The sequence below is a fragment of the Cetorhinus maximus genome, chromosome 8, assembly GCF_964194155.1.
Source record: "Cetorhinus maximus chromosome 8, sCetMax3.hap1.1, whole genome shotgun sequence".
Lineage (NCBI taxonomy): Eukaryota > Metazoa > Chordata > Chondrichthyes > Lamniformes > Cetorhinidae > Cetorhinus > Cetorhinus maximus.
Genome location: NC_135886.1, coordinates 93,091 through 237,269, shown reverse-complemented (window position 1 = coordinate 237,269; position 144,179 = coordinate 93,091). Strand labels below are relative to the sequence as shown.

At 46.3% G+C, this 144,179-nt stretch overlaps 2 protein-coding genes and 1 pseudogene across 2 annotated transcripts; 2 read left to right on the top strand and 1 right to left on the bottom strand.

Annotated features, from left to right (window-relative positions):
* Nucleotides 1-38,548: 38,548 nt before the first annotated feature.
* LOC144684131 (28S ribosomal RNA) lies at nucleotides 38,549-39,911 on the top strand (annotated as a pseudogene).
* A 4,759-nt stretch (nucleotides 39,912-44,670) lies between these two features.
* LOC144684050 (chitinase-3-like protein 1) lies at nucleotides 44,671-78,112 on the bottom strand. The gene is made up of 13 exons (XM_078547766.1): nucleotides 77,960-78,112; nucleotides 77,547-77,677; nucleotides 72,714-72,790; nucleotides 67,184-67,216; nucleotides 64,214-64,406; nucleotides 63,926-63,982; nucleotides 60,994-61,159; nucleotides 58,382-58,506; nucleotides 57,108-57,231; nucleotides 56,788-56,970; nucleotides 48,079-48,195; nucleotides 46,423-46,564; nucleotides 44,671-44,747 (listed from the first exon to the last, which is right to left on the bottom strand). Exons 1-13 carry the CDS (start codon nucleotides 78,110-78,112, stop codon nucleotides 44,671-44,673), a joined length of 1,578 nt encoding a protein of 525 aa, XP_078403892.1.
* Nucleotides 78,113-90,129: 12,017 nt separating this feature from the next.
* On the top strand, nucleotides 90,130-135,737 carry LOC144684049 (chitinase-3-like protein 1). Its single transcript, XM_078547764.1, has 11 exons — nucleotides 90,130-90,232; nucleotides 99,467-99,589; nucleotides 116,327-116,519; nucleotides 116,751-116,807; nucleotides 125,462-125,627; nucleotides 127,327-127,451; nucleotides 128,795-128,918; nucleotides 129,056-129,238; nucleotides 131,857-131,973; nucleotides 133,487-133,628; nucleotides 135,325-135,737. Exons 1-11 carry the CDS (start codon nucleotides 90,130-90,132, stop codon nucleotides 135,399-135,401), a joined length of 1,410 nt encoding a protein of 469 aa, XP_078403890.1. The 3' UTR covers nucleotides 135,402-135,737.
* Nucleotides 135,738-144,179: the final 8,442 nt, after the last annotated feature.

Below are 144,179 nucleotides of genomic sequence, written 5' to 3'. Positions count from 1 at the left end.
TACATGATTTGGTGGGGGGTGGGCAAGGGCTTGGGGGAGGGAAATGGCCACACATTAGGGAAACCTTGTATAAAGTGACAAATCCTCTGCAGCTGAGACTGTTCAGACACAGCCACATTGACATGTGTGGAGTTGAACCTCAAGCTTATCTGCCCACTCGAGCAATGCAGAGCCATGCAAGTGCCACCAAGTGCTGCAGCGCTTTTCACCCCTCGGGCACAGACTGCAAACTAATGAACGTTTCAGTGAACTGCAAACAATTGGACAATCGGGCATGTTGTACAATCTCCTTGCTAAAACTGGCCAGGGAGCAGTCACTGCTAGAGGCATTGTCCTTGCAATGTCATCATCCCAGTTTGGACCAATCTCCCCCATGGTTCAAGCTTACAGTGCAACTTTACAATGTGGGTTAGGAGAATGCCTGTGCCTTAGCTGAGAGCAAAGCAGGCAGTCCAATGGGAAAGGCTGCTGCCAATCGGTCAGGTGGAGTGGGGCGGAGGTGGGTGGGGTTTCGGGCAGCCATGCAGTGCACTAAACTCTGGCCATCCAAGTGGTAACCAGTGCTCTCCAGGATGCAAAAACAGAATTACCTGGAAAAACTCAGCAGGTCTGGCAGCATCGGCGGAGAAGAAAAGAGTTGACGTTTCGAGTCCTCATGACCCTTCAAGGGTCTTTGAAGGGTCATGAGGACTCAAAACGTCAACTCTTTTCTTCTCCGCCGATGCTGCCAGACCTGCTGAGTTTTTCCAGGTAATTCTGTTTTTGTTTTGGATTTCCAGCATCCGCAGTAGTTTTTTGTTTTTAACTCTCCAGGATGCGTTAAGTGGCCTTCAGACTTAACCAAGAAAGGTTCTTTGTATACATAAGCCAACCCATGTGCCTCTGTCTTTCATCCTGCAAGAGGACTACATCAGCAGCATGGAGCCTGGTGAACTAATTATATGCCTCATAGCGTACAGAGAGCGGAGACGATGGAGAAGAGAGAGATGGAGGTGCCTGGCTAGGGACATGGGGGGCATCCACTGCCAGTGGCTCAATTTTTATGCTAGCGGCTCCTTGCAGGGCTCCACAGATGAGCTCTGTGGGATATCACAAGCCTCCACCCACAAATGCATCCACGAGGTCATGGATGCCATCTTCGCGAGGGCACACAGCTTTGAGCCGGGATGCTAGAGTGATTGGATTTGCCCAGATCTCAGGTTTCCCACAGATGCAGGGTGCCATCGACTGCCCTCATGTGGGGCTCAGGTTTCTGTCACAATAAGGGTCAATATGTCAATCACAAGGGATTCCATTTGCTGAATGTGCAACTGGAGTGTAACCACTGTAAACACATCCTGCAGGTCTGTGCACAGTTTCCAGGGAGTGTCCACAACTCCTACACCCTCAGTTGGTCACAGGTCCCTGATGTCTTCCAGGGTCCACAGAGGCTGCAGGGTTGGCTCCTCAGGGACAAGTGTGACCCTCAGAGGCCGTGGCTGATGACACCCGAGCGGCGGCCTCAGACTGCAGCAGAGCGACGCTATAATGAGGCTCATGCTGCAATTCGCAACTTGGTGGAGCAGACCATCAGGATGCTGAAGATGTGGTTCTGGTGCCTGGATCGATCTGCTGGAGCCCTGCAAACAGTCCACAGAGGGTGTCACACATCATCATCGTCTGCTGCCCCTTTTACAACCTGGCGCTGTAATGGGGTGAGGAGCTGGCTGAGGAGGAGATGGAGGAGCTGAAGGTCTCCTCCAGTGAGGAGGATGTCGACAGTGATGAGGGTTAGCAGGTCCTCAAAGCTGACAATGACGGAGATGAGGCCCTCGCACTGGCCAGATGAGGCAGGCTCACTCAGCAGGCCCTCATAGCTGCTAGATTTGTGGAGGATGATGACAACATGCAGTGAGGAGATGCCATAGATCCTCACATTGCATCTATGAACGTTTGACTCCAGTCTGGTTTATAGCAGCACACATACCCTCTGTGAGAATGCTCCTGTCAATATCACTCGATATTGACTAATATTCGCTCGATTGCAGGAGGGTGATGATGACATGCAGTGAGGACACCATAGATCTTTACATAGTCTCAGAGAATGTCTGACTCCTGTCTGGCTGAGGGAAGCTTGCTTGCGCTCTGTGATCAGGGTCATATCATGGAGACGCAGCCATGAAACTTTAAAAGCACCTGATCCTTTGGCTGCCTTCAGCCCCGACCCCTTCAGGAGCACAGTATCACTGGTCACAGATGCTGAAGAGATGGGGACCAGCCTCACCTTAAAGATGCTGAGAGAATAACGGAACTGTGTGACACCTGCCCATGACATTCTAGCAGCAATGTCGAGGTGCAGGCATTACTCATATGTCCAGGGAGTGTGAGGTTGGACCATTACTTTAATCTGTAGGTTGCACAGACACAGGGAAGAGACCCTGGACTGAGACACCTGCCTTTATCTTCTGCAGAAAGGTTTCACATCTGAGTGACACGAACACTGCTCATCAGAACAAGGAGCCATAGGCAGGGAGACATTCTTGGGAGTTTATTGACAATAGTGAACAATATGTACAAGTGATTAACACCCGTGCCCAGGCTGTGCAACATCTTCATAACTTCCCTAACCCTGCTGCTATGTCTTGGTGCTCACCGGACATCCACAGTGGGGGTGGAGGCAGCCTGCTGACTGTGACGCCCTGTCTGTGATGACCTTGGCAGGTGTCCTCTGGAGGGCTGAGACCTGGAGGGCCCCGGCCTGCTTTTGGGGTCCTGCTGTGTGGCAGTGGCTCCCTTCTCAACCTGTGGAGCTGGAGCTGCTGAGGTCACAGGAAGAGGAGATTCAGGTGGGCCGAACATTCCCGGAGTCACCTGGGTGGATGGCCCCAGGGGTAAACCTGCTGATCCTCCTCCCTATGGGTGCCCAAGGACGCCTGGCTGATTCCTTGAGGAGAGGGGGTAGCTGGAGTGAGACTGAGCTGCCCTGTAGACCTCTCGCGTACACACTGCTCGAGGCCAATTATGGCGTTAGCTTTCAGTACAGCCCGCGCAGCAGGAGCAACGTCCTGGACCAAGGTCCTCATGGTGGCCGACATCGTACTAGTCATGCGTTGGCATGTCGGCGCCATCGTCTCAGCCTGAAGGCGGACAGAATCCTCCATCGTGCTTTGCGATTTGAGAAGTGCAGCGGACATCCCTTCTTGATGTTCCCGAGCTTGTCTTTGCAGCTCCAACAAAGAGTCATAGAGTCATAGAGTCATAGGGGTCTATAGCACAGAAAAAGGCCTTTCGGCCCATCAAGTCTGCGCCGGTTAAACAAGTACCTAACTATTCTAATCCCATTTTCCAGCACTAGGCCCATATCCTTGTATGCCATGGCATCGCAAGTGCACATCCAAATATTCTTAAATGTTATGAGGGTTTCTGCCTCTACCATCCTTTCAGGCAGTGAGTTCCAGATTCCCACCACCCTCTGGGTGAAAAAATTCTTCCACACATCCCCTCTAAACCTCCTGCCCCTTACCTTAAATCTATGCCCCCTGGTTATTGATCCCTCCACCAAGGGGAAAAGTTTCTTCCTGCCTACCCTATCTATGCCCCTCATAATTTTATACACCTCAATCATGTCCCCCTCAATCTCCTCTGCTCCAAGGAAAATAACCCCAGTCTATCCAATCTCTCCTCATAACTAAAACTCTCCAGCCCAGGCAACATCCTGGTAAATCTCCTCTGCACTCTCTCTAGTGCAATAACATCCTTCCTATAATGTGGATTCCAGAACTGCACACGATACTCTAGCTGCGGCCTAACCAGCATTTTATACAGTTCCAGCATAACCTCCCTGCTCTTATATTCTATGCTTTGGCTAATAAAGGCAGGTATCCCATATGCCTTCTTAACCACCTTATCTACCTGTCCCGCTACCTTAAGGGACCGGTAGACATGCACACCAAGGTCCCTCTGATCCTCAGTACTTCCCAGGGTCCTACCATTCATCGTGTATTCCCGTGCCTTGTTTGTCCTGCTCAAGTGCATCACCTCACACTTACCCCGATTAAATTCCATTTGCCACTGATCAGCCCATCTGACCAGCCTGTCTATATCTTCCTGTAAGCTATGGCTATCCTCCTGACTATTTACCGCCCAACCAATTTTCTTGTCATCCATGAACTTACTGATTAACCCTCCTACATTCAAGTCTAAATCGTTTATATATACCACAAACAGCAAGGGACCCAACACTGATCCCTGTGGAATCCCACTGGACACAGGCATCCAGTCACAAAAACACCTCCCAACCTTCACCCTCTGCTTCCTGCCACTCAGCCAATTCTGGATTCAATTTGCCAAATTGCCTTGGATCCTATGGGCTCTTACCTTCGTTAACAGTTTCCCATGCAAGACCTTGTCAAAAGCCTTGCTGAAGTCCAAATAGACTACGTCAAATGCATTGCCCTCATCTACACACCTGGTCACCTCTTCGAAAAATTCAATCAAACTCGTCAGACATGACCTCCCCTTAACAAAACCATGCTGATTGTCCTTGGTCCACCCCTGCCTCTCCAAGTGTAGATTAATTCTGTCCCTCAGAATTGCTTCCAATAGTTTCCCCACCACTAAGGTTAGACTGACTGGCCTGTAGTCCCCTGGTTTGTCCCTTCCTCCCTTCTCCAATAACAGTACCACATTGGCTGTCCTCCAGTCCTCTGGCATCTCTCTTGTGGCCAGAGAGGTATTGAAAATTTGAAAACTGAGACATGACTGAACCTAGAGGCTCGTCATCTGACTCGGACTCAGCAAATTCCTGTCCTCCAGCCATCTTCCGAGGGCCAGAAACCTGGGAACACAAAAGGAAAAAACAATTCGGACCAGTATTCTTATTTCCCAGTTTTTACTGGCGTTCCATTTTAGGGTATACAAGACCAGTTCAGACCAGTATTCTTATTTCCCAGTTTTTACTATTTTTTTCATTCTGGGAAGTCCCTGCCTTGTCTGCTGTGGATCAGACAGTGTGATGTGCTCCCCAGATTGTGATCCCGAGGCTATCCTAAAGATAGATCCCACCGAGGGGTGTGTCTCTGCACTGGTGGAGGGTGTGGGTAAGGCTGTGACAGGACTTCAGGGAGGGTTTCAGCAGATCCCTCTTCTGAGCTTCCCTCGAGCCTTGATTGGAGGCCTTAGGTCATGGTCTCTCTTGGCAGTTTCCCAGATGTACCTGTGAAAGCAAAGAGAGATAATTAGTGCCTGGCAGTGGCCTGTGAAACAGGACACATCACTCACAGTATGGTTGTCTGATGGATGTTGCACTGCCGGATTCTCACTTGGTTGAGCACTCCTGACCTCACCGTCAGCACAGGACCGGTCCAGATCCTCGCCAGCCAGCTGGATGGCTCTGTTTTCAAAGTCTGTGAGATCCTTGATATCAGGCATTCCTCTGCCAGTCTGCGACCTCTCCCTCTTGTTGTGTGCCAGCTTGTCCTGCATGAATAGAGACAGAGAGCATGGAAGCAGAACGTCTGCCAGGCCAGATAAGTTTGCCTGGCATGTGTGAGTGGTGAGTGGTCCCCTGGATGGGGTGAGGACAATGAAGAGGCTTGTGAGAGAGTGAATGGTGATGTCCCTCAAACCGGCAGTGAGTGAGGACCCTGTGGATGTGTGGTGGGTTTATGAGTGTGTGAGTTGACAGTGATGAGAAGAGTGACTTACCCTGGCATAACGAAGGAGATCATTCATCCTCCTGTGGCACTGGGTACCTGTCCTCTTTTGCAGGGCATTGCCACTGACCACTGGTGCCTCCCAAGCGGGATTAGGGATGTTGCTGCCCATCCTGTGGCCAGAGTCGGGGTAGAGGATATCATGGTGTGCCTCCACTGCATCTAAAAGGCACTTGAGGGACATGCCATTGAACCTGGGGGCTGAAGTCTTCTTGCCTTTCGGGGCCATGTCTTCCGTGCAGCATTGTGGGCTGGGAGCACTGAGAGGTGTCTACATGGCTGCACTATAAACATGGTGCCTGGCATGATGGAGCAGCGAGGTGATGCATGGTGGGCAAATGCGAGTTTGCCTGCCATCAAGATGGCATGTTTCCCGAGAGTGCATAATTAATTCGATGAGTTTGGGATGATACAGTGTGGGAAGCTGCAATTGCGGCTGGCAGGTAAAACGTTAATTTCCCCCACTTTACCACACTTAGTGCAAATCTGGGACGATTCCGTCCATTGTTTCAGGAGGTTTGTAAGAATTATATGGAATGGCCTTTTCTAGTTGGCAGCCGGCATCAGCCACTGTGTAGAATAGATTGGTAAGAAAAGGAAAGGTTTGTGCAGAAGCAGCAATTTCCTCACTTTCTAGACCAAGACTATCTGACTTGACCTTCTGAGCTTACAAATTAGTTTGGGGACAGCCCTAAGTTGTGTGCGTGTGCTCGTAATAAATCACCCCAACACATTGTTTAACCAAATTGAATGTTTCCACTAAAAGAGATAAGCTCTTATACAACAACAGTTTATGGAGGGTAATGTTAATGCTCTGGAAAACATTGCAGATCTCCGAACTTTTAATAGTTTTACATGCAGTCTAATTTAGAATACGTGCAAACAAATCTACTTTCCAAATGTTTACATAAAAGAGCTTTTGTTTCTACTGCAAATATGTGATGTATGCAGCTTAATCTTGGAAAAGGTTATACAGAGACCTGCGATAAACAAGGGGACTCTATAAGTGAGCATTTCAAGGACTTCCACTTCATTGCTATGGATGTAAACATTATGGAAGTATTTATCATTCTTGCTAACAGGCACAAAGGAGCATAGGAACAGGAGCAGGCCATTCAACCCTTCAACGTTATCCAATCAGATCATGGCTGATCAGTATCTTAACTCCATCTTGGTTCCATTAGTATCTTTGTCTGACAAAAATCTATCAATCTTGGTTTTGTGATTTTTTACTAATGGTGCATCTTCAGGCCACAATCCACTACCTTTGGGAGCTGTGGTGCATATAGTCTAAATTGGCATCTGATCCTTATAGACGCATGTCAGAATGGATAGAAGGGTCCAAAAATCAATGGCCACAACTGCTGCGCAGAGGCAGCATGGGCCCTACAAGCCTCCATGTTCACAGTGCATTGGTCATGACATTCAAGGCACCGTGCTTTCAGTCAGGGCAGAGGTGGAAGGACTGGGTATCCATAATTATTGTCAAGGGGAGGGCAACCAACACAAGGCTGACTATAGCTCCTAGGATCTGGTTCTTTTGACCCTCATAAAGACCCTCATTGTGAATCCACAGCCATGGCAGAGGGGAAAGGTCAGGCATCTGTTAGCCTCCAGGATGATATCAGACTGCAAGAGGTGGCCTTGGTATTTGATGTGCAGACTAAGGGTTGGTCAGGGGCTAGGGGCTATATAGCTGCCTTTTATATGGAGGGAGAGCATTCAAGGGGAATTACCATTGACTGCTCAATTGTATCCGTTCACAGAAACAAGCAGGACTGGAGAATCAGGCTGCTGGCGATGTTACCTTGTTGATAGCTTTGATTAGAATGAGCAGAAGAAGGGCTCATCACCGATTGACACAGCTCAGGGACGGCCGCACCCTGAGGAACAAGAGCCAGCGGGGCCCCAGGAAGATCCATATACCAAATAGGAGGGGCCAAATCCATGAAAACGTTTGGCGCGGCAAAGGGTCTACAGAACCTCATACATGCAGATGAACAAAAGGCAGCACTGTAGACGTCTTCACTTATCTAGGGATATGGTAGCTCATATTTGCCACATTCTCCGTGAGGAACTGACACCACGCGGACTCTCATGCCAGTTGTTCTGACGTTTACTGCTGCACTGAAATTCTTTTGTCTGCGAATCGTTCAAGAGCTCCAGTGGGAACTTTTGTGGAATCTCACAGTCGGTGACACACAAATGCCTAAGGGAGGTGAAAGATGCCTTTTTCAGTACAGCTCACCATTACGTTCAGTTCCACATGGGTGAAGCAAGCCCGGCTGCCAAAACTGTGGGTTTCACTGCGGTCTCAGGATTTCTGCAAGTGTAGGTCTCTATTAACTACAAATATGTGGCCTTGAGAGCTCCGTGGCAGCAGCCTGTGAGATTCAGTAATAGAAAAGGATTTAACTCTCTGAACAACCAACTAATTTGTAACCCCAGGAAGCAGATCATGTATGTTTGTGCTATGTGCCCTGGGAACTCACACAACTCATACATTTTGAGTCACTCCCAGGTGCCAGAGATATTTGATGGAGCTTGGTGCTTAGAGGCTTGGCTCCTCAGTGATAAGGGGTACCTCCTAAAGATATGGCTAATGAAACCTACTCGTCGTCCACAGAATGCACCTGACAAGAGATACAATGCTGCACATTCAGCCACAAGGTCCATAATATAGCACATTATTGGCCACTTAAAGATTCATTAAAAATTTTTGGACTAATCATCCAGGGCTCTCCAATACTTATCATAGAGGATGTCATGCATCATTATTGTTTGCTGTGTCCTGCATAGCCTTGCGCTGTAAAGGGGGGATGTTTTGCCACATCTATCCATCTCCTCAGACAAGAAGGACATTGAAGGAGATGAATCTGAAGAGGGCGAGGATTCAGGCGAGCCACATGAGGAGGGCATCACACAGGCATGACGCGCAAGACATGCCTCATACCTACAAGATTCCAGGAGGGATTAACTGAAGACAAGTTGTTGTGAATGCAGTTTTCTTCAGGCTTTGATGTAGGAGACACTACAACACCTTCATTGTCATCTTCAATATGCCAGGAAAGGTCAACAATCTCACTAGGAACACAGAGGAAGCTTAAGCCGCCTTGAGCCCTAACGATGGGGCATCCTGGGAAAGGGCATCAGCCTAGGGGCAACGTGGCCACAGTGGAATGCGTTTTGCACTACACAAGTGCACATCCTCAAACAACGACACACAGCGCAGTCCTTCCAACAATGGCACCAACAAGTTAGTGGCCAAGGCAACCTTCAAGAGGCTGAAATGCTATTGTGCACATAGATGCACTGATGTCTGCATGGCAGCAGTGTAGCAAGGAGGCTCAAAGAGGAGAAACATTTGTCAGTGGTTAGTGCTGGGCCATCTCAAGAAGGAGCTACATTAGACAACACCATCTCTCCAAACGCCAGCTCTCAAACATGATTAATGTAGAGGTTGAACCTTGATACTGAACCCCAAGATGCAATTGGACATCAGGATGCAGTGAAGAGTAAAACGAGAGCATGCAGCCAGTGAAGAAAGTTAAGTTAGCATTGTCATCACAGAGCGTGGTTCAGCAGGACCCTTGTCAGGAAGATATAATAATTCTCTAATATTATTGGAATTTATTGTAGAATAGAGTAATAGTGGGTTGTGTCTATGTGTCTATACCCATCTCTGCGTATGTTTAACACTTAAACTGAATTAGAGGCAGCTAGTCTGGGTGCTTTGATGTAAGAAGAGGAATTAGGCTTCAAATGTTAATTATGTAAACCTGGGGAAGTTTAGAAACCTGGGGAAGTTTAGAAACCTGGGGAAGTTTAGAAACATGGGGAAGTTTAGAAACCTGGGGAAGTTTAGAAACCTAGGGAAGTTTAGAAACATGGGGAAGTTTAGAAACCTGGGGAAGTTTAGAAACATGGGGAAGTTTAGAAACATGGGGAAGTTTAGAAACATGGGGAAGTTTAGAAACCTGGGGAAGTTTAGAAACATGGGGAAGTTTAGAAACATGGGGAAGTTTAGAAACCTGGGGAAGTTTAGAAACCTGGGGAAGTTTAGAAACATGGGGAAGTTTAGAAACATGGGGAAGTTTAGAAACATGGGGCAGAGTTTTCCCATTGGCGTGTGGGGGAGGGGCCTGAACGCTGACGCATTAAATGACGCATGGTGACCTCGGGCGAGCGTCCCGACATCACCGCGCAGCATCGTGATATTTCGCTGGGCGGGTGTGCGATGATCTCCGATGCGCACCCGCCATTAATTAACGGGCCACTTAAGGCTTTTGAGGCGCCAATTGACGGCAATTTTTCGACGCCCGTGCGATCTTCAGGTCAGAACAACGGGCAGGCGGATAGGAGACATTTGTATAAACCTTAGCCACGGGTGGGATAAGAGAGCTCAGTGGGGTTGCGAGTTGCTCTGTCAAATATTGATATTTTAAAGTCACTGATACTTGCCTGTGTGATCTGCAATACTTCAAAACACACACCAGCTACTTGGTCTGGACTCACAACCTTCAGGTCAGCATCCTGCAGTGAGGAATCTTTTCCAGGCCTGGAGCTTTCAGGAAGCCTTCTTACCCCTTACCCGGGGTATGGGATCTGATCTGTCCACTGGAGGCAGCTCCTCTGAGGGGGATGGGAGGGCTAGAAGGGGGAGGAGGCCAGGAGTGGACAATCAGCCTCCCGGGGAGCCACCTTTGGGAGACCAGGCGCAGGCACAAGGGGTGCAGGGTCAAGAGGTTGTCAAAGGTGGAAGGGGTCGCAGAAGACGCCACTATCCTGCTGCCGGGGTTTACAGGCGGTGAAGCAGCTATCTCAATGTGACAGGTGCAATGCCGAAGGAGGCTCTGACTGTCAAGGAGACAGTCAACTCTATCTGTCAGATGATTGGGCCTGAGATCTCCCCTAACTGTGTGGGTGGACACCCCATGCCAGCGGATCTGAAGGTCACAGCCGCCCTCAACTTCTAAGCCTCTGGCTCCTTCCAGGGCTCGGTGGGTGATCTTTGTGGTGTCTCCCAATCAGCTGTCCACACTTGTGTCAAGCAGGTTACAGACGCTCTGTTCAGACGGGCATTGACCTTCATCCACTTCCGCTGGGACCAGGCAAGTCAGACACAGTGAGCCAGAGGCTTCGTGGCCATTGCTGGCTTCCCCCGTGTCCAGGGTGCTATAGACTGTACACATGTGGCCATCAAGGCGCCAGCAGGTGAGCCCAGTGCCTTTACCAACAGGAAGGGCTTCCACTCCATGAACGTGCAGATAGTGTGTGATCACAGGATGCATATTCTACAAGTCTGTGCAAGGTACCCAGGCAGCTCCCACGATGTCTACATCCTCAGACACTCCCAGGTGCCGGGGGCTCTTCAGTGGTTCAGCCCGGCTGGATGGATGGCTGCTGGGTGACAAGGGCTATCCCCTCAGAAGGTGGCTCATGACGCCTCTCCGCCATCCAAGGACAGAAGCTGAGCAGCGGTACAATAGGAGCCAGGGCACCACAAGGGCTGTGGTGGAGAGAACCATCGGTCTTCTCAAGATGCGCTTCCGATGCCTGGACCGTTCAGGGGGCGCACTCCAGTACCCCCCAGATCGTGTCTCGGTGATAGTGGTTGCATGCTGCGCTCTGCACAATCTGGCGCTGGAAAGGGGGGACACAGTGGATGATGAAGATGTTGATGCAGTGGCTGCAGCTGCACACGATGAGTCCAGCAGTGACTCCGAGGATGAGCACGCACAGGGAAATGCTGAGGGGGTAGACGCTGACCCGGGCAGACTGCAGGGAGGCAGGGAAACCCAGGAGGCTTTAATCCAACGAACCTTCAGCTAGCAAAACACATATGGACCTCCAGAACAAGCCTGGACTGCAGGCCCTATTCTCGATACCTGAGTGCAAAATCTGCCAGGTTAGGAACATTAGCTAAGGGCCTTATTAATAAAGCCCACAATTCACTCATAACATTACTGGTAACCATCCACCAGCAGGAGAAAAGAGGCTCCCTTAGCCATGGTGACATGTCTGAATTCAATATTATAACAAAAGGAACATAAGAAAACAAAATGGCAAAAGTGTTAAACATCACAACAACTCATAAAAACCTCATTGCGGGTCAACACAAAAGCACCAGAGATAAACCCGTGGAGTGCCTAAGGTGCCTTATGTTTACGTTTTCGAGTGCTGCGTCTTGGTGCTGCCCCATCGCTCGGAGTGGCTTGTGAGCCGGCCTGCTGACTCTGCTGTCCTGCTGGCCTCGATGACCTTGGCGGGCGTCCTCTGGCCCATGGAGCCTGTGCTGGCCCCGCCTGGGAGGGAGCTGCCAGTTGTCAGAGCCACAACGGATGCTATGGTCACTGGGAGAGAGGCGGAGGAGCTGCTGCCCTCATCCGGAGCGCCCTGAGAGGAGCCCACAGAGACAACAGGCAGCTGCTGTGCCGACATGAGGTTGCTTCGGACCTCCCTGCTCACCGTGGATGGATGGGCACTGAGCTGGGAAAGCTGATGCCCACACCATCTCCCACACTGGCACTGACCAGCTGAGGTCAATGCCGATGTGAGGTACTTGCTGGTCAGACCGCATCCCCAGGAAGCCCTGGCGGGTCTCCTGGAGGAGCCTCTCCACGACAGTCGCCACTCTCTCCTTGGAGGACGCGTGGCGCTCGGACATGTGCCTCATTGCTTCAGCAATTGTCCGCATAGAATCCTCCATCACGGAGACCAAGCCAAGCATAGCCTCATGTATCTCCCCCAGATGCTCCCGCACACCCGGCCGCATTTCCTGTAGCTGCTGCATCGTGGACGTCTCCAGAGACACATCATCAGGCACCGACTGAGCATGTGCCTGGTCCCCTGCAGTCCTCCAACTGCTGGCGCCATGGGCACTCTCTGTGTCTGCCAGCTCCTCCAGCGACTGTCAAGTGCCCTCACCGCTGTGCCCCGGGACACTAGCCGATGTTCTAATTCCCACCGAGGTGCTAGTATCTGCGTTGGTGCCTGCCTGGCAGAGATGGTGCGATGCTGGTGAGTCTGAGGCTTCAGGGCCCTCAGGTGTGAGAGGGGACCCCTGCTCCTCCTCCCGGCCCTGCTCCGCTGATGCTGAAAGGAAGAACAAGGACATTAGATCAGTTAACGTGGAGACAATGTCAATGTGCATCCCTGTCCCCCAGATCATTATCCGCTCATCCTTCCATAAGCAATGGTCAAGCCATGTTGCAAACTTCAATCACTGAACATTCGGCACTGCCATGGCTGTTGGGAGAACAATGGCGACCTCACTGCTGGGCAAATATACCTACCCGTGGCGCCCCAGCCTCGCCAACACCCGTGAGCCTGGGCACATGGCGCCTCTTCAGATCTAGGGCCCCCTGCTCGAAGCGGCTGAGACTCACCAACTGTGCCGGCCCTCCGCCAGTCCTCACCCGCTCGGGGGCATTTTGTGCATTCCTCTCCTGAAAAGGAGAGAAGAGGATTGATTTGTGCAACTTGTACCTGGACTCTCTTCATGGATGGCCCGCCCCAACCAGAGTGGGACATTGCAGGGCTCCAGAGCCTCCTCACCCCGCTGCTGCCGAACACTCTCACAAAGATGCCAGTCCTGTGCCCTTCCCCTTGGCCAAATGCTGCCTAAATCACATTCGGCACCACACGGTCTAACCTTCCATAGCAAGGAGGCACAAGCACGTGGAGTGCTGGGGACAGCAGATCGATCGGTGCCAATGCCACCTTGAAGCTCCCCTCCCAGCATCTCATCACCCTGACTTTGACATGTCCTGGAGTTCCAGCCCTGCGCTCAGGTGCAGCTCCTCCAGGTTGCCCCCAAAACAGTCATGTGGGTCTCAGTGTACCACATGCTGCGGGGGCAGAACCCATCTCTTCACCACCCTCTCAGGGTGACCTCAACATGGACAATATGAGCAAAGGACACAGGCTGTCAATGATTCAATGCAGTCACTACACTCAGACGTGGGTGGGGGGGGTCACCAGGGGGGAAAGCTGACCTGCTGAGTTAAGTGACCAATGTCAACATTGTCCTCACCCTTCCTGAGTGCAACAGGTCATTGAAGCGCTTGTGACACTGGATCCAGGTGCCCCGCACCACATCACGGGAGCTCACCACCTCCGCCACCTCCTCCCAGGCACTTTTGGTCATGTGGGGGGGGGCCTTCTCCTCCCATCCTGGGGTACAAGGACCTCCCACCGTGCTGCCACCTCCTCGAGGAGGGCAGCAAGGCAATCGTCAAATTGTCAGAAAAATGAGGGGCACATTGCCCCCCCTGCCCTACCCTCCTGCCTGGCCTGCTCACCAGCAGCGCTCTGGGGAGCCCTTCCACTGGCCGGGATTCACAGCCTTCGCAAGGCTGCAGCAGCTTTTTAAAACAGGCCGTCCGGATCGCGTTTAGACCCGACAGTCATTGCAGTCCCACCGCCACCCACCCACTCCCGCTGTCCTCGGGAGCCGCGATTCACACTGAGCAGGCCTTAATTGGCCTGTCTGTGTAAAATGGCAGCACAGACCCGATCGCCATTTTGGGTCCACGCCTGCCCGCGCCTGTTCCCGCTCTGCCCGTCCAACAGGCAGAAAATTCTGCCCATGTGTGTCAAGGGAACATTTAGATTTTTAGATCAACCAGACTAGATTGTTTTCAAAGGAGGGGTGAAATGTGTCACCTAGCCAGGTGAAGTTTAGAATCAGTGTGTTTATTTTTCCAAAAGATTACTGGTAAACTTTAGCGTTATGAGGGGTTTTTATTATCAGGAAGATAAAGTCCAAAGGCATAGTGAAACAATGGGTATTTGCATTCAAAGGGGAAAATATGTATGAAGGAGCAAAGGCTGTGTGTAAGGGTAGGCATTTTTAAGGTCTGACAAATGTGAAAAAGCCTTCAGCATCTATGCCTCAAGCTGCTGTCCCCAGGAACTGAAGTTCAGAGAACTCACTTTGAATTCAACTTGCTCAGGGTATCATGTTTCTTTGCCAGGGCCTTTTAAAATCTGTGCACCTTAATGAATGTGTAACTGGGAATTAGATTGATAAGGAGATTTGAAAGTTACCATAGTAATAATTTGAAGATCTATGTATGTATTTAAAATAATTTCTCGTCTTAATAAATGTTAAACCTAGTTTTATAAAAACCTATAAGACTTGGTGGTCTTATTCCTACTGAATTCAAGGCACGCATCTCAAAATTTGAAAATTGAAGATTAGTTGTGACAGTTGTTTCAAGTTTCCCTCTGAGACTTGAACAACTCAGCATTTACCCATCTGCTGTGTCATAACACCATCATGTGCTCATTGTCAAACACTCATAACCCTACCTTTGTTGGAAGCATGCCAAGTTTATGTCCTGCATTGGCATGGCATTTGGGAGATACGTGGCCCAGACTGTCTGACACACCGGTCAATAATAATGTATTCCCTTCATTGATACTGCTGAACGCTCACCTGGAGATGTACTGGAGCATCGCTTTCACAGCACCACAGTCCTTCACATTGTCCATCTCACAAAAGCCAATCATTTCTAAGAGCCCAAAGTCAATGAGTGCACAGTCATACCATGATTTACATATCGATTTGCATTCTGTGACCTCAGGGGGATTCTGGGAAGCTCTGCTAGGCAGCTGTTCAGGAGTGAACTATGATCCTTGCAGTTAAGTGGAGGGGTTCATCAAGTTGAACACATACCTCGGACATCCCTGTGGACTCTAACACTTAGACTGCCTGGTTCCCTTATGAAGGAGCGAGTTTTAAGTAAGTAGACATATCACTGACCCTGGCAGTGCACATCAGATCATTCATTATCTTCCTGGACCGCAGGGAAGTCTTTTTTTGGGGGCCACGGGTGCTGACTCCCATGGGAAGCCCCTCCCAGACCTGCATGGTCAGGTGAGGGGACTTCCTGCTCCCATTTCTCAGAAAGGGTAGCCCACCTTTCCTGGATGGCCTGGAGGAGAATCCCCAGGGACACCACGCTGAACCGTGAGATAGACGGTTTTAACCATTTCATTGCTAGTGCAGTTTAGGCCTTCAGCACACACCTGGCCTGCAGTGAGTGAATGTGTGTGCGAGTGCCGTTTAAATATGGAGCACTTTGTCTCCAGAATGGAAAATTCCACCCTTGAATCTGAATCTGAGGACTTACATATTTGGATGAATTTCCACTGCTTAATACAGAATAAAGAAGACAAAGGGCAGAACTCACCCCCTTGCAGGTACTGAGGGGGGAATGTTCATTGATTTCAATAGAAAAGAAGATTGGGCACTGTAGACAATGGGCTCCTGGTGAAGACCATTTCCATCCACACTGTCATTCTGCTCCCTATTGTACCCGAAATAGAAACAATGTCAGGCAACTGACATCGTCATCTGGTTAAATCTTTGCCAAACTGTCTGATGTCCAAGACCTTGGCAATGTTTCTTTCGGAATGTTCTGGTGGTTTTAAATAATGTTCATCTGTTACATATTCAACTTATTTGATTTGTTTAAATATATAACAACAGCAACATTCTGTGAATATAGCAATTGCAAAGCACTCAAGAGATTTGGAATGGGAAGCTGAGGAAAGACATGAGGAGGTGTGATTGAAGATTTAGATGAAAACATTAGTTCCTGAGAAGCTTTAAAAAAGAAAAAAATAGAAGTGCAAATTGGAGAATGGTGAAGTAGAGAGAGCAAGGGTTCTAGTGAACGAGTTCCAGGCAGTAAGTTGTAGGCAGCAGAAAACTCTCTCTCTAAGGTGTGTCATCAGACAGGAAAGGGTGCACGGAGACCAATGGCAGAACAAAACATTCCATCACGGAAGTTGCAGGGTAGCATAAAGCAAGATTATGTAAGGATTTGAAAGCAAATTTGTTAAGGGTCTATGTCTGCTTCAAAAGCCACAAACACATAAAACCACTTACTTATGTCAACAAATATTGTGAAATTGAGCGCAGAGATCAGAGTCTGAGCTGTCAATCAAACAGTGTTTCCTTTGGGAGGCAGGTGTTCTTATATTTTAATAGCAGTCTGGGTTCTCAGCCGAGCATACATAATGATCAGAGTGGGAGCAAGGTAGAGAATGAAAATGACAAGCAGCAGGAAACTTGAGCTCATGCTTGTAGGCTGAATGACAATGTTCAGCAAAGCAGTCTGCATTTGGTCTCCCCCATGTAGAGGTAATGACAATGTGGACACTGAAGGCAGTATATTAAATTGAACAAAAAACAAGGAAGCTGATGTTTCCAATGGGAAGCATGTTTGGGGCCTTGGATGGAGAGAAGGAATGAGGTAAAAAGGCAGGTGTCACATCTCCTGTGCTTACCTGGAAAGGTGTCTCAGAAAGGGGTGGGCTGCTGGGGGTGACTGAGGACTGATCAAAGGGGACAGTTCCTTTGGAATGCTGAAAGGGGTAGGGAAAATACATTTCATGTGAGCATCACAGTTGGGAGAAGTAGTGGAGGATCTTTTGAATACGGAAGTGAGTTGGATAGTTAAGAGAAACAATATTGTGGTTCTGGGATGGAGGAGAAAGGGTGAGAGCAGAAGTGTGTGAAATAGAACCAACACAGTTGAGGACCCCGTCAACCACAGTAGGGAAGAATCTTCAGTTGAGAAAAAAGTAACGCCATATCAGAAGCGCTAGTATGGAAGGTTGGATCAGCCAAACAGATGAGGAAACTGGGACAATACAATAGAGTCCTTACAGGAAATGGGGCATGAGGAAGCATAGTCAAGGTTAAAGATGTAACTGGTTTTAAGCAGTACAGAGGCAGAGAAAGGTGGAAGGGGAGGGAAGGTAAGAAGAAAAGAGAATGTCTATGCTAGGGTGGAAAACAGGAGTGATTAAATGGAAAAAAGAATGATGGTGAAAGGCAAAAGAAGGTTGCAATGGGACAAGATAATGATTGGCTGAAGTTAGAGTGGAGTCACAATCAGGATGTGTGTACCTTGTTAATGGTTACATGGACTTGGATGGCCTTAATCTCATTAACTTTTAACAATTTACATTTGGATAATTTGACATTTGGTTGGCAGAGGTTTACACCTCATTCTGGGCAGTGGTTGTTTAAGATTGAAAATAGACAGGTTGGAGCCAATGAGTTTTGGCTGATCCAGGTCCGAGGACAGACGTGGACAAAACAGCCATAAGAAAAATGATATAAATGAACAGAACCAAACACAGCAGGTTTGAACAAGACCTGCCAGGCAGCACTGCTATAGACTCAGGCCCGATAATATCGTCCATGATTCTGGTAATTGTTGCCTAACTGCTGTGAGTATGATTGACTCTGCTAATGTTACATGAAAGCCTTATTATTTCCAATTGAGATTGCTAAGCCAAATCATTGACAAAGTAAAATTGGTCAAAGCAGCTCCACCATTGGGCCACTGTTACTGGGATGAAGAGGGCAGGACTCAAACCTGCACTCTGCTTAAACATTAGCACATTTAATTTAACATTTTAACGGATGAAATACGTCAGTAGTTGGTCTGATGAAATCACATACTTTGTTACTCAACTTAATGAAATGCTCCTGCAGAAGTTCTGTTCAGACAGTTTGTGTCCTGTGGTACGTTTCTGCAATCTGAGTGTCAATCACACTGTTATCGTTTAAACTCCTTCTCCTGTGTCTTGTGTATAAATATGATAAAGCACTGGAAATATTTAGCAGTGCAGTCTCAGCTGCAGCATATTGATAAACTGCTTTAGCTCTGCTGTCATGATGGGTCACATGTATCTCACCAAACGCTCCTAACTATTTAATCTATGAATCTCTCCAAGTCTCCGCCACTAAAACACCAAACCTGTAAAGAGCGGCTGATCTGATTGTTTTGTGGGGTCAAATTTCTCTTTTTCTTAAACATGGGAGAACAACTTGTTCACAAAGTTGTGCAAATTCATGGCTTGAAATGCAAATGGTCTAAGAATGTGCAAAATGATCCAATAAATGGTCAGCAGCTTCAAAATGGCCAGCACATCATCACCCCTCCCACTCCACACCCCATCAATCATGTCCCAAAATCACATGTGAAAACAGATTGTTAGGTGCTATCTGGAACTTAAGCTGCAGATATACAAAGCATCACTAGTATTGGACAGAGAAACAGCTGTGAATAAATGAAAGACCAAACAAAAACCCACATGTTAAAACGCCGAAAAGTTGATGGTGCCGTCCTAGTGGGTCAAAGAGACCACACCCCACTTCAGGTTGAATTTTTACAAACTGTAAAAGGATCTGGGTAATTTTAACCACTTTAATATTTCACAGTGGCCTGTGTGGAAACAGGTAAAAATGCAGAAAAGCTGGCGAATAACTTTCAAAAATATTGGCAGAACCTTAAAAAAAAGGTGACAACTCAAAAGCAACTTTTCTCTGGACAAATGAATAAATGGACCTCAGTGTATACGTAGGTAAGTCATTAAAGATGACAGGGCATGTTGAGAGAGCAGTTGATAAAGCATATAATATCTTAACTTTATTAATCAGGGCATTGAGCACAAGAGTAAGGAGGTCATGTTGAACTTGTATAAGACACTAGTTAGGCCTCACCTGGAGTACTGTGTCCAGTCCTGGGCACCATACCTGAGGATGGATGTGAAGGCATTGGAGGGGGTACAAAGGAGGTTCTCAAGAATGATTCCAGGGATAAAAGAACTGTAGCTATGAGGTTTGATTGGAGAGGTTGGGATTGTTTTCCTTAGAGATAAGAAGGCTGAGAGGTGACTTGATAGAGGTATTCAAGATCCTGAGGGCTATGGACAAGGTAAATAGTGAGAAATTGTTCCCACTCAAGAGAGCATCAGGAGCTAGAGGGCACAGATTCAAAACAATTGGCAATAGGAGTAAATGTAATGTGAGGAAACATTTTTTCACTCGAGTCTGGAGCGAATTTCTGAGATGGTGGCGGAGGCAGGTTCGATCAAGGTATTCGAAAAGGAATTGGATTGCTACCTGAACAGAAAGACTGTGCAAGGTTATGGATATAAGGCAGGAGAGTGGGACTAGGTAGAATGCTCTTTCAGAGAGCTGGTGCAGACTCGATGGGCTGAATGGCCTCCTTCTGCGTTGTAAAGATTCTGTGTTCTGTGGAGCCCTGAATGAAAACCAAATAACAAAGTCACACACAGCTTCAAGGTGATTGAAACATTTATTTCACTACATTGCTGGTTAGAATCTTTTTATTGTTTTTTGGACCACAGTAAAGTTTATTTTCCTCATGAAAATGGAAATTTTTGAAACACCTAAATGCGCAGATGTATCTCAATTGAGCAGTGTACCCAATTTAGAACAGCCTGTTCCAAGTAATCTCCCAGCCTATGTATTCAAATAGGAAGTGGTTGAGGAGGAGGTGACTGTGTTGGCCTAGTGGTAATGACACTGGCCTAGTAATGCAGACGCCTGCCCTAATGCTATGGAGCCACAGGTTCAAATCACACCATGCTAGCTGGCGAAAATTAAGTCCAATCAAGAGGTCTGGAATTAAGAGCTAGTCCAATTATGAACACTAAACTGTTGCCGTAAAAACCCATCTTGTTTACTAATGTCCTTGAGGAAGGAAATCTGTCATTCTTACCTGGTGTGACCTACATGTGACTCCAGACCCACAGCAATGCAGTTGACTCTGAAATGGCCTAGCAAGCTGATTGGACATGCTACAAAGCCTAAAAAGGAATGACAACCTGGTATTGACCTAGGCATTAGAAATGACAAAGACAAAACCAGCCATGTCAGCCATGCAGAGTCCTCCTTACTAACAGCTGGGGGCTTGTACCTGAATTAGGAGAGCCATACCACAGGCTAGTCATACAACAACCTGACATAGTAATTCTCATAGAATCCTACCTTACAGATGCCACCAGCACCATCCCTGTGGCTGGGACAGGAAATACCCCATCAGAATTGGTGGCACAGTGGTATACATTTGGGAGGGAGTTGCCCTGGGAATCCTCAACATTGACTCTGGACCTAATGAAGTCTCATGGCAATAGGTCAAAAATGGGTGAGGAAACCTCCTGCTTGTTACAATCTACCGTGCCCCCTCAGCTGATGAATTAGTCCACCTCCATGTTGAACACCACTTGGAGGAAGGGCTAAGGGTGGCAAAGGCGCAGAATGTACTCTGGGTGGGGGGACTTCAATTTCTATCAGCAAGAGTGGCTCGGTAGCACCACTACTGACTGAAATGGCCCAGTCCTAAAGGACATAACTGTTGGACAGGGTCTACAGCACATGGTGAGGGAACCAACTATAGGGAAAAAGATCTACTTGACCACAACCTCACCAATCTATCTGTTGGAGATGCATCTGTCCATGACAGTGTAGGTAGGAGTGACCACTGTACAGTCCTAGTGGACATGAAATCCTGCCTTCACATTGAAGATACTGTTATGACCACAGCCACTGTTAATTGCTGCACAAACCAAATCCCAGAGTGAAACTTGGAATTTGGGCCATACTTTTTTTGTGTATTCTGAAAATGAGAAGGTGTACTGACCTTAGCAGCAAGAAGTCCAGCAACAATTTTAAATTTTAAAAATTAGCTGTAAGTTTTGTTAACAAGAATAAAAGAAAACTTAAGCACATAAGATTAGAGTTGCACAATTAAAGTTAGTCTTACAAAGCATTCCCCCAAAAGGACTCTCTACTTAGTCAGACTCACAAGTAAACACCTTCCAGGCAAAACTCCCTTATACATGTTTAACTATAAAAATCCAGTAATATTATCAAAGGCAAACTGCTGTAGCTTTAATAAATGCATACCACATGACCTTTAACTCTCCTCCACTTTACTGTGGAAATCGAAGACTTCAAAACAAAACTATTTGTTGCAACCAAAAACTTTTCTGGCTTGACAGGATGGCTGACTCAAACTGCATCTTCTCCCAGCCCAGAGCTACCAGCTCCAGCACTAACTAACAGCTACATCTCACAGCTACCCTAAGCTCTCCATGGTACCTGTAAAATACCTTTTTCCCCTTTCATCTCAGGTTCCATTTTTCTCACACCTCTTTGAAACTTAAATCCTTCCAAATATAAAATCTTTCATGTCTCAATTTTGTCTTTGCTTTCAGGTCAATAAAATATAATCCCGCTCTTCTTTTTACCTATAGAACTCCTGCAAGATGCAAACATGTTTTTGACACCTCTAACTTCCCTTTGATATTCAAACAAACTCCCAACTTATGTAAAAATGCAAATGGTGCAACCAAACCTATTCACTTGTATCTCAAACCTAACACCTCTGTCTATTTCATGTTTTAAACGCCCCAAGACAATCTGTCTCTAGTAACCTTTGCCTAGCTTAATTAAATAATTTAAACACACACACACAAACACACACACAACCTACTTTACAGAATAACACAATATTCTCCAAACAGATTAAAAAGAATGGCCTCTATTTCCCACAATATCCTCAATCGTGTTGTGTGGCACTACCACAATGCTAAATGGAATAGATTTCAAACAGATCTAGTAACTCAAAACTGGGATTCCATGAGGCAATTAGGGCCAACAGCCACAGCAGAACTGTATACAAACAGAAACTGTAACATCATGCCCAGCATATTCCCCACTCCACCATTACAGTGTTAAAAGCAGTGAGAGGAGAGCCAGGATTTTTACAGTTTAAAACAGTGAGAAGAGAGCCGGGAGCACACAGAGATTGGATCTGTGTGAGAAGGGCAGCGGCGGCAGGAGATAAAAACTGGCAGCAGAGAGCCTCTTAAAATCTGTTTCTACCTGTCAGGGCCAAAGTGTGATGTCACAGGAAAACAGGTAGGTGATTGGTGGGTATCTCTTCTGTGTCTCTTTTGATTGGCCAAGTGGTTTAAATCAAGAGACACTATTACAGCTGAAGAGTACAGTTAAGAAATTCACTTTTAAAATATTTAACATATAAATTAATTAATTAAATAGAATAGAGATGGCTGGGCAGGTGATGTGTTGCAGCTGTGGTATATGGGCGCTGGTGGGCGCCAGTGTGATCCACGGTGACCACATCTGCAGCTAGTGTTGGCTGCTTTAGGAACTTCAGCTCAGAGCTGATGAGCTGGAGTCTGAGCTGCAGACACTGTGACACATCAGGGAAGGGGAGAGTTGCCTGGACACTGTGTTTCAGGAGACAGTCACAGCCCTTAGATTAATTACGTTAAATTTGGCCCATGGTCAGGGACAGGAGGGTGTGGCTGCATGTGAAGAAGGCATGGGGATCCAGAATTTAGCTTTGGAGGAGCCTCAGCTGGTGGCCTCGTCCAACAGATATGAGGTTCTTGCTCCCAGTGTGGTCGAGGGCACAGGCTGCAGGGATGATGAGTGAACTGAGCACAGTACTGTGGTACAGAGCGCCATTCAAGTGGGGGGAGAAAAGAGAAATGTCGTAGCAATAGGGGATAGCATTGTTAGGGGAATAGATACTGCTCTCTGCCTCAGGGTTAAAGACATCCCTTCTGGGCTGGATAGGAACTTGGAGTGGGCGGGGAAGGGTCCAGTCGTCGTGGTCCACGGAGCTACCAATGACATAGGAAGGACTAGGAAAGAGGTTCTGCTGAGGGACTATGAGCAGCTCAGAGCTAAACTAAAAAGCAGAACCACAAAGGTAATAATCTCCGGATTACTAACTGAGCCGTGAGCAAATTGGCAAAGGATAAATAAGGTTAGAGAGGTAAATGTGTGGCTCAAAGATTGGTGTGGGGGAAATAGGTTCCGATTCATGGGGCACTGGCACCAGTACTGGGGAAGGAGAGAGCTATTCCATTGGGACGGGCTTCATTTGAACCATCCTGGGACCAGTGTCCTGGTGAATTGTATAACTAGGGTTGTAGATGGGACTTTAAACTAAGTAGTGGTGGGGGAGTTGAGGGTTCAATTGAAAGGAAGTTTAAAAAATCAAAAAGAGATGAGAGAGTAGAGGTTCAGGGTAGGGAAGAGGCAAATAATAATCAAAGTGAGAGAAGGGGCAGAAAATCTAAGCAGAAGAGTGCAGCAGAAATCAGAACCAGAATGAGTAATAATGTTTAAAAAGTCAAAGCTTAAGGCTCTTTATCTGAATGCATGCAGCATTTGTAATAAGATAGATGAGTTGACAGCACAAATAGAACTATATAGATGTGACTTGATAGCTATTACAGAGATGTGGTTGCAGGGTGACCAAGACTGGGAACTCAATATTCAAGGGTATTCGACATTCCTGAAAAATAGGCAAAAAGGAAAAGGAGGTGGGGTAGCTTTGTTAATAAAGGAAGGCATCAGTGCAGTGGTGAGTAGTGATATAGGTGCAATAGATTGTGATGTGGAATCAGTTTGGGTGGAAATAAGGAATAACAAGGGGAAAAAGTCACGGGTGGGAGTCGTCTACAGGTCCCCGAAGAGTTGCCTCACTGTAGAACAGAGTATAAATCGGGAAATAATGGAGGTGTGTAAGAAGGGCGCTACAATTGTCATGGGTGATTTTAATCTGCACATAGACTGGACAAACCAGATTGGCAGGGGTAACATGGAAGACGAATTTGTAGAGTGCATCAGGGATTGTTTCTTAGAGCAATATGTTGCAGAACCTACCCAGGAACAGGCTATTTTAGATCTAGTAATGTGTAATGAGGTAGGATTAATAAGAGATCTCGTAGTTAAGGATCCTCTAGGAGGTAGCGATCACGACATGGTAGAATTTCAAATTCAGTTTGAGGGCGAGCAACTCGGGTCTCAAACCAGTGTCCTCAACTTAAACAGGGACAATTACAGAGGTATGAAGAAAGAGTTGTCTAGAGCAGGCAGGGAAAATAGATTAAGGGGAAGGTCAGTGGATGAGCAGTGGCAGATATTTATGCAGATATTTCATAACGCTCAGCAAAAATTTCTCCTGGTCAAAAAGAGGGACTCGGTGAGAAGGATGAACCACCCATGGTTAACAAAGGTGGTCAAGGAGGGTAGCCAATCAAAAACTAAGGCATACAAAGCAGTGAAAACTAGTAATAGGCCAGAGGATTGGGAATTTTTTAGGAACCAGCAGCGGGTGACTAAAAAGCTAATAAAGAGGGAGAAAATTGATTATGAAAGTAAATTAGCAAGAAATATAAAAACAAACAGTAAGAGTTTCTGTGGGTATATAAAAAGAAAGAGAATAACTAAAGTGAGCTTGGGACCCTTGGAGGATACAACTGGAGAACTGATGTTAGGGAACAGGGAAATAGTAGATAATTTAAACCAATATTTTGCATCGGTCTTCACGGTGGAGGACGCTATAAACATCCCAAAGATATCAGATAAGCAAGGAGCTAATGGGAGGAAAGATCTTCTAACAGTCTCTATCACAAGGGACCAAGTATTTGAGAAACTAATGGGACTGAAGGCAGACAAGTCGCCAGGACCTGATGGCCAACATCCAAGGGTTTTAAAGAAAGTGGCTACAGAGATAGTGGAGGCATTGGTCAAAATATTCCAGAACTCACGGGATTCCAGGAGGGTCCCAGCAGATTGGAAAACCGCTAATGTGACATCCCTGTTAAAGAAGGGAGGGAGACAAAAAGCAGGAAACTATGGGCCAGTCAGACTAATACCTATTGTTGGGAAAATGCTAGAGTCCATTATTAAGGAAGAAATAGCAGGACATTTAGAAAAGCTTAACACAATCAAACAGAGTCAATATGACCTTGTGAAAGGGAAATCATGTTTGACAAATGTACTAGAGTTCTTTGAGGATATAACAAGCAGAGTTGATAAAGGGGAACCGGTAGATGTAGTGTATTTGAATTTCCAGAAGGCATTTGATAAGGTGCCACATAAAAGGTTATTGCACAAGATAGGAGCTCATGGCATTGGGAGTAATATATTAGCATGGATTGAGGATTGGTTAACACACAGAAGACAGAGCTGAGATTAATGGGTCTTTTTCAGGTTGGAAAGACGTAACTGGTGGAGTGGCACAAGGATCAGGGCCTCAATTATTTACTATCTATATCAATGGCTTGGAGGAGGGAGCAGAGTGTAATGTATCCAAATTTGCTGATGTTACAATAATAAGTGGGATGGCATGTTGTGATGAGGACATAAGGAATCTGCAAGGGGATATAGATAGGTTGAGTAAGTGGGCAAAAACTTGGCAGATGGAGTTTAATGTAAGAAGTGTGAGGTCATAGATTCTTCACAGATTATGAAATATGAAATAGGTCGATCACATCACATGGAGTGTGGAATGGATCACACAATCTGAACTGCATGTGTATAACTACAAAGGTTACTAACTCCTGGATGTTCCTTACTTGGGCTGAATTTTCCCCCCATTGTCGGGGTTGTGCGGGGGTGTTTGGGAGCGAGCGTGAACCCGATCGGGGCTGAGCCGCCATTTTGCGTGGGTGGGACAATTTAAGGCCAGCCCGGCATGACGCTCGCCCGGAAGTGCTGACCGCTCCCTGTGCGGGCTGGGGGGAGATTCCTTGAGTCAGGGCCAGAGTCAGAGTGCGGGAAAGAGTGCAGAAATCACCCTGAGGCACCTTATCCAGAACCTGTGAAAAAAATTACAGGCAATATTACTATTCAAAATTATTTCTGAAATCATCATTGTAAGTGTTGCTGTTTCAGTGGTTACAATGATCAAACTCTGATTCCCAGTCAGAACTCCAGATTTGCATCCTATCTTTGACTATTGGACCTGAGGTGACCCTTGATGATTGGGCTTCTTTATTTCTCATTAAGCCACCAGATGGCAGTGTTCACCAGGTTGGAGAAGAGTATCTCAGACAATGGGAAATATCAAGCGGCCTCATTCTCCACCCTCCAGCCTCCACGTTGCTTCATTCAGAGAAGCACAGGGAATCTGGACAGCAGTTACAGCTAAAGCAGGAAATTGGGGAGCTGAGCAGACAGAATAAAACTGAATAAAATCAAAATAACAAATATTGTTCTGTGAGGTAGACAGAATGTTGTGTTATTTCCGGAGCTACTTTGTGGAAACTTCATTCAGGGATGTTTGACCAATGCTGCTTGTTGCCAGTATTATAGGAAGTATCATTGAAACAGGCCCTGTGGCTGAACAAAAACAGAATTACCTGGAAAAACTCAGCAGGTCTGGCAGCATCGGTGGAGAAGAAAAGAGTCGACGTTTCGGGTCCAGATTACCCTTCAACAGAATTCATTTAAAGGCACTTTGCAGCCTTCCGGACTTAATGTTGAGTTCAACAGCTTCAGATCATGAAATCTCTCCTCCATCCCCACCCCCTATCCGATCCCCCTTTTTCCAATAATTTATAATAATAATTTTTTTAAAATATATTTTTCTTTTCCCACCTATTTCCATTATTTTTAAATGTATTTCCATCCATTGTTTTATCTCTACCTTTTAGCCTATTTCGATCCCTTCCCCCCACCCCACCTCCACTAGGGCTATCTGTACCTTGCTCGTCCTGCTTTCTACCCTTAATGTCCCCATTAGCACATTTATTAGATAATATCACCACCTTCAACATCTCTTTGGCCTTTTGTCTATGACATCTTTTGTCTATCTCCACCTATCACTGGCCCTCTATCCAGCTCTACCTGTCCCACCCCCTCTTAAACCAGCTTATATTTCACCTCATTTCTATCTTTCTTAATTCTGATGAAGAGTCATACGGACTCGAAACGTTAACTGTGTTCCTCTGCGCAGATGCTGTCAGACCTGCTGAGTTTTTCCAGCTATTTTTGTTTTTGTTTCAATACATTGTACTCACTGTGAAACCTCAGCTATCTCATATCTGCTATCAATTTGCAAATTATAAGAAGTCCCCGGAGCTGTTCGCAGGAGTCTGTCCTTCCCAGGAGACTGTGCCTCTGTTTTCAAGACCCCCATCAATTCTTCCAAAGGAATTAACATCATCATGTTAATGATGATAAACATTCTTCAGAACAGAATTCTTGTAGTCACAGCTCCAATCGATAGTCTGTGTTCATGCGCATTCTGCGTCTCTTAAAGGACCATCTTTGGATATGAATAGGACTTATTGTATAGGATAAGTGTGTATTTCCCTGAGATCCTGGTTAAACTAAATATGCTATAGTCATTTTCAGTGCTTGTCCAGCAGTCATTTTCAGGGTGGCGTGTCCTCCACTGGCATTTGGGATGCATTATTGGTTTTCGATCCCCTCCAAATGTTTTTAGAAGATGTTACATTAAAGCCTTAGAAGGACAAGGGCAGTAGATACATAGGAACACCACCACCTAGAAGTTCCCCTCAAAGCCTACCTAGTCATATCTAGCACAAAGGAAGATGGTTGTGGTTGTTGGAGGTCAATCATCTCAGTTCCAGGACATCACTGTAGGAGTTCCTCAGGGTAGTGTCCTTGGCCCAATCTTCTTCAGCTGCTTCATCAACCTCCTTCATAAGGTCAGAAGTGGGGATGTTCGCTGATGATTGCACAATGTTCAGCACCATTGGCGACTCCTCAGATAATGAAACAGTCCATGGCCAAATGCAGCAAGACCTGGACAATATCCAGGCTTGGGCTGACAAGTGGCAAGTAACATTTGTGCCACATAAATGCCAGGCAATGACCATCTCCAACAAGAGAGAATCTAACCATCTCCCTTTGACATTCAATGGCATTACCATCACTGAATCCCCCACTATCAACATCCTGGGAGTTACCATTGACCAGAAACTCAACTGGGTTAGCCATATAAATACTGTGGCTACAAGAGCATATCAGAGGCTAGGAATCCTGCAGCGAGTAACTCACCTCCTGACTCCCCAAAGCCTGTTCACCATCTACAAACACAAGTCAGGAGTGTGATGGAATACTCCCCACTTGCCTGGATGAGTGCAGCTCTAACAATTCTCAAGAAGCTCGACACCGTCCAGGACAAAGCAGCCCGCTTGATTGGCAACCCATCCACCACCTTCAATGTCAAACTCCCTTTACCACCGACGCACAGTGGCAGCATTGTCCACCATCTGCAAGATACACTAGTAACTCACCAATTCTCCTTTGACAGCACCTTCCAAACCTGTGACCTCAGCCACCTAGAAGGACAAGGGGAGCACCACCACCTGCAGGGTCTCACCCAAGCCATGCACTATCCAGACTTGGAACCATGTCACCGCTCCTTAATTCTATGTGAGTCAAAATCTTGAAAACCCCTTTCTAACAGCATTGTGGCTGTCCTGACACCACATGGGCTGTAGCGGTTCAAGTAGACAGCTCTCAACACCTTCTCAAGGGCAATTTAGACTGTGCTACAGGGCTTGACACAACCTCAACATTTTGGTCAGTCCGCAACCCAGCCACAGAGTTGGAGAGTGTTGAAACCGCAGACTGTTGACTGAGCAGAAAAGTTATGCAGACACGGTGCTCCAGTGAAGAATTTTGTAAGCAGATGGAACCCTCCAGAAAGGCAGCTCCAATCTTGAGGCTCCCAGAGCAGGAAAAGTAATGAGAGGTCATCAGCCTGAAGAAACATGAACTCTGTTTCTCTCTCCACAGATGCTTCCTGGTCTGCTGAGTATTTCTGGCATTTTCTGTTCTTATTTCAGATTTCCAGCAACTGCAGTATTTTGCTTTTGGTTAAACTGTTTGTTGTGTCTTGGTCACCAAGGGGACCAATCAGAATTCTGATCCAAGCACTCTTGTATTGCAAATTCACGCGGCAGCTCCTTGCCCATTGGTCAGGTGCCCAAAAATCCTCCATGCCTCTTCAAAAGGCCCTCTTGTCTAACATCACATGATGCCCCAAATGTACTTTTATGTGAGGTTCCTTCTCACCATCCTTCAGGCTTGACATAATGGCCAATTTAACTGCCAATTTATTTAATCCAATGTTTCCCACCGGCCTTTGCAAAGAATCAGGAGTTGCCCTGATATCCTATATAGTTATTGTGATTACTGGCTGGTCCGTTCATCTATTTCCTGCCCCTCCATTGTTCCAGCTAACCTCCAATATTAGCACATATCCTTACCCGACAATGACCTCAATGACACTACAGAGGCCTGTTTGAACTGTTAATGCTTTACATGGATAGTCTCACAGTCCTTGGCACCTCTAGCACACAGGCCCATTCTACTCTCTCTCACCTCATGGCCTAAGGCCCCAATCCTTCAAAGATGTCCGATGCGCTTTTGTTGCAAATCCTTTAAGCAAGACATTCTGCCACTACTAGATACAAGAAGTTGCAATTGGTTAATGGACCACAAACCTAAAAATGGGTAACTGACTTTTGTGTCAGCCTGCGTAAAGCCATCTTGTGTACTTTAATCCAGACAGCTGCCTGGGGCAGCAGTGTGGGTGATGTTACAGGCTCTGACACTGACACTGCATGTGCAGGAAGTACCTGTCACCTAGTGTTCTAGCACAAGTAGAAACATAAGAACAGAAGTAGATCATTCAGCCCATTGAGTCTGCTCCACCTTTCAACTTGATCATAGCTGGCCATCTACCTCAATGTCAGCTTCCCACGGAATCTCCACATCCTTTGATGTCATTAGTCTCCAGAAATCCATCGATTTCTGTCTTGAATATGCTCAATGATTGAACTTCCACAGCCCTCTGAGGTAGAGAATTCCAAAGATTCACCACCGTCTGAGTGAAGAAACCCCTCATTATCTCAGCCTTAAATGGTCTACCTCTTATTCTGAGATTATACTCCCTGGTTTTAAACTCATCAGCCAGGGGAAAGATCCTACATACATCTACCCTGTCACACTCTGTACAAATGTTGTAAATTTCAATGAAATCAACTCTCATTTTTTGAAACTCTAGAGAATACAGGCTCAGTTTCCTTAATCCCTCCTCATAAAACAATCCTGCCATCCCAGGGATTAGTCTGGTGAGCCCCTGTTGCACCCCCTCTATGGCAAGTATATCCTCCCTTAGGAAAACAGACCAAAACTGTACACAATACTTCGAGTGCAGTCAAAACAAGGGTCTATACAATTGCAGCAAGATATCTTTAGTCCTGTACTCAAATCCTCTTGCAATAAAGGTCAACATACCATTTGCCATTTTAATTGACTGTTGCACCCACATGTTAGCTTTTAGTGACTCATGAACAGGGACACCCAGGTCCCTTTGGTTATCAACACTTCCCAACCTCTCATCATTTAAGAAATATTCTGTCTTTCTGCTTTTTTCTACCAAAGTGGATAACTTCACACTTATTCATACCATATTCCATCTGCCATGTTCTTGCCCATTCATTGAACCTATCCAAGTCTACTTGAAACCTCCTTGCATCCTCCTCACAACTTCCATTCTCACCTAGTTTTGTGTCATCAGCTAATTTGAAAATTTTACAACTTGTCCCCACATCCAAACCATTTATAAGGATTGTGGATGCTGTGGCCCCAGCTCAGATCCTTGTGGTGCCCCACTAGTGGCAGCCCTGCCATCCTGAGAATACCCTGTTTATTCCAGCTGCCTGCTTTCTGTCTGGTAACCAATCCATCCTGGTGTATTAGCCCCAATCCCATGGGGTCTATACATTTGATTGGCTAGCAGCTCTTGGAGCTGGGACTTCCTCCCAGATGAAGGTGGGATTCTCACCCTGAGTCAACTAATGCCCCAAAATCCGTAAAATCAGCTCGGGGCTTCCTAGCCACACAGAGGTGGGCTCCCACTGACCTTTAAACCCCAGGAAGAGGGCCCCACATCCACATGAAAGTCCATTGCCTTTTTCCACAAGAACAATAAATGATACTAAAATCATTTGTATTGTAGAATAATCTATTATTTGAGGCACTGATCCTGGGCGTAGGGATTTGAGAGGTGGGGTTTGGATTTTAATTGCCAACCAGTGAGGTGACTTCATTTTGAGGTAACTTCCTCTTGTCCGGTCAGGATAGAGGCTCAAGCTACAGAATCACAGAATCACACAGTGCAGAAGAGGCCCTTCGGCCCATCGAGTCTGCACTGACACGTGAGAAACACCTGACCTTCCTAACTAATCCCATTTACCAGCACTTGGCCCATAGCCTTGAATGTTAGGACATGCCAAGTGTTCATCCAGGTACTTTCCTTTGTAAACAGGGAGACAAAATTTCAAAACCCTTCCCACAGCCTCTGCATCAACACATAAGTTCCCATCTTCATCTCTGATATGTCCCACTTTTTCCTTTACTAACCTTTTAGCATTAATGTATTGGTAAAACATCTTTGGGTTATCTTTAACTTTACTTGCTAATCTTTTTTCATGCCCTCTCTTTGATTTCCTTATTTCCTTTTTTACTTCGTCCCTGCACTTCCTATATTGGTCTAGACTATCAGCAGTGCTTAGTTCTTTGTGCCTATCGTACGCTTTCTTTTTCTGTTTGATCTTCCCCTGTATTCCTCTAGACAACCAGCGGGGTCTAGATTTTTATTTTTGTAGGGGACATGTCTACTTTGTACAATTAGGATCTCACTTTTTAGTGCATCCCACTGGTTTTCCACAATTTTATCCTCCAGCAGTGTTGTCCAGTCCACCTCAGCCAAGTCCTTTCTCATTTCTGCAAAATTTGCCTTCCCCCAGTTCAAGACTTTTACTCCTGCCTTATCTCTGTCCTTTTCCATGGTAATGCTAAATCTAACTGAATTGTGATCACTGTCCCCGATATGGTCGCCAACTGTCACTTCACCCACTTGCCCTTCTTCGTTCCCCAAGATAGGTCTAGAATTGCAGCTCCTCTCGTTGAGTTTGTCACTAATTGGTTGAAAAGATTTTACTGGACACACTGCATGAATATTTCTCCCTCAGTGCCCCTTGTATTGTTTGAATCCCCGTTGATATTAAGATAGTTGAAGTCTCCTACTATTATTGCCCTCTTGTTCTTACAAGCAGAAATTTGCCTACATATTTGTTCTTCTATCTCCCTTTCACTATTTGGGGGTCTGTAGTATACTCCCAGTAGCGTGACTGCCCCTTTTTTATTTCTAAGCTCAATCCATAAAGCCTCGTTTGTTGACACATTTAGTATATCATCCCTTCTCACAACTGGAATTGATTCTTTAACCATTAGTGCTACCCCCCCTCCATTTTTATCTCCTACTCTATCGTGTCTAAAGACTCTATAACCAGGGATATTAAGCTGCCAGGTTTGTCCCTCCTTTAGCCAGGTCTCCGTTATAGCAATGACATCCTGCTACCATGTGTCTACCTGTGCCCTTAACTCATCTACCTTGTTTGTCATACTCCTTGCATTGAAGTATAAACAGTTTAAACCCGTCAATTTCCCTTGCTGGACACTTTGTAAACTTTGCTTCTCCTGTAACTCCATGTCTATCACAACGTCCCTAGCTAATGTTCTACCTCCATTTTTCTGATCTGAATCTGACCTATCTGACCCTACTTCTGGGATCCCATCCCCCTGCCAAACTAGTTTAAATGCCCCCCAACAGAACTAGCAAAAGTCCCCGCAAGGACACTGGTCCCAGCTCTACCTGGGTGCAGCCCGTCTGGTTTGTACAGGTCTCATCTTCCCCAGAATCGGTCCCAGTGCCTCAAGAATCTGAATCCCTCCCGGCTACACCATCTCTCCAGCCACATGTTCATTTGGTCTATCCTCTTATTCCTGCTCTCACTAGCACGTGGAACTGGGAGTAATCCTGAGATTACTACATTTGAGGTCCTGTATTTTAATTTATCTCCTAACTTCCTGGACTGAGCTTGCAGGTCCTCATCCCTTAGTTTACCTATGTCGTTGGTACCAATGTTTACCACAACCACTGGCTGTTTACCTTCCCTCCCCAGAATGTCCTGCAGCCGCTCCGTGACATCCTGGACCCTGGCACCAGGGTGGCAACATTCACGTTTGCGGCCACAGAAGCGTCTGTCTATGCCCCTAACTATTGAATCCCCTATCACTATAGCCCTGCCACTTGTTTCCCTCCTGCCCCTCTGAGCAGCAGAGCCACTCACGGTGCCGTGAACTTGGCTGCTGCTGCTTTCCCCTGACAGGCCATTGCCCCCGAACAGTATCCAAAGCGGTATATCTGTTAGAGAGGGGGATGACCACAGGGGACTCCTGCACTACCTTCCTGAGTCTTTTACTGTTCCTGATGGTCACCCATTCCCTTTCTGCCTGTGTAATCTTCACCTGCGGTGTGACCACCTCGCTAAACATGCTATCCAGGACTTGCTCAGCATCGCGGATACTCCACAATGAGTCCACCCACATTCTCCTAACCCACACAGCAAGACTGCGCTGTTAGCTTGAACCATGGCGGAGACTGCTCCAAACCAGGATGCTGACGTTGCCAGGGGCTGTGAGCTCATCCACCACTGGCTACTCCATGAGCAGCTTTTGCAAGGAGATTGTACAACGAGCGTCGTCCAATTGTTCTGCAGCCCACAAAAATGCTCATTGGTTTGCAATCTGTCCCCGAGGGGTGCAGGGATCTGGAGCATTTGGTGGCACTTTCAGGCCTCTGAAATGCTTGAGAGGGCAGGTAAGATAGAAGCCCGACTTCAAGTGTGTCAATGTGGTCACCCTAATCTGTCTCAGCTGAGGAGGAATGGTCACTTTGTAAACAGGTTCCCTAATGCCTGGCTGGTTCCTTCTAACCCCCACCCACAAACATGCTTGTGCACTAACTACAATCAGAGTGCAGCCCCTGCGAACCCCCCCGACAAACCTCAACCGCAGATTGACAGGTGTCCATTGCTCTCTCTATCTCACTGACAGGTGTCTATCCCTCTCTCTATCTCACTGACAGGTGTCCATCCCTCTCTCTATCTCACTGACAGGTGTCCATCCCTCTCTCTATCTCACTGACAGGTGTCCATCCCTCTCTCTATCTCACTGACAGGTGTCCATCCCTCTCTCTATCTCACTGACAGGTGTCCATCCCTTTCTCTATCTCACTGACAGGTGTCCATCCCTCTCTCTATTTCACTGACAGGTGTCCATCCCTCTCTCTATCTCACTGACAGGTGTCCATCCCTCTCTCTATCTCACTGACAGGTGTCCTTTCCTCTCTCTATCTCACTGACAGGTGTCCTTTCCTCTCTCTATCTCACTGACAGGTGTACATCCCTCTCTCTATCTCACTGACAGGTGTCCATCCCTCTCTCTATCTCACTGACAGGTGTCCATCCCTCTCTCTATCTCACTGACAGGTGTCCATCCCTCTCTCTATCTCACTGACAGGTGTCCATCCCTCTCTCTATCTCACTGACAGGTGTCTATCCCTCTCTCTATCTCACTGACAGGTGTCCATCCCTCTCTCTATCTCACTGACAGGTGTCCATTGCTCTCTCTATCTCACTGACAGGTGTCCATTGCTCTCTCTATCTCACTGACAGGTGTCCATCCCTCTCTCTATCTCACTGACAGGTGTCCATCCCTCTCTCTATCTCACTGACAGGTGTCCATCCCTCTCTCTATCTCACTGACAGGTGTCCATCCCTCTCTCTATCTCACTGACAGGTGTCCATCCCTCTCTCTATCTCACTGACAGGTGTCCATCCCTCTCTCTATCTCACTGACAGGTGTCCATTCCTCTCTCTATCTCACTGACAGGTGTCCATCCCTCTCTCTATCTCACTGACAGGTGTCCATCCCTCTCTCTATCTCACTGACAGGTGTCTAACCCTCTCTCTATCTCACTGACAGGTGTACATCCCTCTCTCTATCTCACTGACAGGTGTCCATCCCTCTCTCTATCTCACTGACAGGTGTCCATCCCTCTCTCTATCTCACTGACAGGTGTCCATCCCTCTCTCTATCTCACTGACAGGTGTCCATCCCTCTCTCTATCTCACTGACAGGTGTCCATCCCTCTCTCTATCTCACTGACAGGTGTACATCCCTCTCTCTATCTCACTGACAGGTGTCCATCCCTCTCTCTATCTCACTGACAGGTGTCTATCCCTCTCTCTATCTCACTGACAGGTGTCCATCCCTCTCTCTATCTCACTGACAGGTGTCCATCCCTCTCTCTATCTCACTGACAGGTGTCCATCCCTCTCTCTATCTCACTGACAGTTGTCCATCCCTCTCTCTATCTCACTGACAGGTGTCCATCCCTCTCTCTATCTCACTGACAGGTGTCCATCCCTCTCTCTATCTCACTGACAGGTGTCTATCCCTCTCTCTATCTCACTGACAGGTGTCCATCCCTCTCTCTATCTCACTGACAGGTGTCTATCCCTCTCTCTATCTCACTGACAGGTGTCCATTCCTCTCTCTATCTCACTGACAGGTGTCCATCCCTCTCTCTATCTCACTGACAGGTGTCCATCCCTCTCTCTATCTCACTGACAGGTGTCCATCCCTCTCTCTATCTCACTGACAGGTGTCCATCCCTCTCTCTATCTCACTGACAGGTGTCCATCCCTCTCTCTATCTCACTGACAGGTGTCCATCCCTTTCTCTATCTCACTGACAGGTGTCCATTCCTCTCTCAGGCCCAAGCCTGAAATCACACTTGTAGGCCAGTTAATGCGTGCCCAGCGTGCAGTAGGCGCTGCAGTGCTCCGACTGTGTGTAGCTCGGGTTGGGAGGAGAGCGCGCAGGGAACTTCACGCTGCCTCAGGGAGATGGAAATTAGAAACTTTAAAAATAAAGAACTTTAAAATATTACAAAAACCTGTCCTATCATGTGACTCTGTCACATGAGCAGGGACATGTTACTAATGAAATGTTAACATTTTTATTTATTTTTTAACAGCTGCTGGAAACCTCACCCTGCCCGTCGATGAGGTTTCCTTAAAAAAATCCAAAGGCCGCTTGGCCTTTTCGCCTGCCCACCAACCAGTGAAAAATTTAATCAAATTATTACTTAAACGGCCTTAATAGGTCTTTTAATTGTTGGCGGGTGCGCTGCGGACTCTCGCACGTGCCCACCAGCCAACATTTCACCCGTGTGCGCAATGGCGTCAGGATGCTCACCCAACACCATTGTGCAATCGCCGTAACTCGCAACTTGGTGGAGCAGACCATTGGGATGCTGAAGATGAGGTTCCGGTGCCTGGACCAGTCTGGTGGAGGCCTGCAATACAGTCCACAGAGGGCTTCACACATTGTCATCATCTGCTGCGCCCTTTACAACCTGGCACTGCAACGGGGTGAGGAGCTGGCTGAGGGGGAGATGGAGGAGCTGCACACTCCACTGATGAAGAGGGGGACACCGACAAGGATGAGGGTGAGGAGGGCCTCGAAGATGACGATGATGAGGATGAGGTCCTCGCACTGGCCAGACGAGGCAGGCGCGCTCGATAGGCCCTCATAGCTGCTACATTTGTGGAGGATGATGACGAGATGCAGTGATGTGTCCCCATAGATCCTCACAGTGCATCTGTGAATGTTTGACTTCAGTCTGGCTTATGGCAGTGAGTGAGAATGCTCCTGTCATGGATTCACAGTGGAGGCCCTAATAGTCGCTCGATTGTGGGAGGGTGTGACGCGATGCAGTGAGGACACTCTGTAGATCTTCACACAGCCTCTGAGAATGTTTGACTCCTCTTTGGCCGTAGGCAGCTCGCTTGTGATGGACGCATTGATCAACAACACTTTGAAGGCACTTTGCAGCCCCGGGTTCCTTCTGGGGCTATGCCTGCCTGAGGGCCGCTTGACAATCATTAGCACTTGCCTCCCCGGCGAGTGTGTGGTTTGGGTGTCCCAGAGGGTGTCTCTCTGGTCCCCTAAGTGCAGACCCAGAGTTTTCTGTGTCAGAGAGTTTGACCTTTGGTATTTTTGATATGGCCTCAAGGCATGTTGGCACCATTCGTGGTCCTTCCACCCTTGTTCCTGACATAGCTGTCATCGGGTTGCAAAATGATTTGACTACTTGGCTGTTGGGACTGCTTACCCCTTGAGGTTTGGGCCAGGGTTGACTCTCTGTGGTGCTGGGAAAGAGGCAGAGTTGGATGGTGTATTGGCATAGAGAGAAACAAGAGGGATTGTTGCTGGTTGTCTTTGGACGCAGCTTTAGTGTGTGGTTCATCCTCGGTGCCTTTTGGTGGTCGCTGTGGCTTCTGGTGTTTGGTGTTGGGCGAGGAGGAGAGCTTGACTCAGTGACTTGGCTTGCTGTGTTGTGGTACCGTGTGCGCTTTAGTGGTTGTATTTTGTCAAGAGACTCTGCAGCGGTCACGCACAGCTGTGTGTTACACTGGAAATGGTCTCCTTCCACACACTGTAACCTTCCCACCCCTTTTGGCTCTATCCGACTTGCCGCACTGCCCAGCGTGCACCTAAGTTGGTCCCCACACGTCTTTGTCCTGTTCCTGTTACCTGCTTTCAATGGTCCGACTACAGCTCCTACTCTATCCGTGCCTCCTATTGCTTCCACCCTTCGTTCCGGACCTGGCACATCCATTCCTTCTGGCCTTTGCAACTTGCTCACTCTCTCGAGCACTGTCGCTACCACTTTCCTTCTCTCCCACACTGTATCAGTGCTGTGGAATATTTGAGCAGAGTCCAGTCTTTCTAAGCACCAGAAGCCGTGTGCACATCTGCTGCCATTATTGTGTGAAGCTGGTCAGACAGCCTGTGCATACGTGTGCACACATGTTATGTGCTCAACCTCAGGGGTGGCAACTCACTGAATTTAAACACATTACTAAGCGGAGGAAAAGAAACAAACAAGAAATCCCATAGTAACTGTGAGTAAAGAGGGAAGAGCCCAGTGGCGAATCCCTGCTCGACTGGTGGGGTTGGGTGGGAAGGCCAGTGGGGAAGGTGACTCGTCACTCCAGTGCCAAGTGTTATAGGCACCCGGCAGGTGCCTTCACCCTTTCCTGGGGTAGAGGAAAGGGACCACTGCCATGCCTTCTCCCCTCGTGAGTCAGGGGTGGTGGGCTCCCGGTACCCCTGGTGTGACTGTCGATCGGGGCTGACTGTCCTCAGTGCGTCCCAACCGCATCTCGCCACAGAGTCAGAAGAGCCATGAGCCAGCGCCAGGGGTTCATGCCCAATCTGCCTTGCAATAGGGACCAAGGAGTCTAACATGGGCACAAGTCAAAGTGGGCCATGAAACCCCAAAGTGCAATGAAAGTGAAGGGCACTGCAGGTTGACCAAGGTGCTATCCTGCCTCCCCACACAGCAGGCACACCATTGGGGAGGTGGAGCAGGAGCGCACCTGATAGGACCCGAAAGATGGTGAACTATGGCTGGGCAGGGCGAAGCCAGAGGAAACTCGGGTGGAGGTCCGTAGCGGTCCTGACGTGCAAATCGGTCGTCCGACCTTGGTATAGGGGCGAAAGACTAATCGAACCATCTAGTAGCTGGTTCCCTCCGAAGTTTCCCTCAGGATAGCTGGTGCTCGTCTACATGCAGTTTTATCTGGTAAAGCGAATGATTAGAGGTCTTGGGGCCGAAACGATCTCAACCTATTCTCAAACTTTCAATGGATAAGAAGCCCGACTCACTGGCTTGGAGCCGGGCATGGAATGCGAGTGCCCAGTTGTCGTGGAAATCGGAGAGAACACTCAGACCCAGGAGGTTTGTCTCGGAAGCCTTTATTAAATCGTGATGTCACGGAGAGCCCAGCAGCATACAATGGAGCTAGCTGACACTCTGAGGAAGCATCAGAGCACACACGTATTTATAGTAGAGGTTGTACATATCAAACAGCTTGAAGGTGATAAGACTGTCTAACTTTCAATGATCAATTACATTGAGAATCATTGTCACACAATTAGTCTATTCTAAGTTTATGACTATACAGGATATTGGGGGAAGCTCACATAGTAATAAAAAGTGAGACAGAGAATAGATAACCATGCTTGACCTTATCTTTAGTGCTAGGGGGTGTACACTCTAGAGAACAGATGACCATTGCTTGATCCTGTCTCCTTGTGTTGGGGGCAGACATCCCAGACCCGTCTCAAGGACTCCAGGAAGCCTGCCCATGACACTCCCCACTCTCCGTCATATCACGATTTAATAAAGGCTTCCGAGACAAACCTCCTGGGTCTGAGTGTTCACTCCATTTTCCGCGACACCAGTGGGCCACTTTTGGTAAGCAGAACTGGCGCTGCGGGATGAACCCAACGCTGGGTTAAGGCACCCGATGCCAACGCTCATCAGAGCCCACAAAAGGTGTTGGTTGATATAGACAGCAGGACGGTGGCCATGGAAGTCGGAATCCATTAAGGAGTGTGGAACAACTCACCTGCCCAATCAACTAGCTCGGAAAATGGATGGCGCTGGAGCGTCGGGCCCATTCCCGGCCGTCGCTGGCAATGCAGAGCCCGCGGGGGCTAGGCCGCGAGGAGTAGGAGGAGCCGCTGCGGTGAGCACGGAAGCCCAGGGCGCGGGCCCGGGTGGAACCGGCGTAGGGGCAGATCTTGGTGGGAGCAGCAAATATTCAAACCAGACCTTTGAAGGCGGAAGTGGAGAAGGTTCCCTGTGAACAGCATTTTTATTCCGTAATGGAATGTGGGCTTCACTGGTTGGGCCAGCATTTATTATCGATCCCTAATTGTAATCAAGAAGGTGGTGGTGAGCTGTCTTCTTGAACCACTGAAGCCCATGTGGTGTCGATACACCCACAGTGCTGTTAGGGAGGGAGTTTCAGGATTTTGACCCAGTGACAGTGAAGGAACGGCCGATATATTTCCAAGTCAGGATGGTGAATGACTTGGAGGGGAACTTCCAGGTGGTGGTGTTCCCATATATCTGCTGCCCTTGTCCTTCTAGGTGGTAGTGGTTGTGGGTTTGGAAGGTGCTGTCTAAGGAGCCTTGATGAATTCCTGCACTGCACCTTGTAGATGGTACACACACTGCTGCCACTGTGCGTCAGTGGTAGAGAGAGTGAACGTTTGTGGATATGGTGCCAATGAAGCGGGCTGATTTGTCCTGGACGGTGTCAAGTTTCATGAGTGTTGTGGGAGCTCCACTCATTCAGGCAAGTGGGGAGTATTCCATCACTCTCCTGACTTGTGCCTTGTCAATGGAAGACAGGCTTTGGGGAGTCAGGAGTTGAGTTACTCGCTGCAGGATTCCTAGCCTCTGAGCTGCTCTTGTAGCCACAGTATTTATATGGCTAGGCCAGTTCAGTTTCTGGTCAATGGTAACCCCCAGGATGTTGATAGTGGGGGATTCAGTGATGGTAATGCCATTGAATGTCAAGGGGCGACCTCCAACAACCACAACCATCTTCCTTTGTGCTAGGTATGACTCCAACCAGTGAAGAGTTTTTCTCCTGATTCCCATTGACTCCAGTTTTGCTAGGGATCCTTGTTGCCACAATCGGTCAAATGCTGCCTTGATGTCAATGTCACTCTCACTTCACCTCAGTTCTTTTGTCCATGTTTGAACCAAGGCTGTAACGAGATCAGGAGCTGAGCGGCCCTGGCGGAACCCAAACTGGGCATAAGTGAGCAGGTTATTGCTAAGCATGTGCCTCTGGATAGCACTGTTGATGATCCCTTCCATTACTTTACAGATGATCGAGACTAGGCTGATGGGGCGATAATTGGCCGGGTTGGATTTGTCCTGCTTTTTGTGTACAGGACATAACTGGGCAATTTTCCATATTTCTGAGTAGACTCCAGTGCTGTAGCTGAACTAGAACAGCTTGGCTATGGGTGCAGCCAGTTCTGGAGCACACGTTTTCAGTGCTATTGCCAGAATATTGTCAGGGCCCATAGCATTCGTGCTCTCTGATGCCTTCAGCAATTTTTTGATGTCACATGCACTGAATCAAATTGGCTGAAGACTGGCATCTGTGATGCTGCGGACCACTGGAGGAGGCCAAGATGGATCCTCCACTCTGCACTTCTGGCTGAAAATTGTAGCAAATGCTTCAGCTTTATCTTATGCACTGATGTGCTGGTCTCCCCCATCATTGAAAAGGGGATATTTGTGGAGCCTCCTCCTCCAGCAAGTTGTTTAATTGTCCACCACATTCATGACTGGAATTGGGCAGGTCTGCAGAACTTAGATCTGATCCATTGATTGTGGGATCGCTTAGCTCTGTCAATCACTTGCTCCTTATGCTGTGATTGGCCGAGTTGGATTTGCCCTGCTTTTTCTGTGTACTGATCTCACCATGGCACTGGTGAGATACTGTGTACAGTACTGGTCTCCTTATTTATGGAAAGATGTAAATGTGTTAGAAGCAGTTCAGAGAAGGTTCAGGACATTACCAGTAATGGGAAGGTTGGACAGGTTAGGCTTGTATCAACTGGAGTTGAGGAGATTAAAAGGCGAATGATTGAGGTCTTTAAGTGCCTGACGGCTTTTGACAGAGTGGTGTGGAGAGAATGGCCTACTCTGCTCCTAATTCATAGGTTTGCGTGTTTGTATGTTGGTTTTCCTATCACAAATGCAGTTATATAGGATCTCGCTTAGAGGTCTGGCTGCAATTCACTCACAGATTCATGCATTGGTGTGGTCACTGACTGTACTGGTGGTTTTAGGGCATTATTTGGCCCAGGCACTGTGTATATACCTTGCTTGCATTAAACTAGGACTTTAAGCTAAATAGTGGGAGCAAGCGATCTAGTGAACGAAGAGGTGATAAATTAAAGAGCGAGGAGAAGGTAAGAGAGCTAGGTAGCAATAGGGGATAATCAATGTGCCAGGATGGAACACAGCATAGAAACTTAAGGGTGTGCCAGCGGATAAGGTTAAAGGTTGCGAAAATAATAAAAAGATGGGTTATAAGGCACTCTATCTGAAAGCACCCAGCGTTTGCAACAAGGTAGATGATTTGACAGCACAAATAAAAGTCCACAGCTTTGATTTGATTTCCGTTATGGAGATGTGGCTATGGGGTGACCAAGGCTGGGAACTGAATGTTCAGGGGCAGACTCTTTGGCTCAGCGAGCGGGAGCAGGGACCGCTAACCGAGGTGTAAAATGACGCGGGGTGACGTTGGGCATGCGTCCTGATGTCACTGCGCGTCATGTAGATTTTCAGATAGGCTGCGCACATCCGACTTGGCCCCCTGAACTGTCAAAGGCCTATTGGGGCCTATTAAAAAGCAATTAAGCCAATCAGCTGAGCTGCCCGTCCAACCTTAAGGTTGTCGGGCAGGCGAAGAGCCCAGACGGACTTCGCATTTTTCATGGAACCTCATCCACGGCCGGGATGATGTTTCATGAATGATTTAAAATTTTCAAAAAATATTTTACTGAAATTAATGTCCATGTCCCAGCTCATGTGACAGTTTCACATGAGGGGACATGTCATAAAATTTTTTACAACATTTTATTAAACTGTTGAAACTTAAAACTAATCTCTCTGAAGCGCTCCTGTGCCTCAGGGAGATTTCTGTGTGAGAAAGCGGACTCCCAACTCAGGCAACAGAGGCTGGAAAATAACAGGAGGGATCCCTGCCTGATCATCGTGAGGCTCCAGGTAAATTGTAGGGGGACCCAAGCAGTGACAGGGGAGCATCAAAGCTGGTCTCAAACTAATAGCAAAGAACCACCATCGTGCACACACAAAGTAATGGTGCAGTTTAAAATCAAAACTAGAAACAGATCTGCATGGGAGGGGTTGGAGGCAGTGTGGGAGGAGCACACTGCTAGACTAAGGGGCCCTTTCTGAGGACACTCTCTAACCTGTTGGAGCCACAGATTGAAATTGAGTCAGAGCTGAGAGAAAGTAGGAAGACTCCCTCCAGAAGGGATTCAAAATTGGCTTCATTGTGGGAGATAGAGGGTGGTGACAGAAGGAGGCTTTAGTGACTGGAAGCCAGTGTCCAGTGGCGTACCACAGGGATCTGTGCTGGGTCCCCTATTATTCATCATTTATATAAACAACGTAGATGACTATGTGGGGGTAGGATTAGTAAGTTTGCGGGTGACACAAAGATTGGCCGGGGGCTTAACAGTGAGGTTGAGTGTCTTGGGCTACAGGAAGATATAGACGGGATGGTCAAATGGGCAGATAAGTGGCAGATGGAATTTAACCCTGAAAAGTGTGAGGTGATACACTTTGGAAGGAGTAATTTGACAAGGAAGTATTCAATGAACGACATGACACTAGGAAGTTCTGAGGAACAAGGGACCTTGGCATGTGTGTCCATAGATCTCTGAAGGCAGAGGGACATGTTAGTGGGGTGGTGAAAAAGGCACATGGGACACTTGCCTTTATCAATTGAGGCATAGATTACAAAAGTAGGGAGGTCATGTTGGAGTTGTACAGAACCTTGGCGAGGCCACAGCTGGAGTACTGTGTGCAGTTCTGGTCACCACATTATAGGAAGGATGTGATTGCACTGGAGGGGGTGCAGAGGAGATTCACCAGGATGTTGCCTGGGATGAAACATGTAAGTTATGAAGAGAGGTTGGATAGACTTAGGTTGTTTTCGTTGGAGCAGAGAAGACTGAGGGGCGACCTAATCGAGGTGTACAAGATTATGAGGAGCATGGACAGGGTGGATAGGGAGCAACTGTTCCCCTTAGTTGAAGGGTCAGTCACAAGGGGACATAAGTTCAAGTTGAGGGGCAGGAGATTTAGGGGGGATGTGAGGAAAATCCTTTTTACCCAGATGGTGGTGACGGTCTGGAATGCGCTGCCTGGGAGGGTGGTGGAGGCAGGTTGTCTCACATCCTTTAAAAAGTACCTGGATGAGCACTTGGCACGTCATAACATTCAAGGCTATGGGCCAAGTGCTGGTAAATGGGATTAGGTAGGTAGGTCAGGTGTTTCGTGAATCAAGCTCATGTGTCCAGAGGCTGATTCTAAAATTACATCACTGCCATACTCAGCTTCTTTGTTAATTCCATTGTACCTGTTTCCATTAACACAGTCAAACTATTCTCTTTTGTGCAATTCTCCATTTATTTTTTAATCATAAATCATATTCCCTCATAAGGAAGTCATTCAATACAACAATAAGTTTGTTAAAACTAAGCATAGCTGTGGTTACTTATGAAGCAAACATACATGGACTACATTGAATTCTGGCAAAACAATGTCAAACTAGCTCATTATCAAATTCATTTTCATTTTTCATGCTTTAATTTTTCATTCACTTGGCAACAATGACAACTATCAACATAGCGCAATTTACTAGGACAAATCAACATGTGGGTTTCTCTACCGGCACAATTGTAGTATACATGAGGGAAAGGATATACCCCATTAGGCTTGCCTTAGGACCAAAATTTAATGGTGGCTTTTGTCGTTGACTTACTGCATGGCTCTGGCATTTCTGGTGATTGCTCACATCCTGCAAAACAAATTGTAAACAGTATTTTAATGATTTGGGTTTCATTAAGATTTTCATTCTCATTTTAGACTTAATTGCCTCCACAAATAATTACATTGTAACAACAGGATAAGTGGGAAATATTGTATGAGAGTAAAAATTTAGACCTGATATCAAGAAGTTCTACTTTACAAAAGCTTGCACTGATGTAGCCCCTCAAACTGAAAAAGCACCCCACAGAGAGGGGAAATGATAGAGCAGCAATAGGAGAACAATTGAGGAGATGACTGAAGCCATGGACCATGAAGAAGGATTTGAAGTGGCTCTGTAGAGGGAACGGGATGAAGAAAACTTTAGGAATAGAACTCCAGAGCGTACGCCCAAGACAGTTGAAGGCTCTGCTGTGGTAAGTGAATAGAATAAAACAGTGACTGGACCTGGAAGATTAAGACATGACTGATAGCATGTAGGCCGACAGGAGATTACAGAGCAAGAATTGGTTGAGGCCATGGAGGAAGGTGAAAAGCAGTTTGAGAACTTTGCTTTATCATTTGGCCTATCAACACCGATTCCCAAGATAACATAAACCACTTCTTGTCATTTGAAATCTCTACGTTTTTAGAGAGATTGATATTGTCATTATTTACATGGCATTTAACTATTTACAATAATACTACTCAGACTGCTATGGCTTTTCACATGAGCAGTAAAGACTAAATGGAGACTTCAGACAGAGGAACTGTGTTATTAGGAAAGGAGGTTCCCAAGCAGGTGAAGAGGCAGTGAGGGTGATGCCTCACTTAGATGAAGAGCCACAGGGGAGTACAGAAGGAGCTGAGCAGCCACCTGGAGCAGTAGCATTCCAGAGGACTCAACCTCCCATGGCTTTGCACATGAGCTGTAAAGACCAAGTGGAGCCTTTAGGCAGGAGCTGGGTTATTGGGTGGGGAACAGTTGAACCAGGGGCTGGAGACATTATACAGTCCTCATTGAGAGTCAAACAATCTGACTTTGCTTTTGGAAAATACCTTTCTATTATGTTATTATTGATAGTAAAATCGCAAACCTTACAGTAGTTTAGGAAGCCGACAAGTGCAGTTTGTTCGTGCAGAGGAGTTTCTTTGCAGTATATTCTTTGGAAGAGTCAATTACTAGGGGACATAGATTTAAGGTGAGAGGAGAAAACTTTAGAGGAGATGTGTAGGGCAAGTTTTTTACGCAGAGGGTAGTGAGTGTCTGGAATTCGCTGCCAGAGGAGGCGGTGGCAGCAGGTACGATAGTGGTGTTTAAGAGGCAGCTTGACAAATGCATGAATAGGATGGGAATAGAGGGATACGGACCCCAGAATTGCAAAATGTTTTAGGTTGACGGGCAATATGATCGGCGCAGGCTTGGAGGGCCGAAGGGCCTGTTCCTGTGCTGTACTTTTCTTTGTTCTTTGTTCTATATGTCAGGAACTGGGAGGCGCAGTGATAAGTTATGACAGCGCCACCACTGATGGGAGCATGAGAAGTTTATCGAGGTAGTTTGCATTATAAATGTGGACATCAGAATTTAGAATAGACAATGTAGGCAAAAGCATGACAAGAGGAAGTGAGGTTTTGTGTACAGCAAGTACATGTAGGAACAAGATTTATTGAAATATACACAATTGCAATGGGATGAAGTTCAAGATTAGGTGGATCAAATAAATTACCAGATCCATCAATGCCAAGGATGGACTTCAATGTATTGGTCAAAGGGGAAAAGCCTTCGTCGCATCGAGTTCCATCGTAATCATCTAGATTCAAAGCCCACACCACGGCACCTCCAAAGTTGTTGTCCTTCACCCATTGAGCCTACAAATAACACGATATAAAAACACAATTAAAAAACTTTAATTTTTTTTAATGTGTCGATTTGTATTTCCCTGAACAAAAAAATGCTGGATACATTGGCTCTGATATTCCTCCTTAATACCTCTGGGGAATATTCAGTTCCCAAACATGCGTGTGAAGTGAAAGGAAGGAGACCCATGGTACTTTAGCATTACTTTGAGATGTCTAGGGCTTTTCTTTGGGAAGAAGAATAACAAATGCAGACATTGTGATGCCATGGGAATGAGGGGGTAGCCGCCAATCAATTCTTCATACCTCAGTTTTCCTTGCAAATGATAGCGTCCTGGTGGGATACCTGTAGAAACTGTCACTGGCCCTCACATCTGGTCCCCCTCAATCCAGAGGGTCTGGGAGGGTAGGCAGTAGGTTAAAGGAAGCTTACAAAGATGTGATAGCTTTCTTTCCAACATGGGTCATTGAATTGTTGGGGCTGAATTCAGGTCAGATGAGTCACTGTGCACTTTGAATGCATTGTGGTCAGGGTATCAAGGAGTGGAGGAATATTCATTTTCAGTCTAATTCTTTCATAATCAGTTTGTTTTTGAAAGCTTATCTCAAGCTCTTACACCTTGAAATAAGGTTTTTCCACTTGACCACAGTGAATAAATGTGGAGGACAGTCTTCTGTTCAAAAGAAATCCATTATATTTTGCTTCATCTCAATTACACAGTCAGCTTTACTCATGTTCTCGAGTTCTTACACCCATATGATATCTTGTTGCTGAAAGCCTATTACAATAATGATCTGCAAAATATATTTTTGTATCAAATCCAAAATATGGAATAGATACATCACAGATTATGAAATATGGAATAGGTCCATCACATGGAGTGTGGATTAGATTATACAATATGAAATTAATGTGTATAACTACAGGAGTTACCAACTCCTGGATGTCCCTTACTTGTAATGTCGATGCTGCAGTGACTACCCCACCCCACCCCCATCTTCTTTATGTAGATTTATTTGTATTGCAACTTCAGTTTGAATTTACTTTTTTTTACAATGATCAGAACAGATTATCAGCTATAAATTACACTGAGTTAAAGCCAATTTTTACATTTTCAGATTCAGATCATGTTTAAACTATGTGATTAAGTCCTCTGTTAGGAGAAATACTGTCTTAACAGAATGTGGGACATGAGCCCGTACAGAGTGAGACCTGTTTCATTTAGACAACATTCAGTGTTGTGGGAGTCACCACTAGACAATCCCTTTCACCAGACAAGACCGATTTTCTTCAGCCTCTACTACAATCTAGGAATATTAGCCCTGCTCTTTATTTTGCAGGACCCAAATGATATAACACAATCAGTGCTGGTTTTTAAGAGAACAGTATCACTAGACTCTAAGCTGATGATTGAACCATTGATTTAACTTTATTGATAAAATTATCCAATTTGAACAAATGCAGATCTCTGCTATTAATGAAGTATAAATACGTTAAATTACAGGGTTAAATTCAAAGCTCCTACTTTGGTTGTAAAGCTCTGCCGATTGTCATATCCAACCCATTGATCACCCTTGAATGCATAAGGAACCTTCTGTTCATCAATTAATTTAATGGTGGCATTTTCCAAAAATGGACAGATCTGTCAATCAAAACCAATAAGTACAATTAACATGTCAGAGAAATGAATCCTCTTCTACTAGTTACAATCCCATTCACACTCAGTACTTAAACAAATTCTATCCATATTTAATAAAATATACTTTGACTGTACAAGAAGAAGAATACTGAAGTGTTATCAGGAATGAAAGAATCCTTATGCAAAGAAAGCACGGATTATCAAAAGAAACACAAATTGATGTTGAGTATGAAATGGGTGTGGGAATATCTTTTTAAAGTTGACAGTGAAGATCAGTCACTGCAAGTCTTTTCAGAGGCATATTCTGTAGACTTTATGAATGATCATAGCTCTGTATGGTACAAAATATAATATTTATCTTTTGTAATAGATATCATGTGCAGATTTATATACACACTGATAAACATCTATTTAATTATCATCTGAGCTGTAGATTAAGGTACCACAAATGGAATGAGATGAGAAGTACTGAAATGTTGCGTTTGCTGTTTATTTGATTGTGTGGAGATATTTGGGCTAATTTTCTGCTTCCACACATCTGGCGGAGGCCATTAGCAGATTGTAAAATTGTGACTCTGCTTCCGGTGATTGTCTGTCATTTCATTCTGGAATATTGGTCATATTGTGTTGTCAAGGAATTGTAAGAATTTCATTCATGACTTTTTGTAACATCTTTAACCCTTCAGGTACCTGTTGGCCCTGGTGGTGATATTCTAAGCCCAGGCACTGTGCCAGGGGTTCAGCACATGATGAAGGCTGAAACTCTCTTGATTTACTGAGGGGCCACCATTTTGTTAGAGGTCCTACCCTTCAATGAGATGTGGAGCTAAATTCTTGTCTGCTTCTTCATAGCAGTGAGTTACGTGTTGTCTTGGTCCAACATTCCTATGAACAACATCACTGGAACTAATCACCTGGATATTCATATCATTTTTTTGGGGATCTTGCTCTGTGCTAAATAACAAATGTGATTGTTCATTGCATTTGAAGCACATTGTGAGGTCTCTGAGACCTGTTATAAGGTGCGATATAAACCTTGAATTTCCCTGAAGGTTTTTCTGATCTCCAATCTTCATATTCATGGGCAATTTACAAAATTCCTTGAGGAACTGTACAAATGGCCAATTGTGCCATTTCAGTGGAGTTTCAATTGAAGTTACAATGGGAGGTCAAGGAACAGTGGTGATTTTAATCTTACAAAGGCTAGTTGGTTTTATTATGATCTAATCAATCTGAATCTACTGCTACCAAAATGGTGGGTATGTTGAGTTTAATCAGAGTTTAAGACAGAATCTAACACAGCAAGTATGCAGCAAAAACATACGCCCGTGACAAGTCAAGAGGACTGCTCCAGATTGGGTAACATGGCTGCTCAGCACAGACAGCCCTTTCTCCTCCTTTCCCTTTTCTTCTTAATGCCTCACATCTTCATAACTTTTCAAACTACACAAGAGTGGATCTACCCTTAGGAGTTCCTCTCCAATGCCTACTGCACTGAGTCTTCCCAAAGTCTGTTACTTTATATCCTTTTATACCACTCAGGACTGGATCTGGATTTATTACTGACAAGGACTTTTCACCCTATGAAGATTTGCTTTAATTTTAACACTTTATAAAACATTGAGTTCTTTGTCTAAACCTTGGGTTGAAGCCATCCAGTCTTTATTTTCTAATTGCTTATCAGGCTGCTAAAACATGGATTTGTTCACTCAGGTAACTCCTATTCTACTTCCACACACTAAGGAATTTATGTATTTCAGCCAAGCATCTTAATTAAGCAGGTTAAATGAAAAGCCTAATACAGTTTGGTATTATGATTGTTTGACATATCTACCAGTTATTCTCCCACTACTGTAGCGTTCTTGTCTGACCATGGGCTCTGTGCAGGGCTGGATGAAGCTGTCATCACCTAAAAATGATCATTCCACTGATTTATTTCTGGAGAAGCAAAACCTTATGCGGTTTCCCGGAAAACAAAATTTGCCGCATTGAACTATTCCTTTACCCGTTTCAACCTTATATTTATATAAAAAACACAAATGTACTGTCATGAGCCTCAGTCCCATTATTTTTGATAAAATGGCTTTTCAACTTTGAACTGACTGGAAAGTTTTAAAATTGAAATGAGACGGGGAAAACTGCGTCAAATTGCAAGGCCACATTCCAAGGTGATGCTGAGAAAGAAATCAATCACTCTCAGTGGAGCGTGAAGAGAGTTAAATTTCTATAATCCAGACACCCATCAACATTCGCCACAGTCTAAGAGAGATATATTAAAAATGCAAATTACTGGATATTGAATAAATGGCTGCCACAGACTGGCACACGCAAAACCTCTTGGAAATACACAATGGGTGAAGTATTTCAAGGCAAAGCTACTCAGCCATTAGAGAGAGATTGCAAGTGCCACATGTGGGGTCAAGATACTCCTCAGCAGAGGAGACAGGCTGAGGGCTGCTCTCTATCCCTTTCTCTCGTTTGGAATGTGTGTGTGGCCAGGTTTGAGAAGCCAACACCACCAGAAACCTACCAACAAACAAAGATCTCATAATAATTGCAACATCTTCTAAATCTGATTTGCATCCAAGAAACCAGTTAACCTAAATCAGCTGCAACATTTAAAATCTATGCCTCAAGAACAATGATTGGACACTTAACCATACATTCTTTTACCTTTTTTAGTGGACTCTTAACTTGGCTTATTTCTGATGTGTGTGTGTGTCTGTGTGTGTGTGTGTGTATGTGTGTCTGTGTGTGTGTGTCTGTGTTTGTGTCTGTGTGTCTGTGCCTGTGTGTGTGTCTGTGTGTGTGTGTGTGTGTGTCTGTATGTGTGTGTGTGTGTCTGTGCCTGTGTGTGTGTCTGTGTCTGTGTATGTGTGTCTGTGTGTATGTGTCTGTGTCTGCCTGTGTGTCTGTCTGTGTGTGTGTGTGTGTGTGTCTGTGTTTCTGTGTCTGTGTGTCTGTGCCTGTGTGTGCGTGTGTCTGTGTGTCTGTGTTGTCTGTGTGTGTGTCTGTGTGTATGTGTTTGTGTGTCTGTGTGTCTGTGTCTGTGTCTCTGTGTCTCTGTATCTGTGTCTGTGTGTCTGTGTACGTGTGACCAAATGACTGCATGAGCGTTGAATGCTTGATGTTGCGTTTGTATGATTTTTCTGGGATTTAGTAGGAGTGTGGCCCGACTCTCTCTCCTCCCCCCGCCCGCACAGGTAGTTACCGGGTGCGTGTCATACTGGGCGGGCCTTAATTGACCCACCCACATAAAATGATGGCTTGCAGCTGACCACGTTAATTGGCCAACCAGTGTGAAATCACATCCGTGGCCCAATCATGGGCAGCATTCCATTTCACAGCCTCTCCCATTTGCCCCTGCCAAGCCCTCCCGACCACCCGAAAATCCTGTCCCGGGTGACAGAACCACCCCTTTCTCAGGCTCAGGGGCTGAGGAATTCAAGTTTTCCCATTTAATCTCTGTGTTGTTTGAAGAAAAGGTGGATTCCTTCTTTATCTCTTTCAGAAGGTTAGCACAGCAGCTAAAGCGGCCAGCCCAACACTGCTCCCTGCTGTCGCAGAGTAAGCTGACAGGAAAAGCTCATGAGGTTTATTGCCTCTGCCTGAGGAAAGTGCAACAAGCCATGAGGCAGCAAAATGGGCTATTTTAAATATGAGCTTGGTAGAGCCAGAGGTGTAACATCAGAAATTCAGTATCCTCAGGAAAAGGGCTGACCAGATGCACCTGGAATTTGAACAGCTTAAGCAGCTCCTTTTTGACAAGTGGTGACGGGCGATTAAAATTGAGAGCACCAATGAAAACCTTTATGAAATAATTCTGCTCGAGGAGTTACAAAGCTCCAGACCTTTCCTGATAAGAACTCACATCGAGGAACAGAGAGTAACAGGAGTAACGGCAGCAACCATGGCCGATGATTATGAACTTGCCCACAAACCCTCAGCACAAAGCAAACCCTTCCCTAGTCACCCCCGACCAACTGAGAAGGGTGGAAGGTGGGAGAGTAATAGGAGACTGAGCACCCATGGGAGAGCAAGCACAGCTGGAAACGGGGGGGAGGGGGGACAACCTCAGGCCAGGAGGTGCTGGGGAGAGGAGTGTGGACACAAAACCCGTGTGTTTTCACTGCTGCAAGTCAGGCCACATTGAGATGATTGCTGGAGGTTACGAGAAAAGCCCATGGGATTGGTTGGGGAGCACGAACCCCGCTCAGAAATTGGGAGTCAGACAGAGAGCATGGCAGACCAGGCTATGGTTCTGGCTGTATCAGCAAATCCCGGTAGATACTATACTATGAGTGCAGATAATTTTTTGAAAAATCCATGAGAGATACAAGGATTTTGTATCAGAAGGGAGAGCAGGCACATTTCCCCCAGGGTGAGGAGAGTAAGGCTAGAATGATACTGAGGGATACAAGGGCCAGCCTAACTCTGCTATTGGGAAAAACATGACCTTTGTACCAGAGAGTGCAGAAAGTGCCAAGATGTTGCTAAATGGTATTGAAGGAGGGGACATGCCCATCCACCAGGCACAGCTGGAGCGCAAATTTGGGTCAGGACTGACATATTTTTATAGTGACATAAAGGCAGCAATCGCTCATAGGGGATTGGGTAAACACATTGTGGGTTCATTTATCGAGACTAGGCACATGAGAACATTTATATAAAGGTGATGTCATGCTGCTCTCCCTTAAAGGCATATTGCCACAAAGGTGATCGTGAGAGTCATCCCAGTTTGCTTGTGGACAGGGTGGACCTGCTGCTTGACAATGACCTGCTGAGATCAAAAGTGACACATTCCCCTGTAGTCACAGAGAAGCCGACCAAGGTCGGGAGATAGTGCAGCTGCAGGAGAAAGTCCCTGGCATTTTCCCCGACTGTGTGGTAACCCGATCTATGCCAGACAGACTCCATTAGAGAAGGCTGAAGTGGCACCTCAGACAGATGACCCTACTGTCTGGTCATCTGACACCTTCTTCAGGATTCTAGAGGAGCCTAAGGAGGTAGTAAGCAGGTCTTCCTTGGTTGTGGCTCAGCAAACCGACCCATTGTTAAAAAGTTACTTCAGACTGCTCAAACTGAAGCTGGGGCACAGGCAATCCCTGGATGCTAGTACATTGAAAATGAGGCTCTGATAAGGAAGTGTCGACCCCCTCAGAGACCTGCAAACGAGGAGTGGACATTGATCACCAGGTTGTGGTGCTGCGGAATGCTGTGTGGCTGATAATAATATAAAAGCACCAATCGCTCACAAGAGATTGTGCAAATATGTTGTGGGTTCATTTATTAAGAACAGGCACATGTGAACATATATACATGGATAGAAAGCTTGAGGACATCAGAGCAGCAGGGCTGTGTGTGCTGTGCCCTGCTCCAGGCCAAAGAGAAACTGAGGCTGGATCACATGACACACTTCCCTTAAAGTGATGACATGCTACTATCACTTAAAGGCATATTACAGCCCCGAGGTATCGAGGGGAAATGTTAAGACTAGCACACAAAATCCCGATGGCTAGATATGTTGGTATATAAAAAGCCCAAACACGTATCAGTCACTGGCCACACCTCTACAAGGATAGAACGAGGTTTTGCAGAATCTGCCACACCTGTCAGGTTATGGGTAAACTCCAGCCTGAAATAAAACCTGCATCTGTGATTCCCATACTGACTTTTAGGGAGCCATTCAGCAAGGTGCTAGTGGAATGTGTAAGGTCCCTACCCAAAACAAAAGGGGGCTATCGGTATATCCTTACCATCATGGAAGTGGCTACCTGCTTCCCAGAGGCTGTTCTCCTGAGAATCATATCTGCCAAAACAGTGGTGGGGGAATTAACATGATTCCTTACCCGATATGGACTGCCCACCGAGCGTCAGTCAGATCAGTGTCCAAATTTCATGTGCTGAGTATTCCAGGAAGTTATGGTAACCTGGGTGTGACCCAGTTAAGTCCTCAGTATAACAGCTGCAGTCACAGGGGCTGTTAGAATGGAGACCCTAAAGAAATGGACCAGGGCATACTGCCACAAGTGTCCCCATGACTGGGAAAAAGGACCAGGTTTTCTGCTGTTCACCTGCAGACACTCATCCAATGAGCCCACCGGTTTTACTCTGTTTGACTTGGTTGATGGACACCAGGGTCTGAATCATCCCCGATTTGCACAAAGTGCGGTAGCAGCAGGTGAAACGATGTTTTTCCCGCCAGCCACAATGGCGGCTTTTCACAAAGTATCGTCCTAAACCCGCTGCATTAATTATGCATTCCTGGGAAACACGCTGTTTCTATGGTGAGCGGGCACTCATTTGCCTGCCATGCCATCATCTCACTGCTTCATCATGCCAGTGCCATATTTAAAGTCCAGTCGTGTGCACACATCTCAGTGATTTCAGCTCATGACTACCGCATGGAAGACATGGTCTTGAAAGGCAAAAAGACTGCAGCCCCCAGATTCAATGACGCATCCCTTCAGTGCCTTTTGGAAGCAGTGGATGCTTGTTGTGATGTCCTCTACCCCCGCTCTGGCTGCAGGATGGGCAGCAACCTCATTAACCCGGCTTGGGAGGCAGTGGCAGCGGTGGTCAGTGCCAACACCCTGCAAAAGAGGACAGATACCCAGTGCTGCAAGGGGATGAATGATCTCCCCCGTTCTGCCCAGGAAGTCACTCTTCTCATCACTCTCAACTCACACACTCACAAACCCATCACATACCCACAGGGCCCTCACTCACTGCCAGGTCAAGGGACATCACCATTCACTCTCTCTCACACACACCTTCATTGTCCCCATCCTGCCCATGGGACCATTCGCCACCCACACATGCCAGGCATCCTTATCATCTGGCCCGGCAGGCATCCTGCTTATGCTCTCCATCTCTATTTGTACAGGACAATCTGGCTCACAACAAGTGGGAGGTGTCACTTACCCGCTGTAGCATTACCTGAAATCAAGGTTCTTACAGACTTTGAAAACAGAGCCGTCCAGCTGCAAGGTTACGACTTGGACTGTTCCTGTGCTGACGGTGAGGTCAGCGTTGCTCCACCAAGTGAGGATCCAACAGTGCAACATCCAATATACAACCATCCTGTGAGTGATGTGACCTGTTTCACAGGCCAATGCCATACACTAATTATCTCTCCTCACTTTCACAGGTACATCAGCAAAATAGCCAATGCAGTCCACGACCCAGGGCCTACAATCAAGACCTAAAGAAACCTCTGAAGAGGAATCTGGAGGCACCCTCCCTGAAGTGCCGTCACAGCCTCACCCACACCCTCCACCAGCGCAGAGACACACACCTCGGTGGGACCTAGCTTTAGAGTAGCCTCGGGATCACAATCTGGTGAGCACATCGCACTGTCTGATCCACAGCAGGCGGAGGCAGCAGGGACTTCCCAGGTCCCCGGCACTCAGAGGACTGCTGGAGGCCAGAACGTTGCTGAGTCCGAGTCAGATGATAAGCCTCTGGACTCGGACATGTCACAGTTGCTACAGCTGCATAGGCAAGCTCAGGAACATCAGGAAGGGATGTCCGCTGCACTCCTCAGATTGCAAGGCACAATGGAGGAGTCCGTCCACCTGGGCACGGGTGTTAATCACTTGTATGTAAAGTTCACTATTATCAATAAACTCCCAAGAACGTCTCTCTGCCTATGGCTCCTTGTCTGATGAGCAGTGTTCGTGTCACTCAGATACTCAGATGTGAAACCTTTCTGCACAAGATAAAGGCAGGTGTCTCAGCCCAGGGCCTCTTCCCTGTGCTCTGTGCAGCCTTCAGACCAAAGTGATGGTCCAGCCTCACACTCCCTGGACACATTACTGATGCCTGCACCTCGATGGCGCTGGTCATTGCTGCCAGAGTGTAGTGGGCAGGCATCACAGAGTTCCCTCATTCTCTCTGTGCTCTCAGCACCTTTAAGGTGGGGCTGGCTCCCATCTCTTCAGCATCTGTGACCAGTGATGCTGTGCTCCTGGAGGGGTCAGGTGCTGAAGGCAGACATAGGATCAGGTGCTTTTAAATTGTCATGGCTGCGTCTCTATGATATGACCCTGATCACAGAGTGCAAGTGAGCTGCCCTTGGTCAGACAGGAGTCAGACATTCTCAGAGGTTATGTGAAGGTCTGTAATCAAGTGGATATTAGGGCCTCCATTGCATCTCTATTTCTCTATTTTTTGACCATTCTTACCTGTCAGTAAACTCCCTGAGACCGGACTTTGCCTCAGGGTGCAATGTGCACATGCACGAAAGATCGCACTTTGACAGATGGGGATTCCCTCCCCACCACCCCCCGCACAGGAAGCACATAGCGCTTCCCATCGGGCAGGCCGCTAGGTGGGCTTTAATTGGCCCACCCACTCAAAATGGCGGCGGGGTCCGGTTCGGCAGCAATCGGCTGTCCGCCAGCCACCGAGCCGGTGGGGCCCGCTCGCTATCCGAGGGGAAAATTCTGCCCCATATTTCTAATTTCTAACAGAACCACCAAGGAAATGTTACCACAATGTTTTGAAACAATTTAATTCTGATCGCTTTCCACTTCAGATCAACTTTAGAGAAATTGTCATGTGATAACATAATAACATTATCAGGATAATTACCTCATGGTATGCCAAGAATCCAGGTCTATGGGTGTATGGACCAGGTTGACCACCACCAGAAACAGGAGCACCAACACCTGTTTGGGAGGTATTAAGGGTGTAGGTATTTCCATATGCTGGAAATGCAACAAGTAGTTTCTCTGATGGTGCGCCTTTGTCTCTCCAGTATTTTAAAATATAATCCTGCGAGATAATTTAGCGTGAGATTTTTATTGAGGCTTTTCAAACTAAAAACATTTTCTTATAATCTATTGGTAAAATTTTAACATGATAATATAAATAACAAGATATAGATATCAATTTTTAGCAGGCAGACTTACGATATTAAAGTACATTTTGATGCCACGGTCAGCAGAGCCACGATACAGGGGGCTATTGTGTCCAGTGAACTTATTCCACACCCCATGAAAATTAAATGTCATGAGGGAGATAAAATCTAGGCATCTGTTTGAAAAAAACTACATGAAGCATTACAATTCAAAACTCTTTTTAATAGTTAATGATATATATTTGTGAGTTTTACTGTGGCAGCAGCCCCAATAGTGAAACACTGATTTTAGTCAGAACTCCAGATCTGCAACTGATCTTTGTGTATTGGAGCTAAGGTCACTTTTGATGATCGATAAAAGCAAAATACTGCGGATGCTGGAAATCTGAAATAAAAACTGAAAATGCTGGAAAAACTCAGCAGGTCTGACAGCATCTGCGGAGAGGAACACAGTTAACGTTTCGAGTCCGTATGACTCTTCAACAGAACTAAGGAAAAACAGAAAAGAGGTGAAATATAAGCTGGTTTAAGGGGGGTGGGACAGATAGAGCTGGATAGAGGGCCAGTGATAGGTGGAGATAGCCAAAAGATGTCATAGACAAATGGTCAAAGAGGTGCTGAAGGTGGTGATATTATCTAAGGAATGTGTTAATTGGTGACATTAAGGGTAGAAAGCAGGACGAGCAAGGTACAGATAGCCCTAGTGGGGGTGGGGCAGGGGGAAGGGATCGAAATAGGCTAAAAGGTGTTCACTAGGTTGGAGAAGAGTATCTCAGACAATGGGAAATATCAAGCGGCCTCATTCTCCACCCTCCAGCCTCCATGTTGCTTCATTCAGAGAAGCACAGGGAATCTGGACAGCAGTTACAGCTAAAGCAGGAAATTGGGGAGCTGAGCAGACAGAATAAAACTGAATTAAATCAAAATAACAAATATTGTTCTGTGAGGTAGACAGAATGTTGTGTTATTTCCGGAGCAACTTTGTGGAAACTTCATTCAGGGATGTTTCACTGAGGCTGCTTGTTGCCAGCCCACTCATATTATCGGAAATGTCATTAAAACAGGCCCTTAGTTTGTGTCCCTGATCATTTAAAGGTGTTTCTGAGCAGCATTGAAGGAGGAAGAAAGCACTTTAAAGTGGCTGTTTGGACCCTGACTGGGAGTTACGAAGAGTACGATGTCAACACATTAGAAATTAACAATGTTCAAAATCTTTAGCTGCTCTTCACAAGATAAATAAAACTCTTTCAGTCGGTTTGTTATTGTAAATGATCCAGAATGAGACCTTTTTCCAAAGGTTATAGGTTTGAATTTTCCTGTACTCACTGTGAAACCTCAGCTATGTCATATCCCGCATCGACATCCATTTTATTAACAGCCACAGGAGCTGTTAACAGGAGCCTGTCCCTCCCAGAAGACTCTGCCTCGGTTTTAAAAGCCTCCATCAATTCCTACAAAGGATGAGCAATTGTTAATGATGATAAACTTTCTTCAGAACAGAATTCATGTAGTCACAACTCCAATTGATAACCTATATCATGGGCATTCTGTGTCTCTTAAAGCGCTGTCATTAGATATGAATAGGACTTATTGTGTATGATACTGTGTGTACTTCCCTGAGATTCTGGTTAAACTAGATAAGCTGCAGACACTTTCAGTGCTTGTCCAGCCATCATTTTTATGAATGTGTGTCCTTCACTGGTATTGGGGATGCATTATTGATTTTAGATAATCTCTAAGGGGAGAATTTTCTCCTCATCGAGGGGGGCTGAGTGGGAGTGGGCACGGGTGGGTGCACAGCCCATCACTGCCCACGATCGACTGGGCGCTGACATTTTACATGGGTGGGCCAATTAAGGCAGCAGCACGATGCGCACCCGGAAACGCTGAGCGCTCCCTGTGTGGGTGGGGGGGTTTAGGGTGAGCGCTCCCTGTGTGGGTGGGGGGGATTTAGGGTGAGCGCTCCCTGTGTGGGTGGGGGGGTTTAGGGTGAGCGCTCCCTGTGTGGGTGGGGGGGTTTAGGGTGAGTCAGGGCCTGTGTGGGTGGGGGTTTAGGGTGAGCGCTCCCTGTGTGGGTGGGGGTTTAGGGTGAGCGCTCCCTGTGTGGGTGGGGGTTTAGGGTGAGCACTCCCTGTGTGGGTGGGGGTTTAGGGTGAGCGCTCCCTGTGTGGGTGGGGGTTTAGGGTGAGCGCTCCCTGTGTGGGTGGGGGGGTTTAGGGTGAGCGCTCCCTGTGTGGGTGGGGGTTTAGGGTGAGCGCTCCCTGTGTGGGTGGGGGTTTAGGGTGAGCGCTCCCTGTGTGGGTGGGGGTTTAGGGTGAGCGCTCCCTGTGTGGGTGGGGGTTTAGGGTGAGTGCTCCCTGTGTGGGTGGGGGGGTTTAGGGTGAGCGCTCCCTGTGTGGGTGGGGGTTTAGGGTGAGCGCTCCCTGTGTGGGTGGGGGGGTTTAGGGTGAGCGCTCCCTGTGTGGGTGGGGGTTTAGGGTGAGCGCTCCCTGTGTGGGTGGGGGTTTAGGGTGAGCGCTCCCTGTGTGGGTGGGGGGGTTTAGGGTGAGCGCTCCCTGTGTGGGTGGGGGTTTAGGGTGAGCGCTCCCTGTGCGGGTGGGGGTTTAGGGTGAGCGCTCCCTGTGTGGGTGGGGGGGTTTAGGGTGAGCGCTCCCTGTGTGGGTGGGGGGGTTTAGGGTGAGCGCTCCCTGTGTGGGTGGGGGGGTTTAGGGTGAGCGCTCCCTGTGTGGGTGGGGGGGTTTAGGGTGAGCGCTCCCTGTGTGGGTGGGGGTTTAGGGTGAGCGCTCCCTGTGTGGGTGGGGGGGTTTAGGGTGAGCGCTCCCTGTGTGGGTGGGGGGTTTAGGGTGAGTGCTCCCTGTGTGGGTGGGGGGTTTAGGGTGAGTCGGGGCCTGTGTGGGTGGGGGGGTTTAGGGTGAGTGCTCCCTGTGTGGGTGGGGGGTTTAGGGTGAGTCGGGGCCTGTGTGGGTGGGGGGGCTTAGGCCGAGTCGGGGCCTGTGTGGGGGGTTTAGGCCGAGTCGGGGCCTGTGTGGGGGGGTTTAGGCCGAGTCGGGGCCTGTGTGGGGGGTTTAGGCCGAGTCGGGGCCTGTGTGGGTGGGGGGGTTTAGGCTGAGTCGGGGTCTGTGTGGGTGGGGGGGTTTAGGCCGAGTCGGGGTCTGTGTGGGTGGGGGGGTTTAGGCTGAGTCGGGGCCTGTGTGGGGGGTTTAGGCCGAGTCGGGGCCTGTCTGGGGGGTTTAGGGTGAGTCGGGGCCTGTGTGGGGGGTTTAGGCCGAGTCGGGGCCTGTGTGGGGGGTTTAGGCCGAGTCGGGGCCTGTGTGGGGGGTTTAGGCCGAGTCGGGGCCTGTGTGGGGGGTTTAGGCCGAGTCGGGGCCTGTGTGGCGGGTTTAGGCTGAGTCAGGGCCTGTGATCTTTAATGCTTGCGGGCGACAAAACGCAGAAATCTCCCTGAGGCACAGAGCTGACTGGGGAAGATTAGTTTGATTATCAAAAATTTTAATAGAGAAAAAAAAATATTTTGACAAGACCCGTCATGTGACACGAGCTGGGACACGTCGATGAACTTTAATAAAAAATTTTATTCAATTTATAAACACTCCATGAAGCCTCATCCAGCCCGTGATAAATGCGTCGGCCGCCTGGGCTCTTTACCTGCCCCCCAACATTAAGGTTGGACAGGCAGCTCCGTTAAGTATTTTAATTAGTTTGTAAATGGCCTTAACAGGCCTTTGACAGGTCGGCGGGTGCACAGCCGAGTCCGGTGTGGGGCCTCCGAACTGAAAATCAGACTGGAGCACAGTGACGTCGGGACACACGCCCAATGTGACCACGCGTCATTTTACACGTCGGAGAGCGGGACCCGTTCCCATTCAACCACCCGAAGATTCTGGCCTAAATGTTTCTCGAAGATGTTACATTAAAGATGGTAGCTTTAGATGTTTCACCTTGATCAAGATTGTGAAATGCCATTTTTGGTGTGATGAATTGCCTCGATTGGCAGGAAACCTCCAGTCCAGGTCTAAACCGTCAAATCTGTGCTTCCGCAGAAAGATAATTGAAGCATTGATGAATGTTGCTCGAGTTTCCTGTTTGGCTGCCAAGCTGCTAAATCTAATCATCAGAAGAGATTGAAGAGAGAGAAAGCATTAAATCTCAAATCAATAAATCTCCTTTTGAGAATCGGGCCATTATTTCTGGCTAGCACTGTTTCGTTGAACACTTAACAAGCTCATTCTAATCTTCACTCTATGCAGTATAAAGGGTTAACTGCTGGAATATGCTAATGTGTGATGTAGATGACGATGCACCACAAATTGAGAGAGAGAGCAGTTGTAATCTTGCCTAAGAGCTACATGCCTCCTCTGTAATCTGTTTACGAGTTGTACTGATGAACAAGTGTTAAGCAGATACTGGAGGATGTCTGCAGTCAGCATAAGATCCAAGTGTTACGCCTAGAGTCCAAGACAGAAGGACCCACTCTCAGAATATGGTGGAGACACCAATGTAAAAGAGGCAGTGGTGTTATTGGAGGAAGCACAGAGTGAAGCAACCTTTGAAAGCAGGTTGAGAAATTTTGCCTGCAGAAGGAGGCACACAGGAGAGAGGTAACGATGCTCATACCTGGTGAGCAGTCCCTGCCCTTACCCCACCCATTTGACTGCCTCAAGGACCCACAGAGGGGCCAGCAGTGGGAGTTATGGAAATGTCATGTTCTACGGTACTGAGCAGCATCAGGTCTTCGTGAAATAAAGGATAAGCACCAAGTTAGCTTCCTTTTTTATGCAGTAGGTCCAGTAGCAGGTGACATTCTTCTAAGGCAGGGTGTATATGACTTCACTCCAGATTTTGATTCCATTACTAACTCCTTTTTTAATGCACCACACAATCCCGTTACTGAGCAAGCAGTACAAGTACGCAATGTGGCTCAAACTCAGAGTGTCAAATCGGGCTTTAATTGGTTGCAATTCTGAGGCTTTATATGACTCCGTTGACTTGGTAGGCCCACAGGCGGTGAGCCCGCCCACAAGGAAGTCCGCCAAACTGTATAAAAAGGCACGAAAGGTTGTTGGTGTGAGGAAATCGTGCCAGCGTCTCACTCATTATTTATCGTTCAACCAACATGAAGAAAACAGATTGACTGGTCAATGTGCTCTGCACAAACTGGCTATTGTGTTTACTACATTGCAACAGTAACTACAATTCGCACGTACTTCATTGGCTGTAACACATTTAGTATGTCCTGATGTTGTGAAAGGAGGGCCAGAATATTGCTGTCTGTGTGCGGGGGTGGGTCCCTACACGCCAACGCGTAAAATGACGCAAGATGACATCGGGCGTGCGTTCCGACATCATTGCGCATCATTTCGATATTGCGTTCAGCGGGCGTGCGTCAGAGGTGGCTGTGTGACCAGCCGAACTGTCAAAGGCCTATTAAAGCCATTAGGAAAGTAATTTTGCTCATTAACTGTGCTGCCTGTCTAACCTTAAGGTTGGCGGGCAGGCGAAGAGCCCAAGAGGCCTTCATTCCCACAGGCGGGATGAGGTTTCCTGAAGGTTTAATAAAATAATTAAATAATTTTTGCCAATTTCAAAAACATGTCCTGGCTGATGTGACACTGTCACATGAGGGGACATGTTTAAACAATTTTTTAGATCATTTATTGAAAATTTTCATTATCAACGTAATCTCCCTGAGGTAGCTCCGTGCCTCAGGGAGATTGTGCTGAGCACCACCGGCCGTGCGTTACGCTGGGCGGGGCTTAATTGACCCCGCCCATGTAAGATGGCAGTGCGCAGCTGATCACAGGCGGCAATCAGCTCCGCACCTCCCCCGTCCATGCCACTCCCGCCCACTCCCGCCCGACATTGGTAAGATGCAGTCCGAGATTTACAAATACAGGTTATTTCATGGAGAACTCTTAAATCCTGCTATTCTCCTTCCATGTAATGTAAAAGTCAATTATTGCACATTGTCAGTTCAGTACGTGTTCTGTAAATTTCATACAGGTGGAGAGACTATGAAGGAAAAGAAACCCTGTCCATTCATTGCTTGCCACAGGCAGCTTCGAACAGCTTTTCTGTTTGTGTGACACTGTGCAAAATGTCAACAATTCCCTCCGAAATCTGATCCTTTGCATTTTTCTTTGCATGAAGAGTAATCAAACTGTGGATTGGGCTTTGAGGAAAAGTAATGAAGAAATCACTTGTATTTATACAGAGATTTCCACATTCACAGCATTCCGCAAAGTGCTATTTTAAAATGGAGATTCTGTTACAGGGTAAGGCAAGGTGGATATGAAATATTAAAATCTTTTAAGAAGCGATCAGATATAGCAATGTGAAACTTTAAGGCTTTCCTGTATGAATACACTAAGGATGTCCTTCTTCCTCTTTATTGATCTTGTGCAGTTGTGAAATACAATGAAACTGTGGGAGGAAATTCTCCATTAACTAACTGGAATGTCAGTCAGGACAGATGATTCTCCCTGTCCCATCCACATGGTCACTGACAGACGGTGAACACAGATCCCCAGTGATAGAAAATTTGTAATTTCATAATGCCCCTTTGGAGCATCCCAACTTCCCCATTCAGCAGTGGGGAACCAATAATTTTGAGTTCAATTCCTCCTAAAGTCACCATATTTTTGGATTGTCTGCCTGACAGGGCAAGTTACATTTCTCAGCATCTAAAGGGAAATCTGATAAGAAGCCTCGAACTCGATAAGCTAAGTGTCTGTTGCCAGTTCTTTTCCATAATTGAAAATGGCCAATTTAATTTTACCAAAAAAAATCACAGAAATACTTACACTGATATTTACAAACACACGACTCAATAACTTTGGGACTAAAACAAATTGGGGTATTTATAGATTTTACCTGCGTGTTGCAAAATTCCAACCTCTGAACCCTAAAAGTGTTTTCAGATTCTTATTCCTGTTAAGAAAAATTAGAGAAACCATGAGCGTCAGTATTATAGTGAATAAGGTAGGAGCACACTTCATCTACATTTAATTTCTCTACCTATATAAAGAATAAACATCAGTTATGTCAATGATCACTTGGTTACAGAATTCTTTATATAAGCTAACTTGAGAATAATTGTAAATTGTAAAATGGATCTGAAATGTGTAACTAATGCCGCTCAGAGAGAATGATATGACTTACTCATCTTTCAGGTCATTAAAGCTCTTGTACATAGGTTCATCTGCCCATTGAGAGATGTCGTCTGAGGTATTGGCATGGGAATAAATGAGGTGGGTGCACAGGCAAGGGTCAATATTTTCTGGGTAGAACATAATATCTTTAAATCTGTATGGGGACCATTCTAAGTAGTAGCAAAGCAGTGTGTAGGAGGAGACTGAAATGCAAAGAAAGTATTGTAGTTATTTGAAATATTAAAGATAATAAAGGTGACAAAACTGAAAAAAAGGAACACACAACAAACCTTCCTGAATCCTTGGGCCTGATGGGAATAAACATTTGCTGGGGTACTAAGGGAATTTTTACTTTTGTTCACAGGGAAACTTTTGCATTTATCTTCAAAGTAAATTGTTTGTCTTCAATGCTCCTGTCAGAGATTTACGCACAATAAGAGAATTTGGGTTTACATCTCCCACAACCTTTTGTTACTTAATATTAATTTGCATGTTTTAATTTGCACTGAAGATAAATATTTACACCCCCCCCCCAACACCCCCACCCTTATTTAGAGGAACCTGAACAACTGACAGAAACTGGAAAATCTGTTCCCACCTTGCAGGATGGGAGGTGTAAATCCCAGGAGCTGATGGCTAAGAAAACAACCATGTTTGGAAACTGGAAAAGTCACCTGGGCTGTATAAACCTGTCATCCTAATCTGCAAAGATTCTTACCATATCACTCAATTTCCTCTCCCAATACACACGTTTAGGCTGGGATTTTCCATGCCTGTTGGCTTTGGGCGTGTTCATTCAGTGGCGTGAGCGGACAATCTGGTGCGATTCACGATCGTCTGCTCAGCCTGCCAAGTGTGGGCCGCGTAACCAGCCATCGGACGTTGGGAACCTCATTGTAATATAGCAGCATATGGTTATTAGGCCTGTCCACCAGGATCGTCCACCTTGCTGGATCGTTCGTCCACGTCGGTGGGAAAACACGCCGGCTTAGAACACATCTTGACAACCGTCACCAGCAGATGTGGGGATTTTCCTGCCAGGGCTTGGATGGATCAGATATGCTGAGGATGATTATTGAACTGCTCAGAGCACAAAGTAGTTCCAGTCTGGTCACTCACAGGATTTTAACAGGGTCGAGTGAAATAACTATGGGGAAGATTTTGTGCTTTGTGCATAATAGTGACTTGTTGCAAATTGTGCCCAAATTTGTATTAATGTTACGAAATGTTGTTTTCCCCTCAAACCTCTGCTCAGAGTTATTTGCATATTACCAAATGCAAAGGGTATCAGGAACCAGCACAACTGAGCAGTGTTAAGATGTGACTTTTTTATTAAAGGCTTGAAAGAAATATTCCTTGACACATTTATGAATGGGAGGATTGTGGAGTTTGATTACTACAGCTTAAAAACAGTTTATCATTTTAAAATTTGTATTTTAATTATAGTGACAACCCACCACTTTATGATAAGCCTGTTATAAATTACTGAAAATGATTTGTATAAATATACTGAGCAACCTTCTAGTTATATATGGGGTGCAGTGGTCAATTTCCAAGTAAACTAAAAGGTAAATATTCAAAAGGTTTAAACACTTCCTGATTATTGTCCCCACATACACAAAATGTTTGATTTTCCAAGGCTCCTCAAAGACTTGTCAACGAACACAACCCGTGAAAACTCCCAATGGTGATTATTTCATCCTGGGGGTGTGAGCATTATTGTGGCTTGGACTGGATTCGAGCACAATGTTCATTTACTCTGAATATAATTTGTGTGATTCATGTTCCACCATGTGTTACGCTGATTTTGGTTGAATTACACAAATGAAAATGGTGCAACCAAGTGGAAACTCCAGGATATTAGCAAATCCCAGTCATCCAAGTTGATATTCGGTCAATTTGTTTCACTGTTGCTGACAAGACTTAAGGGGGGATCTTCAGCTTTGGGTGATTGTATAAAACAAGTGATATTGATTCAGTCGCCTGTTATATAATCGCTCTTGATTTTCATTGATTTCAATTTTGGCTCAATATTGAAGTTAAATCTCTCTCCTGATTTTCATTCACTTCAATGTTTAAATCAAATTGAAATTCTCAAACTGACATGGTGGGATTTGACCTCACATTCAGCTGGAATTGTATCTAATAAAATACCCACCGCAAGCTGAATTTAACCTGAGCATCGGGGTTCTTGCCCAGCAGCTGTAGAACTGCTGAGAATCCAGCTTTGCTCCCATTTGGCAAGTTCCACTGGGATTAAGTGCCCATCAGGCACCTAATTAGCTGGTGTCGAGCCTTCCCCAGTACTTCGGAGTCCGGGTGCAGAAACCACCCCTGCCAAGAGCTGTCGGTCAATCAGTGATTGGCAACTCCCCCTGATTCGTCAGCGCCACATGGAACAGTGGCTACTGCCAGTACTGCACCCACCAGAGTCCAAGGGTTAAGGATGGACCACAGGTGAATATTGGCGGGATGGGCATTGCAGGAAGGTGATCGATGGCAGGCGAGTGAGGGGATGAGAAGAAAAGGCAGGGGCTAGTCTCAATGCATTCCCCCTTCCTAGTACAGGTCCCTCCATCAGGCACTGAGTGCCTTTGAACGAGGGAAACTTGTAGGTGCCCGCAAGCAACACCAACAGGGTTTGCTTTTCAGTTTCCCCACTTGGCAATGCCCCTGCCTGGCACTGTTTGAATACCAGTGATGGCAGCATCAAGCACTTAAGTGGGCTTTAATGAACCACTTCTAGGCCTCAATTGGAGTCCAGAGAGAAGGCCTTCCACCAGCCTGCCACCTGGAGTTAATCAGATAGAGGCGGGGAGGTGGTGGGGACCCATCCCGCACACTCTGCCCCATTAAATTCCACCCACCCCAGCCTTCAAATTCTCCATTCGTCAGGGCATTAAACTCTGCCCTACAATACCATTCCCTGGACCAATGAAATCTATACTGTGATATCAACTAGAAATGAACAATGACTTACCCAGTGATATGTGCAGTAAGAAGACCAAACTCACTGAAATAAAAATAAATACACTTTTTAAATTTTTTAATCACATTTGGAAAAAAAAATGTATTAACTACCAACAGAACTTTGGTGTTAAAGGATTCTGCACAAACCAAACTAAATTAATATTTTATTTTGATTATTCTCTGGTGTAAAAGTATATTCCAACATCACTGTCGTATGTTCATTGCTATTCAGTTTAATCCACTTCTATGTCGTTGATGGTGATTTCTTTTTCAGATAAATCAACTCCAGAACTGCAGCACATTGTGTGGGTCGACTGTGAGAGTCTAATTGATTTGGAAATATAAAAGTAATTGCTGAAAAGCGGGACATGTTACTGAGGTGTTTCATCTTGTATTTATTGGGACAAACACAAGAATGCCAAATTTCAAAAGATCACAACGATTTATACTACAGGAGGAAAAGGTGCTGATTGGTTGGCAAGTTGACACCGATTGGCTGAGGTGTTGCCATGGAGAAAGCAATGGGGAACTATCAGCTCCCTGAGCTCCAGGATGATTGAAAAAAAGGCGCAAGGCTTGAAAATATTCCATTAGTTTGCAGGGAACAGGTACCTGCATTTGAATATATTTCGATTCTAGCAAGCGTTAATGAGTCACGTTACAAGCTGAGCTGATGATCTTAATTGGTTGTTAATGTCACTATTAGTGCAGTCAGGTTAGCTCAGAAAGTGCTGCCCAATCGGGGAATAATATCCAACAGTAGACACTTGGAGCAGAGTTTTCCAATCCTGCCCATGGCAGGTTTCATTGTTAGCGGGAGCGGAGAACCTAGCGGGAGCCAAAAAAAAGTGACTTCCCACTTGCATGAAAATAATTTGCAATTCTCCCAATGGTGGGTAAATGGTGGGTTGGTATCCCACTGACTGGTGACGTGAACACCATTTGCATTCATTACCATCTCATGAATGCTAAATAAATATGCCTCTCGCCGGAATTATGCGATGCCTTCCAAACTGGCATCACGCCACTGGGAAATCATGCCAGCCTGAATCACATTTGAAAAAGAGTGGTGTGCAGCAGTCAGACTTCACTTTGCTCGCAATGTTAAGATGAGTACAACATTCACTGTCTACCTGAACTGCACCCGTAATGTTGCGACACCACACTGCTGGGGGTGTGGTGTTGAACTGCCCCCAATGGGTGTCTCCATAGTCCTGAGGGACATGACTGTGCAGCAGGACTCAGGCAAGGCTGAACACTCAAACAGCGACCACCATTTCAACTGGGGGTGGGTCGGGGGAGGGGGGTTGGGGATGCAAAGCATAACAGACACACAGGGGCAAAGGGGCAGGGAGGCATTGCAAGGGGTTGGGGAGGAGGGGGAACCATGGCACAGAGGGGAGATCAAGGGGTGGGAAGCTGGACCCCAACAAGGGAGATTGAAACACTGACAAACAAAGGGCTGAAAGGGATACCACTGGTATGAATGAGGGGGGATGCACACAGACTCAGGGGTTTGTTAATGTGGCACACCAGGGATGGATCACACTGAGATTCATGATTTGGGGGAGGGTGGGAAGGGAGAGGGTGTAGTGTTCAGTCATGAGGGCAATAGGGAACTCATTGAATGTCAAAATCCTTGGTCTGCAGCGAGCAGATCGGAGTCAGAGTGTAAAAACAGTCCTGGGAAACACAGTGTGGAGTGAGAGAGTGGAAACAGTGCTGTGTTGCGGACCATGTTACAGGGCTATGCATGGCACAGATGTTGTACTCCCTCTCCATGGAGGGCAATGGCTGTGTGCTCAATTGGGATGAAGCACAGCTTGGCGTGTGTTTTCGCAGTCCATGTCCATTGCCTTGTCTGGCTCTGTGCTGACCTCCAATGAGATGGTCATGATTCTGGGAGGCATCTGCAGCCTCTATCTGGGGAAAACAAAATAAAGGTGGAGGTCGGGGGTGGAGGTGTTCTCCTCTGTAGTTGACCGTGCACACAGCTTCTAGATGTGGAGGACTGAGGTACACATGGGTCACGGGCATGTCAACAGTGATGGGCTCGGGGGGAAGGGTTGGAATGTTGACCACAACAACTATGGGATCCAGTATTACTGGGGGAGGCTGGAAAATAACAGGAGAGAGTTCAACCTGCACATCGGGAGTTCCAGTTAGATTTTTGGGTTTCAGTCATTGAGAGGGGGAGCATCGAAACTGGTCACAAAATAATAGTGCAGAACCACCATCTTGCACACACGGACTAACGGTGCAGTTTAAAATTGAAATATAAGTGCAGAGCAGGGGCCTGAGGCAGTCTGGCAGGATTGCACTGCTGGACTAAGGGGCCCTTTCTGAGGCCCCTGCTCTCTAACTTCTTGGTACCACAAGATTAAAATTCAGTCAGAGTTGAGTGAAAGTAGGATGACGTTGTTAAGAAGATAGCCATTGGAAACCCTGCCCTTTACCATGTTGTAGCAGGGAAATGTAGGAGTCACTGGCTTAACATCACAGTCACAGCATTTCAACATTGACAGACAGGAATGTTAAATTTGGGAATATAGGCAACCATCAAGGAGGCTCAGCTGCTGCGTATGTGTCATCCCAACAATGAAAGGCTTTCTTGTGCTTTGCAGAATTGGTATTGGTAAAGGCCAAAGGGCATCCAGTCATTAATCATGAGTAACTTATTGTAAATCAGTATTTTGCTTTTATGCCAGATCTGAGATTGGAGCAAAAACAGGAAATGCAGGAAAAACACAACAGGTCTAGCAGCGTGTGTGGAGAGAGAAACAGAGTTAACGTTTCGAGCAGCTCTGAAGAAGAGTCATACGGACTCAAGATGTTAACGCTGTTTCTCTCTCCACAGATGCTGCCAGACCTGTTGTGTTTCTCCAGCATTTTCTGTTTTTGTTTCAGATTTCCAGCATCCGCGGTATTTTGCTTTTATCTGAGACTAGAGCACTGAGCTAGGTCAGGTCACGCATGTCATTCAAACCTTCTCCAACCTCTGTGGGATTAAGATATTAAGCATCAGGGATGGCATCTTTGTCACCTCGGTGTGTCTGTTAGTGCCTCAGATACAAGTCTGCATCAGCTACAAGGATAGTAAGGCAGAATCCACTCAAGACCTTTACAGCTGCCTTCAGTTCAAGATTGTGAGCTTCACTATTTTCAACTGTTATTCATTAATCTATTCAATCTATCATTTAAAGAGGAGGACAAAACAATAATGGATCCAGGGCTCAATGCGGCCTTTCTGAGGGTTCTAAGAGAATGGAGGAGAAGAAGGGACCGGCAACACCGAGCATAGCTTCAAAAGGAGGCCCCAGCTGAGGTCCAGGGTTCTGGGGGACCACAGCAACAACATGAGGATCAGGAATGATAGACCCAAGCCATGGAGGTGAGTGGTTAGACCGAGGGTCCACTGAAGAAGACTCTGTTATGTGCAGACAAGCGAGAGACAATGTTCAGCATATCTGCATTTGTCCTGAGTTCTGGGAGATCACATCTGCCACATTCTTTGTGGGGAATTAATGCCCCATGGAGTTGGATGCTATCCCCTGCCAGTGGCATTGAAGGTCATTGCCATGCTCAATTTCTTTGCCTGTGGATCATTTCAGGAATCCACAGGTGCGCTGAGCGGCAACCCCTAGTCCGCCACACATAGATGCATCAAGGAGGTCACAGATTCCCTCTACAGCAAGGCACATTACTATGTGAGGTTTACACTTGATGAAGATAGCCAGGCTGTGAGATTCAATAAGTTTTCAGCCATCTCAGGCTTCCCAAGAGTGCAGGATGCAATCGACTACACGCATGTGACTTTGAGGACTCCATGGCAGTAGCCCCTAATGCTTATTAACCATTAGGGGTTTCATTCCATCAACATTCAACTGGTGCGTGTTCATCGGAAGCACATGATGCATGTTTGTGCCAGGTACCCTGGGAGTTCCCATGGCTCATACAACCTGAGTCACTCCCAGGTGCCTCAAATATTCAAAGCGCCTGAGCATCTGCAGGGATGGCTGCCTGGGGATAAGGTGTATCCACTGAAAAGGTGGCTAATGACGCCTGTACGTCAGCCTGAGAGGGCCTTGGAGGAGAGTTACAATGCAGCTCACACCTCCACACAGTCCCTAATCGAGCAGACCTTTGGTATTCTGAAGATGCGTTTCTGATGTTTGGACCGCTCAGGTGGGGCACTGCAGTACACTCTAGACAGAGCCTCCAACGTCATTGTTGTGTGTTGTGCCCTTCACAACCTGGTGCTGCACAGGGTGATCCCTTGCCAGAGGGAGAAATGGAGGAGGATGAGAGTTCTTCAGAGGATGAAGAGCAGGAGGCCCAGGAAACTGAAGAGGGTGATGAGGGCCAACTTCCACAGGTTGATGCATTGAGGAAGCGTGACATGGAAGAGGTACCCATAACACATAATTGCCACATGATTCCAGGAGGAGTAAAGTGAAAGCAATGGGAGATAGGCACATGTCTCCTGGCCCTCAATGCCATTGCATTGTATTGAAAAGGATGTCCAACCAGTTACATCGAGAACAAGTTCAGCATTCAAGCTTGCACGTCCCAACCTCATGATTGACCTGGCCATGCTCTCTAAGAAGGACAGTGGCGCATTATGTATGCTCATGCTCTGGGAACTAAAATTCGACACAGCAACAAGAATGCTGTGGCAACTTGATGCAGTTGTCATCACATGAATGAGGAACTACAGTGGCCAGTGAGATGAGGACATGGTAGGGGATCTAATCCACCGGTCCAAATCTTGTCCTTTGGCGCTACCACTGAAGAGACACAATTGCTGCTAATCCATCAAGTCTGCTGAGCTGCCCTCACACAATGGTGTGTCGCGAGGAAGAAGGGTTACAAGCGCTTTAGTCACACACTTCCAATAATGCTTTTAATACATCTCCCTGACATCACACAAGGATGCAGAAACTATCTTCAGTGAGGTTGACATGATATGAATGTTAATCTCACAAAGGGAGATGATCACTCAGTGGGAGGATAGCTAAACCTTGCAATAAGAAGATTCATATGCAAATAATATGTGGCAGTTTGACACAACTGAGTGGCTTGCCAGGCATTTAAGAGTCAATCACGTTGCTGTGGGTCTGGAGTCACCTGTAGGCCAGACAAGGTAAGGACGACAGATTTCCTTCCCTAAAGGACATTAGTGAACCAGATGGGTTTTTACAGCAGTCAACAATAGTTTCATGGTCGTCATTAGACTTTTAACTCCAGATTTTTATTGTAATTCCAATTTCACCGTCTGCCATGGTGGCATTCAAATTCGGGCCCCCAGAGCATTTCCCTGGGTCTCTGAATTTCTAGTCCAGTGACAATATGACTGTGCCACCACCTCCCCTAAAAGCAGAGGCAGAAGCAGTCCATGTCCAAATGCAGCAAGACCTGGGCAATATCCAAACTTGGGCTGACAAGTGGCAAGTAACCTTCATTCTACACAAGTGCCAGGCAATGACCATGTGCAACAAGAAAGTATCCAACCATCACCCCTTGATATTCAAAGGAATTACCATCGCTGAATCTCCCACTATTAACATCTTGAGGGTTATCAGTGACCAGAAACTGAACTGGACTATCCACACAAGTACTGTGGCAAAAAGAGCGGATCAGAGGCTAGGAATTCTGTGGCAAATAACTCACCTCCTGACTCCCCAAAACCTGTCCACCATCTACAAGGCAGAAGACAGGAATATGATGGAACACTCTCCACTTGCCTGGATGAGTGCAGCTTCCAGAACATTCCAGAAGCTTGACACCATCCAGGACAAAGCAACCCACTTGACTGGCACCCCATCCACAAACATTCACTCCCTCCACCACCAATGCACAGTAGCAGCAGTGTGTACCATCTACAAGATGCACTGCAGGAACTCACCAAGGCTCCTTAGACAGCATCTTCTAAACCCATGACTCCTTCCACCTGGAAGGAGATGGGGACACACCACCTGGAAGTTCCTCTCCAAGCCACTCAGCACCCTGGCTTGGAAATATTTCATCATTGCATCACTGTTGCTGGGTCAAAATCCTGGAACTCCCTCCCTAACAGCACTGTGGGTGTACTTACACCACATGGACTGCAGCGGTTTAAGAAGTCAGTTCACCCCCACCTTCTCCATGGCCCAATAGGGATGGGCAATAAATGCTGGCCTAGCCAGCGAATCCCACATTCCATGAATGAATAAGAGAAAAAAAGTAATCTCAATGCATTCAGTTGACCAAACTACTCAAATAAACATCAAATGTAGTCACAAAAGTGCAATATTTATACAGTGGTTGCATGCCTGTGACCCAACAGTGATTTCAATATTTCTTATTTTTCCTGACTCTACCACCATGCCTGGATGTAGCCCTGACATCCTCAGCAGAATGGGGCAGCTTGCTGCCTGCTATGTCCTAATGTCTGTGATGATCTTGGTGGATATCCTCTCGTGGCTGGAGGCCTGAAAGTCACCGGCCTGTTAAGGGTCTCCTGCTCAGGGGCAAATACACCCCCATTGACCTGAGCAGCTGGAGTTCATGGGGTCACAGGCAGAGGGGACTCTGAGTGGTTGGACAACTTTGGAGTGTCCAGAGTGGAGGCCCTCCGGTGTCCGGCTGATGCTCATCCTATCTTTGGGTGCCCGAGGGCAACTCCCTGATCCCTTGAGGAGAAGGGGCACCTGGAGGGAGGTCAAGGTTCCTCAACCCCTGTCGCCTAGACACTGATGGTGCACAAGATACACCAGGAGATTGAAAAGGCGTGTAAGAAAGGCAATGTTACAGCGATCATGGGGGATTTCAATATGCAGGTAGACTGGGAAAATCAGGTTGGTAGTGGATCCCAAGAAAAGGAATTTGTGGAATGTCTACGAGATGGCTTTTTGGAGCAGCTTGTGGTGGAGCCCACTAGGGAAAAGGCAATTCTAGATTTAGTGATGTGTAATGAGGCAGATTTGATAAGGGAGCTTAAGGTGAAGGAACCCTTAGGAGGAAGTGACCATAATATGATAGAATTTACCCTGCAATTTGAGAGGAAAAAGCTGGAATCAGATGTAACGGTCTTACAGTTGAATAAAGGCAACTACAGAGACATGAGGGAGGAGCTGGTCAGAATTGACTGGGAGATGAGCCTAGCAGCAAAGACAGTGGAACAGCAATGGCAGGAGTTTCTGGGAGTAATTTGGGAGACACAGCAAAAATGCATCCCTAGGAAAAAGAAGCATAATAAAGGGAGGACAAGGCAACCATGGCTGACAAGGGAAGTCAGGGACAGCATAAAAGCTAAAGAGAAAGCATACAATGCGGTGAAGAGCAGTGAGAAACCAGGGGATTGGGAAGCCTACAAACACCAACAGAGGACAACTAAAAAAGAAATAAGGAGGGAGAAGATTAAATATGAAGGTAAACTAGCCAGTAATATAAAAGAAGATTGCAAGAGTTTTTTGAGATATATAAAGGGTAAGAGAGAGACAAAAGTGGATATTGGGCTGCTGGAAAATGACGCTGGAGAAGTAGTAGTGGGGAACAAAGAAATGGCGGAGGAACTGAATAGGTACTTTGCGTCAGTCTTCACGGTGGAAGACATGAGTAACATCCCCAAAGTTCAAGAGAGTCGGGGGGCAGAGGTGAGTATGGTGGCCATTACCAAGGAGAAGGTGCTAGGAAAACTGAAAGGTCTGAAGGTGGATAAATCACCTGGTCCAGATGGATTACTCCCCAGAGTTCTGAAGGAGATAGCTGAAGAGATAGTGGAGGCGTTAGTGGTGATCTTTCAGGAATCATTGGAGTCAGGGAGGTTCCCAGAGGACTGGAAAATCGCTAATGTAACCCCCCTGATTAAGAAGGGAGTGAGGCAAAAGACGGGAAATTACTGGCCGATTAGCCTGACCTCAGTCGTTGGTAAGATTTTAGTGTCCATTATTAAGGATGAGATTTCAGAATACTTGGAAGTGCATGGTAAAATCGGGCAAAGTCAGCATGGTTTCATCAAGGGGAGGTCATGCCTGACAAATCTGTTAGAATTCTTTGAGGAGGTAATGAGTAGGTTAGACTCGGGAGAGCCAATGGATGTTATCTACTTGGACTTCCAGAAGGCCTTTGACAAGGTGCCGCACAGGAGGCTGCTCAGTAAGATAAGAGCCCATGGTGTTAGAGGCAAGTTACTAGCATGGATAGAAGATTGGCTGTCTGGCAGGAGGCAGAGAGTGGGGATAAGGGGGTCCTTCTCAGGATGGCGGCCGGTGACTAGTGGAGTTCCGCAGGGGTCAGTGTTGGGGCCACAACTTTTCACTTTATACATTAATGATATAGATAAAGGAACTGAGGGCATCCTGGCTAAGTTTGCAGATGACACAAAGATCGGTGGAGGGACAGGTGGTATTGAGGAGGCGGGGATGCTGCAGGAGGATTTGGACAGGTTAGGAGAATGGGCAAAGAAGTGGCAGATGAAATACAACGTGGGGAAATGTGAGGTCATGCACTTTGGTAGGAAGAATAGAGGCATAGACAATTTTCCAAATGGCGAGAGAATTCAGAAATCTGGAGTGCAAAGGGACTTGGGAGTCCTAGTCCAGGATTCTCTTAAGGTTAGCTTGCAGGTTGAGTCAGTAGTTAGGAAGGCAAATGCAATGTTGGCATTTATTTCAAGAGGACTAGAATATAAAAGCAGGGATGTGCTGCTGAGGCTTTATAAGGCTTAGGTCAGACTACATTTAGAATATCGTGAGCAATTTTGGGCCCCGTATCTCAGGAAGGATGTGCTGGCCCTGGAGAGGGTCCAGAGGAGGTTCACGAGAATGATCCCAGGAATGAAAGGCTTAACATATGAGGAACGTTTGAGGACTCTGGGTCTACACTCGATGGAGTTTAGAAGGATGAGGGGGGATCTGATTGAAACTTACAGAATACTGAAAGGCCTGGATAGAGTGGACGTGGGGAAGATGTTTCCATTAGTAGGAGAGACTAGGACCTGAGGGCACAGCCTCAGAGTAAAGGGAAGATCTTTTAGAACAGAGATGAGGAGAAACTTCTTTAGCCAGAGAGTGGTGAATCTATGGAATTCATTGCCACAGAAGGCTGTGGAGGCCAGGTCATTGAGTGTATTTAAGACAGAGATAGATAGGTTCTTGATTGGTAAGGGGATCAAAGGTTACGGGGAGAAGGCAGGAGAATGGGGTTGAGAAACTTATCAGCCATGATTGAATGGCGGAGCAGACTCGATGGGCCGAATGGCCTATTTTCTGCTCCTATGTCTTATGGTCTTATGGTCTTCTGGTGCCCACCAGTGTGGCACCATGGAGTCCAGGGCTGAGTACAAATCCGGAAAAACCTGCTGGACCAAGGTCTTCATAGTGGGTGCCAACCTTTCCATGATGACCTTGAGGGGCTCACATCAGGCAGAACACGGCAGCTTCCTCCATCCTTTGCTCTAGTCCGTTGAGTGACTGCCGAATCTCTGCCTGATGTTCTGCTGCCTGTGGTTATATCTCCAGTATTGAGTTGGCTGCTTCTCACAGAGGCTCATCATCTGACTCAGACTCAACAAGTGGCTGATTGACAGCAGCCCTCAGAGTGCTGGAGACATGGGATGTCCCTGCCTCCAACTGCTGTGGAGATGTTCAGTGAGTTGTTCTCCAGTGGGTGAGGCCAAGCCTAATCTTCAGCTATAGAAACATAGAAACTAGGAGCAGGTCATTTGGCCCTTTGGGCCTGCTCCAACATTCAACATGATCGTGGCTGATCCTCTATTTCCTTCTTAAACATACTCAGTGACTTAGCCTCCGCAGCGTTCTATAGTAGAGAATTCCATAGGTTCACCACCTTCTGAGTGAGAAGTTTCCCCTCATCCAAGTTCTAAATGGTCTACCCCGTACCCTGAGACTGTGACCCCTTGTTCTAAACCACCCCCCAGCCAGAGGAAACATCATCCCTGCATCCGGTCTGTCCACCCCTGTCAGAATTTTAAATGTTTCAATGAGATCCCCTCTAATTCTTCCAAACTCCGTTGAATACAGGCCTATTCGGCCGAGTCTCTCCTCATACGACAATCCTGCCATCTCAGGAATCGGTCTGGTGTGAGGCACCGAGGTGTGTCCCTGTGCTGGTGGAGGGTACAGGTGGGCACAGCGACGGTTCTTCCTCAGAGGCTTCCTCAGGCTCCTTTTCCAAGGTGGTCTGGGGCTTATGTTGTCCCCCACCCCCTCCCTTGTGTGCCTAGGTCTGCTGGTGCCTTTAAGAGAGAGGAGATCATTTGAGTTTATGAGCAGGCAGATTATGAAATTTCATGTCACTCACTCAGATTGTCAGGATGTGATAAACTCATGGAGGGCTCATCCCTCCTAGATTGCTGGGATGATTCATTTTACCCTTCCCCACAGGGGCGATCCCTGTCCCCAGCCAGCTCAGCTGCATCCTCCTCAAGTTTGGTGAGGGGCAGGATGTTGGCTGTCCCTCCTCCAATCTGGGATCTTTCCCTTCTGGTATGGTCCAGCTCGGACTGCATGAAGGGAAAAGAAAGGAATACGATGAGAAGGAAAGGAGCAGAGGGTGGGAAACATGCATGTCCCCTGCGTGTGGAGCCCTCCCCAGAAGGAGCTGAAGATGGAGTGTGAGCAGAATGATAGATGAGTTGGTGGTGATGTGAAAGCATCCATAAGACAATCAGTGATGATATGTGTTTCCCGCTAATACTGTGTAAGAGCCCTGAAGAGAGAAGTCCTTTGAGTACATGATACCATGATGAGAGTTGGACATTGGAGGGGGTTGAAGGTTGACTGACCCTGGCGGATCGGATGAGATCATTCATCTTCTTCCTGCACTGGACGGCGTTCCGGGTGCGGTGGCCAGTTGCGCTGACCTGTCCTGCTATGGCCTCCCAGGCCGGAGAGGCAAGGCTGGTGTACTTCCTGGAGCTCTCCCTGGGATAAAGCATATCCCTAGCTGCTGTACTTTCTGATCAAGGCCTGGAGGGCATCGTGACAGAAGCAGATCACAGCCTTCTTCTTCTGGTTGGCAGACGTATCTGAGGGTCTCCTGGAGATAGCTGGTCTTTAGAGATGGAGATGTATGTGTTCAGGTGGGGTTTAAATTTGGCACCTAGACTATTGACCCCATTAGGTAACATCAGGGCAGACAAATCAGTTCCTGCCCTGCCAGTTGATTTGGAGAGATACTCACTTGTGCATAATTAATGTGTTTCCAAGCAAGGAATCGGGCTGAAATACCCGCCCACTCGGACAGCAGTAGATGAGCCACAGAACCCACCTACAACCACACTTAGTTTCAAAAGCAGCAAAATCCACCCTTTGTTTTGGGTTTTGCCAGTGTGACCTTGTTGTGTACGCCCACAATCTACAAAATACAAGCAACTCAAGGAACTTGCAGTTGGTTCAATCCGCCAATCCCTAGGATGTACTGTTAAATGTGATTCTGTGATTGGCAATTGAGACCCTAACAACCAAATTAAGCTAATGAGTCGCACTCATTACATGACTCACTCACACTTGCTCGAAGTGATAGACATTCATAGGCAGGGATCGGATGCCTGCAAACAAAAGGAACATGGTCAAGCCGTGCACCATTTTTAATATTTCCTGGGAACTTGGGAAGCCCATAGTTCCCCATTGCTCTCTCCATGGCAACTCCTCCATTATTCAGAGTCAACTACACAACCAATCAGCTTCACTCTCTCCTTTAGTTAAAACTTTTGTGGTTGTTTGAAATTTGGTATTTTTGCATTTGTCCTGATGAGTGCAAATGAAAAGTTTCAGTAACATGTCTCTCTTTTCAGCAATATTCAATCTCTCTGATAGCCAGAATCAATATAAGAATCATTTCCTGAGTTTGTGCTGGTGTTGAGAAAACCCACCTACTCCCAGCACACACTGGACAATCACAGGGATGATGTCCACACAGACAGTGGTGCCACATTCTGGAAGAGATGCTAAACTGTTCCATCGTCTGCCTGTTACTGTGGATGTAAACAATCCCATGGCACTGTGTGAACAACAGCCACACGAACAGACAGAAGGTGAAAAACAGATGACCTTCTGATGAAAAGAATCTTCTTGTTACGTGGCCGTTTTTACCACTTTGGTTTAGTTCGATGTGAAAATAATGCAACACCAAATGTACAATACTGACCAGCCAAGAGACGTGCCTTCCCCATCCTAGTGCTTTGAACCTGTTCAGAAACTGGTTTTCAGTTTGCTGGAGTCTTTGACAGTGTGTGCACAAAACCTAATCAAGGATCTGTAGAAGAAAACATAGAAAAGTAAGTAACTTGCAAAGAAACAATGGGTGGAATTTAATGGAGGCCACTGGAGTGGGATTCAGGGTCGGTGGGGGGCGAGCGTGGAATTGTGCAGGACAAGAGTCAGAGTCCCGATACTGGGAAGAGAGAAGTGGATCACACAGGGGGCAGGAGGGCAGTGAGGTGGCACTGCCACATGGGAGCAGCGGGAAGGTAATTCAACTGTTGAGAAGCTCATTAACTGTAATTTACATACCTCTGGCTGGAATTGAAAATAACTTTTCCAATTTAATGCGTGGTGTAGGGGATCCTGTACCTTCAGAAACCCAACTGTTCAAAGCTAGCGAGTGACAGACAGGCTGTCAGACTTTGAGTGGGAGTTCACAGAATCACACAGTGCAGAAGAGGCCCTTCGGCCCATCGAGTCTGCACCGACACGTGAGAAACACCTGACCTACCTACCTACCTAATCCCATTTACCAGCACTTGGCCCATAGCCTTGAATGTTATGACGTGCCAAGTGCTCATCGAGGTACTTTTTAAAGGATGTGAGGCAACCCGCCTCCACCACCCTCCCAGGCAGTGCATTCCAGACCGTCACCACCCTCTGGGTAAAACAGTTTTCCCTCACATCCCCCCCTAAACCTCCTGCCCCTCACCTTGAACTTATACCAAAGTAGAGCTACCTTTCATTGGAGTGCAGTCTTTCATTTGAAGCACAGGGATGGTCAGAGTTATTACAGACGAGAGGGTCAAATGTGAGGATCTGAGAGGCAGAGCTTTAGAGAAAAAGTTCAGCGTAGAAGAGCTGAGGGGCAACTGCTGGACATTCCATCCAAGGGCAGCAGCCAGTGAAGGGAGTGAAATCCAAATATGGGAATCGCCCACCCAGTTCTCCTGGGGCCAAGGGTGCTGGAGAAGAGGCTCAGAGGAAGGGTACACCAGGACCAGAGTCACCACAACCAGTACTGGAGGAGCAGCAGGAGGTATCTTGAGTGCTCTTGTTATCAGCTCGATAATGACTCATGACAAACCATAGCTGGCATTGTACCATTCCTCGGCTTCACTGCGAGGGTAGCCGGAAAGAACCACCTCGGCCTTAACATTATGATAGTGATGAGAACACGGGAGGTTCTAAGGCAATCTTGTGTGCGGTGGGTTGGTCTGACCATTGGGCTCTTTCAGGGACTTGGAAAGATGATGGACAAACCTGCCTCGCAAAAAGAGGAGAGGTTACAGGTGAAATCAGAGTTCAAATATTCTTTAGTCTTTGAGCACTTAGGACTGTGCTGCTCTTGCTGGCTAACAACTGTGGTAGTCTTGACATCTTCTGCTAGATGGAAAAGAGCAAGGACAACGCTGCATATCTGCTCAGAAGAGAGAAAGGCTGATTATGGACAAAGTACATCAGTTCAAAGATTTGTTTGGGGCCATACCTCAGTGGTTCAAGGATCATGCCGATGGCTGGGATTCAGACTCCCCTGCTCCATAAAATGGAGTGTCCATCATTCAAATCCAAAGGCCTTGGAGCCATGGCTCATCACCTGACAGGACTGTCACACTAGCACCTGAATCTAATTTAAAATTAGTGAGATGACCATTTCCTCGGATATCAGCATTGCAACAGGAAGGGCCGCTCTCTTTGATCTTACCCAGGAAGAAAAGCTGTATGCATTCTCAGTTTCTGTCTTGACCTCATGGGTGACCTTTGGGCTGTGCATTGCTGGAGTTTTGACTTGGACAGTTTACTAAGTTTTCCCTGTCTGTGGCTCTGGAGCATTGGGCAGTACTCGAAGGGCACCGACCTATCCTGTGAGGGCAATTTGCACCACAACACTGGCAAGATCACCCTGCTGGGTGATTCAGGAATTGCTTTACTTGACTTAGCTGTTCCCTGCATTTGTATGACTGGATCTGCTGAGGGAGGGACGGTTTCTGCCCCATGAAGTGTTCTCTCCCCTTCGGAAAGCCCTGTAATGTTCACACAGTTAAGACAGTTAACTCGCTGGATTGCCTCATCAGGAGTAAAATCATCTTTAGTTTGCAGGAGGTCAGAGAGTGAATTTCCTGCAACAGCCATCATGGTTCTGCCTCAGACGAACCATATTCACACTTCTCTGTCACCCTGTAGAGATCATTTATGAAGGAGTCGACAGGTTTCACAGGGAGTTGGGCTCTCTTATTAAATTAAAATCCAATATTTTATTGGATTTCAAGTTTCAATAACTGTCGAAGGATTTTAACACATAGTTGAATTTTGCAGATGACTTATTAATAGCTTGCTGTGCAATGATGTTGCCTGCAATTGGCCCAATTGAGGAAAGAAGTGTACTACCTTGTTCTGCTTCTGATTTTTTATATAGACCTCCAGCAGTTCTGTATCTGAAAGGCCTCCACTTCCAATGACTCTGATTCTGTGACTGGTCTGGGCTATGGGTGAATCCCGGTAGAACTGGGAATGTGGAATTGTAATCTATGCTGAGGAATTTTAAAAGTGTGGGTACAGCTCTAAGAGATTAAAGGCTGCCAAATGGCATCACTGTTCTCTGCTGATCAAAGAATCTTTCCGTGCTTCCTGGCATTTGGTAGGCTTTTCTAATGGCAGCAGCTCATTTCTGCTTGAAGAAGAAGGGTCCGCAATGGCGGCATGGGTTGGTTGGCTGTCAGCTTAAGTTAATCAGCGGTGCAGCATTACACGTCAGGAGGCTTAGAAAGGAGCTGTGGGCTTTGCTGGTTCACAAATCGGATGGTCGCAAGGTACCCAAACAAGAGGAAATTATTTTCTTTCTCTCTGAGCTCTGGAGGTCATCCAAGTCCTTCTAACCATTGAAAAGGGACATGCACATTCTGATAGTGACTCCACTCTGTCTAGCTTCAGTCCATCATTATCTTTCCCATGGACACCCTCTTTTGCCTTGCACGATCATTCTTTTTAACATTTAATCACTCTTGCTTTCCACTCTCTCATACTCATTCCCTCTTCTTCTTGTCTCCCGTCTCCTCCCATCTTGCTCTGCCTCTGTACTGTTTAAAACTTGTTACATCTCTAACCTTCACTATGCTTCCTCACAGCCCACTTCCTGTAAGGACCCTATTGTATTCTCCCAGTTTCCTCAAGTCCATTGCGTATGTTCAGACGATCCAACATTCCATATTAGCATTTCCGATATGTCTTTCCATTTGCTCAGGGTCCTCAATTGTATCCGTTCTATTTCACGCTCTTCTGCTCTCACTCGTTTCCCTGCTTCCCAGATTCACAATAGGGCTCCGCTTGACTGCCAAACAGCCTCTGTATTCAGAACATCATTTGGCACCATTTCCCCCACCTCCAGTGTAATGTTCCTACGCGGCTGGAGCTGGGGATTGGGGTTAGTGATGGGCTTCTTTCAAACAGTGCTTCTGAATGAATGACTGAAAAGCGGTTTCTCTGGACTAGCTGGGCTGGAATTCAAATAAAAATGACCTCAACCTTGCAGGCTTTGAGCTCTGCCTGCTGAAGCTGGATTTCCAAGGAGGATGCAATGGAGTCTTAGGCTTGAAAAAAACTTTTACATTTTCTTTTTTACTTCCAGGCTCTTCTGTCTCTGGAGCTTTTCCTGGTGAGTTTTCTCAGTGCCTGTAGCTTCAGTTGAGAGTTCTTTTCAGTTCATAATCTGTTGAAGGTGCCCTTTTACTTAGTTTTTCTGCATTATTGCAAGGATGAGAGTTATCCCGATAACCCTCTGGTCACCATGAAGAATCCTGCTTTAGATACCAGGAAGTAGGCTTTGTAGTCTTGCGTATATTAACAGCAAAACTTCATTAATAGCTTATAATAATTTACATATTTACATTAGAAGGAACAGGCATGAATCTGACTCCATTCTAGGTCTTGATACATCTCTGTCCATCTCTCGGCTGACACTAGCTCTGGGTCATGTGCCTTCTGAAATCACTGTGTGGGCAGTACAATACTCAGTGCCACGTTAACCTTGTGGGTACCAGACACTACTACTACACAAGCCATGCATTTGCTTAAATTTGTCAACAAGTTGTTCTCCCATGTTTAAGAAAAATAGAAATTAGACCCCACAAAACAATCAGATCAGACGCTCTTTACAGGTTTGTTGTTTCAGTGGCGGACGTTTGGAGAGCTTCATAGATTAAATAGTTGGGAGCGTTTGCTGAGATACATGTGACCCATCATGACAGCAAAGCTAAAGCAGTTTATCAATATGCTGCAGCTGAGACTGTACTGCTAAATATTTCCAGTGCTTTATCATATTTATACACAAGACACAGGAGAAGAGCTTAAACGATAACAGTGTGATTGACACAAGCAGTCCGAGGGGAACCGGCGTATAAAAGTGAGTACAAAGTATGTAATTTCATCAGACTAACAATTGATCTATTACATCTTTTAAAATGTTAAGATAATTGTGCAAATCTGTCACTACAGATTGCAGGTTCAGTTTCTGACCTTAGTGTTTAATTCACTTCCAGTCCTCTTCAAGGAATGCCAACCTTGAAGAAGTTTTGCTCTTCTCTCCGTCAGGATTTTCGTATCCACCTCTTCTTGTCGCATCCCCCCCCCCCGCACCCCCCCATTAAACCAGCTTATATTTCACCCCTTTTCCATTTCTCCTTAGTTCTGTTGAAGAGTCATAAGGACTCGAAACGTTAACTGTGTTCCTCTCTGCAGATGCTGCCAGACCTGCTGAGTTTTTCCAGGTATTTTTGTTTTTGTTTTGGATTTCCAGCATCTGCAGTTTTGTGCTTTTATCTCAGTTTCTGACCTGATTGCCATAGTAAATGTCTCTATGGTGGAGCCACATGGACCCATGTTACCTTGTCAATGATTTTTATTTGGTAACCCCAATTGGGAATAATAAGGCTTTAATGTAACATTAACAGAATCGATCATACTCACAGAATTTAAGCAACAATTAACGGAATCAAGATTGAAATTACAGGGTCCCAGTCTCTGGACGGCAGTGCAATATCGCAGGTCTTGTTCAAATCTGCTGTCCTTTGGCCCTTCATTTATATCCTTTGTGTGCATTTCCCTGGATCAGTCAACATGAATTAGCTCCAATTTGTCTAGTTTCAACCAACCATTATCTTACACGACCACTGCCTAGAATGAGGTGCAACCTTCCCCACCAACCAAATGTCGAATCATCCAAACAAAGGTTGTTAAAGGTTAACGAGATTGAGGCCATTCAAATCTATCCAACCATTGAAAAGGTACACCCACATCCTGATCGTGGCTCCACTCTGTCTCGCTTTAGCCAATCATTATCTTGTCCCATTGCCACCCGCTTTTGTCTTGTGTCATCATTCATTTTCCATTTATCCACTCCAGCTTTCCACCCTCGCATACCTAGCCTCCCCTTCCATCTTTCTCTGCCTCTGTACTGCTTAAAACTGGTTACATCTCTAACCTTGACTATACATCCTCACACCCCACTTCCGGTAAGGAGTCTGTTGTATTCTTCCAGCTTCCACTTCTCCATTGCATAGGTTTGGATGATCCAACCTTCCATGCTAGCACTTCTGATGTGTCTTTCCTTTTCCTCAGGGTCCTTAACTGTGTCCATTCTATTTCATACACTTCTCCTCTCACCACTTCCCATCCCTCCCAAAACAACATTGGTGCTCCGCTACAACAAAAACAGAAAATGCTGGAAAAACTCAGCAGGTCTAGCGGCATCAGTGGAGAGAGCAACAGAGTTAATGTTTCAAATCCGCATGACACTTCTTCAGAACAACAATAGTTCTTGTATTCTCTTAATACAAGAGGGTTCCCTCAATAACCCTCTTGTCTATTAAATCAGCCTTCATATTCAAAAGATAATCTGGCATCATTTCCCCCACCTCCTGCTTGATGTTCCTATCAAACACATTTTCTCCTCCACTTTCTGCTCAGTCCTAAATCACACCCAACACCTTCTTGTCAGGAAGATATAACAATGTTATCGGAGTGTATTATAAAATAGTGGCATCTATGTCTATATGTGTCTATGTGTTTGTGTGGGAGACTTAATTGAATTAATGGCAGCTGGTCTGAAGGCTTTGATATGTTAAAAGATAAACCAGGTTTGAAATGTGAAGTAGGTAAACATCGGTGCCAAATGAACATTTGCATTTTTAAATAAACCAGGCCAGATTGATTTCAAAGGAGGGAGTGAAAGGTGTCACCCAGTCAGGTGAAGTTCAGAAACAGTGTGTCTATTTTTCCCAAAGATTACTGATAAAATGAGTACTATGAGAGATTTCTATCATTAGAAAGGTAAAGTCCAAAGACATAGTGAAACAATGGGAGTTTGCATTCAAAAAAATATAAAAGAGAGAAAAGATAAAAGCAAAATACTGCAGATGCTGGAAATCTAGGACAAAAACAAAAATACCTGGAAAAGCTCAGCAGGTCTGACAGCATCTGCGGAGAGGGATACAGTTGACGTTTCGAGTCCATATGGCTCTTCATCAGAACTAAGAAATATAGAAATGAGCTGAAATATAAGCTGGTAGAGGGGGGTGGGACAGGAGGAGCTCGATAGGGGGCCAGTGATAGTTGGAGGCCAAGAAGAGACTGCCAAAGATGCCATAGACAAAAGGACAAAGAGAGAAGGCTGTGTATAAGGGTCAGCATTTTAAAATCTATCAAGTGTGAAAAGCCTTCAGCATCTACACCTCAGGCTGCTGTTTATGAAGAAATGAAGTGAAGGGAACTCACTTCGAATTGGATTATTCAGGGTATCATGTTCCTTTGCCTGGGTCTTTTAAAATCTGTGTGACTTACTGTTGCCTTAGCAAAAGTGTAACTGGGAGTTAGGTTAATTAGGAGATTTAGAAGTTATTATGGTAGTAATTTGTAGACATATGATGTGCTGAAAATCATTTATCTTACTCATAAATGTTTAATCTAGTTTTGTAGAAACCTAAAAGACTTGGTTGTCTTATTACTACTGAATTCAAGGCATGCATCTCGAAATTTATACAAATTGTAAAACAAGTTGTTTCAAGTTTCCCTCTAGGATTTGAACAACTCAGCTCTTCTGTTTTGACTATGGGTCACTTTGTTCGTGAACCAGTTGCACGCTTATTTGTCGGCTGGCAGACACCGAGACCAATATGAAATGTAGCACATTGTACTTATTTACACAAACAACAGAGCATCAACAAGATGGGTACTTCCCCAGCCACACTCTACTCTACGCTAACACTTACATGGTAGGTGGTGCTACACAGCTATTGGGTCTTGCAGTCACGCGGTCAATCTGCTCAGTCTCTTAAAGGTATATTACAGCTCAGATTACCACATCAGCATTTACCATTGGCTGTGCCACAACACTCCTCCCTGACGTCTGCTGTGGAATCCCACTCCTGGCACCAAATGTACCCTGGGATTTAAGAACACAAACTGCACAAGGGTTATAAAACAAGGTTTTATAGCTAAGGAGCCAGGAAGGGAATGGGAAACCTCGTCCAAATGACTGGCAGCACCCCTGAACCTGAGACGCCTCATGAGAGAGAGAGTGAGAGAACACGACTGCAGCCAGGAGCTGGGCAGCAGAACAAGCCTACACAAGCCTGTGAGTCATTGAGTTGAGGAACTGAGAGGCCAACTAGGACAGGGATCTGGAGCATCAGCTGTGAATATTCCCTGTTAATAGTTTGATTCTTGGGGTTCCGCTTTCCCTTGAGGGTGATACCACTTCGATATCACTGACATAAACAAACCTTGTTTTATAACCTTTGTGCAGTTTGTGTTCTTAAATCCCAGGGTACATTTTGGTGTCAGGAGTGGGATTCCACAGCAGACGTCAGGTTATGACAGACAAAATGGACAAACGCCCGGTCGAGATCAAACAGATGGTGAAATGACTGGAAGTGACTCTGTCAGGAAGGGAGGTTGAAGTAGTTACAGCTCTGACAGAGGTGCTGGCTTCACAGGGTGAAGCTGAGAGTTAAAACAGTGACCAGATCGCAGATCCCAGTGTGCCTTCCTTTAACGTAGCAGGGAAAGGACAGAATATTCCATCGTGGATATTCCACCTGCCAACAGGTAGGAAGTTGGTTAGATTTGGGAAAGACTGGACATGTCCAATGACCTGATGCCTGAGGACTGGATCGAGCACACGCAGCTGGTCAGGGCATCTCCCAATGAGAGGGAGCAGGCAGAGCTTGTGATGGAACGTCTGGGTGGGAAATCTCACCAGGAAATATTGGGGAGAGGTGCAGGTGATCAAAGAAGTCTGCAGTGGATCTTTGAGATCCTGGCATGGGTTTTTGGGGACAGCTGTAGTCTTTCACAGCTTCAGCAGACATTTTATGAATACAAGCAAACTGAAGGAGAGGACATGGTCCCTGTTTCCCTGGAGCTGGTGAAGCTGGTCGACCACATTGTCCTCCTGGATCCCTCCTTTCAATCGATCAGGGGTGTGCAGCTGAAAAATGGCCTAGCTGAAGTGGTGAAGGATGTAGACGTCCGGAGGGAGTTGAGGAGAATCAAAATGGGCAAACCCCAATTGCTCTTCTTTGATAAACGAGATTACATCATCCAGATCATGAGGGAGGACTGGACTCCCCAAACCAGGAAAGATGCCACCATCGGGGAGGTGACTGTCGCCACAAACAGGGATGGAGATCTCAGGCTGAAGAGGCAGAGGGAACAGACTGTTGCACAGGAAGCACAAATCCAATCCTTGCTGTCCTATCTCGACAGTAAGACTTGGACCAAGCTCGTCCAAGGGATATTCTAAAGAAGTGCTGGAATTGTAACAGGATTGGACACTGCCAACGAGATTGCCTTCAACAATTACATACACCACAGGGGTGGGATTTTCCGGCTCTGACACCAGCAGGCAACGTCGTGGGTGGGAGGGGTAACTTTGGAGAGCCATTAGCGTCAGCAGCTCTTCCAATTTTCCCAGCCTGCCCGTGACAATTCCAGCCAGTGTCAGGGCCGGAAAATCCTGACCCACGGCTGGCGACCCTGTCCAGCACAGCTCCATTCTTCAGCCTTCACGTGAGAAGATACAGACCCGAGCAAGGGAATGGAAACGCTGAGGCCCTCAGCTGGAAGGTAATCCACTTTTGCCAGTTTGGAGAGGATTATGGCTGATGCCATGTCCATGCCTCAGGCAAATGGCAGCATTCACAACCCAATCCTCTGTAGAATCTGGGCAGAGAGTCATCAGAGTATCACCAATATGTTTCTGAGGGAGATCGAAACCCAGTGCAGAGGGGTTGAGCCATGCACAGCTTCACCTTTCTCAACCATCTCAGCAGAGGGACCTCAGGCAGCTTCAGCTGGTCGATGAAAACATGGGTAGATTTCGCTTCTACTGGAAGACTAAACGTCCACCGGCTTGATGCTGCCTAATGAAGGAGTCCAGTGGGCAGGTAAACTGCTGAGGTGCTGGAGGAGGATCAGGGAGGAGGGTGGAGTTCTCTATCGGCTGACTCATGACAATGGGGGAGAGGTGAAGCAAAGCATCCTGCCCGTCAGACTCCAACATCCAGTATTGACCAGGATTCATGATCAGGCGGGATACCAAGTGTCGGAGAAGACAGCTGCACTGATAAGAAGGTTGTGTTACTGGCCAGGGATGGCTGTCATTATTGCCAGGTACTGGCAGAACTGTGAGGTCTGTACTTCGGCCAAAGCAGGGAAATGGCTCGACACCAGCAATCACACCCATGATATTGAACCTGTAGCTGGAGGGTAACCTCAGAAGAGCGTTCCCAAGGGGGAGTTCTTGATGCCAAAAGTCTGGTGGATGATGTGGGCCAAGCAGCACATTTAACGGTGCAGCAGAACCTGTAGCAGCAACTGGTGGTGGCCTGAGTGAAACGGAGTCAGAGAGCGATGGGGAATCCTAGAATGTGGGTCTCTGATTCCAGGGAGCATCCAGTGTGAGGTGGCCGACTCCAGTGCTGGAAGGAGATGCCGAGATGCCTGACAGGGAGGCTGCAACTGGAGCAACCAGTGCCACTGATCATACGGTCCCTGGAGACATGACTGATCTAGATTCCCTCATGGGTTGACCCATCACAAAGCTGGGTGCCATTGGAAGCGCCAGAAATGGATAAAGTTCCACACTGCAGAAACTTTGGAAAACCATCATCGAAGAGCGACCTGATTAAACTCAGCATGTCCATTAACACATGAGACCATTTTGGCCTTATAGGGATGAGCTAGGCACCTCCCCCATGGAGTCATTTTTAAAGAGAGGCAGGCCATAATACCGGAATATTTGTGACCTGATATTCTTCAACAACTTCCTCACTCACACATGGGCTTAGATCGGACGAGGAGACTTGCAAGACAGTCTGTTGGCCTGGTATGGACAATGGCATTAACATCAACATCAAAAAGTGTGAGACATGTCAAGAGCATATGCCAAGTCAGAACATCGACCCACCGATTCCACATGAAGGGTGGGATTTTCCCAACCATGCTCTAAGTGTGGTGGCAGGCGGGAAAAAGACATTTTTTTCTACCAGGCTCAATAGTGAGTTTTTCCACTGTGTTTCCTCCTTTTGGCCTCATTCATTATGCAACAGGAAATAGGTTGGGTTGCAGCCTCGCAGCCTCTGATTTGCTCACCCCACCATGGCCTCAGCAGTTCTTTCCTCCAGGTGCCATACTTAACCCACACCCGCACGCAGCCTTCTCAATGTCTCCAGGCCAGGGTAGCCCCAGGGTAGACATGGCGCCAAATGGCACCAAGAGTGCGGATCCCAAATTCAGTGATGATTCACAGGGCCACCTGCTGGATGCAGCTAAGGTCCGCTGGGATGTCCTCTACACCAGTAATGACTGGAGGAGGTCCACCAATGCTACCACTCTGGCTTGGGAGGCGGTGTCTTCAGCAGTCAACGCTTAACACAACGCAGAAAAGGTCAGAAATCCAATGCAGGCAGAGGAGGAATAATCTCATCCATTCCGGCAGGGTAATCAAACATCTCATCACCCTCAACTCACACATTCACAAGCCCTTCAAGCATTAGCAGGATGACATTCCACAGGGATCTCACATACTTCCAGCTCAAGGCACACCACCACTCATTCTCTCCAAACACCTTCACATCTCCACCTGGGCTCATATCCTGTGTAGATCATGCCACGCACTGCTCCACTCACCACCCACACAAGGCAGGCATCCTTATCATCTGCCTTGGCACGTGTCCTGCCCACACTATCTCCATGTCTCTTTATGCAGGGCCCAAAGGAGAGGGTACTTGTCCAAGAGGATACTGACTGCAACTCGTCACCCGCCTCATGGAATCCGGTGACTATGAGAGCCTCACGCACATGCCTGCCTTATCTGGCTCATGGTATGGCTTCTTTCCCTGCACCCTTGGCTTCCTCAAACTCATCACCCTGATCCCTTTCATTGTCCTCCACTTTGGAGGAGATGTCCAACTCCTCCATGTCAGCAGCTGGCTAGTCCTCCTCTCTTTGCAATGCCAGGTTGTGCAGCACACAGCAGACCACGGTGATCCATGAAACCCTTTGGGGAGTGTACTGGAGTACTCTGCCAGATCTGTCCAAGCATCGGAATCGCGTCCTCTAGATGCCAATGCTCTGCTGCACCAATATTCGGGCAGCAGTATGAGCATCATTGCACCTTCTGTCAGCAGGGTTTTGTGGGCGCTGCAAGGGTGTCATCAGCCAGGTCATTTGCAGGTACCCTTTGTCACCGAGGAGCCAACCCTAGTTTCTATGTGGTCCCTCAAAGTTGTCAGGGATCTGCGATCTTCTCAAGATATAAGAGTCGTGTCAGATTCCTGGGTATCTTGCACTCATCTGCATGATTTGCTTCTTGTAGGCCAGCTGAACTTTGAGTGTGTGAAATCCTTTCCTGTTTATATATTGAGTGCCTGTTGCCATAGAGCTTTTATAGCCACATGAGTGCAGTCGATGGCAGCCTGCACCTGTGGGAATCCAGAAGTCTCAGCAAAGCCCAGTGCTCTGGGGTCCTGGCTCTCTTGATCTCTGGCGAAGTGCACGTTAATTGTGGGCCTTGGCAAATAGGGTGTCTGTCACCTCACGTATGCATTTGTACATGGAAGTTTGAGAGATCCCACACAGGTCCCCAGTGCAGCCATGGAAAGAACCACCCGCGGAGGAGTTAAGAGTGGCGGTGACTTTCAGAGCCACTGGCAATGGGTGACCTCCCAGTCCCCATGGCACCAACTCCTGGAGAATGTGGCAAATGTGTGTCTCCAAGGCCCTGGACATGTGGAGGCATCAGCGACACTGTCTCTCGTTCAACTACAGTTAAGACATGCATGTTCTGTGTACAATGTTTCTGTGAACCTCATCCTCTGAGTCTGGAGGGATCCTGCTGCCCCTTTGCTCTCAAGAGTTTAGATCCTCCCTTTGGTGAGCCTTGCACTGCAATCGCAATGGTCTCTGCCTTTCTCCTGCCTGCATGTGATAATGCAGGCAGCAACAAATCCAACCAATGTCTTCCTAAAGTTATGCTCTCTGCAGCATCAATGGGGAAAAAAATGAGTTAGCATGAGCCTCTAAAGCTCCTATTTCTGTAGATTACTTGTGCGCGACCATGGCTTCATTGGTTGGGGTCCAGTGACGGCTCCTATTCATCACTGAAAACCTGGCCAGCTCAAGGGAAACTTCAAGCTGCACCTACTCCCACACCCACCCCCCTACCCTTGACTTGACTGCCTGCTATGATATTGCTTTGCCCAGGTGCTGGGATCTTCAATCACTGCACTGTCACAGTATGCGCATTGTGATACTCATGTGCTCTAATGTTCATGGAGGAACTGAGGTTATTTGACGGAGGGCCTGAGACTTCTCATCTATGAGCCTGCCAGGGCCAAGACTGAACTCCTGCTTTAAAGATGCATCTGCAGCTTGTCCAGTCACCAAAATCCTCTAGACCTCATTATTGTTCAGTGCAATTGGCACGCTTGGAACAAGGGGTTAAAGCAAAGAGTTCTCTCAATGCCATGACTCATTATTAACCTCACATGAATTGCCTTCATCATTTCACTCTCCTAATTCCCTGCATTATCATTGAAAGGCTCCTGACATGTCTCAGGTGTGCATCTCTCTTCATTTGTGAATACACCATTCAGTTAGGTAGCCCTTAAATTGGCCCCCCAATACAGTGCACCAATCCTCCAAATGACCCTCAGAGCCCTCACCAGCTGAGTTATTCCTCAGATTAATTTTGTGCTATGCCATTGCTTATGGTTACAAGATGATGGTGCTAAGGTCTCACCAGCAGACCAGCTTAGACCCTCCCTTGTGTGGCTGTGGCAATCCCTGCCATCTTCCTGGAGGAGCATAATGTTCAGATTTCCCTCCCTCCCTCCAATAATTCTCAAGCCTTCCCCACCAAAGCTTTATGGCATTTTGATTGTGGAGGATATCCCTATGTAACCCCTGAATGGTTTGAAGTACGTGATGTGCCTTTGCTCTATTTGCAGATAAGCCCTCCCCTTCTTGAGGCCCATTGCACTGGATCTCAATATCTTGAGCCCTCAACATCCCGACCCCATGAAATCTTCAAATGGCGCTCCCTTATCTTTCACTCATCTACAGCCTACCCTAACTGTGAGTTTGCCAACCATGGCTTATTCTTAAGCCAGAAACCCCGCCGGCTGAGGCACCTCTCATAATGAACATGCCCTGTGCACAACATACTGGGCATCACTAAAGTACCCAACTGATAGAAGAGATTCTGTTCTTTGAACTTGCATTGAACTTGGTTGGAACACCATAGCAGGCCAAGGACAGAAAAGTCAGAGTGGCAGGGAGGTGGGCTCATGCATGTGAACTGAATGGCAGTATTTGGCAAAGCGGTTATCCAGTCTGCATTTGGTCTTCCCCATGTAGAGGAGATCACATTGTGAACAGTGAATACAGTGTACCAAACTGAACAAAGCTCAAGGGAATCACTTTCACTTGGACGGAGTGTTTGGGGCCTTGGACAGAGGGAAAGGACGAGGTAAAAAGGCAGATGTCACATCTCCTGTGTTTGCCCACGAAGTTGCCTCAGAAAGGGAGGAGTGTTGTGGCACAGCCAATGGTAAATGCTGATGTGGTGATCTGAGCTGTAATATACCTTTAAGAGACTGAGCAGATTGACCGCGTGACTGCAAGACCCAATAGCTGTGTAGCACCACCTACCATGTAAGTGTTAGCGTAGAGTAGAGTGTGGCTGGGGAAGTACCCATCTTGTTGATGCTCTGTTGTTTGTGTAAATAAGTACAATGTGCTACATTTCATATTGGTCTCGGTGTCTGCCAGCCGACAAATAAGCGTGCAACTGGTTCACGAACAAAGTGACCCATAGTCAAAACAGAAGAGCTGAGTTGTTCAAATCCTAGAGGGAAACTTGAAACAACTTGTTTTACAATTTGTATAAATTTCGAGATGCATGCCTTGAATTCAGTAGTAATAAGACAACCAAGTCTTTTAGGTTTCTACAAAACTAGATTAAACATTTATGAGTAAGATAAATGATTTTCAGCACATCATATGTCTACAAATTACTACCATAATAACTTCTAAATCTCCTAATTAACCTAACTCCCAGTTACACTTTTGCTAAGGCAACAGTAAGTCACACAGATTTTAAAAGACCCAGGCAAAGGAACATGATACCCTGAATAATCCAATTCGAAGTGAGTTCCCTTCACTTCATTTCTTCATAAACAGCAGCCTGAGGTGTAGATGCTGAAGGCTTTTCACACTTGATAGATTTTAAAATGCTGACCCTTATACACAGCCTTCTCTCTTTGTCCTTTTGTCTATGGCATCTTTGGCAGTCTCTTCTTGGCCTCCAACTATCACTGGCCCCCTATCGAGCTCCTCCTGTCCCACCCCCCTCTACCAGCTTATATTTCAGCTCATTTCTATATTTCTTAGTTCTGATGAAGAGCCATATGGACTCGAAACGTCAACTGTATCCCTCTCCGCAGATGCTGTCAGACCTGCTGAGCTTTTCCAGGTATTTTTGTTTTTGTCCTAGATTTCCAGCATCTGCAGTATTTTGCTTTTATCTTTTCTCTCTTTTATATTTTTTTGAATGCAAACTCCCATTGTTTCACTATGTCTTTGGACTTTACCTTTCTAATGATAGAAATCTCTCATAGTACTCATTTTATCAGTAATCTTTGGGAAAAATAGACACACTGTTTCTGAACTTCACCTGACTGGGTGACACCTTTCACTCCCTCCTTTGAAATCAATCTGGCCTGGTTTATTTAAAAATGCAAATGTTCATTTGGCACCGATGTTTACCTACTTCACATTTCAAACCTGGTTTATCTTTTAACATATCAAAGCCTTCAGACCAGCTGCCATTAATTCAATTAAGTCTCCCACACAAACACATAGACACATATAGACATAGATGCCACTATTTTATAATACACTCCGATAACATTGTTATATCTTCCTGACAAGAAGGTGTTGGGTGTGATTTAGGACTGAGCAGAAAGTGGAGGAGAAAATGTGTTTGATAGGAACATCAAGCAGGAGGTGGGGGAAATGATGCCAGATTATCTTTTGAATATGAAGGCTGATTTAATAGACAAGAGGGTTATTGAGGGAACCCTCTTGTATTAAGAGAATACAAGAACTATTGTTGTTCTGAAGAAGTGTCATGCGGATTTGAAACATTAACTCTGTTGCTCTCTCCACTGATGCCGCTAGACCTGCTGAGTTTTTCCAGCATTTTCTGTTTTTGTTGTAGCGGAGCACCAATGTTGTTTTGGGAGGGATGGGAAGTGGTGAGAGGAGAAGTGTATGAAATAGAATGGACACAGTTAAGGACCCTGAGGAAAAGGAAAGACACATCAGAAGTGCTAGCATGGAAGGTTGGATCATCCAAACCTATGCAATGGAGAAGTGGAAGCTGGAAGAATACAACAGACTCCTTACCGGAAGTGGGGTGTGAGGATGTATAGTCAAGGTTAGAGATGTAACCAGTTTTAAGCAGTACAGAGGCAGAGAAAGATGGAAGGGGAGGCTAGGTATGCGAGGGTGGAAAGCTGGAGTGGATAAATGGAAAATGAATGATGACACAAGACAAAAGCGGGTGGCAATGGGACAAGATAATGATTGGCTAAAGCGAGACAGAGTGGAGCCACGATCAGGATGTGGGTGTACCTTTTCAATGGTTGGATAGATTTGAATGGCCTCAATCTCGTTAACCTTTAACAACCTTTGTTTGGATGATTCGACATTTGGTTGGTGGGGAAGGTTGCACCTCATTCTAGGCAGTGGTCGTGTAAGATAATGGTTGGTTGAAACTAGACAAATTGGAGCTAATTCATGTTGGCTGATCCAGGGAAATGCACACAAAGGATATAAATGAAGGGCCAAAGGACAGCAGATTTGAACAAGACCTGCGATATTGCACTGCCGTCCAGAGACTGGGACCCTGTAATTTCAATCTTGATTCCGTTAATTGTTGCTTAAATTCTGTGAGTATGATCGATTCTGTTAATGTTACATTAAAGCCTTATTATTCCCAATTGGGGTTACCAAATAAAAATCATTGACAAGGTAACATGGGTCCATGTGGCTCCACCATAGAGACATTTACTATGGCAATCAGGTCAGAAACTGAGATAAAAGCACAAAACTGCAGATGCTGGAAATCCAAAACAAAAACAAAAATACCTGGAAAAACTCAGCAGGTCTGGCAGCATCTGCAGAGAGGAACACAGTTAACGTTTCGAGTCCTTATGACTCTTCAACAGAACTAAGGAGAAATGGAAAAGGGGTGAAATATAAGCTGGTTTAATGGGGGGGTGCGGGGGGGGGGGATGCGACAAGAAGAGGTGGATACGAAAATCCTGACGGAGAGAAGAGCAAAACTTCTTCAAGGTTGGCATTCCTTGAAGAGGACTGGAAGTGAATTAAACACTAAGGTCAGAAACTGAACCTGCAATCTGTAGTGACAGATTTGCACAATTATCTTAACATTTTAAAAGATGTAATAGATCAATTGTTAGTCTGATGAAATTACATACTTTGTACTCACTTTTATACGCCGGTTCCCCTCGGACTGCTTGTGTCAATCACACTGTTATCGTTTAAGCTCTTCTCCTGTGTCTTGTGTATAAATATGATAAAGCACTGGAAATATTTAGCAGTACAGTCTCAGCTGCAGCATATTGATAAACTGCTTTAGCTTTGCTGTCATGATGGGTCACATGTATCTCAGCAAACGCTCCCAACTATTTAATCTATGAAGCTCTCCAAACGTCCGCCACTGAAACAACAAACCTGTAAAGAGCGTCTGATCTGATTGTTTTGTGGGGTCTAATTTCTATTTTTCTTAAACATGGGAGAACAACTTGTTGACAAATTTAAGCAAATGCATGGCTTGTGTAGTAGTAGTGTCTGGTACCCACAAGGTTAACGTGGCACTGAGTATTGTACTGCCCACACAGTGATTTCAGAAGGCACATGACCCAGAGCTAGTGTCAGCCGAGAGATGGACAGAGATGTATCAAGACCTAGAATGGAGTCAGATTCATGCCTGTTCCTTCTAATGTAAATATGTAAATTATTATAAGCTATTAATGAAGTTTTGCTGTTAATATACGCAAGACTACAAAGCCTACTTCCTGGTATCTAAAGCAGGATTCTTCATGGTGACCAGAGGGTTATCGGGATAACTCTCATCCTTGCAATAATGCAGAAAAACTAAGTAAAAGGGCACCTTCAACAGATTATGAACTGAAAAGAACTCTCAACTGAAGCTACAGGCACTGAGAAAACTCACCAGGAAAAGCTCCAGAGACAGAAGAGCCTGGAAGTAAAAAAGAAAATGTAAAAGTTTTTTTCAAGCCTAAGACTCCATTGCATCCTCCTTGGAAATCCAGCTTCAGCAGGCAGAGCTCAAAGCCTGCAAGGTTGAGGTCATTTTTATTTGAATTCCAGCCCAGCTAGTCCAGAGAAACCGCTTTTCAGTCATTCATTCAGAAGCACTGTTTGAAAGAAGCCCATCACTAACCCCAATCCCCAGCTCCAGCCGCGTAGGAACATTACACTGGAGGTGGGGGAAATGGTGCCAAATGATGTTCTGAATACAGAGGCTGTTTGGCAGTCAAGCGGAGCCCTATTGTGAATCTGGGAAGCAGGGAAATGAGTGAGAGCAGAAGAGCGTGAAATAGAACGGATACAATTGAGGACCCTGAGCAAATGGAAAGACATATCGGAAATGCTAATATGGAATGTTGGATCGTCTGAACATACGCAATGGACTTGAGGAAACTGGGAGAATACAATAGGGTCCTTACAGGAAGTGGGCTGTGAGGAAGCATAGTGAAGGTTAGAGATGTAACAAGTTTTAAACAGTACAGAGGCAGAGCAAGATGGGAGGAGACGGGAGACAAGAAGAAGAGGGAATGAGTATGAGAGAGTGGAAAGCAAGAGTGATTAAATGTTAAAAAGAATGATCGTGCAAGGCAAAAGAGGGTGTCCATGGGAAAGATAATGATGGACTGAAGCTAGACAGAGTGGAGTCACTATCAGAATGTGCATGTCCCTTTTCAATGGTTAGAAGGACTTGGATGACCTCCAGAGCTCAGAGAGAAAGAAAATAATTTCCTCTTGTTTGGGTACCTTGCGACCATCCGATTTGTGAACCAGCAAAGCCCACAGCTCCTTTCTAAGCCTCCTGACGTGTAATGCTGCACCGCTGATTAACTTAAGCTGACAGCCAACCAACCCATGCCGCCATTGCGGACCCTTCTTCTTCAAGCAGAAATGAGCTGCTGCCATTAGAAAAGCCTACCAAATGCCAGGAAGCACGGAAAGATTCTTTGATCAGCAGAGAACAGTGATGCCATTTGGCAGCCTTTAATCTCTTAGTGCTGTACCCACACTTTTAAAATTCCTCAGCATAGATTACAATTCCACATTCCCAGTTCTACCGGGATTCACCCATAGCCCAGACCAGTCACAGAATCAGAGTCATTGGAAGTGGAGGCCTTTCAGATACAGAACTGCTGGAGGTCTATATAAAAAATCAGAAGCAGAACAAGGTAGTACACTTCTTTCCTCAATTGGGCCAATTGCAGGCAACATCATTGCACAGCAAGCTATTAATAAATCATCTGCAAAATTCAACTATGTGTTAAAATCCTTCGACAGTTATTGAAACTTGAAATCCAATAAAATATTGGATTTTAATTTAATAAGAGAGCCCAACTCCCTGTGAAACCTGTCGACTCCTTCATAAATGATCTCTACAGGGTGACAGAGAAGTGTGAATATGGTTCGTCTGAGGCAGAACCATGATGGCTGTTGCAGGAAATTCACTCTCTGACCTCCTGCAAACTAAAGATGATTTTACTCCTGATGAGGCAATCCAGCGAGTTAACTGTCTTAACTGTGTGAACATTACAGGGCTTTCCGAAGGGGAGAGAACACTTCATGGGGCAGAAACCGTCCCTCCCTCAGCAGATCCAGTCATACAAATGCAGGGAACAGCTAAGTCAAGTAAAGCAATTCCTGAATCACCCAGCAGGGTGATCTTGCCAGTGTTGTGGTGCAAATTGCCCTCACAGGATAGGTCGGTGCCCTTCGAGTACTGCCCAATGCTCCAGAGCCACAGACAGGGAAAACTTAGTAAACTGTCCAAGTCAAAACTCCAGCAATGCACAGCCCAAAGGTCACCCATGAGGTCAAGACAGAAACTGAGAATGCATACAGCTTTTCTTCCTGGGTAAGATCAAAGAGAGCGGCCCTTCCTGTTGCAATGCTGATATCCGAGGAAATGGTCATCTCACTAATTTTAAATTAGATTCAGGTGCTAGTGTGACAGTCCTGTCAGGTGATGAGCCATGGCTCCAAGGCCTTTGGATTTGAATGATGGACACTCCATTTTATGGAGCAGGGGAGTCTGAATCCCAGCCATCGGCATGATCCTTGAACCACTGAGGTATGGCCCCAAACAAATCTTTGAACTGATGTACTTTGTCCATAATCAGCCTTTCTCTCTTCTGAGCAGATATGCAGCGTTGTCCTTGCTCTTTTCCATCTAGCAGAAGATGTCAAGACTACCACAGTTGTTAGCCAGCAAGAGCAGCACAGTCCTAAGTGCTCAAAGACTAAAGAATATTTGAACTCTGATTTCACCTGTAACCTCTCCTCTTTTTGCGAGGCAGGTTTGTCCATCATCTTTCCAAGTCCCTGAAAGAGCCCAATGGTCAGACCAACCCACCGCACACAAGATTGCCTTAGAACCTCCCGTGTTCTCATCACTATCATAATGTTAAGGCCGAGGTGGTTCTTTCCGGCTACCCTCGCAGTGAAGCCGAGGAATGGTACAATGCCAGCTATGGTTTGTCATGAGTCATTATCGAGCTGATAACAAGAGCACTCAAGATACCTCCTGCTGCTCCTCCAGTACTGGTTGTGGTGACTCTGGTCCTGGTGTACCCTTCCTCTGAGCCTCTTCTCCAGCACCCTTGGCCCCAGGAGAACTGGGTGGGCGATTCCCATATTTGGATTTCACTCCCTTCACTGGCTGCTGCCCTTGGATGGAATGTCCAGCAGTTGCCCCTCAGCTCTTCTACGCTGAACTTTTTCTCTAAAGCTCTGCCTCTCAGATCCTCACATTTGACCCTCTCGTCTGTAATAACTCTGACCATCCCTGTGCTTCAAATGAAAGACTGCACTCCAATCAAAGGTAGCTCTACTTTGGTATAAGTTCAAGGTGAGGGGCAGGAGGTTTAGGGGGGGATGTGAGGGAAAACTGTTTTACCCAGAGGGTGGTGACGGTCTGGAATGCACTGCCTGGGAGGGTGGTGGAGGCGGGTTGCCTCACATCCTTTAAAAAGTACCTCGATGAGCACTTGGCACGTCATAACATTCAAGGCTATGGGCCAAGTGCTGGTAAATGGGATTAGGTAGGTAGGTAGGTCAGGTGTTTCTCACGTGTCGGTGCAGACTCGATGGGCCGAAGGGCCTCTTCTGCACTGTGTGATTCTGTGAACTCCCACTCAAAGTCTGACAGCCTGTCTGTCACTCGCTAGCTTTGAACAGTTGGGTTTCTGAAGGTACAGGATCCCCTACACCACGCATTAAATTGGAAAAGTTATTTTCAATTCCAGCCAGAGGTATGTAAATTACAGTTAATGAGCTTCTCAACAGTTGAATTACCTTCCCGCTGCTCCCATGTGGCAGTGCCACCTCACTGCCCTCCTGCCCCCTGTGTGATCCACTTCTCTCTTCCCAGTATCGGGACTCTGACTCTTGTCCTGCACAATTCCACGCTCGCCCCCCACCGACCCTGAATCCCACTCCAGTGGCCTCCATTAAATTCCACCCATTGTTTCTTTGCAAGTTACTTACTTTTCTATGTTTTCTTCTACAGATCCTTGATTAGGTTTTGTGCACACACTGTCAAAGACTCCAGCAAACTGAAAACCAGTTTCTGAACAGGTTCAAAGCACTAGGATGGGGAAGGCACGTCTCTTGGCTGGTCAGTATTGTACATTTGGTGTTGCATTATTTTCACATCGAACTAAACCAAAGTGGTAAAAACGGCCACGTAACAAGAAGATTCTTTTCATCAGAAGGTCATCTGTTTTTCACCTTCTGTCTGTTCGTGTGGCTGTTGTTCACACAGTGCCATGGGATTGTTTACATCCACAGTAACAGGCAGACGATGGAACAGTTTAGCATCTCTTCCAGAATGTGGCACCACTGTCTGTGTGGACATCATCCCTGTGATTGTCCAGTGTGTGCTGGGAGTAGGTGGGTTTTCTCAACACCAGCACAAACTCAGGAAATGATTCTTATATTGATTCTGGCTATCAGAGAGATTGAATATTGCTGAAAAGAGAGACATGTTACTGAAACTTTTCATTTGCACTCATCAGGACAAATGCAAAAATACCAAATTTCAAACAACCACAAAAGTTTTAACTAAAGGAGAGAGTGAAGCTGATTGGTTGTGTAGTTGACTCTGAATAATGGAGGAGTTGCCATGGAGAGAGCAATGGGGAACTATGGGCTTCCCAAGTTCCCAGGAAATATTAAAAATGGTGCACGGCTTGACCATGTTCCTTTTGTTTGCAGGCATCCGATCCCTGCCTATGAATGTCTATCACTTCGAGCAAGTGTGAGTGAGTCATGTAATGAGTGCGACTCATTAGCTTAATTTGGTTGTTAGGGTCTCAATTGCCAATCACAGAATCACATTTAACAGTACATCCTAGGGATTGGCGGATTGAACCAACTGCAAGTTCCTTGAGTTGCTTGTATTTTGTAGATTGTGGGCGTACACAACAAGGTCACACTGGCAAAACCCAAAACAAAGGGTGGATTTTGCTGCTTTTGAAACTAAGTGTGGTTGTAGGTGGGTTCTGTGGCTCATCTACTGCTGTCCGAGTGGGCGGGTATTTCAGCCCGATTCCTTGCTTGGAAACACATTAATTATGCACAAGTGAGTATCTCTCCAAATCAACTGGCAGGTCAGGAACTGATTTGTCTGCCCTGATGTTACCTAATGGGGTCAATAGTCTAGGTGCCAAATTTAAACCCCACCTGAACACATACATCTCCATCTCTAAAGACCAGCTATCTCCAGGAGACCCTCAGATACGTCTGCCAACCAGAAGAAGAAGGCTGTGATCTGCTTCTGTCACGATGCCCTCCAGGCCTTGATCAGAAAGTACAGCAGCTAGGGATATGCTTTATCCCAGGGAGAGCTCCAGGAAGTACACCAGCCTTGCCTCTCCGGCCTGGGAGGCCATAGCAGGACAGGTCAGCGCAACTGGCCACCGCACCCGGAACGCCGTCCAGTGCAGGAAGAAGATGAATGATCTCATCCGATCCGCCAGGGTCAGTCAACCTTCAACCCCCTCCAATGTCCAACTCTCATCATGGTATCATGTACTCAAAGGGCTTCTCTCTTCAGGGCTCTTACACAGTATTAGCGGGAAACACATATCATCACTGATTGTCTTATGGATGCTTTCACATCACCACCAACTCATCTATCATTCTGCTCACACTCCATCTTCAGCTCCTTCTGGGGAGGGCTCCACACGCAGGGGACATGCATGTTTCCCACCCTCTGCTCCTTTCCTTCTCATCGTATTCCTTTCTTTTCCCTTCATGCAGTCCGAGCTGGACCATACCAGAAGGGAAAGATCCCAGATTGGAGGAGGGACAGCCAACATCCTGCCCCTCACCAAACTTGAGGAGGATGCAGCTGAGCTGGCTGGGGACAGGGATCGCCCCTGTGGGGAAGGGTAAAATGAATCATCCCAGCAATCTAGGAGGGATGAGCCCTCCATGAGTTTATCACATCCTGACAATCTGAGTGAGTGACATGAAATTTCATAATCTGCCTGCTCATAAACTCAAATGATCTCCTCTCTCTTAAAGGCACCAGCAGACCTAGGCACACAAGGGAGGGGGTGGGGGACAACATAAGCCCCAGACCACCTTGGAAAAGGAGCCTGAGGAAGCCTCTGAGGAAGAACCGTCGCTGTGCCCACCTGTACCCTCCACCAGCACAGGGACACACCTCGGTGCCTCACACCAGACCGATTCCTGAGATGGCAGGATTGTCGTATGAGGAGAGACTCGGCCGAATAGGCCTGTATTCAACGGAGTTTGGAAGAATTAGAGGGGATCTCATTGAAACATTTAAAATTCTGACAGGGGTGGACAGACCGGATGCAGGGATGATGTTTCCTCTGGCTGGGGGGTGGTTTAGAACAAGGGGTCACAGTCTCAGGGTACGGGGTAGACCATTTAGAACTTGGATGAGGGGAAACTTCTCACTCAGAAGGTGGTGAACCTATGGAATTCTCTACTATAGAACGCTGCGGAGGCTAAGTCACTGAGTATGTTTAAGAAGGAAATAGAGGATCAGCCACGATCATGTTGAATGTTGGAGCAGGCCCAAAGGGCCAAATGACCTGCTCCTAGTTTCTATGTTTCTATAGCTGAAGATTAGGCTTGGCCTCACCCACTGGAGAACAACTCACTGAACATCTCCACAGCAGTTGGAGGCAGGGACATCCCATGTCTCCAGCACTCTGAGGGCTGCTGTCAATCAGCCACTTGTTGAGTCTGAGTCAGATGATGAGCCTCTGTGAGAAGCAGCCAACTCAATACTGGAGATATAACCACAGGCAGCAGAACATCAGGCAGAGATTCAGCAGTCACTCAACGGACTAGAGCAAAGGATGGAGGAAGCTGCCGTGTTCTGCCTGATGTGAGCCCCTCAAGGTCATCATGGAAAGGTTGGCAACCACTATGAAGACCTTGGTCGAGCAGGTTTTTCCGGATTTGTACTCAGCCCTGGACTCCATGGTGCCACACTGGTGGGCACCATCAGTGTCTAGGCGACAGGGGGTGAGGAACCTTGACCTCCCTCCAGGTGCCCCTTCTCCTCAAGGGATCAGGGAGTTGCCCTCGGGCACCCAAAGTTAGGATGAGCATCAGCCGGACACCGGAGGGCCTCCACTCTGGACACTCCAAAGTTGTCCAACCACTCAGAGTCCCCTCTGCCTATGACCCCATGAACTCCAGCTGCTCAGGTCAATGGGGGTGTATTTGCCCCTGAGCAGGAGACCCTTAACAGGCCGGTGACTTTCAGGCCTCCAGCCACGAGAGGATATCCACCAAGATCATCACAGACATTAGGACATAGCAGGCAGCAAGCTGCCCCATTCTGCTGAGGATGTCAGGGCTACATCCAGGCATGGTGGTAGAGTCAGGAAAAATAAGAAATATTGAAATCACTGTTGGGTCACAGGCATGCAACCACTGTATAAATATTGCACTTTTGTGACTACATTTGATGTTTATTTGAGTAGTTTGGTCAACTGAATGCATTGAGATTACTTTTTTTCTCTTATTCATTCATGGAATGTGGGATTCGCTGGCTAGGCCAGCATTTATTGCCCATCCCTATTTGGCCATGGAGAAGGTGGGGGTGAACTGACTTCTTAAACCGCTGCAGTCCATATGGTGTAAGTACACCCACAGTGCTGTTAGGGAGGGAGTTCCAGGATTTTGACCCAGCAACAGTGATGCAATGATGAAATATTTCCAAGCCAGGGTGCTGAGTGGCTTGGAGAGGAACTTCCAGGTGGTGTGTCCCCATCTCCTTCCAGGTGGAAGGAGTCATGGGATTAGAAGATGCTGTCTAAGGAGCCTTGGTGAGTTCCTGCAGTGCAACTTGTAGATGGTACACACTGCTGCTACTGTGCATCGGTGGTGGAGGGAGTGAATGTTTGTGGATGGGGTGCCAGTCAAGTGGGCTGCTTTGTCCTGGATGGTGTCAAGCTTCTGGAGTGTTCTGGAAGCTGCACTCATCCAGGCAAGTGGAGAGTGTTCCATCATATTCCTGTCTTCTGCCTTGTAGATGGTGGACAGGTTTTTGGGAGTCAGGAGGTGAGTTATTTGCCGTAGAATTCCTAGCCTCTGACCCGCTCTTTTTGCCACAGTACTTATGTGGATAGTCCAGTTCAGTTTCTGGTCACTGATAACCCTCAAGATGTTAATAGTGGGAGATTCAGCGATGGTAATGCCTTTGAATATCAAGGGGTGATGGTTGGATACTTTCTTGTTGCACATGGTCATTGCCTGGCACTTGTGTAGAATGAAGGTTACTTGCCACTTGTCAGCCCAAGTTTGGATATTGCCCAGGTCTTGCTGCATTTGGACATGGACTGCTTCTGCCTCTGCTTTTGGGGGAGGTGGTGGCACAGTCATATTGTCACTGGACTAGAAATTCAGAGACCCAGGGAAATGCTCTGGGGGCCCGAATTTGAATGCCACCATGGCAGACGGTGAAATTGGAATTACAATAAAAATCTGGAGTTAAAAGTCTAATGACGACTATGAAACTATTGTTGACTGCTGTAAAAACCCATCTGGTTCACTAATGTCCTTTAGGGAAGGAAATCTGTCGTCCTTACCTGGTCTGGCCTACAGGTGACTCCAGACCTACAGCAACGTGATTGACTCTTAAATGCCTGGCAAGCCACTCAGTTGTGTCAAACTGCCACATATTATTTGCATATGAATCTTCTTATTGCAAGGTTTAGCTATCCTCCCACTGAGTGATCATCTCCCTTTGTGAGATTAACATTCATATCATGCCAACCTCACTGAAGATAGTTTCTGCATCCTTGTGTGATGTCAGGGAGATGTATTAAAAGCTTTATTGGAAGTGTGTGACTAAAGCGCTTGTAACCCTTCTTCCTCGCGACACACCATTGTGTGAGGGCAGCTCAGCAGACTTGATGGATTAGCGGCAGTTGTGTCTCCTCAGTGGTAGTGCCAAAGGACAAGATATGGACTGGAGGATTAGATCCCCAACCATGTCCTCATCTCACTGGCCACTGTAGTTCCTCATTCATGTGGTGACAGCTGCATCAAGTTGCCACAGCATTCTTGTTCTTAGTTCCCAGAGCATGAGCATACAGAATGCGCCACTGTCCTTCTTAGAGATCATGGCCAGGTCAATCATGAGGTTGGGACGTGCAAGCTTGAATGCTGAACTTGTTCTCGATGTAACTGGTTGGACATCCTTTTCAATACAATGCAATGGCATTGAGGGCCAGGAGATATGTGCCTATCTCCCATTGCTTTCACTTTACTCCTCCTGGAATCATGTGGCAATTATGTGTTATGGGTACCTCTTCCATGTCACGCTTCCTCAATGCATCAACCTGTGGAAGTTGGCCCTCATCACCCTCTTCAGTTTCCTGGGCCTCCTGCTCTTCATCCTCTGAGGAACTCTCATCCTCCCCCATTTCTCCCTCTGGCAAGGGATCATCCTGTGCAGCACCAGGTTGTGAAGGGCACAACACACAACAATGACGTTGGAGGCTCTGTCTAGAGTGTACTGCAGTGCCCCACCTGAGCAGTCCAAACATCAGAAACGCATCTTCAGAATACCAAAGGTCTGCTCGATTAGGGACTGTGTGGAGGTGTGAGCTGCATTGTAACTCTCCTCCAAGGCCCTCTCAGGCTGACGTACAGGCGTCATTAGCCACCTTTTCAGTGGATACACCTTATCCCCAGGCAGCCATCCCTGCAGATGCTCAGGCGCTTTGAATATTTGAGGCACCTGGGAGTGACTCAGGTTGTATGAGCCATGGGAACTCCCAGGGTACCTGGCACAAACATGCATCATGTGCTTCCGATGAACACGCACCAGTTGAATGTTGATGGAATGAAACCCCTAATGGTTAATAAGCATTAGGGGCTACTGCCATGGAGTCCTCAAAGTCACATGCGTGTAGTCGATTGCATCCTGCACTCTTGGGAAGCCTGAGATGGCTGAAAAATAATTGAATCTCACAGCCTGGCTATCTTCATCAAGTGTAAACCTCACATAGGACCCTCGGTCTAACCACTCACCTCCATGGCCTGGGTCTATCATTCCTGATCCTCATGTTGTTGCTGTGGTTCCCCTGAACCCTGGACCTCAGCTGGGGCCTCCTTTTGAAGCTATGCTCGGTGTTGCCGGTCCCTTCTTCTCCTCCATTCTATTAGAACCCTCAGAAAGGCAGCATTGAGCCCTGGATCCATTATTGTTTTGTCCTCCTCTTTAAATGATAGATTGAATAGATTAATGAATAACAGTTGAAAATAGTGAAGCTCACAATCTTGAACTGAAGGCAGCTGTAAAGGTCTTGAGTGGATTCTGCCTTACTATCCTTGTAGCTGATGCAGACTTGTATCTGAGGCACTAACAGACACACCGAGGTGACAAAGATGCCATCCCTGATGCTTAATATCTTAATCCCACAGAGGTTGGAGAAGGTTTGAATGACATGCGTGACCTGACCTAGCTCAGTGCTCTAGTCTCAGATAAAAGCAAAATACCGCGGATGCTGGAAATCTGAAACAAAAACAGAAAATGCTGGAGAAACACAACAGGTCTGGCAGCATCTGTGGAGAGAGAAACAGCGTTAACATCTTGAGTCCGTATGACTCTTCTTCAGAGCTGCTCGAAACGTTAACTCTGTTTCTCTCTCCACACACGCTGCTAGACCTGTTGTGTTTTTCCTGCATTTCCTGTTTTTGCTCCAATCTCAGATCTGGAATAATAGCAAAATACTGATTTACAATAAGTTGCTCATGATTAATGACTGGATGCCCTTTGGCCCTTTACCAATACCAATTCTGCAAAGCACAAGAAAGCCTTTCATTGTTGGGATGACACATACGCAGCAGCTGAGCCTCCTTGATGGTTGCCTATATTCCCAAATTAAACATTCCTGTCTGTCAATGTTGAAATGCTGTGACTGTGATGTTAAGCCAGTGACTCCTACATTTCCCTGCTACAACATGGTAAAGGGCAGGGTTTCCAATGGTTATCTTCTTAACAACGTCATCCTACTTTCACTCAGCTCTGACTGAATTTTAATCTTGTGGTACCAAGAAGTTAGAGAGCAGGGGCCTCAGAAAGGGCCCCTTAGTCCAGCAGTGCAATCCTGCCAGACTGCCTCAGGCCCCTGCTCTGCACTTATATTTCAATTTTAAACTGCACCGTTAGTCCGTGTGTGCAAGATGGTGGTTCTGCACTATTATTTTGTGACCAGTTTCGATGCTCCCCCTCTCAATGACTGAAAACCCAGAAATCTATCTGGAACTCCCGATGTGCAGGTTGAACTCCCTCCTGTTATTTTCCAGCCTCCCCCAGTAATACTGGATCCCATAGTTGTTGTGGTCAACATTCCAACCCTTCCCCCCGAGCCCATCACTGTTGACATGCCCGTGACCCATGTGTACCTCATTCCTCCACATCTAGAAGCTGTGTGCACGGTCAACTACAGAGGAGAACGCCTCCACCCCCGACCTCCACCTTTATTTTGTTTTCCCCAGATAGAGGCTGCAGATGCCTCCCAGAATCATGACCATCTCATTGGAGGTCAGCACAGAGCCAGACAAGACAATGGACATGGACTGCGAAAACACACGCCAAGCTGTGCTTCATCCCAATTGAGCACACAGCCATTGCCCTCCATGGAGAGGGAGTACAACATCTGTGCCATGCATAGCCCTGTAACATGGTCCGCAACACAGCACTGTTTCCACTCTCTCACTCCACACTGTGTTTCCCAGGACTGTTTTTACACTCTGACTCCGATCTGCTCGCTGCAGACCAAGGATTTTGACATTCAATGAGTTCCCTATTGCCCTCATGACTGAACACTACACCCTCTCCATTCCCACCCTCCCCCAGATCATGAATCTCAGTATGATCCATCCCTGGTGTGCCACATTAACAAACCCCTGAGTCTGTGTGCATCCCCCCTCATTCATACCAGTGGTATCCCTTTCAGCCCTTTGTTTGTCAGTGTTTCAATCTCCCTTGTTGGGGTCCAGCTTCCCACCCCTTGATCTCCCCTCCGTGCCATGGTTCCCCCTCCTCCCCAACCCCTTGCAATGCCTCCCTGCCCCTTTGCCCCTGTGTGTCTGTTATGCTTTGCATCCCCACCCCCCCTCCCCCGACCCACCCCCAGTTGAAATGGTGGTCGCTGTTTGAGTGTTCAGCCTTGCCTGAGTCCTGCTGCACAGTCATGTCCCTCAGGACCACGGATACACCCATTGGGGGCAGTTCAACACCACACCCCCAGCAGCGTGGTGTCGCAACAAGACCGGTGCTGTGCAGGTCGACTGTGAATGTTGTACTCATCTTAACATTGCGAGCAAAGTGAAGTCTGACTGCTGCACACCACTCTTTTTCAAATGTGATTCAGGCTGGCATGATTTCCCAGTGGCGTGATGCCAGAATGGAAGGCATCACATAATTCCGGCGAGGGGCATATTTATTTAGCATTCATGAGATGGTAATGAATGCAAATGGTGTTCACGTCACCAGTCAGTGGGATACCAACCCGCCATTTACCCACCATTGGGAGAATTGCAAATTATTTTCATGCAAGTGGGAAGTCACTTTTTTTTGGCTCCCGCTAGGTTCTCCGCTCCCGCTAACAATGAAACCTGCCATGGGCAGGATTGGAAAACTCTGCTCCAAGTGTCTACTGTTGGATATTATTCCCCGATTGGGCAGCACTTTCTGAGCTAACCTGACTGCACTAATAGTGACATTAACAACCAATTAAGATCATCAGCTCAGCTTGTAACGTGACTCATTAACGCTTGCTAGAATCGAAATATATTCAAATGCAGGTACCTGTTCCCTGCAAACTAATGGAATATTTTCAAGCCTTGCGCCTTTTTTTCAATCACCCTGGAGCTCAGGGAGCCGATAGTTCCCCATTGCTTTCTCCATGGCAACACCTCAGCCAATCGGTGTCAACTTGCCAACCAATCAGCACCTTTTCCTCCTGTAGTATAAATCGTTGTGATCTTTTGAAATTTGGCATTCTTGTGTTTGTCCCAATAAATACAAGATGAAACACCTCAGTAACATGTCCCGCTTTTCAGCAATTACTTTTATATTTCCAAATCAATTAGACTCTCACAGTCGACCCACACAATGTGCTGCAGTTCTGGAGTTGATTTATCTGAAAAAGAAATCACCATCAACGACATAGAAGTGGATTAAACAGAATAGCAATGAACATACGACAGTGATGTTGGAATATACTTTTACACCAGAGAATAATCAAAATAAAATATTAATTTGGTTTGGTTTGTGCTGAATCCTTTAACACTAAAGTTCTGTTGGTAGTTAATACATTTTTCTTCCAAATGTGATTAAAAAATTTAAAAAGTGTATTTATTTTTATTTCAGTGAGTTTGGTCTTCTTACTGCACATATCACTGGGTAAGTCATTGTTCATTTCTAGTTGATATCACAGTATAGATTTCATTGGTCCAGGGAATGGTATTGTAGGGCAGAGTTTAATGCCCTGACGAATGGAGAATTTGAAGGCTGGGGTGGGTGGAATTTAATGGGGCAGAGTGTGCGGGATGGGTCCCCACCACCTCCCCGCCTCTATCTGATTAACTCCAGGTGGCAGGCTGGTGGAAGGTCTTCTCTCTGGACTCCAATTGAGGCCTAGAAGTGGTTCATTAAAGCCCACTTAAGTGCTTGATGCTGCCATCACTGGTATTCAAACAGTGCCAGGCAGGGGCATTGCCAAGTGGGGAAACTGAAAAGCAAACCCTGTTGGTGTTGCTTGCGGGCACCTACAAGTTTCCCTCGTTCAAAGGCACTCAGTGCCTGATGGAGGGACCTGTACTAGGAAGGGGGAATGCATTGAGACTAGCCCCTGCCTTTTCTTCTCATCCCCTCACTCGCCTGCCATCGATCACCTTCCTGCAATGCCCATCCCGCCAATATTCACCTGTGGTCCATCCTTAACCCTTGAACTCTGGTGGGTGCAGTACTGGCAGTAGCCACTGTTCCATGTGGTGCTGATGAATCGGGGGGAGTTGCCAGTCACTGATTGACCGACAGCTCTTGACAGGGGTGGTTTCTGCACCCGGACTCCGAAGTACTGGGGAAGGCTCGACACCAGCTAATTAGGTGCCTGATGGGCACTTAATCCCAGTGGAACTTGCCAAATGGGAGCAAAGCTGGATTCTCAGCAGTTCTACAGCTGCTGAGCAAGAACCCCGATGCTCAGGTTAAATTCAGCTTGCGGTGGGTATTTTATTAGATACAATTCCAGCTGAATGTGAGGTCAAATCCCACCATGTCAGTTTGAGAATTTCAATTTGATTTAAACATTGAAGTGAATGAAAATCAGGAGAGAGATTTAACTTCAATATTGAGCCAAAATTGAAATCAATGAAAATCAAGAGCGATTATATAACAGGCGACTGAATCAATATCACTTGTTTTATACAATCACCCAAAGCTGAAGATCCCCCCTTAAGTCTTGTCAGCAACAGTGAAACAAATTGACCGAATATCAACTTTAAGACCTCGGATGACTGGGATTTGCTAATATCCTGGAGTTTCCACTTGGTTACACCATTTTCATTTGTGGAATTCAACCAAAATCAGCGTAACAGATGATGGAACATGAATCACACAAATTATATTCAGAGTAAATGAACATTGTGCTAGAATCCAGTCCAAGCCACAATAATGCTCACACCCCCAGGATGAAATAATCACCATTGGGAGTTTTCACGGGTTGTGTTCGTTGACAAGTCTTTGAGGAGCCTTGGAAAATCAAACATTTTGTGTATGTGGGGACAATAATCAGGAAGTGTTTAAACCTTTTGAATATATACCTTTTCGTTTACTTGGAAATTGACCACTGCATCCCAAATATAACTAGAAGGTTGCTCAGTATATTTATACAAATCATTTTCAGTAATTTATAACAGGCTTATCATAAAGTAGTGGGTTGTCACTATAATTAAAATACAAATTTTAAAATAATAAACTGTTTTTAAGCTGTATTAATCAAACTCCACAATCCTCCCATTCATAAATGTGTCAAGGAATATTTCTTTCAAGCCTTTAATAAAAAAGTCACATCTTAACACTGCTCAGTTATGCTGGTTCCTGATACCCTTTGCATTTGGTAATATGCAAATAACTCTGAGCAGAGGTTTGAGGGGAAAACAACATTTTGTAACATTAATACAAATTTGGGCATAATTTGCAACAAGTCACTATTGTGCACAAAGCAGAAAATCTTCCCCATAGTTATTTCACTCGACCCTGTCAAAATCCTGTGAGTGACCAGACTGGAACTACTTTGTGCTCTGAGCAGTTCAATAATCATCCTCAGCATATCTGATTCATCCGCTCTTAGCAAACCTCAGCTGCTTAGATTTGACATTGTCTCATTAGAGTTCCAAAACGAGCTTCTATAGTTTTCTTCCTCAGCTTCATGCGCGGAGTATTCAGCCTGAGACAGACCAGGAGGTTCTCCAGCTTCTGCAGGTCCTTCCTTGTTTTATTGTTAGAACCTTGTAAGATGTGTCCAGGAGATAATCTGCCAGATTGGTTGGTTTAAGATCATAAGGTGATAAGAAATAGTTAATAATACTTAAGTTTATTTACACACAAAATAATGCAAGGAGATTTGAAAGGGAATAAGCAGGAACAATGAAGATGATTCAGGCCTTTCACAATTCAAGGCCATGGAGAGACTGTCTCTAGAAATCTGATTAGCTTTCTTCAGTCAAATTGAAATTTTCAAGTTTTGACAAGAGTGGCAACATTAATCTCAGCAAATCGTTCATGAGAATGAAAGTTTCAAGTTGTAGAAAACACAAATTTAAATGAAGGAGGTTTCTGGGAAGAAGAGAACTCTCACAGGACTTTCCCACCCAAAACATAATCAAAGTGTGAAATAAATGACCAAGAAAATCCATTGAAGTGGATGCAGTAAGAAGATTCAAGTCACAATTAAGGGCGGAATCGTCCCAGATTTGCACTAAGTGAGCTAGCGCTCAGGTAAAGCGGTGTTTAGCCCACCAGGTGCGTTTTCACGCTGTATCGTTCCAAACCTGCGATATTATTTATGCATTCCCAGGAAACACGCCGCTTCAATGGTGATCAGGCTCTCATTCGCCTGCCACGCCATCACCTCGATGCTTCACCACACCAGGCACCATATTTGAATCAGCCGCACGCACCATATCTCAGTGTTACCAGCCCACAACTGCTGTAGGGAAGATGTCCACGAAAGGCAAGGAGACTGCGGCCTCCAGGTTTAGCAACGTATCACTGGAATGTCTTTTGGATGCCGTGGGGGTCTGGGTGTCCTCTACCTCCACTTTTGCCACAGGAGGGGCAGCAGTGGTCAGCGCTAATGCCCTCATCCGTTCCGCCAGGGTAACTCACTCTCCTCATCACCCTCAACTGACACTCACAAACCCATCACACATCCACAGGGATCTCACACCTCAAGGGACAACACCATTAATTCTCACACACACCCTCCCATCTCCATCAGGCTCATATCCTCTCGAGCTCACATCTTCATTCCTGTCCATAGCGCCACTCACCAGACAAACGTTCCAGGCAGTGCCATGTGTCCTGCTCACACTCTCTCCATCTGTTTTAATGCAGGAGAAGCCTGTTCACATAAGTAGGGAGAGGTCCCAGACCAGGGGTGGAATGGCACATTTTGAGGAGTGTGCCATCGTGCTGAGTGGTGAGGATGTGGACCCTGCCCGCGGCGATGGTAAGCTTGAAGCAACACCTGATGATCCTGCACCACATCACCCCCTCCCTCAACACAACTGTGAGTGCTCTCTCTCCTGCTTTTGACTCTGCTGCCATGCACTAATTCTCTCTACTTTGGTTCACAGGGAGCTCTGCCAAGGGACTGATACCCTCAGCCAGCCAGTCCTTCAGCTCCATTCATGTCCTCACCTGCAGCCAAGAGGGCTGTTCCTCCAGTGGAGAGCTGGAAATAAGCAACCGGAGACCTGTCACCACAGAGGGTGCAGTCCGCCCACGAGTGATTCTGAGGGGAAAAGCCTATGTGGGGCAGGACCTTTAGGAGGCTCGTGTGAGAACTGGCCTTAATGTCCCGAGCATTATGAATGCTGCCTGGAGGGGTTTGCTTTCAGTTGTCCATCTGAACTGACCGACATCTCCACCCACCCATTGATCACACTCCCGTGCAGCATCTGATCTCGCCCACCATGACTCTCATTTCACTTTTGATTTAGAGAGCATGGTGCGAATTAGGTTTTACTGTCGCTCCCGACATCACCTTCCACCTCCCCTCCGTGACCTTTCAAGCCACAACCCCTTTCCTTCGGGGATGTCCAGGTGAACTTGCACATTCCCTTCCTTCCCAAAACCCCACCCCCATCCACATTAGCCTCCCCGACCTCCTCCTTCCCACCCCCAGGGTCTGGGTTTGCATCTGACTCACCACCAACCACCCTCGCCGTCCCCTCTATCGCTACCATCACACCCTCACCCTCTCACCTTACCGCCTCACTCTGCCTTCGGTCAGTCTCACTCTTCCTCCATACCACACCCACACTTAGTTCACTCCTCAGGAGGCAGACATGGACCTATCTGACCCCTCCCATGCACATTCACCTGTACATACCCACCCCATCCACACCCATTCCCCCCAGAACCCCTCCCCCCCACCCCCAGAACCCCTCCTGCCCCCTCTTCCCTACTCCTTCATCCACCCTTGCCTCTTCCACCACCCTTACTCCCTCCACCCTCCGCACTCCTTCTTCTAAACTTACATCTTCCTCCAGTCTCACTTCATCCCTCACCCTTACTCCCTCCTTTTTCCACACCCCTTCCTCCCCCTGGACACTCTCCCCTCCCCCCACCCCTTCCTCCCCCTGGACCCTCTCCCCTCTCCCCACCCCTTCCTCCCCCTGGACACTCTCCCCTCCCCCCACCCCTTCCTCCCCCTGGACCCTCTCCCCTCTCCCCACCCCTTCCTCCCCCTGGACACTCTCCCCTCCCCCCCCACCCCTTCCTCCCCCTGGACACTCTCCCCTCTCCCCACCCCTTCCTCCGCCTGGACACTCTCCCCTCCCCACACCCCTTCCTACCCCTGGACACTCTCCCCACCCCTTCCTCCACCTGGACACTCTCCCTTCCCCCCCACCTCTTCCTCCCCCTGGACACACTCCCCTCTCCCCATCCCTTCCTCCCCCTGGACACTCTCCCCTCTCCCCACCCCTTCCTCCTCCTGGGCATCCCTCCCTGCACCCCATCCTCGCCTAGATGCCCTCCCATCTCCGCACTCCTTCCCTTGCACCTTCCACCACCCTTAAGCCTACCTCCCCAGTTGCCGTCTTCTCCGCTTGCCGCCCTCCTCCTATTCTCCCTCCCTCCCGCCAACCTTTCTCCTGATACTTTCATTCCCCCCTCCTGACCTCAGCCCATCCTGACAACTGCATTCCCACTCTCCCAACCTTCCCCCATCCTGACACTTCTTCCTCTCCCAGCTGATTCTAGCCCTTCCTCTCCCACCCCCTCGACCATCATCCGTTGTGTGCATCAATGGTGGCTGACCAACATCAATGAGCTGTTTCGCTGTGGAGCCATGTTCAGGAGAACCCACCCAGCATGGCATGGACGTTCCTCCAGTGTGCCATTGATGCCAGGCTCCAGCATCTTCTGCTCCTTGGATATCCACGTAGTGCGCCAAGCCCTGGCAGGTAAATCCCCACATCTGCTGGTGACGGTTGTCAAGATGTGTTCTAAGCCGGCGTGTTTTCCTGCCGACGTGGACGGACGATCCAGCAAGGTGGACGATCCTGGTGGACAGGCCTAATAACCATATGCTGCTATATTACAATGAGGTTCCCAACGTCCGATGGCTGGTTACGCGGCCCACACTTGGCAGGCTGAGCAGACGATCATGAATCGCACCAGATTGTCCGCTCACGCCACTGAATGAACACGCCCGAAGCCAACAGGCATGGAAAATCCCAGCCTAAACGTGTGTATTGGGAGAGGAGATTGAGTGATATGGTAAGAATCTTTGCAGATTAGGATGACAGGTTTATACAGCCCAGGTGACTTTTCCAGTTTCCAAACATGGTTGTTTTCTTAGCCATCAGCTCCTGGGATTTACACCTCCCATCCTGCAAGGTGGGAACAGATTTTCCAGTTTCTGTCAGTTGTTCAGGTTCCTCTAAATAAGGGTGGGGATGTTGGGGGGGGGTGTAAATATTTATCGTCAGTGCAAATTAAAACATGCAAATTAATATTAAGTAACAAAAGGTTGTGGGAGATGTAAACCCAAATTCTCTTATTGTGCGTAAATCTCTGACAGGAGCATTGAAGACAAACAATTTACTTTGAAGATAAATGCAAAAGTTTCCCTGTGAACAAAAGTAAAAATGCCCTTAGTACCCCAGCAAATGTTTATTCCCATTATGCCCAAGGATTCAGGAAGGTTTGTTGTGTGTTTCTTTTTTTCAGTTTTGTCACCTTTATTATCTTTAATATTTCAAATAACTACAATACTTTCTTTGCATTTCAGTCTCCTCCTACACACTGCTTTGCTACTACTTAGAATGGTCCCCATACAGATTTAATGATATTATGTTCTACCCAGAAAATATTGACCCTTGCCTGTGCACCCACCTTATTTATTCCCATGCCAATACCTCAGACGACATCTCTCAATGGGCAGATGAACCTATGTACAAGAGCTTTAATGACCTGAAAGATGAGTAAGTCATATCATTCTCTCTGAGCGGCATTAGTTACACATTTCAGATCCATTTTACAATTTACAATTATTCTCAAGTTAGCTTATTTAAAGAATTCTGTAACCAAGTGATCATTGACATAACTGATGTTTATTCTTTATATAGGTAGAGAAATTAAATGTAGATGAAGTGTGCTCCTACCTTATTCACTGTAATACTGACGCTCATGGTTTCTCTAATTTTTCTTAACAGAAATAAGAATCTGAAAACACTTTTAGGGTTCGGAGGTTGGAATTTTGGAACACACAGGTAAAATCTATAAATACCCCAATTTGTTTTAGTCCCAAAGTTAGTGAGTCGTGTGTTTGTAAATATCAGTGTAAGTATTTCTATGATGTTTTTGGTAAAATTAAATTGGCCATTTTCAATTATGGAAAAGAACTGGCAACAGACACTTAGCTTATCGAGTTCGAGGCTTCCTATCAGATTTCCCTTTAGATGCTGAGAAATGTAACTTGCCCTGTCAGGCAGATAATCCAAAAATATGGTGACTTTAGGAGGAATTGAACTCAAAGTTATTGGTTCCCCACTGCTGAATGGGGAAGTTGGGATGCTCCAAAGGGGCATTATGAAATTACAAATTTTCTATCACTGGGGATCTGTGTTCACCGTCTGTCAGTGACCATGTGGATGGGACAGGGAGAATCATCTGTCCCGACTGATATTCCAGTTAGTTAATGGAGAATTTCCTCCCACAGTTTCATTGTATTTCACAACTGCACAAGATCAATAAAGAGGAAGAAGGACATCCTTAGTGTATTCATACAGGAAAGCCTTAAAGTTTCACATTGCTATATCTGATCGCTTCTTAAAAGATTTTAATATTTCATATCCACCTTGCCTTACCCTGTAACAGAATCTCCATTTTAAAATAGCACTTTGCGGAATGCTGTGAATGTGGAAATCTCTGTATAAATACAAGTGATTTCTTCATTACTTTTCCTCAAAGCCCATTCCACAGTTTGATTACTCTTCATGCAAAGAAAAATGCAAAGGATCAGATTTTGGAGGGAATTGTTGACATTTTGCAGTGTCACACAAACAGAAAAGCTGTTCGAAGCTGCCTGTGGCAAGCAATGAATGGACAGGGTTTCTTTTCCTTCATAGTCTCTCCACCTGTATGAAATTTACAGAACACGTACTGAACTGACAATGTGCAATAATTGACTTTTACATTACATGGAAGGAGAATAGCAGGATTTAAGAGTTCTCCATGAAATAACCTGTATTTGTAAATCTCGGGCTGCACCTTACCAATGTCGGGCGGGAGTGGGCGGGAGTGGCGTGGACGGGGGAGGTGCGGAGCTGATTGCCGCCTGTGATCGGCTACGCGCTGCCATCTTACATGGGCGGGGCCAATTAAGCCCCGCCCAGCGTAACGCACGGCCGGTGGTGCTCAGCACAATCTCCCTGAGGCACGGAGCTACCTCAGGGAGATTACGTTGATAATGAAAATTTTCAATAAATGATCTAAAAAATTGTTTAAACATGTCCCCTCATGTGACAGTGTCACATCAGCCAGGAAATGTTTGTGAAATTGGCAAAAATTATTTAATTATTTTATTAAACCTTCAGGAAACCTCATCCCGCCTGTGGGAATGAAGGCCTCTTGGGCTCTTCGCCTGCCCGCCAACCTTAAGGTTAGACAGGCAGCACAGTTAATGAGCAAAATTACTTTCCTAATGGCTTTAATAGGCCTTTGACAGTTCGGCTGGTCACACAGCCACCTCTGACGCACGCCCGCTGAACGCAATATCGAAATGATGCGCAATGATGTCGGAACGCACGCCCGATGTCATCTTGCGTCATTTTACGCACTGGCGTGTAGGGACCCACCCCCGCACACAGACAGCAATATTCTGGCCCTCCTTTCACAACATCAGGACATCCTAAATGTGTTACAGCCAATGAAGTACTTGCGAATTGTAGTTACTGTTGCAATGTAGTAAACACAATAGCCAGTTTGTGCAGAGCACATTGACCAGTCAATCTGTTTTCTTCATGTTGGTTGAGCGATAAATAATGAGTGAGACGCTGGCACGATTTCCTCTGCCATTGTTTAAATGTGCTCCATTGGATTTCTTTGCATCCGCCTGAAAGGTCAGACTGGGCTTTCATTTGATGGCTTATCCAAAAGACTGTCTGTACGATCTTCTGGTCCTGGTGAGTTTTACCGTTGTCGCTGAAGCCAATAGAGTTTTGGCTGCCACGTCACATCCTCTGCAATGGAAACCACCGTGGCAGGGCCAGAAAATCCCTTATTATTTTTATTTTACAAATGGTCAAGGCTTTACCCTGATGAGCCATGACTCATACCAGAGGAATTTCTAACCTTCAGAAACCAGCAGGGACCTTATTATCTTCAGAGAGATGTTAATGCCGTTTGTGACTGCCGACAATCAATTTCCAAAGAAATGCACCAAGACTTTTTACATTTTGAAGGCAGAGAGCTCCAGCCAATGGAGCTGCAAAGGGCAAAAGTAACCCTGACTCTTCTATTAAACACCTCGATATTAAATACCCAGGAGAAGAATTGGGACATATGCCACATGGCCTCCCAAGCTGCCAGAACCTGTAATATTGCTGTGTGGAACTGAACCAAGGCAGTCTACCATTTTATCATCCAACAGATTGCAGCAGAAAGAGTTCTGTCCAGGTAAAGTGCCTGGCCTTTATCTACACTGCAAACTACTAGAACATGCTAACTCCTGTATCTGTGCCTTCAAGACTAATTCATCTCTATATGCCTTCTCCCATTGTGGAAATCCTCGCCTCTGAAAAGACAGATCACCCTGCAACAGTTTCAGGCTGTTAACCTCTGAAGGAATATGCCACTGTACTTTTCAACACTGGATTCTTGACTCACATGTAAACATAACTCATTTTTATTGTGATCTTGCCCTGTACCCTTTTCTTTTCCTTATCCCTCCTTCATTGTATGAGTGCAAAAAGGCCTGGTGTTGCAAAGCCCCTTCCCACGTTTTCTGTGTATAAAATAAACCAACCTTCTTATTTTACCTTATCTCGAGTTTGCTGTGGGGTTATTAATGGAGGATTGGATCACTCCAAGCTGAAGGCCTGGGGAAAATACGCCATCACTTATAAAGGGGGAAATCAAAAATCAGAAACACCTTTCTGTTTACGGACGGCTAGTGAGTGGAGAAATCGAGGCTTTTCAAATTAATCTCCCTCCTGTCTGTAACTCAACTCAGAGGAAACTACTTTCTTCTGAACTACAGGTGCATCGTACTGTAATCTCAGAAAGTACAGTCAACACTAAATTTTCACCATTTAAAGTTTTGTTTCCAAATAAACCCATGCTGTAAAAATCACCACACAGCCATCAGCTCACCTCCTCCCTTCCACAACATTCACAAGCAACAAATAAACAGCTGGAAAATTCAAGGTCAGAAGTGCATCACCAAACACAATTCAGAGTCAAGAATGGACCACAGAAGCTGCTGTTTGCTTTTGAGTCAGGAGCCATTGCATCACTTTCAGAACTAAGGTATGTGAATAAATTTGGGTTTCAACCTGCGCCAGAAATGTAACCCACAGCATAGGAATGTAAAATAAAGCCAGGTACAGGTTTTTCAAAGTCAAACTTCACTTGTGTAAAATTTTGTAAACTCAAGTAGAAAATTATTCAATAAGATTTTTGGAAATTTGTACAAAAAGTCCAAATTAAGTGACAATGTTCCTTTTTGAAGATTTAACATTTTCATACTACACTGTGCTCTTTTTAAAACAATGCAGGCATTAAATTAATAGAGAGAATTCTGAGATTGGGTCCTTCTGCCTTGCATCTAGATGTGGGACTTGATTCTTAGACAGGTTATAGACATTCACTGGTATCTGCTTAACACTTGCACAGCATCACTACTTTTACCAGGTTACAGAGTAAGCACTTGGCTCGAAGGCATGATTGCAACTTTCTTGAGAGTCTAACACATGAGTTGCTAGTGCCTGTGGTACACCATTGTCAACATCAGACATGAAAATACCCCTTCTGTTAAACCTTTATACTACACCACCCCCAAATATATTATCCTATGTTTTAACAACAGGATGAAATTATGGGCTGAATCACCACAGAAATCGGCAAAGTCCAATACCAGGTGGGGAAAGCGGTGTTTGACCTGACGATGGCAATGGCAGCTTTTCCCACCATCTTGTGCGGCACTTTGTTGAAAAATGCAGAGGCTTTCACATCAGGTGAAAGGATGTGAATTGGGCGGGTTTCACATAGGAAAGATGGTGGGGCTTCCTTTGGTCCACCTGCCTCGCCATGACCTCAGACCTTCAGTTATCCGGACGCCATATTTAAAGGGGGCCCCTGCACAGAGGGATCGAAATCTGCTGGAAAGTCATGGCTGCCACAGGGAGGAATCTTGCTGCCTTCGAATTTAGCAACAACTCCCTTGAGCACCTATTGGATGTCATGGATGCCCACCTTGATGTCCTCTATCCCACTCTGGATGAGGACCAGCAAGCAAAGTCACCAATCCAGCTTGGGAGGTGGTGCCAACGGTGATCAGTGTCAACAGCCTGCAAAAGAGGACAGCCACCCAGTGCCCAAAAGGGATGAATGGTCTCCTCCATTCTTCCAGGGTAAGTCATTCTTCTCATCACTCTCCAGGGCAAAGCAGCCACTTGATTGGCACCACACCCACAAACATTCACTCCCTCCACCACCGACGCACAGTAGCTGCAGTGTGTACCATCTACAAGATGCACTGCAGCAACTCACCAAGGCTCCTTAGACAGCACCTTCCAAACCCATGACCACTGCCATCTAGAAGGACAAGGGCAGCAGATACATGTGAACACCACCACCTGGAAGTTCCCCTCCAAGTCACTCACCATCCTGTCTTGGAAATATATCGCCGTTCCTTCACTGTTGCTGGGTCAAAATCCTGGAACTTCCTCCCTAACTGCACTGTGGATGTACCTACACCACAGGGACTGCAGCGGTTCAAGAAGGCAGCTCACCACCACCTTCTCAAGGGCAACTAGGGTTGGGCAATAAATGCTGATCTAGCCAGCGGAGCCCACATCCCTTGAATGAATAAAGAAAAACTCACACACTCACAAACCCATCAAACCTTCACAGGGGTGTCACTCACTGCCAGTTCAAGGGACATCACCATTCACTTGGTCATACACACCTTCACCTGCCCTCCAGATCATGTCCTCATCCCATCCATGGCACCACTCACCGCCCACACATGCCAGGCATCCTTCTCATCTGGCCTGACAGGCGTCCTGCTTACACCCTCTCCATCTGCATTCATGCAGGACAAGCTGGCACAGAACAAAAGGGAGAGGTTGCAGACTGGTGGAGCAATACCCGATATCAAGGTCCTCACAGACTTCGAAAATAGAGCCATCCAGCTGGCTATCAATGACCTTGCACATTCCTCTGTTGTCGGTGAGGTCAGCAGGGCTCAACCAAGTGAGGATCCACAAGTGCAACATCCATCAGACAACCATGCTGTGAGTCACTTCCCCTGCTCCGCAGTCCCTGCCATGCACTAATGATCTTTCCTTGCTTTCGCTGGTACATCTGCGAAGCAGCTGAGAGGGTCCACGAGCCAGGAACCCGACTCAAGCCCTGAGGACACCATGGAAGAGGAATCCGCAGGAACCAGTATTGAAGACCCATCCCAGCACTCAGCCACACCCTCCACCAGCACAGAGACACACGCCTCAGTAAATCCTGCATTTGGCCACAATAATAAGATGCAAATTTATTAAAATGAAGTTCCCAATGTTCGACGGCGGGAAACAAGGCCCACCGTTGGCTGGCAGAGGGGCCAATCACATCCTGGATTTACGTTGTCAGGAAACATGACTAGGGCTTTCTCTGATCTTGCCACTGAGCATACCTGTCACGATCAGGTGCAGAATATTCCAGCTTCCTCTTTCACTCTTTACATTGCATTTCTGTAACTCCCTTTTCACAATTCCTGATTCTACTCAAATCCAACTCCCACTCTCCCCCTCCCTCAGTCTCAGTGCTGGGGCATTCAAAGTCCATCAGTATTCTCAGCGCTTAGGGAAGATCGCTTGGAGACATGAGGGTTTTCATCTGCATCTGGTAGGACATCAGCATCTGCAGAATAGGACAACATTTTATCAGCATCGCTGTCAGCAGAGCTGGGAATCGGAGTGCAGATTTCAGAAGGACTGAACCGCAGGGACTACAAAGGCTTTTCAATGAAAGACTGAATCAAACGAGAAGGCTGAAGAGAATTGATCTTTCAACCCTCTGCAATGAGAAGAGAAGACATCAAGAAACTCTGAGGAACCTGTTGCTCCTTCAAAGGGCTCTGGGAAGAAGCTTCAGAAGAGGAATGTTCTTCAGCTCTTGGGAAGACTGTCACAGCTGTATCATCAACAGCTGTATCAAAGAGCAAAAAGGCATTGGAGACCTGAGGTTTCAATGAATTTAGACAATAAAGGGACACATGACAAAATTCCAGTCAGTCTTTCAGGAAAAGAAGAGATGATTTGCCAATTATATTTCCGAAGGAATATTTGCTTTGTGTGAACAGTGGTAAGAGAGCCACACTTTTCTCTGTGTGAAGCTGCTCCATCCTGGGCAATGGGAAGAATGGCTGAGGATATGGAGACAGGACAGCACCATCTTCTACACTGGGACAAATTTCAATGGCAAAATTAAGACAAATTTCATGTCGATGAATAACTCAGAGGCAAGCTTGCTGTATAGGATTCCACAGCTTCAGAAATGCTAAAGATTCTGCTGCAACTTCTGTGCTTTCCTCCAGCTCTGAAGAGATGAAGACTGTCAGCTCGGACTGAAGTGTGGGTGCCCATTGACTTTCACCCTGGGAAGGACCCAGTTTTCGAACAGTGTGATCATCTATGGACTCTAACTTGAACTCAAACAAAGCATTTTCTGTGGAACACTCTTCATGAACAACAGGAGATAAATTAGGCAATACATCAGCAGATACAGTGGGACTGAGATCTGAATGCTGCTCAGCAACTAAAAGCACAGCCGATTCTTCTAAAAAGACAACAGAGACATCATAAGGTGCACCCAACAATGGGAGAGATGAATCATTTTCTAGGACCTCAACCTCCAATAGGCCACTCAGTACTGCAAAGGATTCTTCCTCATCACTCTCTAGGAAGAGCCAATTCAGCTCCAGCAGGTCTTCATGGTCACTGTCTGCTGCAGTGCCCTTCTGTATCCTCCACCTCTGACCTTACTTTATGAAGGATTGAGAGATCCACAATTTCCTTCTCTGCCCTGGGTCTAGTGGATGGTGTCTCTGTAAAAGAAAGGAACTTACTGCTGAGCGTATTAATGTCCTCAGCTTCTGAAGGCTGAATTTCCACTGATTCTAAGTAAAAAGTTGAAGATATTTGCATGAAGGACAGTGAATGGATCAAAAGGTAAGCATCATCTGGCTTTTCTAGGGTTCCTAGAAATATGTCAACATCATCACTCAATAAGGATATACATTGCTTGTGAAGAACATAGAGAGAATCAACAATCATTTACCTGTTGTAGCTAAGAGGAGCAATAATCATGCCTTTGTTTGTAGTCAGTGTCACCTGGCCTTGTAACTTGATGTCTAATCGATAAAGGGTCATTGGCTGAAGTCAGCCGAGGTTATCACTACTATGTTGACAGCAATTCCAGTATCAAATTTTTTTAAAAAGTATCAAAGCCTTGAACTTGTAACTGAGCAGCAGTCTGGGTTAAGGCAATCTACTTCCCCCAGGAATTCTGTGGGCTCGTCATTTTCTGGAGTCTGCATTTGTTGGAAAGAATGTGTTTCATAAATACTTGCTGGTCTGTAACTTTGATTAAAATTACTGAATTTGCAGAAATGCTGGAGATGTCCAGTTTTGTCATACTGGAAGCATTCCACGCCCCCCTGTTAGACAGTCATTACTTGTTTGTCACACCAACAACCTTTCGTGCCTTTTTATAGAGTTTGGCGGACTTCCTTGTGGGCGGGGTCACTGCCTGTGGGCCTACCAAGTCAACGGAGTCATATAAAGCCTCAGAATTGCAACCAATTAAAGCCCGTTTTGACACTCTGAGTTTGAGCCACATTGCGCACTTGTACTGCTTGCTCAGTAACGGGATTGTGTGGTGCATTAAAAAAGGAGTTAGTAATGGAATCAAAATCTGCAGTGAAGTCATATACACCCTGCCTTAGGAGAATGTCACCTGCTACTGGACCTACTACATAAAAAAGGAAGCTAACTTGGTGCTTATCCTTTATTTCACGAAGACCTGGTGCTGCTCAGTACTGTAGAACATGACATTTCCATAACTCCCACTGCTGGCCCCTCTGTGGGTCCTTGAGGCAGTCAAATGGGTGGGGTAAGGGCAGGGACTGCTCACCAGGTATGAGCATCGTTACCTCTCTCCAGTGTGCCTCCTTCTGCAGGCAAAATTTCTCAACCTGCTTTCAAAGGTTGCTTCACTCTGTGCTTCCTCCAATAACACCACTGCCTCTTTTACATTGGTATCTCCACCATATTCTGAGAGTGGGTCCTTCTGTCTTGGACTCTAGGCGTAGCACTTGGATTTTAGGCAGACTGCAGACATCCTCCAGTATCTGCTTAACACTTGTTTATCAGTACAACTCGTAAACAGATTACAGAGGAGGCATGTAGCTCTTAGGCAAGATTACAACTGCTCTCTCTCTCAATTTCGGGGTGCATCGTCATCTACATCACACATTAGCATATTCCAGCAGTTAACCCTTTATACTGCATAGAGTGAAGATTAGAATGAGCTTGTTAAGTGTTCAACGAAACAGTGCTGGCCAGAAATAATGGCCCGATTCTCAAAAGGAGATTTATTGATTTGAGATTTAATGCTTTCTCTCTCTTCAATCTCTTCTGATGATTAGATTTAGCAGCTTGGCAGCCAAACAGGAAACTCGAGCAACATTCATCAATGCTTCAATTATCTTTCTGCGGAAGCACAGATTTGACGGTTTAGACCTGGACTGGAGGTTTCCTGCCTATCGAGGCAATTCACCAGAACAAAAACGGCATTTCACAATCTTGATCAAGGTGAAACATCTAAAGCTACCATCTTTAATGTAACATCTTTGATAAACATTTAGGCCAGAATCTTCGGGTGGTTGAATGGGAACGGGTCCCGCACTCCGACGTGTAAAATGACGCGTGGTCACATTGGGCGTGTGTCCCGACGTCACTGTGCTCCAGTCTGATTTTCAGTTCGGTGGCCGCACAACGGACTCGGCTGTGCACCCGCTGACCTGTCAAAGGCCTGTTAAGGCCATTTACAAACTAATTAAAATACTTAACGGAGCTGCCTGTCCAACCTTAATGTTGGGGGGCAGGTAAAGAGCCCAGGCGGCCGTCGCATTTATCACGGGCTGGATGAGGCTTCATGGAGTGTTTATAAATTGAATAAAATTTTTTATTAAAGTTCATCGACATGTCCCAGCTCGTGTCACATGACGGGTCTTGTCAAAATATTTCTTTTCTTTATTAAAATTTTTGATAATCAAACTAATCTTCCCCAGTCAGCTCTGTGCCTCAGGGAGATTTCTGCATTTTGTCGCCCGCAAGCATTAAAGATCACAGGCCCTGACTCAGCCTAAACCCCCACACAGGCCCCGACTCGGCCTAAACCCCCCCACACAGGCCCCGACTCGGCCTAAACCCCCCACACAGGCCCCGACTCGGCCTAAAACCCCCCACACAGGCCCCGACTCGGCCTAAACCCCCCACACAGGCCCCGACTCACCCTAAACCCCCCAGACAGGCCCCGACTCGGCCTAAACCCCCCACACAGGCCCCGACTCAGCCTAAACCCCCCCACCCACACAGACCCCGACTCGGTCTAAACCCCCCAACCCACACAGACCCCGACTCACCCTAAACCCCCCCACCCACACACCCCGACTCGGCCTAAACCCCCCCACCCACACAGGCCCCAACTCGGTCTAAACCCCCCACCCGCACAGGCCCCGACTCACCCTAAACCCCCCACACAGGCCCCGACTCACCCTAAACCCCCCACACAGGCCCCGACTCACCCTAAACCCCCCACCCGCACAGGCCCCGACTCACCCTAAACCCCCACCCACACAGGGAGCGCTCACCCTAAACCCCCCCACCCACACAGGGAGCGCTCACCCTAAACCCCCCCACCCACACAGGGAGCGCTCACCCTAAACCCCCCCACCCACACAGGGAGCGCTCACCCTAAACCCCCCCACCCACACAGGGAGCGCTCACCCTAAACCCCCCCCACCCACACAGGGAGCGCTCACCCTAAACCCCCACCCACACAGGGAGTGCTCAGCGTTTCCGGGTGCGCATCGTGCTGCTGCCTTAATTGGCCCACCCACGTAAAATGTCAGCGCCCAGTCGATCGTGGGCAGTGATGGGCTGTGCACCCACCCGTGCCCACTCCCACTCAGCCCCCCTCGATGAGGAGAAAATTCTCCCCTTAGAGATTATCTAAAATCAATAATGCATCCCCAATACCAGTGAAGGACACACATTCATAAAAATGATGGCTGGACAAGCACTGAAAGTGTCTCCAGCTTATCTAGTTTAACCAGAATCTCAGGGAAGTACACACAGTATCATACACAATAAGTCCTATTCATATCTAATGACAGCGCTTTAAGAGACACAGAATGCCCATGATGTAGGTTATCAATTGGAGTTGTGACTACATGAATTCTGTTCTGAAGAAAGTTTATCATCATTAACAATTGCTCATCCTTTGTAGGAATTGATGGAGGCTTTTAAAACCGAGGCAGAGTCTTCTGGGAGGGACAGGCTCCTGTTAACAGCTCCTGTGGCTGTTAATAAAATGGATGTCGATGCGGGATATGACATAGCTGAGGTTTCACGGTGAGTACAGGAAGATTCAAACCTATAACCTTTGGAAAAAGGTCTCATTCTGGATCATTTACAATAACAAACCGACTGAAAGAGTTTTATTCATCTTGTGAAGAGCAGCTAAAGATTTTGAACATTGTTAATTTCTAATGTGTTGACATCGAACTCTTCGTAACTCCCAGTCAGGGTCCAAACAGCCTCTTTAAAGTGCATTCTTCCTCCTTCAATGCTGCTCAGAAACACCATTAAATGATCAAGGACACAAACTAAGGGCCTGTTTTAATGACATTTCCGATAATATGAGTGGGCTGGCAACAAGCAGCCTCAGTGAAACATCCCTGAGTGAAGTTTCCACAAAGTTGCTCCGGAAATAACACAACATTCTGTCTACCTCACAGAACAATATTTGTTATTTTGATTTAATTCAGTTTTATTCTGTCTGCTCAGCTCCCCAATTTCCTGCTTTAGCTGTAACTGCTGTCCAGATTCCCTGTGCTTCTCTGAATGAAGCAACATGGAGGCTGGAGGGTGGAGAATGAGGCCGCTTGATATTTCCCATTGTCTGAGATACTCTTCTCCAACCCAGTGAACACTTTTTAGCCTATTTCGATCCCTTCCCCCCACCCCACCCCCACTAGAGCTATCTGTACCTTGCTCGTCCTGCTTTCTACCCTTAATGTCACCTATTAGCACATTCCTTAGCTAATATCACCACCTTCAACACCTCTTTGACCATTTGTCTATGACATCTTTTGGCAATCTCCACTTATCACGGGCCCTCTATCCAGCTCTACCTGTCCCACCCCCCTTAAAGCAGCTTATATTTCACCTCTTTTCTATTTTTCCTTCGTTCTGTTGAAGAGTCATACGGACTCGAAAAGTTAACTGTGTTCCTCTCCGCAGATGCTGTCAGACCTGCTGAGTTTTTCCAGGTATTTTTATTTTTGTTTTGGATTTCCAGCATCTGCAGTTTTTTGCTTTTATCTTGGTGGACACTGCCAGCTGGTGGCTTAATGAGAAATAAAGAAACTCCGTCATTAAGAGATAAACAGAGATTAACATTTCGTCAGACCCTTCGTCAGAGCACCTTCCCCAGATGCTGCCAAACCTGCTGAGTTTTTCCAGCATTTTCAGTTTTTATTTCAGATTTCCAGCATCCGCAGTATTTTGCTTTTATCGATCATCAAAAGTGACCTTAGCTCCAATACACAAAGATCAGTTGCAGATCTGGAGTTCTGACTAAAATCAGTGTTTCACTATTGGGGCTGCTGCCACAGTAAAACTCACAAATATATATCATTAACTATTAAAAAGAGTTTTGAATTGTAATGCTTCATGTAGTTTTTTTCAAACAGATGCCTAGATTTTATCTCCCTCATGACATTTAATTTTCATGGGGTGTGGAATAAGTTCACTGGACACAATAGCCCCCTGTATCGTGGCTCTGCTGACCGTGGCATCAAAATGTACTTTAATATCGTAAGTCTGCCTGCTAAAAATTGATATCTATATCTTGTTATTTATATTATCATGTTAACATTTTACCAATAGATTATAAGAAAATGTTTTTAGTTTGAAAAGCCTTAATAAAAATCTCACGCTAAATTATCTCGCAGGATTATATTTTAAAATACTGGAGAGACAAAGGCGCACCATCAGAGAAACTACTTGTTGCATTTCCAGCATATGGAAATACCTACACCCTTAATACCTCCCAAACAGGTGTTGGTGCTCCTGTTTCTGGTGGTGGTCAACCTGGTCCATACACCCATAGACCTGGATTCTTGGCATACCATGAGGTAATTATCCTGATAATGTTATTATGTTATCACATGACAATTTCTCTAAAGTTGATCTGAAGTGGAAAGCGATCAGAATTAAATTGTTTCAAAATATTGTGGTAACATTTCCTTGGTGGTTCTGCTAGAAATTAGAAATATGGGGCAGAATTTTCCCCTCGGATAGCAAGCGGGCCCCACCGGCTCGGTGGCTGGCGGACAGCCGATTGCTGCCGAACCGGACCCCACCGCCATTTTGAGTGGGTGGGCCAATTAAAGCCCACCTAGCGGCCTGCCCGACACACAAGATGGGACATGTTAATAAGAAACACATAAAGTTTATTAAATTTTTAATAAACGGACATGAAACTTCATCCCGCCAGTGGGCAGGGTCTTTAACAAGGTTAATTAGTCTGTCGATGGCCTTAAGTGGCCATTGACAGGTCAGCAGGCAGACAGCTGATTTCGCTGTCCGCCCGCCTTCCTGGAGATTTAAAGGGACCAGGATGACGTCGGGGGTTCCTCCCAACATCATCCCGCATCATTTTCCCCTCGGCGAGTGGGCCCCGCCCCCAAATCGCCAAGGAGAAAATCCTTCTGATGATTTATATATATAAATACATACATACACATATATACACATAAATATACACAATATCATGACCGGGTGACATTTCAACCTCCTAAAGTTGGGTTCTCGAACCGGACGACACACTTATTCCAAAAGAGAGAGAGAGGGATAGAGAGCAGCCCTCAGCCTGTTTCCTCTGCTGAAGACATTCTTGAGGCCACCTGTGTCACTTGCAATCTCTCTGTCGTGACTGGGCAACCTTGCCTTGTAATACTTCATTCACATTTAACCTGCTTAATTAAGATGCTTGGCTGAAATACATAAATTCCTTAGTGTGTGGAAGTAGAATAGGAGTTACCTGAGTGAACAAATCCATGATTTAGCAGCCTGATAAGCAGTTAGAAAATAAAAACTGGATGGCTTCAACCCAAGGTTTAGACAAAGAACTCAATGTTTTATAAAGTGTTAAAATTAAAGCAAATCTTCATAGGGTGAAAAGTCCTTGTCAGTAATAAATCCATATGCAGTCAGGAGTGGTATAAAAGGATATAAAGTAAGAGACTTTGGGAAGCCTCAGTGCAGTAGGCATTGGAGAGGAACTCCTAAGGGTAGATCCACTCTTGTGTAGTTTGAAAAGTTATGAAGATGTGAGGCATTAAGGAGAAAAGGGAAAGGAGGAGAAAGGGCTGTCTGTGCTGACCTGCCATGTTACCCAATCTGGAGCAGTCCTCTTGACTTGTCACGGGCGTATGTTTTTGCTGCATACTTGCTGTGTTAGATTCTGTCTTAAACTCTGATTAAACTCAACATACCCACCATTTTGGTAGCAGTAGATTCAGATTGATTAGATCATAATAAAACCAACTAGCCTTTGTAAGATTAAAATCACTACTGTTCCTTGACCTCCCATTGTAACTTCAATTGAAACTCCACTGAAATGACACAATTGGCCATTTGTACAGTTCCTCAAGGAATTTTGTAAATTGCCCATGAATATGAAGATTGGAGATCAGAAAAACCTTCAGGGAAATTCAAGGTTTATATCGCACCTTATAACAGGTCTCAGAGACCTCACAATGTGCTTCAAATGCAATGAACAATCACATTTGTTATTTAGCACAGAGCAAGATCCCCAAAAAAATGACATGAATATCCAGGTGATTAGTTCCAGTGATGTTGTTCATAGGAATGTTGGACCAAGACAACACGTAACTCACTGCTATGAAGAAGCAGACAAGAATTTAGCTCCACATCTCATTGAAGGGTAGGACCTCTAACAAAATGGTGGCCCCTCAGTAAATCAAGAGAGTTTCAGCCTTCATCATGTGCTGAACCCCTGGCACAGTGCCTGGGCTTAGAATATCACCACCAGGGCCAACAGGTACCTGAAGGGTTAAAGATGTTACAAAAAGTCATGAATGAAATTCTTACAATTCCTTGACAACACAATATGACCAATATTCCAGAATGAAATGACAGACAATCACCGGAAGCAGAGTCACAATTTTACAATCTGCTAATGGCCTCCGCCAGATGTGTGGAAGCAGAAAATTAGCCCAAATATCTCCACACAATCAAATAAACAGCAAACGCAACATTTCAGTACTTCTCATCTCATTCCATTTGTGGTACCTTAATCTACAGCTCAGATGATAATTAAATAGATGTTTATCAGTGTGTATATAAATCTGCACATGATATCTATTACAAAAGATAAATATTATATTTTGTACCATACAGAGCTATGATCATTCATAAAGTCTACAGAATATGCCTCTGAAAAGACTTGCAGTGACTGATCTTCACTGTCAACTTTAAAAAGATATTCCCACACCCATTTCATACTCAACATCAATTTGTGTTTCTTTTGATAATCCGTGCTTTCTTTGCATAAGGATTCTTTCATTCCTGATAACACTTCAGTATTCTTCTTCTTGTACAATCAAAGTATATTTTATTAATTATGGATAGAATTTGTTTAAGTACTGAGTGTGAATGGGATTGTAACTAGTAGAAGAGGATTCATTTCTCTGACATGTTAATTGTACTTATTGGTTTTGATTGACAGATCTGTCCATTTTTGGAAAATGCCACCATTAAATTAATTGATGAACAGAAGGTTCCTTATGCATTCAAGGGTGATCAATGGGTTGGATATGACAATCGGCAGAGCTTTACAACCAAAGTAGGAGCTTTGAATTTAACTCTGTAATTTAACGTGTTTATACTTCATTAATAGCAGAGATCTGCATTTGTTCAAATTGGATAATTTTTATCAATAATGTTAAATCAATGGTTCAATCATCAGCTTAGAGTCTAGTGATACTGTTCTCTTAAAAACCAGCACTGATTGTGTTATATCATTTGGGTCCTGCAAAATAAAGAGCAGGGATAATATTCCTCGATTGTAGTAGAGGCTGAAGAAAATCGGTCTTGTCTGGTGAAAGGGATTGTCTAGTGGTGACTCTCACAACACTGAATGTTATCTAAATGCAACAGGTCTCACTCTGTACGGGCTCATGTCCCACATTCTGTTAAGACAGTATTTCTCCTAACAGAGGACTTAATCACATATTTTAAACATGATCTGAATCTGAAAATGTAAAAAATTGGCTTTAACAGTGTAATTTATAGCTGATAATCTGTTCTGATCATTGCAAAAAGAGTAAATTCAAACTGAAGTTGCAATACAAATAAATCTACATAAAGAAGATGGGGGTGGGGTGGGGTAGTCACTGCAGCATCGACATTACAAGTAAGGAACATCCAGGAGTTGGTAACTCCTGTAGTTATACACGTTAATTTCATATTGTATAATCTAATCCACACTCCATATGATGGGCCTATTCCATATTTCATAATCTGTGATGTATCTATTCCATATTTTGGATTTGATACAAAAATATATTTTGCAGATCATTATTGTAATAGGCTCTCAGCAACAAGATATCATATGGGTGTAAGAGCTCGAGAACATGAGTAAAGCTGACTGTGTAATTGAGATGAAGCAAAATATAATGGATTTCTTTTGAACAGAAGACTGTCCTCCACATTTATTCACTGTGGTCAAGTGGAAATCCCTTATTTCAAGGTGTAAGAACTTGAGATAAGCTTTCAAAAACAAACCGATTATGAAAGAATTAGACTGAAAATGAATATTCCTCCACTCCTTGATACCCTGACCACAATGCATTCAAAGTGCACAGTGACTCATCTGACCTGAATTCAGCCCCAACAATTCAATGACCCATGTTGGAAAGAAAGCTATCACATCTTTGTAAGCTTCCTTTAACCTACTGCCTACCCTCCCAGACCCTCTGGATTGAGGGGGACCAGATGTGAGGGCCAGTGACAGTTTCTACAGGTATCCCACCAGGTAGCTATCATTTCCAAGGAAAACTGAGGTATGAAGAATTGATTGGCGGCTACCCCCTCATTCCCATGTCATCACAATTTCTGCATTTGTTATTCTTCTTCCCAAGGAAAAGCCCTAGACATCTCAAAGTAATGCTAAAATACCATGGGTCTCCTTCCTTTCACTTCACACGCATGTTTGGGAACTGAATATTCCCCAGAGGTATTAAGGAGGAATATCAGAGCCAATGTATCCAGCATTTTTTTGTTCAGGGAAATACAAATCGACACATTAAAAAAAATTAAAGTTTTTTAATTGTGTTTTTATATCGTGTTATTTGTAGGCTCAATGGGTGAAGGACAACAACTTTGGAGGTGCCGTGGTGTGGGCTTTGAATCTAGATGATTACGATGGAACTCGATGCGACGAAGGCTTTTCCCCTTTGACCAATACATTGAAGTCCATCCTTGGCATTGATGGATCTGGTAATTTATTTGATCCACCTAATCTTGAACTTCATCCCATTGCAATTGTGTATATTTCAGTAAATCTTGTTCCTACATGTACTTGCTGTACACAAAACCTCACTTCCTCTTGTCATGCTTTTGCCTACATTGTCTATTCTAAATTCTGATGTCCACATTTATAATGCAAACTACCTTGATAAACTTCTCACCCTGTGACCACATGCTCCCATCAGTGGTGGCGCTGTCATAACTTATCACTGCGCCTCCCAGTTCCTGACATATAGAACAAAGAACAAAGAAAAGTACAGCACAGGAACAGGCCCTTCGGCCCTCCAAGCCTGCGCCGATCATATTGCCCGTCAACCTAAAACATGTTGCACTTCCGGGGTTGGTATCCCTCTATTCCCATCCTATTCATGTATTTGTCAAGCTGCCTCTTAAACACCACTATCGTACCTGCTTCCACCACCTCCTCTGGCAGCGAATTCCAGACACTCACTACCCTCTGCGTAAAAAACTTGCCCCGCACATCACTTTTATAGTTTTCTCCTCTCACCTTAAATCTATGTCCCCTAGTAATTGACTCTTCCAAAGAATATACTGCAAAGAAACTCCTCTGCACCAACAAACTCCACTTCTCGGCTTCCCAAATTACTGTAAGGTTTGCGATTTTACTATCAATAATAACATAATAGAAAGGTATTTTCCAAAAGCAAAGTCAGATTGTTTGACTCTCAATGAGGACTGTATAATGTCTCCAGCCCCTGGTTCAACTGTTCCCCACCCAATAACCCAGCTCCTGCCTAAAGGCTCCACTTGGTCTTTACAGCTCATGTGCAAAGCCATGGGAGGTTGAGTCCTCTGGAATGCTACTGCTCCAGGTGGCTGCTCAGCTCCTTCTGTACTCCCCTGTGGCTCTTCATCTAAGTGAGGCATCACCCTAACTGCCTCTTCACCTGCTTGGGAACCTCCCTTCCTAATAACACAGTTCCTCTGTCTGAAGTCTCCATTTAGTCTTTACTGCTCATGTGAAAAGCCATAGCAGTCTGAGTAGTATTATTGTAAATTGTTAAATGCCACGTAAATAATGACAATGTCAATCTCTCTAAAAACGTAGAGATTTCAAATGACAAGAAGTGGTTTATGTTATCTTGGGAATCGGTGTTGATAGGCCAAATGAAAAAGCAAAGTTCTCAAACTGCTTTTCACCTTCCCCCATGGCCTCAACCAATTCTTGCTCTGTAATCTCCTGTCGGTCTACATGCTATCAGTCATGTCTTAATTTTCCAGGTCCAGTCACTGTTTTATCCTATTCTCCACTCCACTTACCACAGCGGAGCCTTCAACTGTCTTGGGCGTACGCTCTGGAGTTCTATTCCTAAAGTTTTCTTCATCCCGTTCCCTCTACAGAGCCACTTCAAATCCTTCTTCATGGTCCATGGCTTCAGTCATCTCCTCAATTGTTCTCCTATTGCTGCTCTATCATTTCCCCTCTCTGTGGGGTGCTTTTTCAGTTTGAGGGGCTACATCAGTGCAAGCTTTTGTAAAGTAGAACTTCTTGATATCAGGTCTAAATTTTTACTCTCAAACAATATTTCCCACTTATCCTGTTGTTACAATGTAATTATTTGTGGAGGCAATTAAGTCTAATATGAGAATGAAAATCTTAATGAAACCCAAATCATTAAAATACTGTTTACAATTTGTTTTGCAGGATGTGAGCAATCACCAGAAATGCCAGAGCCATGCAGTAAGTCAACGACAAAAGCCAACATTAAATTTTGGTGCTAAGGCAAGCCTAATGGGGTATTTCCTTTCCCAATGTATCCTCATGTATACTACAATTGTGCCGGTAGAGAAACCCACATGTTGATTTGTCCTAGTAAATTGCGCTATGTTGATAGTTGTCATTGTTGCCAAGTGAATGAAAAATTAAAGCATGAAAAATGAAAATGAATTTGATAATGAGCTAGTTTGACATTGTTTTGCCAGAATTCAATGTAGTCCATGTATGTTTGCTTCATAAGTAACCACAGCTATGCTTAGTTTTAACAAACTTATTGTTGTATTGAATGACTTCCTTATGAGGGAATATGATTTATGATTAAAAAATAAATAGAGAATTGCACAAAAGAGAATAGTTTGACTGTGTTAATGGAAACAGGTACAATGGAATTAACAAAGAAGCTGAGTATGGCAGTGATGTAATTTTAGAATCAGCCTCTGGACACATGAGCTTGATTCACAATAGCTGTCTTATTTTCCATACATTCCTTTGTTCACTTCGTCAGTTTTTTTCTCCCCTTCTTAGCACTAAAACAATTATAAAATGTGAATGTAAGTAAAAAGATCTTGGATTGAACATTTTCTGCTATATGTTTTGGATTTTTTGCCGTCGGCTTATTTACACCCCACACAGAAACTTTCAGATGCAGGGGTGGATAAATACACAGTCACAATACTCAGTAGCTTGGGCCTAAATACCCAGGGAAGTGGAAACTGCTTCAAAATAAAGTTGCCTTTCTGGAAACCAGGAGTTTCCCATCAGAAACCTACTGGAATTAAATTGCAACACCACTGCACAACCGCCCAATTATAAATTACAACTTATACATGTGGTTATAGATAGTAAAGCATAACACGTCAATAATGTGGTAAAGATACATGCAGTTTTTAATACAACCTTATCGGCAAATCTTGGACCTTCAAACAAAGATGACACGAAAGTTATAATCACAAACCCAATATGGTTATATTAGATTTGGAAGTGTCTTTGTCTTGGCCCAGTGGGGAATTCGACCAAGGAACTGGGCCTCTTATGTGCAAAGATGGCTGAATGCTGACTGACTTGTCTCAGCTAATAGAGTCTCATTTTAAAGTCAGTTTTTTTTTATTCATTCATGGGATGTGGGAATCGCTGGCTAGGCCAACATTTATTGCCCATCCCTAATTGCCTTTGTTCAGGGGGCATTTAAAATGCAGCCACATTGCTGTGGGTCTGGAGTCACATGTAGGCCAGACCAGTGGTTGAATTTTCTGGATGACGAGGTGGGTGGCAGAGCCCACACGTCAGCCCTTAAAATGTCGCGCGAGTGCCCCGAGGTCAGCGTGCGGCATCGCGATGTTTAGGTGGGCGGGCGGGCACCATGCAGCGCGACGCACGCCCGCCATTAATTAAAGGCCTTGTTAAGGCCCTTAACTCGGCAATTGACATCGACTTTGAGGAGCCCGTGTGAAGCCAACCCTAAGATCACACGGGCTCCTCAAAATCGGCTTCATTTGCCGAGTTAGCGGCCTTAACAAGGCCTTTAATTAATGGCGGGTACACATTGAGCTGCATAGCACCCACCCACCCACCTAAATATCACGATGACGCTCGCGTGATGTCAGCGGGCGATGTATTAAACGCTGTCGTGTGGGCTCCGCCACCCACGCGTCAGCCAGAAAATTCAGCCCCTTCAGTTTCATAACTGCATCTAACTGGTGGGCACCAGGTGAGGTAGTCATCCTCTTGGACTTTGGAGTGAGGAGCCTCTAACTTGCCCTCTTTCATTAACATTCTCGTATGGCAGGCTATGTTGAGTTTTCAGCCAGAGCCCACAGAATTAAACAGGGTCCAAAGAAACCCACAAACAGGTCAACAGACAGAGAGGGAGATGCTCCACTTAGGCAAAGAGCTTGAAGGAAGTCATTTGGATATTTAAAGTGCCGATGCCAAGCCAATTGAGTTAAAAGAGGTAGAAAAGGGATCTACTCAATTCCTAAATCAAAATGTCACACAGAAAGGATTGAGATCTCAGAGTGATCCTAAAGGGTTAAAAGCAGCCAACACTAAAGTACATAGCACTGACTGTCCTGAATCATCATAGAAGCTAACCACACCCACCGATTTTAAGGAGCCCGTGTGATCTTCGGCTCGGTGCACGGGCACAACGGGCAGGCGGGTAAGTGACTTTTTAACAAACCTCATCCACGGGTGGGATATGTGGGCTCAGAGAGGTTGTTCATGTTTTATCTGAAGTATTTATTGCAGAAAGTGTTTTAAACTTGCCTGTGTGATTGTTACCAGTTCAGATCGATTTCCAATAGCTTTCTCTGTATTTTGAAGCTTCAGCTCAGCTCTCTGCAGACAGGAATCTTTATCGGGCCTGCAGCTTTCCGGAGGCCTCCATTTAGCCTGGGGATGGGTTCTAACATCTCCACTGGAGGAAGCTCCTCTGAGGAGGAAGGGAGGGACAGAATAAGGAGGAGGACAGGAGTGGACAATCAGCCTCCAGGGGAGCCACCTTTGGGAGGCCAGGCGCAGGCATAAGGGGCGCAGGGTCAACAGGTTGTCCAAGGTGGAAGGGGCCGCAGAAGACACCACTATCCTGCTGCCAGGGTTTACAGGCGGCGAAGCAGCTACCTCAATATGTCTGAGGTGCAGTGCTGAACGAGGCTCTGCCTCTCAAGGGAGACAGTCAACTATATCTGTCAGATGATTGGCCCTGAGATCTCCCCTAACTGTGTGGATGGACACCCCATGCCAGTGGCTCTGAAGCTCACAGTTGCTCTCCACTTCTAAGCCTCTGGCTCCTTCCAGGGCTCGGTGGGTGATATTTACAGTGTCTCCCAATCAGCTGTCCACACTTGTGTCAAGCAATCTCTGTTCAGGCATTGACCTTCATCCATTTCTGTTGGCATGAGGCCAGCCAGACAGAGCGAGCCAGAGGCTTCGTGGCCATTGCTGGCTTCCCCCTTGAGAGTCGGAGCCTCCTTTACAACGAGATTATTACTTACCCCTGCCTCATTGTACAGTCTTAGATCTGAAATAGCCCATTCTCTAGTTCTCAACACAATGTTCAGGAAAACCATCTCCTTTACATTCCAGGAGTTTTTTTTCCACAGTATTAGGACTAATTTGGTTTATATGCAGGTTGCAGTTTCCAATTATAATTGTACTATCCTTGTTACATGTACCTCTAATTTCCTGATTTACACCATGCCCTACATTTCCACTACTGTTTGGTGGCCAAAAACAACTCCCAGCAATGTTTGCTGCCCCTTGCTCGTTCCTAGCTTCACCCAAACTGATTCTACATCTTGATGTCTGATCTAAGATTGTCTCTCACTAATGGACGGATCTCATTATTCATCAACAGCACTCCCCACTTCTATTTCCTTTTTCCCTATCCTTCCAAAATGTCGAATGCCTCTGGGGGAGAATTTTCTCTCCGTCGGGGGGGGGGTTGTGCAGGGGCAGGGGAGGGCGGGCAAGGAGCCAATCAGCGACCCTGATTGGCTGGGCACCGCCATTTTACGTGAGCGGGCCAATTAAGGCCTGTCCAGCATGATGCGCGCCCGGAAGTGCTGAGCGCTCCTTGGGCAGGCTGGGGTGGGTATGGGGGGTGTTGCCTGAGTTGGGAGTCCGCTTTCTCACACAGAAATCTCCCTGAGGCACAGGGGCGCTTCAGAGAGATTAGTTTTAAGTTTCAACAGTTTAGTAAAGTGTTGTAAAAAATTTTATGACATGTCCCCTCATGTGAAACTGTCACATGAGCTGGGACATGGACATTAATTTCAGTAAAATATTTTTTGAAAATTTTAAATCCTTCATGAAACATCATCCCGGCCGTGGATGAGGCTCCATGAAAAATGCGAAGGCCGCCTGGGCTTTTCGCCTGCCTGACAACCTTAAGGTTGGACGGGCAGCTCAGCTGATTGGCTTAATTGCTTTTTAATAGGCCCCAATAGGCCTTTGACAGTTCAGGGGGCCAAGTCGGATCTGCGCAGCCGAACTGTAAATCTACATGACGCGCGGTGACATCAGGACGCAAGCCCAACGTCACCCCGCGTCATTTTACACCTCGGTTAGCGGTCCCTGCTCCCGCTCGCTGAGCCAAAGAGTCTGCCCCTGAACATTCAGTTCCCAGCCTTGGTCACCCCATAGCCACGTCTCCATAACAGAAATCAAATCAAAGCTGTGGACTTTTATTTGTGCTGTCAAATCATCTACCTTGTTGTAAATGCTGGGTGCATTCAGATAAAGTGCCTTATATCCCATCTTTTTATTATTTTCGCAACCTTTAACCTTATCCGCTGGCACACTCTTAAGTTTCTATGCTCTGTTCCATCCTGGCACATTGATTATCCCCTATTGCTACCTAGCTCTCTTACCTTCTCCTCTCTCTTTAATTCATCACCTCTTCACTCACTAGATCGCTTGCTCCCACTATTTAGCTTAAAGTCCTAGTTTAATGCAAGCAAGGTATATACACAGTGCCTGGGCCAAATAATGCCCTAAAACCACCAGTACAGTCAGTGACCACACCAATGCATGAATCTGTGAGTGAATTGCAGCCAGACCTCTAAGCGAGATCCTATGTAACTGCATTTGTGATAGGAAAACCAACATACAAACACGCAAACCTATGAATTAGCAGCAGAGTAGACCATTCTCTCCACACCACTCTGTCAAAACCCGTCAGGCACTGAGAGACCTCAATTATTCGCCTTTTAATCTCCTCAACTCCAGTTGATACAAGCATTACCTGTGCAACCTTCCCATTACTGGTAGTGTCCTGAACCTTCTCTGAACTGCTTCTAACACATTTACATCTTTCCATAAATAAGGAGACCAGTACTGTACACAGTATCTCACCAGTGCCATGGTGAGATCAGTGCACAGAAAAAGCAGGGCAAATCCAACTCGGCCAATCACAGCATAAGGAGCAAGTGATTGACAGAGCTAAGCGATCCCACAATCAATGGATCAGATCTAAGTTCTGCAGACCTGCCCAATTCCAGTCATGAATGTGGTGGACAATTAAACAACTCACTGGAGGAGGAGGCTCCACAAATATCCCCTTTTCAATGATGGGGGAGCCCAGCACATCAGTGCATAAGATAAAGCTGAAGCATTTGCTACAATTTTCAGCCAGAAGTGCAGAGTGGAGGATCCATCTTGGCCTCCTCCAGTGGTCCGCAGCATCACAGATGCCAGTCTTCAGCCAATTTGATTCAGTGCATGTGACATCAAAAAATTGCTGAAGGCATCAGAGAGCACAAATGCTATGGGCCCTGACAATATTCTGGCAATAGCACTGAAAACGTGTGCTCCAGAACTGGCTGCACCCATAGCCAAGCTGTTCTAGTTCAGCTACACCACTGGAGTCTACTCAGAAATATGGAAAATTGCCCAGTTATGTCCTGTACACAAAAAGAAGGACAAATCCAACCCGGCCAATTACCGCCCCATCAGCCTAGTCTCGATCATCAGTAAAGTAATGGAAGGGGTCATCAACAGTGTCATTAAATGGCACTTGCTCGGCAATAACCTGCTCACTAACGCCCAGTTTGGGTTCCGCCAGGGCCGCTCAGCTCCTGACCAAATTACAGCCTTGGTTCAAACATGGACAAAAGAGCTGAGGTGAGGTGAGAGTGGCTGCCCTTGACATCAAGGCTGCATTTGACCGATTGTGGCAACAAGGAGCCCTAGCAAAACTGGAGTCAATGGGAATCAGGAGAAAAACTCTTCACTGGTTGCAGTCATACCTAGCACAAAGGAAGATGGTTGTGGTTGTCGGAGGTCAGTCATCTCAGCCCCAGGACCTCATTGCAGGAGTTCCCCAGGGCAGTGATCTAGGCCCAACGAACTTCAGCTGCTTCACTAATGACCTTCCTTCCATTATATAGTCAGAAGTGGGGATGTTCGCTGATGATTGCACAATGTTCAGTACCATTCACAACTCCTCAGATATTAAAGCAGTCCATGCCCAAATGCAGCAAGACCTGGACAATATCCAGGCTTGGGCTAACATGTGGCAAGTAACTTTCGCACCACACAAGTGCCAGGCAATGACCATCTCCAACAAGAGAGAATCTAACCATCGCCCCTTGACATTCAATGGCATTACCATCACTGAATCCCACATTATCAACATCCTGGGGGTTACCATTGACCAGAGACTGAACGGGACTAGCCATATAAATACTGTGGCTACAAGAGCAGCTCAGAGTCTAGGAATCCTGCCGCGAGTAACTCAACTCCTGACCCCCCAAAGCCTGTCTACCATCGACAAGGCACAAGTCAGGAGAGTGATGGAATACTCTCCACTTGCCTGAATGAGTGGAGCTCCCACAACACTCAAGAAACTTGACACCGTCTAGGACAAATCAGCCCGCTTCATTGGCACCACATCCACAAACATTCACTCTCTCTACCACCGACGCACAGTGGCAACAGTGTGTGTACCATCTACAAGGTGCAGTGCAGGAATTCATCAAGGCTCCTTAGACAGCACCTTCCAAACCCACAACCACTACCACCTAGAAGGACAAGAGCAGCAGATAGATGGGAACACCACCACCTGGGAATTCCCCTCCAAGTCATTCACCATCCTGACTTGGAAATATATCGGCCGTCCCTTCACTGTCACTGGGTCAAAATCCTGGAACTCCCTCCCTAACAGCGCGGTGGGTGTATCAACACCACATGGGCTTCAGTGGTTCAAGAAGGCAGCTCACCACCACCTTCTTGATTACAATTAGGGATCGATAATAAATGCTGGCAAAACCAATGAAGCCCACATTCCATTACTGAATAAAAATGCGGTTCACAGGGAACCTTCTCCACTTCCGCCTTCAAAGGTCTGGTTTGAATATTTGCTGCTCCCACCAAGATCTGCCCCTACGCCGGTTCCACCCGGGCCCGCGCCCTGGGCTTCCGTGCTCACCGCAGCGGCTCCTCCTACTCCTCGCGGCGTAGCCCCCGCGGGCTCTGCATTGCCAGCGATGGCCGGGTATGGGCCCGACGCTCCAGCGCCATCCATTTTCAGGGCTAGTTGATTGGGCAGGTGAGTTGTTCCACACTCCTTAGTGGATTCCGACTTCCATGGCCACCGTCCTGCTGTCTATATCAACCAACACCTTTTGTGGGCTCTGATGAGCATTGGCATCGGGCGCCTTAACCCAGCGTTGGGTTCATCCCGCAGCGCCAGTTCTGCTTACCAAAAGTGGCCCACTGGTGTCACGGAAAATGGAGTGAACACTCAGACCCAGGAGGTTTGTCTCGGAAGCCTTTATTAAATCGTGATATGACGGAGAGTGGGGAGTGTCATGGGCAGGCTTCCTGGAGTCCTTGAGATGGAGCTGGGATGTCTGCCCCCAACACAAGGAGACAGGATCAAGCAATGGTCATCTGTTCTCTAGAGTGTACACCCCCTAGCACTAAAGATGAGGTCAAGCATGGTTATCTATTCTCTGTCTCACTTTTTATTACTATGTGAGCTTCCCCCAATATCCTGTATAATCATAAACTTAGAATAGACTAATTGTGTGACAATGATTCTCAATGTAATTGATCATTGAAAGTTAGACAGTCTTATCACCTTCAAGCTCTTTGATATGTACAACCTCTACTATAAATACGCGGTTGGGGCGCACTGAGGACAGTCAGCCCCGGTCGACAGTCACACCAGGGGTACCGGGAGCCCACCACCCCTGACTCACGAGGGGAGAAGGCGTGGCAGTGGTCCCTTTCCTCTACCCCAGGAAAGGGTGAAGGCTCCTGCCGGGTGCCTATAACACTTGGCACTGGAGTGACGAGTCACCTTCCCCACTGGCCTTCCCACCCAACCCCACCAGTCGAGCAGGGATTCGCCACTGGGCTCTTCCCTCTTTACTCACAGTTACTATGGGATTTCTTGTTTGTTTCTTTTCCTCCGCTTAGTAATGTGTTTAAATTCAGTGAGTTGCCACCCCTGAGGTTGAGCACATAACATGTGTGCACACGTATGCACAGGCTGTCTGACCAGCTTCACACAATAATGGCAGCAGATGTGCACACGGCTGCTGGTGCTTAGAAAGACTGGACTCTGCTCAAATATTCCACAGCACTGATACAGTGTGGGAGAGAAGGAAAGTGGTAGCGACAGTGCTCGAGAGAGTGAGCAAGTTGCAAAGACCAGAAGGAATGGATGTGCCAGGTCCGGAACGAAGGGTGGAAGCAATAGGAGGCACAGAGAGAGTAGGAGCTGTAGTCGGACCGTTGAAAGCAGGTAACAGGGACAGGACAAAGACGTGTGGGGACCAACTTAGGCGCACGCTGGGCAGTGCGGCAAGTCGGATAGAGCCAAAAGGGGTGGGAAGGTTACAGTGTGTGGAAGGAGACCATTTCCAGTGTAACACACAGCTGTGCGTGACCGCTGCAGAGTCTCTTGACAAAATACAACCACTAACGCGCACACGGTACCACAACACAGCAAACCAAGTCACTGAGTCAAGCTCTCCTCCTCGCCCAACACCAAACACCAGAAGCCACAGCGACCACCAAAAGGCACCGAGGATGAACCACACACTAAAGCTGCGTCCAAAGACAACCAGCAACAACCCCTCTTGTTTCTCTCTATGCCAATACACCATCCAACTCTGCCTCTTTCCCAGCACCACAGAGAGTCAACCCTGGCCCAAACCTCAAGGGGTAAGCAGTCCCAACAGCCAAGCAGTCAAATCATTTTGCAACCCGATGACAGCTATGTCAGGAGCAAGGGTGGAAGGACCACGAATGGTGCCAACATGCCTTGAGGCCAT

Bases quoted from the DNA above. Each gene is read 5' to 3' on its own strand.
- LOC144684050 (XM_078547766.1), bottom strand. From the start codon at position 78,112: ATGCTTTATCCCAGGGAGAGCTCCAGGAAGTACACCAGCCTTGCCTCT. The intron at 46,565-48,078 runs GTAGGAGCTTTG...TGTTATTTGTAG, and splicing joins GGCAGAGCTTTACAACCAAA to GCTCAATGGGTGAAGGACAA. The intron at 44,748-46,422 runs GTAATTTATTTG...TTTGTTTTGCAG, and splicing joins CCTTGGCATTGATGGATCTG to GATGTGAGCAATCACCAGAA.
- LOC144684049 (XM_078547764.1), top strand. From the start codon at position 90,130: ATGGCGCCAAATGGCACCAAGAGTGCGGATCCCAAATTCAGTGATGAT. The intron at 99,590-116,326 runs GTTTGTCCATCA...TTTGCATTTCAG, and splicing joins CTCCTCTTTTTGCGAGGCAG to TCTCCTCCTACACACTGCTT. The intron at 129,239-131,856 runs GTAATTATCCTG...TTTGATTGACAG, and splicing joins GATTCTTGGCATACCATGAG to ATCTGTCCATTTTTGGAAAA.